The following is a 144,179-nucleotide window of genomic DNA, read 5'->3' as shown; positions in this document are numbered from 1 at the left end:
GATAGCTCGTTAGCTTAGAACAAGCTTGCATTGGCTCTCTCTCTGTGTGTGTGTGTGTGCTGTGTTTCTTTCGTCCGCAGTAATGTTCCGTGCACCCAGTTCCGCCGTCCCGTGGGATCGCCTAACGACATGGCTGGAAGCGCTAACGGCCACCAGTCAAGGAAGTCTGGGCCAGCCAAGCCAGGAGCAACTGGACACCGAGCTAGACCAGCTGATGACACACGACCCCACGCACAGCTACTCCAACAAGGAAGTGGCCAAGATCCTCGGAAGCCTCGCCCACGTCCTCATCGCACAGGCACGTCTAAGCGAAGGGAGCTACGACAACCTGGAACAGGAGGCGGCAACGCTAAAGCTTCAAGCCAAGGAGGCCCGGAGAGACCAAGCCCTCACCCAGCTTCGTCTAGATCAGCTTCTAGACACAGAGAAAGACGACGAAACAGACAAAGAACAAAGAAAAGAAATAGAAAGACTTCAAAAGACCCTGAAGGAGCTCCGTCGTGACACCGACCGACGAGTACAGTCAGAGAAAGACGCCAGGAAACACCTCGACGAAAAGCTTCGGCGTGGCGAATCCCTCCTGGAGAGAGCCACTGATGAACTTAAAAACAGAGACATTAAAGCTAAAGTCTATGCAAAACATTTGCAGTCGGCACAAGCCGAGATCGACGAGCTCATCCAGCAAAGACACGAGCTCAAAGATGAACTTGACATGGTGCAAAAAGAACTGAGACAGTCATATATAGTGCAACGTTACCGGAAGGGGGAAACACACAACACAGAGTTTCCCCTGACCAGTTACTCCGCACATTTTAGCCACGAAGCAAGAGCTACGAAGGGGAATGACAGCCCCCTGTTTAAAAGAGCACCCGCCAGTCTCCACGAATCCCCGTCAGCAGCAAAGGAAAGGACGCCCTTCCAGGAAGTCAAGGTCAACAGCCACGAAGCTTCAAAGAACCTTGACAAGCTGGCCAGAAATATTCCTACCTTCAGCCCAGACCCGGCAGGAGGACACGACGTCCACGCATACTTAAAAGACATAGACTTTTACTTGCAAACTGTCGCTCACGCGAACAACTGGGACAGACTGTACCTGCTCAGGGCCACGTCTAATCGTGACGTACGCAGCTTTCTGGATCGACAACCAGAGGCCATCAAAGCGGACTACTGGCATCTACGACAAGCTCTAATTCGTGAGTACTCCGACCCCGAGTCAGACCAGGGGTTCATCACTGCCATGGACCTCAAGCAAGCTCGACGTGAGACCTCACAGAACTTTTATAACAGACTGCGACGTGCCTACTTCGGGACACGTAACGACCCAGGCATGGAGGAGGACATCAACTTCAAAACTCTTTTCCTCCGAAACCTGCACCCTACCATCAGTTACCACTTGGGGGTGCTGGCGTGCCCGCGCAGCATGGGCACGCAACAGTTAAGAGACTTGGCTCACAAAGCTTACGTCAAACAGAAAACCATTTCTGAAAAGACTGTAAAACAGCCCACCATCTGCCCTGTCTCTGAGCACCACCCAGAGCTAACCCTAGAAGGCGCCAAACAGAACCACAGTTACCGACCCCTCAACAGAGAGTCCAAACCACTCCAAGCCAGCAGAGGGCAGCGTGGTCATAATGGCGACCGTCCACGGTACCAGAGCGATCGCTCTGAAGGATCCTGGGACCCGCCTCGCCCAAAAAGCCAGCGAAGAGGCCACTCTCGACGGGACAATGGTAGGCCCAGACCTGAACCCACGTCTGGTAAAGAAAGTGTAGCTGCTTCTGAAGTTACAGAGCTCATAAAGATCCTGAAAGAGCTCCTCCGACAGAAACCTCACAAGGAAGACAAGAAGGACGGACCAGGTACAGCACGACTAGACATGATACCTGAAATCAACCTTCCCGCCCTTCCTGCAACTGAATCATCCACCCTGAACACTGTTCCCCAACCACGGACTAGTGTAATAACTGTTGCACCCCCACACGTCAGCAGCACACCCACACGACAGCTGACAGCAACAGCCTCTAATCAAGACAGCAACATGGGGCAGCCCAGCGTACCAAAAAGCACTGTTTTGATTGTTTGCACGCATAATGAGACACTTGACACATATCCAGACGGCTTATCAAGCAACACACAGGTCCCCACACCAAGACTCCTGGGAAACCTAATCGAGAAGGGGATGGCCCGAAAACTCTATCTGACTATCACTATGGAAAGGGAATTTAAGCTCGAAGCCCTAGTTGACACTGGCTCCGACCTCACGCTTATATCCGCCCAACTGTTTGAAAGACTCAGATTTGAAGCACAGAGGAAAAATCGCACCCTTAACCTTCACACTTGTAAGCTAAATGTGCAGTCGTATAGCCAAAACGACATCCAGCTCAAGCACGTAGCTTCCATCCACCTGACAATTGGACCTATGAGGCTGATACACCCAGTCTATATCTCCCCTATGAACACTTATCCGTTTCTCATCGGAAAAGACCTGCTGGACCGCTTCGAACCCGTACTGGACTTCAAACAGCTGAAAGTCTGGGCTCAAGTGCGTGACCCTCTGCCCCTTCAGACACACACATCGTCTGAGCAAGACTGTCAAGTCACAGAGGTCACGGAAACTCCCACAGAGCCAGACTACCATGTCACAAAGGCCACGGGACCCCCTGCAGCACACTGTGACAACACAGCCTCAGCCCCAAAGCCAAGTTCAAGTTCGCTACTTTGCACATTTCAGCTATCCAAAGACTCTGATGCCTTCTGCCCCCAGGTCATGAATGACCTACAGCTGAATGACATTGTCACAACGAACAGTATCCCTGCACTGTGGGCAGACAACTCAACAAAAAGTCTACCACTGTGCAATACAATCAGTAAAAACACACCACACGGCGACATGTGGGCACCCCCGCACCCCACATCCAGCCCCATTGTTGCAGTGCTAACCCACAGCAAGCAATCGACACCGGCTACAATGCCGGCCTTGCAGCTGCTATCGCTAACTCCGCAAATTTCCAACAACGATATTGCGGATATGCAAACCTCTGACACTGCAATAAAGACAATTCTTGACCACCTCTCAGACCCCTCCAACCACCCTATCACTGACTCTGAGCTCATTGATGACTCTAGCCACAAGCATCTACATAACTCCAGACACATGATGCGTATTATGGACAACATTCTCTGGTGTGCACCCGATGGCAACACAGCGCCACAGCTTGTAGTGCCACGGTCGCAAAGGGGGGTGATGCTAATGTACGCCCACAACACACCATGTGCTGGACACCACGGCACCAGAGCCACGTATGACACACTGAAACAGGTGGCATATGGGCCTGGGATGCATCAAGATGCAGCAGAGTATGTTAGAGAATGGCTAGTTCGCTGCCAGTTCCAACCAGCAAACCCGAACCACAGAGCCCCACTGCAACACAGAGGGACCACGTTCCCATGGTCAAACCTACAAATCGACCGGGTAGAACCCCTGCCCAGGTCCACAAAAGGCAAAAAGTACTTTCTCACAGTGGTGTGCCAGTTTACCAAGTGGGTGGAGTGTCAACCAGCACCCAACGACACCGCCCAGACCACGGCATACCACCTGACGAATCACATCTTTTTCCTGTCAAGATTGCCACTGAGAATCAACTCAGACAGAGGCATCCACTTCACTACTGAGGCCATGCAACAGATCTGGAAATGCCTAAGAAACGCGGCCGTGATCATGCTCCTGTGCCTCCAGACAATCAGAGGCCAGCCACCACCAGACATCATCACACCGGGTCCAACCTCGGGCATCGCACTGAGAGAGCAACCTGGACTGCTGATCACCAACTGCAAATGAATCCTTAAAAGAAAGACGTACTCTCCTGAACTTCACATCAGCAGCGCAAGCTCCTCCAGCCCTGCACACAAACGCAAAAGGGGGGAGGAGCCCAAGCCCTCTGCCTAACCTTATACCAGCTTCAAGAACCTTCTCCTCCAACACCAGGTAGTCACCTTGTAGGCAATACTGCCAAGCCCCACACTATGTCATGCATGTGATTTGAGAAAGAAGGCCTTTAACGAACACAAGGCCGCCTCTGAAGGGATTCTCAAAACCCCAATGACTTTGAACTTTGAAACAGAGAAACCAAAGTGGATCACCAGAAGGCACCCAGCCTGGCCACAATGCGAGGCACCCTCTGAAAAGTTCCTAGTCAGCATAGGACATAAAAGTGTCAAGATGCAGTCCATCTTCCTAGGCAGGAGACCTAAAGGACTGACTGGCCATTGCGAGGAACATGGTTCCACCCAGGGCTGCAGAAAGCCCACAGCACACCTGCACCACACAAACGGACTTCTGGATGACAGGTGACGCACCGTCAGGGCACCTGCTGCCTCGACACCTGCTGCACAAGCACAGAGACCTGAACTGGGCTACTGTCTGCCTTATCTGCCGTGGAACGACCATCACTTCAGGAGACACAAACAACTGGAGCCTAACATGGCTATGGTGTGTCTGATCTTCCTGAATCTTTGATATCGCTCGTTGTTGTCCATAGGAGGGACAACAACTAGCGAAAGGGGGGATTATGTAGCGACTCAGGCGAATCAAACACACAATCGCCAGTTACATTTAACAAATATGTTTTGAAAGTGTGCTGATGGACAGACCTTCCCCCAACACAACAGAGAAGGATTCTTCAGCTACCCTGGAAACCATCTGATAAGATCTTTTATGACCGGAAAGAATGTGGCCACATGAAGTCTTATACACAAAGACTTTAAGACACAGAGACTTTTGCCTCAAATTATAGACAAACCATCTATAAATGAACATGCACCCCAGGACATTATATGTAAACACATAACTGTTTTGTAAAATGTTTCTTCTGTATGGTATTTTGCATCTTTTTGTCTGTGTCTTAACAAAGTACTAGTTCAGATAACCTCATATATGTCATGTCTCCTATCAAATTAATGCTCACTTCACGACTTACACTTCCATGTATATCACTTATTCAGAAAATGCAATGTGTGTTTGTTGCATTAATTATAGTATGAAGACTCAGAGACCCACTGAGTCGAACTTTCAAACAAAGAGCCATAAATCTGCTGAGGAATTTCCCGCCGGGAAATCCCAACAATCTCATTGGTTAAGTCTAACCCTGGAGGGTGGGACTATTTCCAGACCTTAAAAGACCAGTGAAGACAGGCTCTTCTCTCTCTCTTCTCTCTCTGGCTGAACCAACACGTCATCGGGGGCTGGCACTTAAGCCATGCCACCAATGCAGGCCCTCCAAGCAGGCCTCATCTCTTCCAAAAATCTTCTCTTCTACAATCCGATCTTCAAGAACACGAAGCATCGCTAAAGCAAACAGCCGCTTCCCTCCCAACCTCGGAAAGGACCGCCGGACACGCAGAGACACGCAGAGACACGCAGAGACACATACGCACACAAGTGAGAAGCCAAAACGAAACCAAAAAGAATGCAAGTATTCTTATTCTTACTGCTGTAAAGAGGATGTGTTATTCTCCCGTTGGGATAAATTAACTCCGTGAAGGTCGTATTTGGTTGAACTGAAGGAAAGCTGTTGCTTACCCCCCCCCCCCACTCTCTTTGTCTCTCTCTCTCTCTCACTCTCTTTGTCTCTCTCTCTCTCTTTTATCTCTCTCTAACTTCAGTCTATTCATTATTCTCTTTTATGTATTCTTTCGTTAATATCTATACTTCTACTCTCTTGATGCATATTTAGTATGTACTTTCTGTGTGAATTGTAGTGTTATTTTTAGTCTGTGTTTATTAAACCTCCAAAAGACATTTAATGAGTTGAATCTGTTATTCTGCCACATACACGAAGTCAATGAAACTTGCGATCTAAACGTTACCTAACTGCTTATGCTACTATGTTAGTAAAGTAAACTGTATGACCATTTGAAATATTGAACTTGTCCTGATCAGTAAAGTTAATGTTTCTCATGCGCTCGTAAAGCAGTAATCCATTATTGAGAATTGATTTGAAAAGTCTATAACTAATTTGCAGGACAAACTTAGTAGGATAATTTCAAGCAATTTCATAAAGGGTTACTTGTATTTAATTAAACAATTTTCCCTATCGGAAAATTTTAATACGTAATGAACAACTGGCAAATCATATTCATAAATTCATGAATATTGAATATTAAATCCCTTTTGAGTTAATTATTCCCCGAGACATTAAACTCATAGCTCGTTGTTGTTACAAACGGATCAGAACAGAGGAATGAAGCTATGGAAGAAAAAAAACATGAAAAGAACCATCAGCTTGTTATTTTCAAAGCACTTTGTTGGGAGAATTGTACTACTTATCATAACACTCTGATTAGATAAAATAGGCAATACTTGCATTGTCGTTGCGGTTGAAGCTGTTTTGTAAAGTTCCTGATTTGATGGTTCTGTGAGTGGATGGTGTTGAAGTTGCAATCGATTTCTTCTGCGTTGACTGTAAAATATTGTGACAAGTGTCCCGAGCGCTCATCAGCGTCGCCCTGGAAACAAGGCGGGAACACCTGCACCCGCTCATCACAGGCTGAGCCGTCACAGCTGCAACTCATCAGCGGGCGGCTTTATAAGCCTGCCCGCCGCCCAAAGAGGTGAGAGATGTCTCCAGAAGACCCGGCTAACTGTTGTCTCCATTCTCCCTCCAGAGAGCAGCGTGTGACGGCCAGCACTCACTCTGAGCACGGATCCAGATCACCGCGAGCACCGAGGACGCAAGAAGAGACCACACCGAGCACGGAGCACCGCACTCAACGCACTTTCACTTTCACTTTGTTCAATAAATCCACCCTTCGGGGAAATTCACCTGCCCTCCTGTGCCGTGTACTTCTTCACCCCGTCACACTGGTGGAGAATGCTGGCAAGAGTGTGAAGAAGTACCGACATCAGGTTCACGTGGAGTGGTTCCCGTTTCCCCGAGACTTTTTCCCTGGATTTATTTTTTCCCCACACTCATTGGTTTTTTCCCTCTGTTTCCCCAGGTGGCGCTCCTCCCTGCAACGATGGACGAACTGTTGAAACACCTCACCGAGGTGAGCATCCGCCAGCAGCAAATTATGGAGCATATGGCCTCTCGACAAGACACTACCGAGCGGGAGCTGCTCACACTGCGGGCGGCCGCGGCCCAACGCGCTCCGCTGCCTGACCCTCGCGCCCAAGCAACCCAACTCATGCCACGGATGACCGAGCACAACGATGTCGCCATATACCTGGAGATGTTTGAGACCATCGCTACCCGCGAGGCGTGGCCAGAGGATGAGTGGGCTCGCATCGTCGCCCCGCTGTTGACCGGGGATGCGCAGCGGGCGTACTTCGCGCTTCCCCCTGCGCAAAGCACTTCGTATGCGGTGCTAAAGAAAGAGATCCTGGGCCGTGTCGGGCTATCCGCGATCAGCGCTGCACAACTCTTCCATGACTGGTCCTATGACCCACGGCGCCCGCCCAGACTCCAAGCCGCGGATCTCTCCCGTCTGGCACAACACTGGTTGCTGGCCGAGGGTTCCACCGCCATCCAGGTAGCGGAGCGCGTCGTCATTGACCGCCTCCTGCGCGCGCTCCCGCGCCACCTCCGTCAAGCCGTGGGGATGCGGAAGCCCACCACCAAGGATGAGCTGGTCGAGGCTATTGAGCTGGCGGATGCCACCTTCCACCGGGAGGTCGGGGAGCGAGCGTCGCCTTTTCCCCGAAGGGTGGTCCAGGAGCGACGCACGCCGGAGGGTACCTCGCGACCAGTAGGCAGGCCGGCGGTTCCCGGGCCTCCGGACGAGCCCATGCCCACCGAAGCCCCGCGATCCCCTGGACGAGCATGGCTGGCAGGCTGCGCCGTGCACACAGAGAACGCGCCGCGGGCGGAGGTGAAGATTAACGGCCGTCCCTTCCTGGCTCTCCTGGACTCCGGCAGCGCCATCAGCCTCGTACAGGCGGCAATCCTGCCGCCGCGAGGAGATTCGAAGACCTCCGTCCCCATTGTGTGTGTGCACGGCGATACCCGAGAAGTCCCCGCACGTCGCGTGTCCATCGAGGCCGCCCCGGGCACCTGGGCCATCGAAGTCGGGATCGTCAAGGATCTGCCGGTCCCCGTGTTGCTCGGAAGGGACTGGCCGGGGTTCGACCGTCTCCTCACCGCCGCCACTCAGCCTGTCAGCCAGCCCGGGAGCCGCCCAAAGCGCCGGACCGCGCGGAGACCCAGACGGCGTCCTGTGCTGCTGGCTTCGGACAGCCCCCGAGATGGTGAGTCCACCCCCCAAGCTGCTAACCTATTCTATGATCTCTTCCAGCAGGTCTCGGGGGCCGGGGCGTTCGCCCGCGAGCAGCACGAGGACGACCGTCTGAAGCACTGCTGGGCTCAAGTACGGGTCGCGGAGGGGAAGGACCTACAGCCCGCGCCGCACCCTACGCCCCACTTCAGAATTGAACAAGGCCTGCTCTACTGTGTCGCTCAGCGAAGGGGGGAGGAAAAAAACCTGCTCGTCGTGCCCCGCAGCAAGACCGAGGCAGTGATGGAGATCGCCCACGCACACCCCATGGCAGGCCACCTCGGGGCTCAGAACACCATCCAACGGATCCGAGATCGCTTCCACTGGCCCGGCCTGGAGGCCGAGGTGAAGCGCTTCTGCCAAGCCTGCCCCACCTGCCAGCGGACATCGCCACGAGTTCCTCCCCCCAGCCCGCTGATTCCGCTGCCCATCATAGAGGTGCCCTTCGAGCGAATCGGAATGGATCTGGTGGGACCGCTGCCGAAGTCCGCCCGGGGGTTCGAACACATCCTCGTCATCGTGGACTATGCCACCCGCTACCCAGAGGCCATTCCCCTCCGGAAAGCCACCACCAAGGCCATCGCCCAGGAGCTCTTCCTTCTGTGTAGCCGGGTGGGCATCCCCGCCCAGATTCTGACTGACCAGGGCACCCCGTTCATGTCCCGGATGATGGCAGATCTCTGCAGGCTCCTGAAGGTCCAACAGCTCCGCACAACGGTGTACCACCCCCAGACCGACGGCCTCGTCGAGCGGTTCAACCAGACGCTCAAACAGATGCTGCGGCGGGTGGCCGCCGAAGACCCGCGGGACTGGGACAAGATGCTGCCCTACGTCCTCTTTGGCATCCGGGAAGTCCCTCAAGCGTCCACCGGCTTCACCCCGTTTGAGCTCCTCTTCGGCCGGCAGCCTCGCGGACTGCTCGACGTGGCCAAGGAGGCCTGGGAGCAACAACCGGGGGTACACCGTTCCACGATCGAACACGTGCGGCAGATGCGCGACAGGATCGACCGCGTGATGCCCATTGTCCGGGAGCACCTGGCCAAAGCCCAGCAGGCCCAACGGAGGCACTACGACCGGGCCGCCCAACCCAGAGAGTTCCAGCGCGGGGACCATGTCTTGGTCCTGGTCCCGACCGCCGCCTGTAAATTCTTGGCCACCTGGCAGGGTCCCTTCACGGTCGCCGAGAAGGTCGGGCCCGTCACCTACCGGGTCCGACAGCCTGGGAAGAGGAGAGCCGACCAGCTGTACCACATCAACCTCCTGAAGCGCTGGGTCGGGACCGGGCCCCAGCTCTCCGCGTTCACGGACTCCCCACCCGTGATGGTAGACATGGACCCCCAACTGTCGGCGGCCCAAAAGTCGGAGCTGCAACACCTGGTCAGTCAGTTTTCTGCGGTGTTCTCCCCTCGCCCCGGGCGGACTCACGTCTTGGAGCACGACGTCCGGACGGCCCCAGGAGTCGTCGTTCGGCAGCGGCCCTACCGTGTTCCGGAGGCTCGGCGACACGCCATTGAGGCAGAGGTACAGGAGATGTTGAGGTTAGGGGTCATCGAACCATCACGCAGCCCATGGTCCAGCCCGATTGTGATGGTCCCAAAGCCCGATGGCACCTTCCGCTTCTGCAACGACTTCCGCCGGCTCAACGAGGTCTCGGAGTTTGACGGCTATCCCATGCCCCGCGTAGATGAGCTGCTGGACCGCCTGGGGAGGGCGCGGTACATCTCCACCCTCGACCTCACGAAAGGGTATTGGCAGGTACCCCTCTCCGCTCAGGCCAAGCCAAAGACAGCCTTCTCCACTCCGAGCGGCCACTGGCAATACCGCGTCCTCCCTTTCGGCCTGCACGGAGCCCCCGCCACCTTCCAGCGGCTCATGGACATCCTGCTCCGACCCCACCAAGCCTACGCGGCGGCCTACTTGGATGACGTGGTAGTACACTCCGAGACCTGGGAGGACCACCTGGACCGGCTGCGGAAGGTGCTGTCGGAGTTGCGTCGGGCTGGGCTGACCGCCAACCCCCGGAAATGCCACCTAGGACTCGCGGAGGCCAAGTACCTCGGCTACCAGGTGGGACGGGGCCTGATCCGACCCCAGGAGAAGAAGGTCTCGGCAATTCTCTCCGCTCCCCGTCCCGCCACGAAGACGCAGGTACGAGCCTTTTTGGGGTTGGCGGGTTACTATCGGTGCTTTATCCCTGACTTCTCCTCCTTAGCCTCTCCCCTGACAGACCTGACCAGGAAGGGGCTGCCAGAGAAGACCCAGTGGAGCACCGAGGCGGAGGCGGCGTTCCACCGCATCAAGTCGGCCCTCACCTCGGCACCGGTCCTACGAGCGCCCGACTTTAATAGCCCCTTCCTGCTACAAACGGACGCCTCCGACACCGGGTTGGGAGCCGTCCTCTCCCAGGTCACCGACGGCGAGGAACACCCGGTGATCTACATTAGCCGAAAGCTGACCCCAGCAGAACAGCGCTACGCAACCGTGGAACGGGAGGCGTTGGCCGTCAAGTGGGCAGTCCTGGAGCTCCGGTATTACCTCCTGGGCCGCCACTTCACCCTGACCACTGACCACGCACCACTACAATGGATGGCCCGGGCCAAGGAGACGAATGCCAGGGTGACGCGGTGGTTCCTGGCGCTCCAGGACTTCAACTTCACCGTCCAACATCGTGCCGGGACGGCCAACGCCAATGCCGATGGTCTTTCCCGGATGTGGTCAGCTTTCGCAGGTCTGTCAGGCTCCACTCCCCAACCCCCCCCAGTTTCCCCGCTTCTCCGCAGGACCAGGACGTCGCTTAGGGGGGGGGAGTGTGACAAGTGTCCCGAGCGCTCATCAGCGTCGCCCTGGAAACAAGGCGGGAACACCTGCACCCGCTCATCACAGGCTGAGCCGTCACAGCTGCAACTCATCAGCGGGCGGCTTTATAAGCCTGCCCGCCGCCCAAAGAGGTGAGAGATGTCTCCAGAAGACTCGGCTAACTGTTGTCTCCATTCTCCCTCCAGAGAGCAGCGTGTGACGGCCAGCACTCACTCTGAGCACGGATCCAGATCACCGCGAGCACCGAGGACGCAAGAAGAGACCACACCGAGCACGGAGCACCGCACTCAACGCACTTTCACTTTCACTTTGTTCAATAAATCCACCCTTCGGGGAAATTCACCTGCCCTCCTGTGCCGTGTACTTCTTCACCCCGTCACAATATATATGATGAATTTTTGCAACTCCATCATGGTTGAGGAAGTTGCACATGGCTTGAGATGTTAGACCTGCAAGGGCCGTAGCAGGAGAATAAAGAAGAGCACTGATGGTTTCTCAGTAGCTTGGATGTTTGCAGAACTTAGCCCCGCCCACAACATTTGAGGTCGGGAAGTTCAGTCTGGACTTGATCCGTTGTGGAGCAACTATGCTCGAACCAGAGCTGTTTGGACCAATCAAATTGTCAGGACGGGCGTTATACAAATGATGGACAGATGATCAACACTATATCCGCGTCACCAAAGAGCGCTTGGGTTAAATTGGTCTAATGCTAAATGGAGAACTTGTTCGTATATGCATTCACCTTCACTGTTTATCTAAAAAAGGATGATCATGTTGGTAAGTACTCTGTGTATCCTTAAATTATTTTTAAGGCAAAGTTCGTTTACAACATAGATTTCTATATAGATCAGTGGTTTACTCGCTGCGAAACTCGTTACTCGTTGTTATCACTCGTTGCGCTCTCACGCCCGTTATATGAATGAAACTTACTCATAACTTGGAAATGCCTATGAAATATTTCTTGCCTTGAAACTAAACTTTTATAAAGCACTAAACACTTGTAATCCAGTTTATCAAAACTATCTGTTTCAGGTAGCCTGATGGGGTCATCCTCAATTCTAGTCAGAATATGAGTCTGAAACTGCTCCATTGCGATTATGAGGTGTGTTTCGACCGAACCAGGAAAAACCTCAACTGGATAGACCTACAACCAATCAGAGCAACGAAGCGACGTCAACATAGTTCAACTGCACTGTGTTGCCAAGTCCGCGTTTTTTTTCCCGCGGGTTGTTTTCTATGTCCGCGGGTTGAAACGACTATTATGTGATATATAGACCCATGAGTGCAAATTTTAGCAGTCAACCTTGCCAAAATAACACACGTTTTACCCCCCAAACACCATTTTTTTTCCGGAGAACCCCCCGAGAAGCTATTGTTTTGGGCTAGTAGTTGGCGGGTTTTGTTGTAAAAACTTGGCAGCCCTGTCCGCACGTGCGCTGGAATAAATGATCTCTGCCGGTGTTGTTAAAAAATAAAAGATTTTAATGATACACAGAGTACTTAGCCAACATGATCATCTTTTTTGATAGAAATAATGAAGGTGAATGAACAAGCTTTCCATTTAGGATCCGAACAAATATAATCCAAGCCCCTTTGATGACGTGCATGATTACGTTACTGTTGATCATCTGTCCGTCATCATCTAAAGCCCGCCCTGATGATTTCATTGGTCCGAACAGTTTCTGTTCGGAGATAATTACTCCTCTATAGAGCGAGGCCAGACCGAACTGCCCGACCTAAATAAATAGTGCGGGGCTAAGTTCGGCTGGCATGGGCTATGTTTCAGGTAATACAGCTTAAAAAACAAAAACAGGCTTAAAACTAATTACATTTTAACGTTACGAACATTTCAACATTAACGTTTGCATGTATATCTGGCGATGGTGCCGTTTTTCCATATAATATTTAAAAAAATATGACTGTTGTTAACGGCGACGCAAAGAATTGCGGGTTATCTGCAGCAATGAAGGATACACCTCACGCACACTCGAATTCCTGTAAAAGAGGGGCGCATTCAAAAGTCGCATTTGGAGTGTCCTATACTCACTTTTTTGAAATGAGACAGCCATATGACACATGCAGCCTTCGAATGCGACCTCCGGAGGACGCAGCCTTCTGAAATGAGACACAGCTTGTGTGTCGCTCAACATACGTCACTTACTCGGTTGCTCTGACTGGTTGTAGGTCTATCCAACTGAGTGCTGAGGCATTTTCTTTCCTGGTTCGGTTGAAACATGCCCCATAAGCCCAGTGGACCACTATCAGACCCATATTCTGAATAGAATCTGAGTATGACGAAGTCAGACTAGTTTCTCAGTGCAGAGATGGCAAAGTTGCAATTTCCTTCCGAGAATGAGGAAATGTCAGACTCTATTGGAAGAGTTCTCTCTCTCTCTGCACGGCCCCAGTGGGGTCCCCCCACGCACATCAACCAGCAAGAGAGAAAGAGAGTGAGATATCTGTGTAAGGGCCTTTTCCTCTGAAGATGGCCTCTCCTTCTGTTGGTCAGTGAGCCAGTCGTACTTAGGCTTTCGAAGGGAAAGTTTTACAATCCTTTGTCTTAAGCAGATCATTTGCATATGTAACTGGATTGATTGTTGATGAAGAAACTATTATAGATTATTGTGATGTACTATTATGTTGCACAGGTATCGACATATATATACACAATCATTCAGATCTTCAAACTTCGTAGACACCAAACAAGGTATAGCTGAGGGGACATTAACTGCGGGTTTTATCATAAAACATGCATAAAAAACAAAATACCATACGAGAAACACAATACTAGACATCATACACAAAATGTCCTGGGATGCACGTTCATTTATAGATCAGTTCGTCTATTTTTTTAAGGGCTATGAATTTTCCTATGACCCTTGTTTTTCACATTATTTTAAGCAAATAGACAATATCAAACTCTCATCTGATGGCAGCCCTGGCAACTGAGGCCCTCTTTAGTGGTATTTTGTAGGGGATGGTTCTAAATACCGCAGAGCGAATCTTGAAGATTATTTGATAAGTATAACAAATAGTTGTGTGTGATTTGTCTCAGTCATCACAGTTGTTTGAGGTCTTTTGAAGTGTCTTGTTGCAATAATGCCACATACATTTGCAATAATGCTATATAGGTTTCCACTATAAGAAAAGACTTGATTGTAATCACATATTATTTATTTTTAATAATCCTAATGTATGAAAAATAATTAACTTTAGAACAAGAATATGAAGTTTATGAAGAGTGAACATACACCTGAGTGTCTGTGTGCGTGTGCATGTGTGAGTGATCACATTTTTTTCCGTACATTTTAGAATAATGCTGGAATTATGGATTGTATTTGCCAATTTCTATATAAATGCTTTTTATTGCAGTCACCCGTGTTTGTGTGTGTGTGATTTGTTTTTGTGACATATAAAGACACAAATGTTTATAATGGCATGGGTATGAGAGGGTGTCCTTTTTTTGAGAAAGTAAAAATGCAGAATGTTTCCTGTGATGGATAAGTTTTGGGGTAGGGGCAGTATAGGGGGATAGAAAATACGGTTTGTATTGTATTGTGTGTGTGTGTGTGTGTGTGTGTGTGTGTGTGTGTGTGTGTGTGTGTGTGTGTGTGTGTGTGTGTGTGTGTGTGTGTGTGTGTGTGTGTGTGTGTGTGTGTGTGTGTAACTAGATAGATAGATAATGTACAAAAAGTGTCAATTTTATGCAACTGAGAAAAGGGAACCAAACTAAGGAAAAAGTCTATTGGGGTCAGACTATTGAAAGTTACTTATATTAGTAGAATGTAAGTGGACCATCGAAGAAGGAAAAAAAGGATAACTTTCTATATTTATCAAAGAATCCTTAAAAAAACATGTATCGTGGTTTCCTCAAAGAATATTAAGCAGCACAACTTTTTTCAAAATTGATGATAATAAGAAATATTTCTTCAGCAAAAAAATTATATTGATTTCTGAAGGATCATGTGACTTTGTGATGATTTTGTAATCTTCCAGAAAGCCAACTGGATCTTTTTTTCTCGTTAGGAAAATGAACAATAATTGATCACATAAGCTCCAAAGAACAATGCAAGTACACAATAACTGATTGGAAATGTAAAACTGTAGAAAATTGACTTCATTTTTGAATAGTATGTTGACCTTCAATTCCGCAGTGAATACATTTTGTAAAACAATTTGTTCTGCTGATTTGATGTGTCCTCTATCGCACGGGGTGATTTATTTTAAGTTTTAATGTTCCCTTTGTGCTGCTGTCGGAGCGCAAACCTTTTTGTAAAGATTATATTTAGCCTTTATATAGGAAATATAGGAAAGTTCTCCTTTTTGTTAAGCCCATAATCTCCGGGGTCAACCAGGGTTTATCAACGTCGTATTTAACATTTTTAAGATGATTTTTGAACGAGACAAACTGAAGTGATGCAGCCGTGTCTATGTATTTGAGTTGGCTGCTGCATCCTTAAATATGTTTCACCGAGAATACAAGCTGTCCTTGAGCCCCTCAAAGACACAGTCCTCCTCTTCACTCAACTTTTAAGAGGCTTGACAAATTTAGCTTTCGCCTGAATCAGGGGATTAGGTGGACCGTTACATGATCCCAGTTTTTCAGAGTGGGGTTTATGTTGTGGTGCTAAGTGTCCTTTATGCTAAAACGGTATATTTCTCACAGTCTTAGCAGAAATTTAATTAACGTTTCATATTTAGGCAATGGCTTGAGTTTTTTTGTCGTCAAAATCTCTTTGAAATATGGCTGAGGCGTCAACGTCGATTATTTGTTCAGTTAGCAGGTAAAGGAGCAGTTGCTCTATTGAAACGGTTCTCTACTTCTGACTCAATGTGGTTTACATTTATCTAATTTTCTGATGTTTTTGTGCCATCATTTCATTTACCACAAAAATTGTAATTTGCTTTCTGTTGTCTGAGTCAGCCCTTCGTGTATGTGCTAGGTAAGCTTCTTTGAAAAGAAGTAGGAGCACATTGTTAAAAATATACAACTCATCTAAATAGCGACAGTCTTTGGTGGATCACAAGTGTCAAGGGCCCAAACAATCTCAGAAGCTTTGCTTCCTAATTATAATAGAAATGAACAGCTGAAAGATATTCTCAAAATGACTTACACGGCTGCTGACCTTTATTTCGGCAATAAATTCTTCCTCTGTGAGAATGTTGTGCATTATAAAGAGTGTTATCTTCAGCTGTTTGTAGTTACGAGAGCTGATGTTAGAGTTACCTCATTCACATGCATTTAAGCCTTGTGTTCTGTGTCCCATTTAGTTACTAATTACATAGTTTTTTATGAAAATTAATATTTATGAGAGCAATATTTAAATGTCCTCTATGAAAGAGATATATTTTGGAGTCTGAGAAAAATAGAAAGAAAGAAAAAACATAAGTGAAATGTGAAATAATGGCCCGGTTTCACAGACAGAATTTAGACTAAATCAGGATTAGACTTTAGTTCATTTAGGGCATTTAAGTAGATTTAATACTCATGCCTTAGAAAAAAAGCATTACTGGTGTGCATCTTGAGATAAAACAATGGCACTGACATATTTTAAGATGCGTCAGTGCAAGTTTGGTGAAACAGGGGAAATAAAAGCTTTAAAGGGATAGTTCACCCAAAAATTAAATTTTTTGTCATAATTTAGTCAAGTTGTTTCGAACCTGCATGAATTTCTTTGTTCTGCAGAACACAAAGAAAGATATTTGGAAGAATGTGTGGTGTAACAAAGCAGACCCCCCCCCCCCCCCACACACACACACACACACACACACACACACACACACACACACTATAGTCAATTGTTGCTGCTTGCTCACACACATTCATGCAAATTCTTCAAAACACATTCTGCATTTGTGTTCAGCAGAACAAAGAAATTCATACAGGTTTGGAAAAACTTGAGGGTGAATAAGTGAATTTTGGGTGAAATCTTTAATGTAAAATGTTTTTGGCAACAACACCCTTGTGAAGGACTTTGTTTAACTGTATTAAATTAGCACTTGTAGTACTTAAAATCTTAAAAGTATACTTTTAAAAAAAAAAAATATGTACTTGAATATAATATAATATAAATTATATAAAAGGCAGCAGGTGTATTTAAGAGGCCACACTTGCATATGTTTAAAAAGTGTACTATTGTACATTATAAATCATTGTTTAATTCTTGTTTGTCATGTTTTTAAGAAGTACATAATTACAAATATATTAAATAAATAAATACATGAATTACAAGTTTCAATAGAAATCACACATTTTAGCGTATTATAGTGTCATTCAGCCAAACATTAACCATATTCCCAAGACAATATAAGCAATTATGAAACTGCATATAAAGATGTACTCCGTAAGTCCTACTTAAGTGTGTCAACTGATTTTAATATAAATATAAACTACGATTACAACAACTCTTAATTTCCAAAAACAATACATTAATTTCACACTAAGTATATTCTTTTAAAATACCATATATTTTAAAATAAAAGTATGCTAAAGTGTAGGCTACTTCAAGGGTTTTGTTACAAACTGCTCTGAGACAGAAGGTTGGAGATCCAAACGCAGTATTTATTGAAGGGTAATCCAAAGTCATAGTCCATAAAACACGCAAATGTCATACACAGGCAAGCAGTCCGAAAAGGCAAACAAAACAGAAGGAACAGGCAAAAGGGTAATCCACAAAGAAGGCAAGAAATCAAAGACCAAGATACATGGAAACGGGGAAACGCTCAGAAATGCAGTTGTGACACTAAACAAGACTTCGCAATGAATGACAGAGTGAACAAGGTGTATATATAGGCAGAGGTTATGAGGTGATGAGACACAGGTGTAAACAGTGAGTGCTAATGAGTCCAAGGATTATGGGTAATGTAGTTTGTGATGGAGTGACAGTCCGGGGTGGAGTGCCCTCTGGTGGTGATCATGGGCACTCACACTGGTGAATTGTGACATAGCCCCCCCTCAAAGGAGCGGCTTCCAGACGCTCCTAAAATTGTCCAGGAGGGAGGTGGAGTGGAGGCGGACCCGGGGGCGGGATGGAGGGCCAGGCCCATGTAGTGGAACACAGCCTGGAGATTCAGGCAGAGCAGGAGGCCAGAATGGAGCTGGCCGGGCAGATGACCAGGGTGGCGCAGACCGGACAGATGACCAGGGTGGCACAGGTGACCGGAGCGGAGCTGGCGGTCTTGAAGACCCCCGCGGTGGAGCAGACGACCACCACAGCAGCGCAGGTGAGGTTGAGGACCCCCACGGCGGAGCAGGCAGAGCTGGACTCGGGGCAGGAGGCGGAGCCCTCTCTGGACTCGGGGCACGGGCCGGAGCCCTCTCTGGACTCGGGGCACGGGCCGGAGCCCTTTCTGGACTCGACGCACGGGCCGGAGCCCTCTCTGGACTCGGCGCACGGGCCGGAGCCCTCTCTGGACTTTGGTCAGTGGCTGGAGGTTCTGGAAGGTCCGCTGAGATGACACCAGGCTCTGGAAGGTCCGCTGAGACGACACCAGGCTCTGGAAGGTCCGCTGAGACGACACCAGGCTCTGGAAGGTTCGCTGAGGCGACACCAGGCTCTGGAAGGTCCGCTGAGACGACACCAGGCTCTGGAAGGTCCGCTGAGACCACACCAGGCTCTGGAAGGTCCGCTGAGACCACACCAGGCTCTGGAAGGTCCGCTGAGATGACGCGAGGCTCTGGAAGGTCCGCTGAGACCACACCAGGCTCTGGAAGGTCCGCTGAGACGACACCAGGTTCTGGAAGGTCCGCTGAGACGACACCAGGCTCTGGAAGGTCCGCTGAGATGACGCGAGGCTCTGGAAGGTCCGCTGAGATGATGCGAGGCTCTGGAAGGCCTGCTGTCTTGTCCAAAGACACATGCTCAACAGCCATCTTGTCAGAGGACACCGGCCCGGCGGTCATCTTGACCCATGACACCGGTTTGATGACCATCTTGTTCAAATACACAGACTCGGCGGCCATCTTGTCCAAAGACACAGGTTTGGCTGCCCTTTTGTCAGAGGACACTGGCTCAGCAGCCTTCTTGTCCAAAGACACAGGTTCGGCGGCCATTTTGTCAGAGGACACTGGCTCGGCAGGTGCAGTGGAAATGTCACGATCCTCCTCCATGACACCCACTGTGAAAGCAGAGCCGCTTACCTGAAGGGCATAATCAAGGAACTCACTCAGGGACCCTCGAGGACCATCACGGACGAGTTTGCTTTGTAACTGTTTATGGAGTCCATGGCAAAAAAAGTCAATCAACATAAAGTCCGGGAGGTTGGTGAAGTTTGCAATGTTCAGAAAGTCTATGATGTGGTCCTCCAGTGAGTAAGTGAATCGCACTCACACTGGTGAATTGTGACAGGTTTAATCATTTCTGACATTTCTGAATTTTATTGAAAATGGGAGATAAAACAAGAGATTGCTTAAAGATTTTTAGATTAAAATATCCAAAAACCACTAGAACAATGTTAGATATTGTGTTGACCTGTCTTCTTGCATTTTCCCAAATGTTTCCGACAGTGATTAATTCCAGATAAATCAGCAATCTCAACCAGGGCATGGACCGTTTAATATACCAAGGACGCTTTAATATAGTATGCATTTTATTAGACAGGCAAGCCATTGTTTGGATATACTTTTATTGACAGAAAACGCATCATTATTATACAGCATGACACATTAGTTGTATTGTTTGAATGACTTGGGCCCGGTTTCCCGATAACGCTCACTCTTAGCCCACTAAGAAGACTCGAAAAGATATATCTTACCAAAGTTGTTAATGTGTATGTTCCCCGGAGTGTCTCTTAGGAAGCTTCTTAACATGCTGCCTCTAAGAATGACTTAACAAAGAATGAATCGTGTCATAGGGTTAAGAGAGAGGTTAAGGAATAGGTTAAGAACTACTTAGCAATAAGAACGTTTTGGGGAACCAGGCCTTGTTTTCTTTATTCATTTTGATTCAGAGACAACACTTAGCGACAGTCATTTAGTCATCCTGTTTTTAATTATATGGTATTCTTATATGATCTAGATTACTGCAAAGTGCAACAAGTCTTTCATACCATCCACCGAGTGAAGGTACAAAGTAACATTATAACAACTTTACTCAAATGTATTTAGTGTGATTGTTTTAACCATGTAAAACAGTATTGCATTACTCCACATATATGCAATGAAAACAGCGGAAGCCGCCGACTGCAGCATTAACAAATAAAAGCTCTGAGACCGGTTCTTCGGACTTCGCGCAGGTCTCTCTCATTAGCATTCCCTCCCAAGGGCTCTCAGCATATCCTGCTTTTCTTACCAAAACTAAGAAATAAGTTAATAAAGTTAATAACACTTTTATATATTTGCTCATTCCTGATCATGATTTCTGCCCGATCGGATTGATTTCTACCGGCTGTGGAAGTGAAGAGTCGAGAAACTCCTATGATTCCACGCTCAATCACAGCGTCATCAAGCTACGCCTTCGTTTTGAGTAAGCGACTACTTGCGGAGAAACTTACATACTGTGCCTTATATATTACAGTTCCCTGCACCTCTCACTGCTCCTGCATCTCTCACTGCACCTCTCAGTGCTCCTGCACTTCTCACTGTACCTCTCACTGCTCCTGCTCCTCTCACTGCTCCTGCACCTGTCACTGCACCTCTCACTGCTCCTGCTCCTCTCACTGCTCCTGCACCTGTCACTGCACCTCTCACTGCTCCTGCTCCTCTCACTGCACCTCTCACTGAATCTCTCACTGCATCTCTCACTGAATCTCTCACTGCACCTCTCACTGAATCTTTCACTGCATCCCTCACTGCTCCTGCACCTCTCACTGCTCCTGCACCTCTCACTGCTCCTGCATCTCTCACTGCTCCTGCAACTCTCACTGCTCCTGCAACTCTCACTGCTCCTGCACCTCTCACTCCTCCTGCACCTCTCACTGCTCCTGCACCTCTCACTGCTCCTGCATCTCTCACTGCTCCTGCATCTCTCACTGCTCCTGCACCTCTCACTGCTCCTGCATCTCTCACTGCTCCTGCTTCTCTCACTGCTCCTGCACCTCTCACTGCATCTCTCACTGCTCCTGCACCTCTGACTGCTCCTCCACCTCTCACTGCTCCTGCACCTCTCACTGCATCTCTCACTGCTCCTGCACCTCTCACTGCTCCTGCATCTCTCACTGCTCCTGCACCTCTCACTGCATCTCTCACTGCTCCTGCACCTCTCACTGCTCCTGCACCTCTCACTGCTCCTGCACCTCTCACTGCTCCTGCATCTCTCACTGCTCCTGCACCTCTCACTGCTCCTGCATCTCTCACTGTTCCTGCACCTCTCACTGCATCTCTCACTGCTCCTGCACCTCTCACTGCTCCTGCTTCTCTCACTGCTCCTGCACCTCTCACTGCTCCTGCACCTCTCACTGCTCCTGCATCTCTCACTGCTCCTGCACCTCTCACTGCATCTCTCACTGCTCCTGCACCTCTCACTGCTCCTGCATCTCTCACTGCTCCTGCATCTCTCACTGCTCCTGCACCTCTCACTGCTCCTGCTTCTCTCACTGCTCCTGCACCTCTCACTGCTCCTGCTTCTCTCACTGCTCCTGCTTCTCTCACTGCTCCTGCACCTCTCCATGTATCTCTCACTGCTCCTGCACCTCTCACTGCTCCTGCATCTCTCACTGCTCCTGCAACTCTCACTGCTCCTGCACCTTTCACTGCTCCTGCATCTCTCACTGCTCCTGCATCTCTCACTGCTCCTGCACCTCTCACTGCATCTCATGAGAGGAAACAAATGCAGAAACCCCACCCACCCACCTTCAATGTAAAGTGCTCTGAGTGCCTTGAAAATCGCTATATAAATCGAACAACACTGCTCCTGCACCTCTCACTGCGTCTCTCACTGAACCTCTCACTGAACCTCTCACTGCACGTCTCACTGCACCTCACACTGCTCCTGCACCTCTCACTGCATCTCTCACTGCATCTCTCACTGAACCTCTCACTGCACCTCTCACTTCTCCTGCACCTCTCACTGCATCCCCCCCCCCCGTCCTGCACCTCTCGTTGCATCTCTCACTTCTCCCACATCTCTCACTGCACCTCTCACTGGGCCTGCTCTTCTCCCTGGGCCCCTTGCTCTTACTCTTCCTCGTCCAGACATTACAGTGTTTGTCTTTTTCTGTTTCTGTTTCCAAAAACATATCTCCTCAAAGTCCTCTTTTTAATGTATAAGTGTCAATGTACGAGAGAAAAAAAAACCTGTCACTGACTCTAAGCCATACTAGAATCAGCTGTGTGTTTGATTATTAGGAGTGTGGACACTCCTTCCTAGTTGATTGCTACAATTTCATCAACTACATTTCCCATAAACCTTTCCCTGGACTCATCATGTGCTAATTACTTTTACCTGTGTGTCATTATCTCATTAACGCTGCCTTTATAAACCCTGCATTTTCAATCATTCTTTGCTAAGTATTTTTTTAATTGCAATTCTAAGTGCTATCCTGGTTTCCCTTGGCCATGTTTTTTATCTCCTGCCTGGTGTTTGGGATTATCCAATATCCTATGTTTTCTGCCTTGTTGTTATTATTTGGATTGGGGGACTGCATTTGGATTCTAAAGCAAAGTCTCTGAGCAGTTTGTGACAGTATCAATATAATACTTATATATATACATACATTTTTTTACAATATAATAATAATAATAATAATAATAATAATAATAATAATAATAATAATAATACAATGAATTTTAACAGACATAATTTGGGTCTCTGGGAACCCAACCTCCAAAATCTCAAACAAGAAAACAGGTTTAAATTTTAAATTATTTAAATTGTTCAACTGTAGTACTGGCAATGATTCTAAAAGGGAAAAAATGTGGCTTTTAATAACCAAGATCAGCAGTTATAAACCCAAAAAAAACAAAGACTTTCTAAATTGTTGTTGACAGAAAAATAAACCTTGCCACATCCAGTACTGCAGGACAAACAAACTTTGATTCTTCAAGCGGTTACCGATTGGGGCAGCAACATATTCAAAAATAGCCTTTCAGCAGGAAAAGAGAGGGAGAGATTTTGAAGATATTGTCCTCAAAGGCGAGCATTAGCTTTGAGTGAGATGGAGAGAGAGAGGTGCTGTCTCTGGTAAAATATGAAAGGCCTGCACTTGCTGACAGCCCATGGCTTTTCTCCATAGCGCTAACACCAAGTGACTGGAATGATCCATCGCTGCTTTGTGGAGACTTGTGATATAAATGCTGAGGGCGAGATGTTGAAGATCCAAGTCCCCCCACACGCCCACATCTCTCTTCTATTGCCAGGCAGCGCCGCGTCACATGGGGGAATTTGTTATGCGCTCTCTCTCGTCTCGCCATTTCCGGGCGGGCGGCAACTCAGCCTCCCGTTCGTCCTTGTGCCTTTTTCAGTTTGACAAGTGAGTGGCCTTGGGGACTTCGGACTCCATTTTCAAATTGACCATTTGTAATCAGTTTTCAAAGGAGTGAAGGGGTTGAGGGAGGAGGTGAAAAACATGAGGCAGAAAAATGGAAATTAAGTCCTGCTTTTTTTGGCAAAGGGGACATATATGAGAGGCAGGCAGCACTGATAACTTAAAGGGATAATTCATACAAAAAAGAAAATCCTGTCATCAAGGGGTTATGGTTAGAATGCAAGGTAGGGTTATGGGTTAGTATTTGTCGTAGCATTGTGTAGGCAATAAGCACTGTGATTGACATCAGTAATTTGGTATTACTTTTCAGTTTGGGGGAAAAATCATACTTCCACTATATGTACATATATATCGGATACTTTATCGGATTTAATCCAGGACATCATTGCGCAATAGGCTGACCCACATTACTTTTTCTCTGCAGAATATAAAATAGGATATTCTGAGAAATGTTTTTTTTTTTTTTTTTTTTTTTGTACAGGTATAGCTGGTCATTTGTGAAAAATGGTTACCAACATTCTTAAAAACAACAGTTATGACAACATGTAAAATAAAATGACTGTAAGTCATAGAGGTTTTGAACAACATGAGGGTGATAATTTGTTTATTTTTATTTTTTATGGAACAGTTTATTGAACATTTAGACGATAAAAACATGTTTTTATAAAGCATATTTGAAACATGTGCTTTGTTTGGCCAACTGAAAAATTTAGATGTGATCAGTCACTAGAACACTTTTAATTTAAAAAAAAAGTACAGTGTATTTATACAGCAAAAACTACGATGAAATTCTGATAGCTTGCAATGTAAATAAATGATATCTTTATAACAGTGGCAGACTTTAAATGCACAACTTACATATAAGTTGTGACATCTGCCAGTTATATACAGTAAGATTATATTTACATAAATGCTACATCAAAACTCTGTAGTTTTTATACAAGACTATGCAACACAATGATGAATGAGAGATGAACAAACAAAACAGTCTGATGGATCATATTTGATACTCACACTTTGAAATGATTTTACAAAAAAAAAAAAAGATGATGCAGTGAACCGAACTTGCTTCAGTGCAGTAAGTGTTCATTTTGAAATATTACTAACAATATAAAAGTTATTCTCAGATTTACTTTTTCACAGCAAAAAGACATGTGTATCTAGCCTGACAAGCCAGACGCACATCAAGATGTTTGGTCTGGAAACTCACCATAGACAGGGCTCAATCTGAGGGGCGGATAAACGGTTGTCTTTCAAACTCCCTCTGCACGCGATAGGATAGCACTACAACAAACCAGAGCAATGAAGGTGAAGCAGAGCTTGTTGATAGATTAAACATTCGCATATCCGGTCAGCAAAACCCCGAACACATCTTCCCTTTTTAAGAATGACTTCAGTGCCGTTCTTTGTTCTTTTATCAGAGAATAGCTTAACTCCAAGTCTTCCAGAGTCACGGTCAAAGCTAATTCGAAAGACCGCCGTTCACCAGTTTCTGTGTTTACTAGAAGCACTCAAACGCAACACGGCCGTCATCATTATGGCCCCGCCCACTGACTCTATACACAATGTGATTGGCCCTGCAAGAGTTTGGGGAATACAGCTCAGAAGGGTATTGAGAGTTCCTAGACGACACTTGCGGGCAGATTAAATTTGCTCCCGCTAGGGTGCATCTATTTCTAGGCTAACGTGTATCCTGAGTCTACCACAAATTATAATAAAATGCATTTTACTTGCTAATAAACAAGTATGAACTATCAATCAGATGACAGAAGGTATGTAGTAGATTGTGTAATACAGATCTCTCCGCAGTTTCTGCAGGCTTTCGAAATTTGTTTATGATATGATATAGTAGGCTATGGTTAGGGTGAACTATTCCTTTAAGAGTTTTGTATGTGTGTGTGTGTATGTGGTGGTGGGGGGGGGGGGGTACAGTATATATGAAGTAAAAGTAAAAGGCTCAAGAGAAAAAGAAAATGTCTTGCCCACCTCTGTCTATTCTATCTTTTAATTTCTGAAACATTTCTTGCAGAACTGTTCTTTGATGCAAATGTTAGCGAGTACATCTGCAGACACAAGGTCAGCCGGTCGAGAGTGTTCGGCGGCCGCCTTCGGTCACGCTGGCTGCTCCTGGATCCTTGACATGGCTGACATTTTCGCTAGATAGCTGCCTTTATGTGCTATGAGAGAGAGAGAGAGAGAAAGAGAGAGAGAGAGAGAGAGAGAGAGAGAGAGAGAGAGAGAGAGAGAGAGAGAGAGAGAGAGAGAGAGAGAGAGAGAGAGAGAGATGGTAGCTTATTTTCTGGATGTCTGCTTCACACCTGAAGCCACACTTGTTTCCATCAGCACGTTGTGCTGCTTATGCAAAATGGCACGGTGGTAATAAGGAGACAATCAATGCTGTCCGCTGCTTACTTTTCGACAGGCCGTGTTTGCGGGGCGGAACGACCCTGCGTACCCTTCAAGCATGTCCTTTTTTTCTAAATTACTGCCAATTTAACACAGGTGGGATGTGATAACAGATATTCATGAAGTCTAAACCAGATGCTGGAAGCATTTCCTTACAAGCACCATTTGATCAAATGCTGCATTTTGTCATTATGTTCATGTCATTCTCAAAAAACGACGCTATAGCCTTTTATTATTTCAGCTGGAAAAATACTATAGAACAGTGTTCCCAACCACGTTCCTGGAGGCCCAACAATAGTGCACATTTTGCACTGTTTTGCATCCTCATTCTTTAAACAAAAACGCACTGTTTTTGTGTGTCCCTTTAAATGCAAATGAGCTGCCGCCCTCTTTCTAGAACAGGGCCGAGCTTTCTAGAGCTCATGTATTTTTAGAATATTTAAGTGCTGAATATTCACTTTTATAAAATATTAAGTACCATACTATATATGCAGTATATTGATAGCCCAAATTGAAAATTTTCTAGTGACTGATCACATCTCAATTTTTCAGTTGGCTGAATGGAAATTCTGTGAATTGATGCAATTTTTAATGTTATCGGTCACTTAAAAATGTTGAATTGGAGACCTGAATTTGTTTTAAAGTGTAACATTATGACCTGAACATTATGAAAATTGTGTTGGCCCCCTTTTGCTGCCAAAAAATCCCTGACCCATCAAAGCATGAAGTCCTGATTCCTGAAGATGTGCTATGCAATCTCGCACCAATATCTTAGAAGCAGATCCATTATGTCCAGCAATTTGCGAAGTGGGGCCTCCATGGATTGGACTGGTTTGTTCAGCACATCCCACAGATGCTCGATTGGATTGAGATCTGGGGAATTTAGAGACCAAGTCAACACATCAAACTCGTTGTTGTGTTCCTCAAACCATTCCTGAACCATTTTTGCTTAATGTCAGGGCACATTATCCTGCTGAAAGAGGCCACAGCCACCAGGGAATATGGTTTCCATGAAAGGGTGTGCATGGTCTGCAACACTTAGGTACACTGTTAAACCTTCTTTTAGATTTCTGGGTAAATAACTGTAAAATCACCAGTATTTAGCTTTAACATCATTGGAAGGTATTTTACTGTAATATGAGGTGAGGTTTTGCTGCACTAATAATAAACTACAGTACATTACTTTCAGCACCCATGAAGGGAAATAACTGTAACATTTACTGGTAAATTACTGGTCTACATTCCCATGATGCATTACATCACAGTTTATTTCAAACTGTTTACATCTTCAGTCAGAAAACAAGGATTAATGCATTAACACACACATACGCATGCAAGCATGTGAGCACACAAATACATACACAAGGGCTGGATGTTTGAGCCTAAACGAGCAGGTGTCACCCGTTTGGAGTTTGTTTGCTACTGCTACGTGCTGTGTTGAGAACTCCAATAGTAGATGTTTTCAGACTGAAAATGAATCGCACAGCTACAAGTAAGTAAACAATTCAAATATTTGTGTTTTTAAAATACATAATGTAAAGTTAGGCTACGTCTACACTAATCCGGATAAATTTAAAAACGGAGTTTTCGTCTAAAAACGCTCCGTGTCCACACTATCATTTTCAATCGTATTCCAAAAAATGTTAATCTACACTGAAACGTCTGAAAACGCTTACATCCCCGTACTGCGCATGAGCAAATCCAAGACGCTTCGACTTGCGTCATTTCCGCTACTCGTTTATTTACTCTTTGAAATTTTACGGCAATGTTGAGAAAAGGCACTGAGTTTTTTAACACTACAAACTGACATTAATATTTAACAAGGCTGTCAAAACAGAAAGCATACAAAACAACTGCTGTACAACTACAATGTCGTTCACCATCTTGGCTGAATTGGTCATATGATTGCATCACATGGCTAAAAATGCGTCATCGTATTAAAAAGCCTCCATTTTCACAGTCCACACTAAGACGCGAAGACAGCGTTTTCAAATGTATCCGCTTTGGAGAGCGTTTTCAAAATGATACGTTTTCATTGACTTAAAACACTGTGTCAGTGTGGACGGAAGGCCAAAACGGAGATAAAAATATACCTTTTTTTTAAATGAAAACGTATTAGTGTGGACATGGCCTTAGATGGTTTGCATGGTTTGAAATAGCTTCCTGATTAGCAAGTTTTTTTAGCCTCTCCTCACATCTCCTCACTAAGTAATATCCCTTTGTGTAGACAATTTTTTCCTGGAGTAACTCCATTTATCAGCAATTGAACTCTTGCTGATAAACAACTTATTTTATCAATGCTTTCGTTTTTCTTAGTTAGTCAGGATTTGCCACAATGTACAGATGTAAACTTTGCAATTTGCCTTTTCACATTTTAACTTTTTTATACAAAACAAATCCAACATAGGGCAAATTTATTTCCAAAGAAAACTTCAACCTGAATGTCAGTGGAAAATGATCTACATCTACCAGTCACACCGAGGCTCATCATGCTTGCTAAGTATGAAATATAAGGTAAATAATTCATGTGTTTTGGTAGTTTTTATGGTGAGAATAAATTTCACGAGATAGCCTTCTAAATTCATCTAAGTGGATGAAAGTGACACACATTGCATTGATGAGCAGTTGGATTTCTCAGTGGCACTGCATGTGTTTTTCAGTGTCTTCTATGTATTTAACATTGAATACCAAGAGTCAGCCAGTGCCACATTAGAACTCATTGAAGGGTGCATGTGCAATCATGTAACATGAGTTTGCCACAGTTGTGCATTTTATTTTTATTTATATTGTTTCGTAGTATGTTTTTTCTGAACTGTTTGATTTGTTAGTCCATTTCTGAAATAGCTGTTGTCTGATTCACTCAACAGGTTTTTAGTGAGGATTAATACTGAGGGGACAAAGTGTGCTTCCAAAGCTGGAACTAGCCGTAAAACTGTCATCTGTTAAGAAAGATTCAAAACATAAATCCAGATGTACATACATTTTTGTAGTGGCTCACTGAATTTAAGCGAAAACATACAACTAACTGAAAGCATTTTTGTGAATGTTTTACTTGTACAGATATAAGAAGGTCATTTAATTTGTGTTAACATAAATAACCTGAGGCTCTTAAGTGGCTTAGATGTAGATTTGGTTGCATCCAAGTTAATTTTTATTTGATTGGAGGCAGGATTTGACATGTCTCGAAAATATTTGTGTGTTTTCATATTATGTTTGTTGATATTATTGTTATGAAGGAGCAAATTATTATTATTATTATTGTTATTTATTTATTTTTCATTCGTTTTTTGTAATTCTGATATGTTAGGCAATAGATAAACATCTAAGTAATAAAGTCAATTTGTGTAAAGATTTAAATGTTCTTTATATTTTTTATTGAAGTAACATGACAGAATGCTTCATAAGCTTAAGGCCCCGTCCACACGAAGCCAGCGCTTTCCCAATCCGATCTTTTTTTTTTCCTCATTTCAAGAAATATCTGCGTCCACACGAGATTAGGAAAACTGACTAAAAACGATGTAGTTTGCATGCCAGGCCAGTGTGTGGCGCTGTAATTCTGCCACAGAAATACACTATAAACAGAGAAGAAGAATTGTGGCTAGAAGGGGTATAGCAGTGGTCGGAGGTGAGGCAAAATCTCACAATAAAATAACAATAAATACATTTGCTACTTAACAGATGTGTTTTATTAATGCCTACACCTACCCCAACCCAAAACATACCCTTACAATAACGCAGATACGGTAATTAAACAACGCGATATTGATGTGCGCATGCCCAGTGCCCGTAGTTGTATCCCTTTAACTCTTCACCGTGCTGGACGTAGTGTGATGACATCACCGTTTCAGGAAATATACGGATTCACTGTACACACGAAAACGGAAGATGATCGTTTTCAGATTTAGCCACTTTGGGACCCGGTTTCGAAAAATATCGGATTCATGCTTCCAAAACGCCGGATCCGTGTGGATGAAACGCTGATACGGTACAAAATGTATACGTATACAGCTAAACGCTTCTCTGTGTTGACGGGGCCTAAGAGTACCACAATGAGTACTGATTTATAAATTATTTAAATATATATGCAGTACAGTAATTAACTGAAACCACTGCTGCCGGTTATCAACTGGAAAGCCTGGTTTACAGTATAAAACTGGCAACACTGTTGCCAGTTAGTCACTGTAACAGATTCTTTACAGTAACTAGCTGGCAACAGTGTTGCCAGTATTTTACTTATAAAAAACCTGGTAAGGTTTAACAGTGTAGGTGGTACATGTCAAAGTAACATCCACATGGATGGCAGGACCCAAGCTTTCTCAGCAGAACATTGCCCAAAGCATCACACTGCCTTCGCCGGCTTGCCTTCTTCCCATAGTGCATTATAGTGCACCATGTGTTCCCCAGGTAAGCGACAGACATGCAGCCAGCCATCCACGTGATGAAAAATAAACCGTGATTCATCAGACCAGACCACCTTCTTCCATTGCTCTGTTGTCCAGTTCAAATCTTTATGTGCCCACTGTTGGCACTTTTGGCATTATTCATTAATGAGCCTTGGCCATGTCACATGTCCCTTGACAATGTTGCCGGTTCACCACTGTTTCTTCCTTGGATCACTTTTGATAGAGACTGACCACTGTGACTGGGAACACACTACAAGAGCAGCAGTTTCAGACCGAGTTGTCTAGACATAACATTTTGGCCCTTGTTGAACTCGCTCATGTCCTTGCCCATTTTTCCTGGTTCTAACATATCAGCTTTGAGGACAATATGTTCACTTGCTGGCTAATATAACCTAACAGGTGCCTTGATGAAGAGATACTCAGTGTTATTCACTTCACCTGTAATCGCTCACACTGTTATGCCTGATCAGTGTATTCACCTTATTAAGTTATGATTATTATATCTTATGTAATAATGTGTTTATTGTATACAAAATAATATGATATGTAGTGTTTATATTGACTGCCTGCATGTATGATCTGAAAAAACTGTTAGATTTTGAGTACAAGTGTGACAAAATGGGTTTTCAAAAAAGTTTCAAAAAAGTGTCTTAGCAATTGTGAAAAACTGTAAATCTGTTTTGTATGTTTCTCAATACTTTTCTTAAAACGTAGGTCACTTTTTCAAAACTCTTCACACAGTGAGAACAACAACCATCTGTGCTAAACTGTGCATCATTTATTCAAAGCTTTGGCACAAAATGTTTAATGACGACATCTTTCGATTTACATAAATTATTTTCTTACACCAAAACGTTATGTAGCATACAGGCCAGTTTGCACATACTTTTCATACTTTTTTGTTCATACTTTTTAAAACTGTTAAACTTAAGTTCAAAACCTCACAACAACAAAAAAACGATTAAGACAGAAATCTGCAACATTTCTTCAGTAATATCATATTGAAATATATTCTGAATCTAAAAAATTAATTACTATCAAAGTAATTAGACGCACCCTAGCGGCAGCAAATCTAATCTACCCGCAAGTGTCGTCTAGCAACTTTCAATACCTTTCTGAGCTGTAATCGCCTAACTCTTGCCGGGCCGATCACATCGTGTATAGAGTCAGTGGGCAGGGCCATAATGACGACAGCCGAGTTGCGTTTGCGTGCTAAGAAGTGAAGATGTGTTTGGAGTTTTGCCGACCGGATACGGCGAATGTTTAATCTGTCAACAAGCTCTGTTTCACCTTCGTTGCTCTGGTTGGTGTAGCGCTATCCTATCGCGTGCAGAGGGAGTTTGAAAGACAACCGTTTATCCCGCCCCTCGGATTGAGCCCTGTCTATGGGGAGTTTCCAGACCAAACATCTTGATGTGAGTCTGGCTTGTCAGGCTAACAGTCTGCATTACCAATATGAATCTTGGACAAACAGTTATTCTCACCTCTAAAACTCGCTCAGACCACCAAAACGATTCATCTCTCAAAATAGATTAAGTAATCATTAAATTGTTATTAGTTAAATGTGTCAATGTATTAATTCCTTAACAACATTATATATTAACTAATAATTTAAATTAACGTGTTAATTACTACAACAGGTCAAAGCCATGCATTTCAACTTCCAGTTGTCTGCTTATTTAATCATTAGCTGATTTATAAAAGGTATCATTATGTTACGACTTCACTTGTTGGGGCACATGACTATTAACTCATTGATTAACTAATATGTAATTGTGGATATGGGTTTTGAATACATTTTTAAATAGTTAATAGTCATGTGCCCCAACAAGTAAAGTCGTAACATAATAATACCTTTATAAATCATTAGCTAATGATTAATTTCAGCAGACAACTGGTAGTTGAAATGCATGGCTTTGACCCGTTGTGGTTATTAAGATATAGCCTTTTGAAATTAAGATGTCAAAATCGAACGTTTTAGGAAAAAACCTCTGGCGCCTAAATGGTTAACACGTTAATTTACATTATTAGTCAATGTTATTAAGGAATTAATACATTCTGACACATTTAACTAATAACAATGTAATGATTACTTAATCTATTAATCATGTAGAATCTTCATTAGTTGCTGATGCAGTAATCATTAATAAATGGGTTAGTTCCCCATTAGTAATTCATTAACTCATGATTATCGGTGTATAGTTAAGCTTTAATTTATGCATATTAGTGCACCCTTATTGTGTTATAATAAACATTATACCATTATATATAACATTATGAGTGTTACCAAATATATTTTCATGTTACTGACTGTATAACAGCATAAAGAATGAATTAAAAAATTGCAGCACGTTATTTTATTTCCCTCTATATCTTTACTTAAATCACTTACGATAAATGAAAAGTTAAAACAACAACAACAAAAACGTAGACAATGGCGTCAGTGCAGTATTGGAGTCCCAGTTGTAGCAGGATGTCTTTCTGTGTGGATAATATGGTCCAAAGGTGAATTGGAGACTATAAGTGAGTGTGAATATGATTGTGTGTGACTGTGAGAGTGTGTGTGCCATCCTTGCGATGGGTGTTTTCCTGCCTACGGCCGAGATGCTGGGAAAGACTCCAGCCTCCCCATGACCCTTCACAGGACAAGAGCTTTTGAAAATGTATTGAATAGATGGATGGATGACTGGATGTACAAATGGATGTACGCTACAGTACATCTAGTCCTCCCTCTTTCTGACACTCTTCTTTCCCCATCAGTGTATCTTCCTTGATCTATGTTTCCAAACAAAACATTCTGAAGCCATCCCGATTTACCAAAAGCTGGAATCTCTGGTGACATTGCAATTAGTTGCATTTGTAATAATTATTATTTAATTGTATTGCATATATTCTGCTAAGATTTTATATTTCAATATAGTTCCTGCAGAAATTGCCATCATTCTGATTTGAATGTGCTGTTATCAGTTTTAGCATTCGAAAAATGCGCTGCAAACATAGTGTTTTGCAGATGGTGAAGTATGAATGACAATATGAATGACAGTGAGTTCATGGATTTTAAAAAATTGATCAGTGAATGCATTTTGTTTAATAATAGGAACTATTCATTATTGGTCGATGCTTAAACGCAATTAAAAACTGTAGATAAAACTGAACACCTACACAAGTGTAAGCCTTTCAATTTCATTACCATCCATTCAAAAGGGGGACATTTTTTGAACTATTACTGTTTTTCTCCTTATGTAATGCGGGAACTTACTTTCGCATTTTCACAGTCTTTTACAGTTTTATAGGGAATGGAGCATGAAAAGTGCATATTACTGCATATGACCTACAAGCATTCAAAGAAAAACAAATGAACACCAAACCAAACACTGCATGTAAGCAGGCTATTCTGCAAGACTCCGACATGCTTATTAGCTCCTTCCATCTTGCGACAAAGCAAATTCATGATGCTTTCCAGAGGCCCATAAAATCAAATGGGGTTGCCCTCGATTTGCAATCACTGTCCTTAAAGTGTCCCCTTTGTAGGTGTCTCTCTCCGCACACATTTTTATATGTCAAAAATTGATTGAATCGTTTCACGGCATACCTGAGTGCGGGCCTTTCATTATATTAAAAGCAATGGCTGGTGTGGAGGGTTTGGGCCTGGGGATACGGATGGAAGGGAGATAATTAGGATAACACAGGTCCAAAAATATCCAGCTCTGGTGGTAAGCTTGCATTTTATTCAATAATGTAAATTGATTATCAAGTCTTCCACTGCATGCATGAACCCTTCTAATCACTTTGATAGAGGGGACACAGCATCTTCATTAGTCAAAACATTTAAATACATTTGTTTGAATGTTTTTGAAGAAAGTCTCGTGCTCACCAAGGCTGCATTTAGTTAAACAGTAAAAACAGCAATATTGTGAAATATTGTGGACCCACTTTATATTAGGTGGCCTTAACTACTATGTACTAACATTGTAATTAATAATTTGATACGATGCTCTTATTGTGTACATACATGTTTTTACATTGTACTTACATTTAAAAAAATACCTGCAAGTAATTACGTCTGTAATTAATTTATGTAGTTACATTTGTAATTACACAGTTGGCACTTCCCTTACACCTAACCCTATCCTTAAACTGACCCACTGCACAACACCTGTCCCTAACTCTATCCTTAAACTGACCCACACCACCACACCTGTCCCTAACTCTACCCTTAAACTGACCCATACCACCACACCTGTCCCTAACTCTATCCTTAAACTGACCCAAACCACCCCACCTGTCGCTAACTCTACCCTTAAACTGACCCATACCACCACACCTGTCCCTAACTCTATCCTTAAACTGACCCATACCACCACACCTGTCCCTAACCCTACCCTACTGACCCATATCACCACACCTGTCCCTTACTCTACCCTTAAACTGACCCACACCACCACACCTGTCCCTTACTCTACCCTTAAACTGACCCACACCACCACACCTGTCCCTAACTCTACCCTTAAACTGACCCAAACCACCACACCTGTCCCTAACTCTACCCTTAAACTGACCCACACCACCACACCTGTCCCTAACTCTACCCTTAAACTGGCCCAAACCACCACACCTGTCCCTAACTCTACCCTTAAACTGACCCACACCACCACACCTGTCCCTAACCCTACCCTTAAACTGACCCATATCACCACACCTGTCCCTAACTCTACCCTTAAACTGACCCACACCACCACACCTGTCCCTAACTCTACCCTTAAACTGACCCACACCACCAAACCTGTCCCTAACTCTACCCTTAAACTGGCCCAAACCACCACACCTGTCCCTAACTCTACCCTTAAACTGACCCATATCACCACACCTGTCCCTAACTCTACCCTTAAACTGACCCATACCACCACACCTGTCCCTAACTCTACCCTTAAACTGACCCATATCACCACACCTGTCCCTAACTCTACCCTTAAACTGACCCATACCACCACACCTGTCTCTAACTCTACCCTTAAACTGACCCACACCATCACACCTGTCCCTAACTCTACCCGTATCCCACCTCAATATCAGCAAAAGTGCTCTGCAATACAATTTGAACACAGTAAGTATATTGTACTTATTTTTTATGTAAGTACATAGTACTGTAGGCCACCTAATATAAAGTGGGGCCAATATTGTTACTGTTTTTGTACTGTATTTCTACTGTTAACTATAAGGCCATGTGTCCACCAAAGCATTTTTATTTTCCCAATACTTTTGGCAATATAGTGTATATATTCAACAATGCATAATTAAAACGGCAAACAACCTCTAATATGATTAGCTTGATAATGTATAATGCGCTTTATATGGTCAGTGGGTAGGACATGACAATACACTGAGCTGGCACAGGATTATAAAGTGGTAGCCGCCAGCAATAGGCAAAAGAAGATGTGAAGGACAAGGACAGAATGTTGATTGCAGATTGTCTCTGGGGTATTTCTCACTCCGGCTCCCCTATAGAGGTGACTCATCAGAGTACAGTATCCAACCAGATACTTACAGTATCTGCACCCAAATGTTGCCATAATTAAATATATATTGAGTTTCCCATTAATGCTAGATAAATGTTTTTTGACTCTCACCCCTAGAAGGAGCCAATGAAAAAAAAAAATGTTGAATGAAACTTGTAACAATGTTAGTACAGTATATATTTACTGTACGATATATACAACCATCAGGCATAAAATTATGACCACCTTCCTATATTGTGTTGGTCCCCATTTTGCTGCCAAAACAGCCCTGACCCGTCGAGCCATGGACTCCACTAGACCACACAAGGTGTGCTGTGGAATCTGGTACCAAGATTTTAGCAGCAGATCCTTTAAGTCCTGTAAGATTTATTGTACTATATATACACCGAGATTAGGCATAACATTATGACCACCTTCCTATATTATGTTGGTTCCCATTTTGCTGCCAAAGCCCTGACCTCTCAAGCCATGGACTCCACTAGACCCCTGAAGGTGTGCTGTGGTATCTGGCACCAAGATGTTAGCAGCAGATCCTTTTAGTCCTTTAAGTTGCACTGTTGCCTCTCTATGGATCAGACTTGTTTGTTCAGCACATCCCACGAATGCTCGATTGGATTGAGATCTGGGGAATTTGAAGGCCAAGTAAGTGCCTCAAACTCGTTGTTGTGCTCCTCAAATTATTCCTGAAGCATTTGTGCTTTGTGTCAGGAGCATTATCTGCTGAAAGAGCCACAGCCACCAGAATACCGTTTTCTATGAAAGGGTGAACATGGTCTCAGCAATGCTTAGGTAGCTGGAGCATGTCAAAGTAGCATCCACATGGATGAAGGACCCAAGGTTTCCCAGCAGAACATTGCCCAAAGCATCAACTGCCTCTGCCGGCTCGCCTTCTTCCCATATTGCATCCTGGGGCCATGTGTTCACCAGGGTCAGGGGTCAGAGGTCACCCTGACTGGTCAGAAGCTATGCCGCCCCATACGCAATAAACTGAGATGCACTGTATATTCTGAAACCTTTCTATCAGAGCCAGCATTAACCTCTTGAGCAGTTTGAGCTCCAGTAGCTCGTCTGTTTGATCAGACCACACGGGCCAGCCTTCGCTCCCCACGTGCATCAATGAGCCTTGGTCGCCCATGACCCTGTCGCCGGTTCACCACTGTTCCTTCCTTGGTGTACTTTTAATAAACACTGACCACTGCCAGTGGTAATGGGGGAACACCCCACAATAGCTGCAGGTTTGGAGATGCTCTGACCCAGTCCTCTAGCCAACACAAATTCGGCCCTGTCAAATTCGCTCAAATCCTTGCTTGCTACATATGCCCATTTTTCCTGCTTCTAATACATCAACTTTGATAACAAAATGTTCACTTGCTGCCTAATATATCCCACCCACAAATAAGTGCCGTGATGAAGAAATAATCAGTGTTATTCATTTTCGGTCATAATGTTATGCCTTATTGGTGTTTGTGTGAGTAATATTATTATTGTATAGTATTTTATTTTTTACTATGTCTGCTTGATGAAATCAATACAATATCCCAATGGACATCCTCATAATCCACTCTCAGAAGGCCCTCTTGTCACACTTGAGTCTGTCCTACTATCTGGCTATTTTATCCCTTTACAGACATATCAACCGTACTGTCACGCAAACTTTTGGAAAATTATGGCAAACAGGTGTTTATGTATTTTTCTTGTATTTTGGACACCCTACTAACTACATAATTATGGTATGATTTTCTACTTAACTGAAATCTTGTTTGACCCTATTATTTGATGACCGATCAGCAACTTCATTTTTTGTGTGACCGACTGAAGTGTGCAAACTGATACTGTTACCTGAAAACTAAAAAGTCCCATCCCTCCATTCCAAAATCAGACAGGGGGGTGGAGCAAATCTGTTAAAGGGTTAAAATAGAGGAATGTATCTGCCTCTGTGAATTTTGTCTTCTTAAATGTGCCCTATAATGAAAAATAGAATTAACCTTGCCATAGTGAAGTAATAAGAATTCACTACATGGACATCACATACAGTGAGTCTCAAACACCATTGCCTCCTACTTCATATATAAATCTTGTCAATCAAAAACACCACGGAAAAATAGTTGAATCTCAACATAACGGCAACTGTGATGCAATTGCTGGGATCATTAATATGTACGCCCCCAACATTTGCATCCGTCAGCACATGTTCATGTCAGGCGGAACTTCAGCCAAATCATCAAGTGAAATAATTTCACATTTCTACTACATTAATGACCCAGTTTAAATACAGATTAATCTTCCCAGTGCTGAAGTACCCCTTTAAGTGAAACAAACATGATTTGTTCACATAAATTCAACATCATGGAATTAAGTAATTATTAAGTAACCTAATTGCGTAATCTCAAAAGGATTTTAATGTGGCTTCCTAACAACAGTGGTGTACACAGGGTGCTGCTTATTTAGTTTTGTATATTTTTGTGGTCACTTGACTGATTTATAAGACTGTACTAACTAGCTTTCATTCTGTTAGTCAGCAATAGCACAATGAACATGTCAAGTGCTGTCTCAGTCCACAGCCTATAATCGCTCCGCTCTTCTCCACTATGGTAACCCAGTATAACTATGGTTCTAATTATTGCAACATACCATATTTCCTAAAATAAAAGCCTGTAGTCAATTAAACGCCGGGCCTCTGATAGTGGTCGGGGCGTGGTCAGCATGAACAAATAAAGGCCGGTCTCAAATAAAGGCCGGGGGAAAATGAGTGGATAATCTCCTAAATACCGTTAATTTAATGCGAAACCATCCTGATGCCATGCGCCCCGATGCGAGTCATGCCAGTGCGACACAGACTAATCCTGGTCTCTTCTATTTAACCTAAAAACTTCACAGGGATTGCTTTGTAAATTAAATTGAGAATATAACGGATGCATGAGCCATTTTAAATAGGCTACTGTAGTCTATGAGAGATGCGACGTCTGCGAAAATGCCGTGTCAGGCAGTCTACAAATATCGATCTTCACAATGCGTGCGCCTCAATCTGCTCCGTCAGTAGTCAGGGCACTGATCAGGGAGTCAGCCCACTGACTTACCGGTATGTCCTGATCAGTGGGACTACGGAACTAGGGAGCTGATTAAGACGCACCTAATATTAGCCTTTCGTCTCTTTTAAATCTTAAGGGTGTCGCACCCAAGCCTCGAAGCTCAGCTCCGCGCAGCGCCGCGTCTCAAGCCATGTTTATACTTTCGCCTGTCTCCGTTGACTGCGCACGCTCCTCCCCAAACGGACGAGGCATTTATACTTGACGCGCTCGCCGTTGTGCTATTCTTTAAAACGACAGAGGGCGACTCAGAGTAATTGTTCTATAAACCATTGCTTCGAGAAGAAGTGGGCTAACGCGCACAGGTGATGATATTTATTTTAGTACATTTCACCAAACACCACACCACAAAAGAATATTGTAAAACTCAGTAAACCATGGCTTGATATTATTACTTGTGACATGAGAACAAAATATGCACTAAATTAACGATCTCTTAAATATTTCCTAATTTCACTAACCTTTAGTGCACTCTAAAAAATTCTGGGGTTAAAAACAACCCAAGTTGGGTTGAAAATGGACAAATCCAGAAATTGGGTTTTTTGAACCCAGTGAATGGACCTATTCAAACAACCCAATTTCTGGGTTTGTCCATTTTCAACCCAACTTGGGTTGTTTTTAACCCAGCATTTTTTAGAGTGTGAATACTAAAGATAGAAAGAATAACCTTGAAAGCAACAACAATTTTGATTTAAAATGTTTCACCCTGTCACAAGTTTAGAATATTCTAATTATTATTATTTGTTTAGTAATTTAACTTGACAATTCAGGATTCAAGGATTTCAGGAAGTTACAGAAAGGTCAGGGATGCAACTAAACTCAGCAGACCTTGAATGCCAGAGTTAGTTCTATACATAATAGAATGTTTAAACGTGAAGATTAACCTTACAACATGTATACAGGACCTTTTTGTTAAAATTGTTCAGTATTGTGCAGAGTAGAAAGGTCACTAATACAAACTAACAAAAATCCAAAAGCAACTAATATTGAAATATGTGTATCCCACAATTTTTTGAAATGGTTTAGGGCCATCTTTTATTCTTTTACATCCAGGATTGTGCATAAACAAGCCTGTTGTACATGACCGTGAGCTTAGTATTGGACATACAGAGAGTTTTGTATGGGGGTTAAGGCATAGAAAAACAAATAGCTCACAGGGGGGAAAAATCTTTTTTTTTTCAACAACATAATCAGTTATTAATATTTCTCTCATTTTTGCATGTGTTAATGGTTTATTTGTATGACAGCCTGGCCAACAATTATATCTGTAATATTGTTTCACTGTTATCACAAATAAAACAAATGCTACAAAATATTTAACAAAGTTTTAATATTTGAATAAAGGGTAAAGATGTCAATCTTTCATCACTTTTGGCCAATATCCGAGAAAAAAAAACATCTTTTCAAACAAGAAAAAAACAATATAGGGCGGGACTTCATTTTGTCCATGAGGAATTGATTGGATGATTGTTTGAATTTTAAAAAAGAATGATGTGCATGGATACATACAATCATACATTTATAATAAATACGGCAACATTACATAAAAAACAAAAATTGTCCTGGTGACTTCAAGGGATAAAGAGACACTGTGATTCATTTGGAAGGTTTGAAGGTGTTTTACAAAAACTCAGTGATCAGATAGTCCATCACGCGGTAGACGCCACGCTCCGTCCTTGCCAAACTACCAAACAGCAGCAGCTGGCACACACTCCGCTGGGCATTTTCCACTGCCCCATCACCGCTCCATCACATCTAAAGATGAGAGGCAATTCATAAGCTATCTTTTCTCAAGGTTTAGCCACACAGTCTCACCCCTCCACTCGTCCATCCACCACAGCTCCCAAACCAGGGTGGTATCCATCTCTTGTCTGCTATGGGAGGGCTGCAGGACAACTTCTTCCGGCATGGAATCACTCCCAATGCCCCATTTAGGGCCATCAGTCACTGTCTCAGCTGATAGCTCCATGTGTCAGCCGTATGGATGACTGTCGCTTACCTGTACGGGCCTGCATGCCAATCGACTAGAAAAGAGTAGTCAGTCTGTTTAAGTATTTCACATCATCTGTGATGGGACGGAAAAGCATCTTATATTCATTATGGCTGTGAAGTGTGAGTATACTGCAAAAATGTATTTCTTACTCAGTATTTTTGGCTTGTTTTCCAGTACAGATATTTAAACATTCTTAAAGCAATAAACATAATGATAAAAATAAAAATATATACTTTTTCTTACCCCATTATTTTTTTCTCATTTTAAACACTTAATTTGTATAAATGTATTAGAAAATACAAATGAATCCCTCATTTTTACAGACAAGGGATATTCCTAGACTAAAATGCATGTTCGAGCTGTTTTAACTGAAAGCAACCTGCACTGACACATCTTAAAATATATCAGTGCCATTGTTTTGTCTCAAGACGCACATGCCGATTTTTTCTTTTTCTAAGGCAGCTACAAACACTCTTTTCATGTCTTAGCTAAGAGAATTGAACATGCTCACCTAAAGGGTTCTCTCTCTCATATGCAGCTTCATTGTAGCGAATCGCTTCAGCCTCACATATACAGAGCATCCAGAAAGTATTCACAGCACTTCAGTTTTTCCACATTTTGTTATGTACAGTTTGGTATTATACAGCCTTATTTCAAAATGGATTAAATGTACTATTTTCTCAAAACTCAAGTTGGTTTGGAATCTTTGACATTTTATAGAAAAAATAAAAACAAAATCACATGTACATAAATATTATTATTTATTTATTTATTTCTTTTGTAGGACCTATCAAGCTCCTTTAGGTTGGATAAGGAGAGTCAATGCACAACCCTTTTCAGATCTCTCTAGAGATGTTCAATCGAGTTTAAGTCTGGGCTCTGGCTGGGCTACTCGAGGACATTCATAGAGTTGTCCGACTCCTTTGTTATCTTGGCTGTGTGCTTAGGTTTGTTGTCCTGTTTGAAGAACCTTTGCCCCACTCTGAGGTACAGAGTGCTTTGGAGCAGGTTTTCATCAAGGATGTCTCTATACATTCATGCATTCATTTTTCCCTCAATCCTGACTAGCCTCCCAGTTCCTGATGCTGAAAAACATCCCCACAGCATGATGCTGCCACCACCACCATGCTTCACTGTAGAGATGGTATTGGCCAGGTGATTAGAGAGTCTTTCAGGTGCCTTCTGGCAGAATCCAGGTGGGCTGTCATGCACGTTTTACTGAGGAGTGGCTTCCATCTGGCACTCTACCATACAGGCCTGATTGGTGAAGTACTGCAGAGATGGTTGTTCTACTGGAAGGTTCTCCTCTCTCCACAGAGATGAGCTGGAGCTCTGTCAGAGTGACCATCTGTTTCTTGGTCACCTCCCTGGCTAAAGCCCTTCTTCACCGATCACACAGTTTGGCTGGATGGCCAGCTCTAGGAAGAGTCCTGGTGGTTCTAAACTTCTTCCAATTACGGATGCTGGACACCACTGTGCTCATTGGGACCTTCAATGCTGCAGAAAGTTTTCTGTACCCTCCCCCAAATACAATCATGTCTCAGAGGTCTACAGAAAATTCCGTGAACTTCATGAATTAGTTTGTTCTCTGACATACACCCTTAACTGTGGGACCTTATATAGACAGGTGTGTACCTTTCCAAATCATGTCTAATCAACTGAATTTACCACAGGTGGACTCCAATCAAGTTTTAGAAACATCTCAAGGATGATCAGTGGAAATAGGATACACCTGAGCTAATTTTTTTGTGTTCTGTCAAAGGCTGTGCATATTTATGTACAGTACATGTTTTTAATACATTTGCAAAGATTTCAAACAAAGTTATTTTACATTGTCATTATAGGATATTGTTTGTAGAATTTTGAAGAGAATAATTAATTTAATACATTATGAAATAAGGCTGTAAAAAGTTAAGTGCTGTGAATACTTTCCACATGCACTGTAAGTCATGTATATTATATATATATATATATATATATATATATATATATATATATATATATATATATATATATATATATATATATATACATGACTTACAGTGCATGTGGAAAGTATTCACAGCACTTAACTTTTTACAGCCTTATTTCATAATGTATTAATTTAATTATTCTCTTCAAAATTCTACAAACAATATCCTATATATATATATATATATATATATATATATATATATATATATATATATATATATATATATATATATATATATATATATATATATATATATATATATATATATATATATATATATATATATATATATAATCTGCTGGGCTTTCGAAGCCACAACTTCATTTGGATATAATTTATACCTTATGAAAAGAGTAACATTTCAATTCTGAATCAACAGAAACAACACAATTTGAGTCATAACAAAAACAGACATGTGGGAAACAAAAATGTGGGCACCCCAATGGAATGATTACCTTAAAATTTAGTAGAGCCCCCTTCTGCTGAAATAACAGCCTGTAGTCACTTTTTTATAGCCACTGATAAGTCCCTGGATTCTGGTTGCAGGTATTTTGGACCTTTCTTTCTTGCAAAATGTCTCAAGTTCAGTCAGGGTTGAGGTTTGGCCATTCTTGAACATTGTATCTGTGACGAAGAGACTGGCGTTTGGATCTGCAGGAATTTATTAACACAGGTAAGCCAGCAGAGGAATGCAGACATACAGTTCACACAGCATACAAGAAGGGCAATCCAAGAACCGTAAATCAAACAGGCATAGGTCAGAGGCAGGTACAAAAACGATATCAGAGTCAAAAATCCAATAGCAAACGCGAGAAACAAGCTAGAGACAGAGTGTAGGTAAATCAAGACTTCACAAATGAAAATAGCAGTCCAGATAAAGGTGAACTGAGGGTCCACAGGTGATAATGATGCAATCATAATGAGGTTAGTCAGGAGAAATGCAGTCCTAATATGCAGGAAAGAGGGATCTGGTGAAACCAGGAGGAGGTGCTGTTGAGCTTTCCGTGACAGTATCTGTGTCTGTGTATGAATTCTTAGGTAGATTTGGAGCAATGCTTTGGATATTTGTCCTGCTGGAACAACCTCTTGAACATTGTTCTTAAGAATCCTCTGATACTGGATGGAATCCATGCAACCCTCAACTTTGAAAAGGTTTCCAGAACCTGTGCCTGCCACACAGCCCCATAGCATGATGGACCTACCAGCAAATTTTACAGTAGGAAGCAAGTTCTTCTCCTGGAACGCTGTGTTCTTTTTCCGCCATACAAAGCACTTCTGGTTGTGACCAAATAGTCTATCTTAGTTTCATCTGTCCACAGCACATTATTCCAAAATGATTCTGGCTTGTCCAGATTGGTTGCATACCTCAAACGACTCTGCTTGTTGGCAGTACGCCGAAAAGGCTTTTTCCGCATCATCCTTCCATTGAGCCGTTCCTTGTGCAAAGTACGCTGGACTGTGAAATTATGTACAATGACACCATCAGCAGCTAGATGTTCTTGGAACTCTTTGGAGGTGGTCTGTGGTTTTTCTGTGACCATTCTAACCATTCTTCGACTTTGCCTTTCAGATATCTTTCTTGGCCTATCTTTCCTTCACAAGGACTGTTCCTGTTGCCTTCCATTTTCTAACTCTATTTCGGACTGTGGAGACAGGGATTTTAAACCTTTGTGATAACTTTTTATATCCTTCTCCTAATTCATACTGATGAATTATCCTAGTTTTTAAGTCATTGAGTTCTTTTGAGATTCCCATGTTGCTACTTTCCAGTAGAGAATCAAAGAGAAGCACAACTAGCTAACTTGAATATCATTTTTTCATTATTGGTTGGACCTGTGTTTTTAGTCTAATGTTCATTGAGCCAATAACATCAATTTTTTTGTTGCAATCAATCAGCATTAAGTGACTACATTCAAATCAACACAATTGAAAGGGTGGCCAAACTTTTGCACTGCCTATATGTCACATTTGAATTTATTTCATACAACTCAATACTGCTACAATTAGATTTTTGGTCTGAAAAACATTGCTTCATCAAGCTTTCTCTAGGAACTGAATGGCATATCACTAGGATCTTTACTTAAAAAGATTGAGCAAATGATCATGCAGCCTCAGAGAGGTGCCTAAACTTTTGCATAAAACTATATATATTATAGGCCGGTCTGAGCATTTCACAATCTGCTCAGTTATTGGGATTTTTTACGCACAACCATTTTTGTTGTTCGTAAAATATAAACCCCATCTAGGGTTTACAAAGAATAGTGTGAAAAGGGAAAAACATACAGTATGATGCCTTGTTGATGCTAGAGGTCAGAGGAGAATGGGCCGACTGATTCAAGCTGATAGAAGAGCAACTTTGACTGAAATAACCACTCGTTACAACGAAGGTATGCAGCAAAGCATTTGTGAAGCCACAACACGCACAACCTTGAGGCGGATGGGCTACAACAGCAGAATACCCTACTGGGTACCACTTATCTCCACTACAAATAGGAAAAAGAGGCTACAATTTTCACAAGCTTGACAAAATTGGACAGTTGAAGACTGAAAAAATGTTGCCTGGTCTGATGAGTCTCAATTTCTGTTGAGACATTCAGATGGTTTCAGAATGGAGTCAGAATTTGGCGTAAAGAGAATGAGGGCATGGATCCATCATGCCTTGTTACCACTGTGGCAGGCTGGTGGTGGTGGTGAAATCATGTGGGGGATGTTTTCTTGGCCCACTTTAGGCCCCTTAGTGCCAATTGGGCATCGTTTAAATGCCACAGCTTACCTGAGCATTGTTTCTGACCATGTCCATCCGTTTATGACCATCATGTTTCCATCATCTTATGGCTACTTCCAGCAGGATAATGCCACACAACTTGAATCATTTCAAATTGGTTTCTTGAACATGACAATGAGTTCACTGTACTAAAATGGCCCCCACAGTCACCAGATCTCAACCCAATAGAGCATCTTTGGGATGTGGTAGAACGGGAGCTTCGTGCCCTGGATGTGCATCCCACAAATCTCCATCAACTGCAAAATGCTATCCTATCAATATGGGCCAACATTTCTAAAGAATACTTTCAGCACCTTGTTGAATCAATGCCATTTAGAATTAAGGCAGTTCTGAAGGCGGTCAAACACAGTGTTAGTATGGTGTTCCTAATAATCCTTTAGGTGAGTATATAATATCCTTTTCGCTTTTGGTTTGCTTTCTTACTTTCAAAGCCTCCACAAGTTTTGGGGAAAGTTACATTTAAAAGTTATGTCTTGCTATATTGCATTACCCCTGAATAATTAACTGATTAGATCACCTACTTTGTTACATTTTATGGAATTTTATGGTTAACTCTTTTCCTGCCATTGACAAGTTTTTACAGCTTTCCGTGTAATCACTACAAATGCATATGAAAAATGATGCGATCATCAACAATATACAGCGTATAAATCAAAACGGCCTAATGTTTTGTCAACCCAAGATGAGCTTTCGGCCTGTGCAGGCTTTGGGGGTGCTGATGGACTCGATCTACTACATCTGTTTTGATCATTGTACTGAATCTGATCCAGATGCAGTCTTAGTCAAAAATTATTTTCTCAGATTTTTGCTCAAAATGTAGCTTTTTTTTTTTTTTTTTTTTGTTTTTTTGTTTACTGGCCCACATTCAAGTATTGATAAAAATAAAATAAAATAATGCTGGGATCTGTAATAAAACAGATTTTTTTTTTTTTTTTAAAGCAGATGGTCTAATCTTTCTTTCTATATATTGCATGTTCAGACAGTCATACAAAAAAAAAAATTCTGGGGCCATGGCATTTCTGTGAAAATTACCAAAAATGCAGGTGATAGTTAGGAAAAAGTTAGGCCCTGTCCCAAATACACACTTCGTATGTACTGTCGGTCTTGTGGACTTTCAATGGCTTTTGCACTTTTGCTTTTTCACTTTGTTACGTCATGAAAGTGTAGACTTAGAGGAAGACTGTAAGTATTTAGGGTGCCATTTGGGCCTCAAAGTGAAATTAACAAGCCTCAGGCTGAAGGAAATGAAAATTCACAGCCATACAGTAGAGGGCGCCGCTAAAAACTTTCAACTGTGCTGCAATTCTGGATTGCAGAAGAATATGAGGCAGGAGATGAAAGTTCAACACTCTTCAGTAATAAAAACTAAAAAATGTGACATTTATCTAAAATCATTTTTGCTTATTAGTATGGTTGGCTTGGATTATTGAAGGTCAGCAGCAAATAAGTTGGTTAATAAAGTAATATTAAATACATAAAGTAGGCTATTTGTGTTATTTAACATGTTTAATTATTGCAGGTCGTATAGTTTGCATTTCACAGTGTGTTATGAATTTTGAGGAATAATGAATCTGTTTTTGTGAAAGTGAGATGAGTAAATAACATGCTCACATTTCACCTTGAACTACATTAACCATCACGTTCACACTTCATGATTTCTCTCAACATGGGGTTTCAGTCTAAACTGATATTTTGTTGTAAATTTAAAAGTAATGCGTTACATTACGAGTGACTTGAAAAAGTAATCTGATTTACATAACTCATGTTACTTGTAATGCATTACCCCCAAAACTGTTAAAGTTTTTTTTTTTTTTTTTTTTTTTTACTTCAAAAGAGGGTGAATTAAAAAAAAAACATGGCTGAACAGAAATTAGGACATTAATTTTCAATATTTTTTTCAGTAAAAATGTCAATGTACTTGGTTTAAAAAATCTATGCAGCCTCTTGGTTTAAAGCTTATAAGGGGAATTTTTTTTTTTTTTTTTTTTCCAAAAGAGATCTTCTACAAACAAAGACTCTGCAGTATCAACTGAGAATATAATCCTGTCATTATTGGGGCCCAAGGGAGGCCTTTTTCAGCCACTCAGATGATGACAGTTCACAGTGAGTGCCTATTATTCAGGACTAAATGGAACTGAAAATGTACATGCCACACTGAACTGGCTGCTGAAAGTACAGTCCTCATGCAAGCAGAAAAGGCAAATGTCTTATAATTGTACCATTAGTGTTCCCATTCACTTCAGTCCAAATAGGCTGTAGTCAGTCAATTTAATGTCACAACAGTATGGGAGAGTTTACTTTTATTACTGTCTCCTAAACAGCTCTATCTTTTACAATTCTATGAAAATAAATGTTTATCTTTTTTAATGCCTGCCTGAATATGTTAAATATTAATTCCATAGTATATAATCTACTTTGATTTGAAATCAGGAGCTTGAAAATGCTAACACAAAACACAAAAGCAGGATATTTAATATAAAACATTTACATTTATGTTCACTTCTATTATTTCAGATTTATCATGAAATACCTGCAAAGGCTCGATTATTTATTATAATTATACATCCAATTCAATTCAGATTTATTTGTAGCACTTTACATATTTCAAAGCAGCTTTACAAACGTATGTCTACATGTCAATTTCGAGTGATCTGTTATCAGAGCTGAATTTGGTCAAGCAATGTATTTCAGAAATGTACATATAGAAATCAAGCTAAAATCATTAAAAGGAATAGTTCGCACTAAACATGAAAATTACCCCACGATTTCTTTTTTTTCAGATGAATTTTGAAAAATATATACAGTGGGTACGGAAAGTATTCAGACTCCCTTAAATTTTTCACTCTGTTTTATTGCAACCATTTGCTTAAACCATTTAAGTTCATTTTTTCTCATTAATGTACATACAGCACCCAAAACTGACAGAAAAAAACCTGGAATTGTTGATATTTTTGCAGATTTATTAAAAAAGAAAAACTGAAATACTGTTTTATCACATGGTCCCAAGTATTCAGACCCTTTGCTCAGCACCCTTTTGATCTAATACAGCCATGGGTCTTTTTGGGAAAGATCAAGTTTTTCACACCTAGATTTTGGTAGATTTGGGTCAGACCTCTGCCATTCCTCATTGCAGATCCTCTCCAGTTCTGTCAGGTTGAATGGTTTACGTTGGTGGACAGCCATTTTCAGGTCTCTCCAGAGATGCTCAATTGGGTTTAAGTCAGGTCTCTGGCTGGGCCATTCAAGAACAGACACAGAGTTGTTGTGAAGCCAATCCTTCATTATTTTAGCCGTGTGCTTAGGGTCATTGCCTTGTTGGAAGGTAAACCTTTGTCCCAGTCTGAGGTCTTAAGCACTCTGGTGAAGGTTTTTTTTCCAGGATATCCCTGTACTTGGCCGCATTCATCTTTTCCTCGATTGCAGCCAGTTGTCCTGTCCCTGCAGCTAAAAAATACCCCCACAGCATGATGCTGCCACCACCATGCTTCACTGCTGGGACTGTATTGGACAGGTGATGAGCAATGCCTGGTTCTCCACACATACCACTTATAATTAAGGCCAAAAAGTTATTTATTGGTCTCATCAGACCAGTGAATCTTATTTCTCACCATCTTGGAGTCCTTCAGGTATATTTTTAGCAAACTCCATGCAGGCTTTCATGTGTCTTGAACCGAGGAGAGGCTTTTGTTGGGCCACTATTCCATAAAGCCCCGACTGGTAGAGGGCTGCAGTGATGGTTAACTTTCTACAACTTTCTCCCATCTCTCGACTGCATCTCTGGAGCTCAGCCACAGTGATCTTTGTGTTCTTCTTTACCTCTCTCACCAAGGCTCTTCTTCCCCGACAGCTTTGTTTGGCCAGACGGCCAGCTCTAGGAAGGGTTCTGGTCACCCCAAATATCTTCCATTTAAGGCTTATGGAGGCCACTGTGCTCTTAGGAACCTTAAAGGGGTGGTAAAACACAATTTCACTTTTCCAACTTTAGCTAGTGAGTAATGTTGCTGTTTAAGCATAAACAACATCTGCAAAGTTACAACGTTCAAAGTTTAAAGCAAAGGGAGATATTTGTTTTTAAAGAAATCAATTTCTAAGGACTACAGCAAACAGCCGGTAGGGAACTACAACCTTTTCCTCCAGAATCGCTGACATCAGCATGTTAAATATTTACATAAACCATTCCTTCGAGAATATTAAATAAGGGGGTGAGGCCATTTTGCAATGCCGACAAAATGCCGGATTGTAGGTCCACTCTTTTCAGCCTTCCTAGGGACGGGGGAGTTAGGGATCAATGGTTAAAATTTAAATCTTGCTCTCTGTGCTGCACATTTTACGGAGGAATTAAAGCTTACAATCGTTGCAAGTTCAAAGCACAACGGCTTGTCCTGAAAGATGGAGCAATTCCAACTTTAAAAACAGAAACTATTTACGGACCATAACCTGTAAGTATGATTTATTTTTTGTCTATATGTTTTTCTGTAATAGTTTGTATTGTAAATTGTACATTTTTAGCAAGGAAGTAAAAAAATTACAATGCTGTTGGCTGTGCAAACCAGTTTGTTAACCCTTTGACATGTACGATCATATTCTAGGCTTGTCCTTGCAGCGTATGATCACATATATGATTAGAACGTTTAGCGATCAACTGTCAAATTCAAAAATGTAAATCTGCTTTAGCGCGTTTACTGGCGCTGAGCCAGCGACTGATTGAGTGAGAGACTTGAGTTCAGTGTCTTTTAATGTTTATTTTAGGTTTCATACACTTCAAATTACATTACACAATCAAAAAATGTCACCTATCATTCAGGAGAAGTGGATGATCTTAGGTTGTAAATCCAGCATACATGGGGTCTACAGTGTTTAAACAAATACCGGCGGCCGGACGCCCACAGCCTGTGATAACTTTATCGATCAACTAACCCAACCATTTTCGACCCTGTTCCCTCATGTAATATCACATTACATATATCAGGTGACGTGGATGATCTTGTGTTGTAAATCCAGCATGTTCTGACTCCCTGACAGTGTTAAAAACACAATGTCGGCGCCCCGCTCACAGCTCGTGATAACTTGCCAAACATCAAACACGCGAACTAGGCGGTTAGCGAATCAGAACACAGCTGGGTCAGCTAACCAATCTGAGCCCATTGCGTATTTTTGTGTGATTGGCCCGACCAGAGTTTGGCGTTTACCGTTTAGAAGCGTATTGAGAGTTGCTAGACGACACTCTAGATTTGTAGCCTAGTGCATCCATACATCCATAAACATAATCAATACAGCTCCAGGGGGTTAATAAAGGCCCTTACAGAAAAAAAGGGGAAAAAAACATGAACTTCACATGTGCAAAAACACATGTGGTCACGTGAGCACATGCACATGAAATGTAACATGCTTAAAGGGGTACTTCAGCATTGGTAAGATGAATCTGTATTTAAACTGTACAACTTAATGTAGTAGAAATGTGAAATTATTTTTGAATTTGGTGCCTTTAAGACAGAAAATATATTTTTGTCTCATGGGGATAAAAGACAACAATTCCCAAAATGCTTCGCTGCCCTATGAGGCCACTCCCAAAGCCACCGCTATTGGATTACTGTGACTGAGTTGGAGAACAGACACTACAATTAAATACTGAACGTGTCTGTTCAATATTATGAGTGAGTCAACCACGCGAGTGTCACAGCACTACCGCTGCAGAGCTGATGAGCTCACCTGATGAGAGCTGAGGTAAACGCGTCTGTGCTCACGGCATACATTCATAGTGCGTGTTCAGTCTGGAGCCTTTTCAGTTCATGTCTTGGGAAGCTTAACTTTCATAGAAATGAATTTGAGATGTTAAAACACTTACTTTTCTCCACATAGCTCTGTTTACATGAGTGCGATTTCCCACCCCCCATGTGCGGGTTTAACGTGTGGAAATGGCTCCCTCTGCTGGCTGTAGTCTTCAGCCTTTGGCCAAAAATTCTGAGGAATATTTCCAGAAATAAAATGCATAAATCTCATCTCAGGGGGATATGAGAGGGGGAAGCACAATCCTTTGAATATACTCCAGGGTTTCTGATACAAAGTCATATGCTAATCGCTGAAGTAACCCTTTAAAGCACATGTGAAATATGTGGATCACATGTGAAACATGTTTTGCACATGGGAAATGTGTGCTTTTGGAACCTTTACGAAGCACATGTTATCACATGGGAATTCCAATGGATTTCACATGTGATAACATGTGCTTCGTAAACCCAAACATTCCCATGTGAAACGTGACATCACGTCAAACATTGTGCTTCACATGTTGGAATGTTCGCCACATTTGCCAAATTTTGTGGCAACATGTGGTGACATGTTTCCCACATGTAATTACATGTGAAATTCATGTGTTTTTTCTGCAAGGGGGGCTTCTGAAGCGATGCAAAGCATTTTTGTAAGAAAAATATGCACATTTAAAACTTTAAATAAAACTAAAGTAAAACTAAAATAACTAGCTTCCGACAAGCTGTCTATGCAAGCTGACTTATGCCAAACGTGATGCAATATCCATCATAAAAGTAATCCATACGACTCCAGGAGGATAATAAAGGCCTTCTGAAGCGAAGCCATATCCATATTTTAAACTGGACGATTTAAAGCCTGACGAATTCAGCTTGTTTCCCTACCTTATTTGTTTGAAGCACGAGAGGCGCAAAGCTTACGTTACTACTACATCACGTCAGGACTTGTGTAGACCATCTGTTGGAAGCTATTTTTTTTAGTTTATTAAGTTTTAAATGTGCATATTTTTCTTACAAAAATGCTTTGCTTCGCTTCAGAAGACCTTTATTAACCCTCTGGAGCCGTATGGATTATGTTTATGATGAATGGATGCACTTTTTTGGACTTCTAAATCAGGTAAACCATTTAATACCATTATAAAGCTTGGAAGAGCAATTATATATTTTTTAATATAACTTTGACTGTGTTCGTCTGAAAAAAAAAATACAACTAGGATGGCTTGAGCGTGTGTAAATCATGGGGTAATTTTTGGGTGAACTAACCCTTTCAGGCAGAAAGTAATTATTACAAGTTGTGAACATAATTAAAAAATATATAACATTTAGTATTGTGCATGTTGATTCAAAATTATATAATTGTAAAGTATTAATTCTACATTGTTGTAAATTCTCAGAGGAAGACCTCTGTCGTGTTCACTTCAATGTTTATTTGAAAAATATCCAAAATTTCTTTGATTGAAAGTATTCAGTCGATCACAAGGTGCTTCATTCAAGTATTGTAATACATAAAACATCAGTTATTGGTGTATTGTTACTTTTTGTGCTGTATTTGTTCGGTGTGGCATAATACTGTGATTTCTGGCCTATAGACTGTACGCACCAGAAATGAAGTGGATTTACTAATTGTAAGGTTAACGACAGTTATCATGAGCATTGTAATGTTTGAAGTGGATGTCATAAATGTCACTAGACCGGGGAGATTTTAAAATGAGTTGTTCATTCATAAATGATTTCAGATTCATGCTTTATGCTGTGGAAATAGAAACCTTAAGAGAGAACACAACAAGAGAAGATCTGAAAAGAGGCAGAGCTACATTAGGTCCATAGATGTATTAAAATATAAAAAAAAACTCTGTTTCTACATCTGGCCCCTTGGACCGTCAGTCACTCCCTGCTGGCTTCTCCCCTTAACACTAGAGCCATATCAATCAGCACATATACTGTCACAGACACTGAAAACAATAGGATGCTCAACTAGCAGGGTTCAGACCTCTTGACCAGGGCTGCACTGTAAGCCTAAACTGATCGTAGAGAGCAATTGTGGCAAATTTTCCTATCAAGCTATTTACATGGGTTGTAACTCGTGGAAGAGATTTCTCAGAAATGCGCATGCGTCAATTGCCCATGTCAAAAGAAGTATACTTTGCAAGGCTGTGCGTTCAACTTGTTTGCATCCGATATACTTTTGGATTAAGTGTTGTTAAAGGTGCACTATGCAACTTTCCGTCCACTGGAGGTCGCCTATTCAAAACAAATGTGACGTTTGATGTCGCAAAGTTTGAGGGCAGCATCTTGGGACATGCGGTCTTCACCTCACAGCCACTGGAAAATAGGACTAAAACTTATTAACGTTACTGTATTGTGAAGCAGAGCAGGACCGAGTGTTGTGGAGCTGAGCACGGCCGCTGGAGCGATTGTTAAACAAGCACACGGCTCGCGTGCAGCAGGACTTATGACGGGACGGGACACGTTCGCTGGGCGCCTGCACTGATCCGCTCTTCCGGTTATGATTATGAGGTAATGCAGCTCTGTTTATCAAATTAGATACATTTAAGTGTGTTGAAAATGATGTTTTGACGTTACTCCGTGCGTTCACTTGTTCACACTGCTAAGAGTAAAGGGCTCCTGCCAAATAAACCCGAAACTGAGGGTAGCGCAGATGTGACTTCCTCAAACGCTATGTTGAAACATCCCGGTCCTTAGTTAAAATATCAATTTTCTCACAATTTACAAATAGTTGGAAACATTTGGGATATTGTAAGAACTCAACTGAACAAAATATATAACACCGGCCTAGTGGTTTTTGGATATTTTACTGCAAAAATACTACATAGTGCACCTTTAAGACATGATATGAAATATATTTTTCTTGTTCCCATTTTCTCAAATAGCGGAAAAACTCTCCACAATCAGAGTTTTCAAAAGGGGGGAAAGAGAGAAAGATGTCACTTTTACCATCCCTCCTACAGCCGCTGTATTAGAAACGCCCCCACAGCAGCGTTAACTGGTTTTATGTAATTTGACGCAGGTAATATATAAGGTATATATTAAGGTAATACAATGCAAAGTATAGTGTTAATAGTGTAAATGTGTAAAATCAAAAACTTTGCAGGATTTACAATGCTGGTGACCATAACACGCGTCATCACAGTCTGTGAAAAAGGCCTATTTTCTAATTCTTCACTTCATAGAGAATGCACTCACAAAAAGCTATTGTTATACCCAATGAAAAATTTGAGCATAACCAAAAATGATTTTAGGATTTTTCTAATTGCTGTGAAAAGTAATATTTGCAGGTTTTAATTGGGGGAACCCTGCTCTAGGACTGAGACACAAGTTCCAGGTTTTTAATATAATCTACTTCATACTGGAAATAGTTAGTTGCTAAATTATTCAGTTAATTTATATTAATCTAATGAGTTCCCTTGCTGCTGAATATTTCATAAGTGTGTCAAAATATAACAAGTATGCTCCAATAAAAACGGCCTCCATTAATTTGACATCTGTATAATTGTCCATCATTGGAGATGATTGAATGTTACAATTAAAAACACTAATTTAGGGTCAAGAAACCTGTATAAAAAATGCATTTTCCATTGGAACGTGGATTAAAAATGGCTTCCGATCTTGCTTAATACACCTGTGCTCTGATTCAAATCATTTGAACAATACAATTTGATAAATATTGTATAAGATGATAATTCAAATATCTCTAAAATGTCTTGCGATCTAATATTATTAATTTATAGGATGCAATAATGGCTGTTCCTGTGGAATAATTAGAACAAAACCCAAATTTTTTCAGTCATTTATTCCCTTGGGAGTTTAGGGCTGCAGTTGCATAACCTCATTCCCAATGGTAATTACATGTGCAATCCAGTTAACAACACTTTTAAATGACAAAAATATTACATTAATATCTCATGAACATTCTGATTTTACACCATTAGGACTGTGTAATGCATGTAGTACTGGCATAAAGCAATTCCAGACAATATACCAGCAAAAATTCTGTTCAAATTGAATACCATTTTGGACCACACAGAGGCAGCATTTATCAACTAAACACTTGAACTGAAACCTTGATTCTCTTTGTATGGAATAATCATCTATGGTGACTTCCCTACAGGAACTCTTTATCAATCAATCTTCAGATTATTCAAGGCATCTTATTTGTAGATCTACAGTCAAAGCCACTCGTGGAAATCAGATATCGTCTATGTGCATCATTTGAAAACACAGTTTTCTATTAAACAGATTTTCTATGTAACAGATTTAAATAGTGATCAAATTTCATTCCGCTTAAAAGAGATTTACGTCTGCACTTAGGTTATGAAAAATTCCACCAATTATCGTACACAACATATACAAAAACTACAAAAGTTAATCCTACAACAGAAGAAAACCCATGTGGTTTTCTTCATGCTTTATAATAAATGTCCAAGAACCTTCAGCTAAAATAATTCTGTCCCACTTTGAATAAATAATTCAGAACCATTTCATTTTACAGTAAGTGACACAGTAGAGTAACCACGGTTAGGTTCATCATTATTTAGGCTGCAAATTAAAAAAATATATATACTGCATTTTCATTAGACATTTTCTAATGTCAGTTCTTCATGTGAAATATAGTGTTGATTTAGTTTCTTAGCAATGTTGTTAAATGCTCTTCGGTTTGGTCTGAGAGCGATGTTTGAATATGACAGCAGCATACTCTCTACCTGAGCGATAAATCGTGCGCTTTAGTTCAGGTGTAGAGAAATCCACATGAAACAAGCCGAAGCGCACACTGAAGCCATCATTCCACTCAAAGTTATCCAGCAGCGACCAGGCAAAATATCCCTTTACATTCACTCCATCTTGACTGATAGCTGGAAAACAAACACATCATGCAGTTGATCCTGAAAACAGAGCTCTCATCATATTATAATAATGTAGTAGATATTATTTGAAATGCTTCCAGCTGTCTGGCCCTCAAAGATATTTACTGGATTTTAGGACTACAGCCACCCATGTGAAAAAGAAATATACTTAAGCATACTTTTAAAAAGAGTACTTATATGGCAATAATATACTTTATTAAAATTATATACTTAAAGGCACAATATGTAAGCTTTTAACATTATTTGCGGGGGAAACACATTTCCTAATGTTAATGTAATCTGTACATTAAGTAGTTAAAACTAATATAATTTGTAGAATATGTAATGCAATCATATCTGAAATATACTGTAAAGCTTCATTGTTAAACACTTCACTTAAAATTTCTTAGAATTTGTATTGAATTTCAATTCTGCAATTCTGCAAGAATTTAATTGGAATTCAGAATTCATTCTCAATTAAATTCTGAATTGTGCACAAGCCTGCTATTGTGTATAAAATAGGGTCGTCCCCGACTAAAGATTTTTCTAGTTGACAAACATTCATTTAAGCCAACAGTCGACTAATAATCTATATTAGTCGTTTATATTAATTTAATTACTTATATATATATCGGGTGGGGAATATATGCCTCTCGCTCAAGAACACGCATAAAGCTTGACACAACGCACTGGGAAAATGGCTATGGATGTGTCGGAAAAAGTAGCAAGGAGCCATTTTAATTAATGATTAAACTAATGCTTAGTCAACAGGGGGCAGCCTACTTTAAAATGTGCCATTGACGCATATCTGACAAGCATTTATAGTAAAATAAAATTTAAAATATGTTGAAATACATGTCATGTATTTAAATATATTTATGATCACAAATTTGCAATGATAAAGTTGCAATTAAGTACGTTTAAATATATGGCAATTTAATATTGAATAACACACTACACTTCAAATAATAATCTAGTACATAGTCAACACATAAAAAAGTGTTCTTTATAAAGGGCAGCAAATGATTATTAAAATAATTATTTAAGATGCACTTTCCTAATTTAAAACCTTTGGCATTAAGTTGGCATTACAAAGTGCACTTTCAAAAAGTGTACTTAAGTGTGTTAAAGTCATAAAAGTGTACTCTGTTTTTAAATACACTTAAGTGGACTTTTATTTAATTAAAATTATATTATCTGCAAGCATGTTTTTTTTCCATACTTTTATTTATTTTTTTAAGAACACTACAACTGCACATTGAAGCACACTACTTTTTCACAAGGGCACTGCTAGTCTGTATAAAATTAACTGTATAAAATGAACTTTGCACTCTTGCGTTATTTTACTATACATTGTGCAGTGTCGGTATGACAGTACCTTTGCCAACTTCCTGCAGAGTGTCCTGATAGAACTGTGAGCGGTCGGCATCTTCTATCTGAACCGGCCCCATCTGTGAAAAGCCATTTTCTGTGATATAGATGGGCAGACTGCAATATGTATCCTAAAAGAAACAAGCAAGTGTCAATTATTTTGTTATATGACAATATAAATAAATAAAGGGACAATGTAGAAAATTGTGCACAAAAACATGAAAGTACCTTTATATACTTTAGCAATTTCCGCAATCCGTCAGGAACAACAGCCAACCAGTGAACACCAGATATTGGCCACGATGGGTCAACAACCCCCTCTGCCCCCTGATCCTCCACAAAACTGAGCTTGTTCTTACTAGCACTACTCAGGTCTTTTACTTTCCGTGACGTGTAATAGTTCAGCGCAAAGAAATCCGCTGTGCCCAGAGGAGTTGGCTCTTCCTTTGAGAAGTGTGGTAGCCTTGAGCCCATCTTGTATCCCAGATCCAAGCTCCTAGTCTCAATTCTGAACCTCATGGTCTCTGGGTAATCTCCTGTGCAAAACACAGGGCAGGCAAACCAGCCCAGAGTGAAGGCCTTGTAGCGCTCGGTGGCAGCAGCGTCTTTAGGACAGCCCGGGTCCAACGGCTCCACCCAGTCACTGTTCAGGGCAAGAGACACTTGTCCTGCTTGCAAAGGCCTGAAATGAGCATTATAAGCATGCCAGGCTTTGGTGTGGGCACGCAGCATGTTATGTCCAGCCAAGTAGACTGATATTCCTGGATCTTTGATCCCAGGGGCAAAGGTGCCATCCTCATGACCCAGCTTGGCACAAACATAGGGCTCATTCAGTGTGATCCAGAGCTTCACTCTGTCCCCAAAGGTCTTAAAGCAAAACCTGGCATAACTTTCAAAGATGTATGCGATATCTGCCGAGTTCCATCCACCGAGATCCTGTAAGGCCTGAGGTAAGTCCATGTGGTACAATGTGATCATGGGCGTCACATCACAAGCAATCAAATCGTCAATGACTTTGTTGTAATACGCCACACCTGAGGGTTACGGAAAAGAGACAAACACACAAGTAAGTAACCTCGGGGAGTGTCATGATTTAGGTAACAAGTAGTCTAAAATTGAATTTGCACTTTTTAAATTGACTGTCAATAGAGTTGGCATGAAACAGACATCTTCCTCTAGCCTGGGAAAACCCAGACAACTCCGGCAAATGTAGATCTGCTCTGCAAGTAGTCTAGCAAAGAGCTCATTTAAACCCATTTGTAATCCGTCAAAATCGAGGGACCAATCAGAAACGTTGGGGCGGGCTTTACACGATGACGACAGCACAGTAACAGTGAAGCAGGATGCCGCCCTGGAACATCCCTCGTTTGAATCAGCTATCATATCTATTGCATTTTAAAGCTACACTGTGTGATATTTTCCCCCATCTAGCGGTGTAAAGGTATATGAAAATCCAGTGAATATTAGTTTCCTCTCAATTCCGATTTCGTTTTAACTCCTACGGTGGCCGATTTAGTCCAAGATTAACATGGCTTCCAGTTCGACCTCGTTCATGACTGCCATCGAGTGTTAAAACGCGAAAAGCGAAGCTTGAATTTATGGGTATGTCCCTCTTTGGCTAATGTACTTTCAAGATGGAGGGGCAACATGGCGACCGGCATTCGAACCCCTCACCAATATGTATTTTCAATGGCATATTATAAACTTACGAAAATACTTTATTACTTGACAGAAGTAAATATACATTAATGAGCACATATATTTTTGAAAGAACTAAGTCTTTTTAGCTAAGAATAAACTAAAAAAGTTTCACAGTATAGCTTTAAGCGATTTCAACTTTTCCTTTTCTTTAAAACCCAAGCAAAGAACAACACTCGGCTACAAGATGTGGATTACACCGGCTACTTTGATGAAGAGGATGGGGAGTGTGATCATGTGCTAACACACACAGCTCTGGCCTTTCTCTGCTTATTTCCTCACACTAGATCTGCTAATCATGTAAAAACTGTAAATAATTGTAAATAAATAACTATCGTAACTATGCTCTAGTCTAAAAATGTTCTAACCAATCCGAAATGACTAAATTTGAATAAAGTTTGTGAGACAGTTTTCCAAAGACTCCTCAATATTATTTTATTTTCAAAATATTGCAAATCGCATTCTACTCGCAATACAAATGCCTTACAACGGGGGCAAATGCGATCAGAGCTTGATGTTTTCTGTTCGACAGTCAATCAGAGATGTTTCAGTCGGTCTGAGATGCTACAAGGTTTTCCAAATTTTGCAAAAATGTTGATGGAGTGCCAGTGGACACCAGCTATTATCATATTTCTTTTACAACAACGCCAAAAGTCATCAGAAGCCATTGCAATCTTCCTCAAAATCACAAACAGAGAATTGCTGTCTCGGATGTTTCTCCGTCACTCTGCATATTCGCCATCGTCCGTTGGTGATGCCCCTTTGGAAATGATTTGTCTATGAACATATTTGCCAGACCATAACTCAGTTACTTCTGAGAAATGTCTGGTTTTAACCAGGCTAATTTTCCTCACTAATGTGATGTATATCAGAGTGCAGTGGCTTCATGAGAAAAAAAATTATAGATGGACTTGATTTCGTCCATTGGAAATTGATTGGACCATTGTCATTAATTGCCATGATGATCTCATGTGAGTGACACATACACAGAAAAAAGACGTTGTTGAAAGGGTTTTGATAAAACTTTAAGAGGGTCTTGAATTTTTTTTGGGTAAAACAGTAAACAATTATTTGAAGCTGAAACAAAACCCAAGAAGACACAAATTCTAGACGTTTGTTTACTCAAACTTGTTCATTGATTTTAGAATGCTAGAGCTTCAATAAAACATTTTGACATAATGGTGCATATTTATGATATTTAAATATATATCCCACTTTACTTTTACTGTTTGTTTTTAGTGAAAATTTCTTATTTAAAGTATAATTTACAATGTTTGAAGATCTGTTTAGCACAGAGAAAGAACAAAGGATTTACTTTTCTTTTCTTTAGACTCTTAATAACCTCACACAGAGGGTAATTTTGCCCTGAGCACCTTTTGGGTTGACATGATTTGTGGTTCCATCCGGAAGGAGCCGTGACCAGGATATAGACAGCCGGTAATGGGTGAGACCAAGTTGTTGGATACATTTCAGGTCCTCTTTCCAGAGCTGATAGCTGTTACAGGCTACATCTCCAGTATGGTCTTCAAACACCCGTCCTTTGGCGTGACAGAATGTGTCCCATACGCTGGGGCCTCTACCATCCATATCCCAGCCGCCTGCAAGAGTTTAATTGAACAGAAATTTCCGAATTTTTAATCTCATTTCATATTTTTGTCACATACTACTGTCAAATAACAAAGCTGAGAGTTTCACAGCTACAGAATAAAAATCCATCTAACTTCAACAAAAAGTACTGCAGTGGTGATATGATCCAGCAATATCAGCCTACCATAGTATTTTTATTTGCATGATACTATAGTGTACTTTAAATGAGATCATATAATTAGTAAGATATATTTTGGTCATCCCTGTTATCCAGTGAAATTTTGGCTTCTTAAATAATAATTAAAAAAACGTGTTAAGCATTCTACCAAAATAGTTTACTATATGTTTAACTATTAGGACAATATATTGATCAAAAAATAATAATTATGGGTGGATAGTTCAGACACTGGCCGTTAAGGTATTCCACCCTGTTTGAGACACAAAAGTGATAAAGAATAATGAGCTTTTCTTGGGTAGTGATCCCTTATTCAACTCAATTCAACTTTATTTCAAGACTCAATGTCCATTCGAGAGAAGACATATGAAAACCAACACAAAATTAAAAACAGTATACAAGTATTTATAGACAATTATACCAGTAACTTTCTCATAATTGATTGGTATCGCACCACACGTTGCTTCGGATTAAACAGCATAATAATAACATTCTGTGAATTTATTCTGCCAGCACATACATGTCTTGATTATTAAGAACAGGTACTTTTTTGTACCCATTTTGTCAACTGGACGGTAAAGAATTAATTTAAAAAGTTGGCAAGAAAGTACATGATAACAGTGTGGATGATGAATTGCAGAGATAAAACTGTAGTTCAAAATGATGTAACGTCATGTATTATTAGAGGGAGTTTAGCCTAAACAAAAATTGTCATCATGGTTTATAGTTCTTGTGAAAGCTGATTACTTTGCACTGAGGACATGCTATCAATAAAAGGTGTGCAAAATACAAAACAGTATTTTTATTATCTATTAGGTCTATTATCTATTAATAAGTGATAAAGGAGACCTATAAATAAAATTTAAGCCAAATATAAATGTGACTCCTTTTAGAGAATTTATGAGTAAGTAAATCAAACAGAAAAATCACTATAATGTTATATATATATATATATATATATATATATATATATATATATATATATATATATATATATATATATATATATATATATATATATATATATATATATATATATATATATATATATATAAAACACACATGAATACGCTAAAAACATTGTAACGTTGTTAGGCTAACTGAACTTTATATAAATAATTGCAAATTGTTGCTTTTACATGCATCTTTGCAGATGCTGCATCTGCAAGTGAGTCTAATCAGATAAAGTCGCGACGTTTACTAGCCTAACTTACAGTAAATATGAGTAATGGTGTAAAATGTACCTTCTATTTGATAAGCAGCAGTCGCAGCTCCCCACGCAAAGTCTTTTGGGAACGCGGTAGCATCTAGTACAGACATTTTTAAGACAATGATGAAGGAGAAACTATAGACAAAGTTATCGCTTCAATAAAGGTAGTTAAAATATTTGCTATATCCAGTGTGGCTTCATGGTCTACTTTAGTTTCGATAGCGCCGCTTTTAAATTAGCGGTGAACGTACGCACGCCCTGCACGTTACGTCATTGCGCACCTCCAGCACGAGCCCGTACAAATCTTTTACAAGCAACATTTTTTTATTTTTTTTATTTATCTATTTATTTTAACCAGGCGTTTGGCTATTGAGTAGAATAGAGACGTTAATACTTTGTTTTAGACGCAAGAGTTTTAATACAAGAGTTGATCATATATCGTTTCGTAAGAGACTGCAAATACAAATGGAAATGTAAACTGAATAGCCCAAGGACAGTGACCTTTGACCTGCACGAGGTGCAGTCCTCTTTACACATGGCTTCTAAATTGTCCCTGATCATAATGACAATGTATGAGAAAGATTTATGCTCCTATAGGAAACAGAAACATCTCCAATCAATTCCGAGTCACAGACTGCACGCAAGGCATTGTTCTCTTCAGATTGTTCTGCTACGAGGGCCTATCTAGGCTATCTTTTTTTAAAAACTACTGCCAAGTGCCAACCTGTCTAAACTTGTTTGGAGTGCAGCAGTGTAAAGAGAGCCTTTTGTAAGGGCCACAAAAACTAATGAGCATCTACACAATGGAATTGCATTTTGTGGTTTTGTAAAGGAAAAGCCAAAACTTTAAAGGAAACAGATGTACTTTTTCATTAACTTTAGAAATGGGTCAGTTGTCTCTAACATGTTTAGATGACAAAATTGAGATTTTTTTTGTGTGTGTGTAATTTACTTAAATAGTCCTGTGATGTAAAAAAAAAAATCGACATTTTATTTAGATAATCGACATTTACGAATAAACAATTTGCCGTTGAGGAGAATGACATTTACAAAAATGTCAATATTTTTATCTTCAACAAATAATTCCTTTCACATTCAATGTGATCGGATCGGTTTTGAGGTGTTGACTGGAGTTCAGACCAAACCTACGATGACGTCAGGGGAGGAAATGGAACATGGAGCCCGAGGCTCAGAGAACAGCAACACACTCCGCAGTGGACTGAACGGCGCTGGATACATTCACGCTTTTATCGCCTGACCGCCTGCAAGGATCACGCTCCGGGACCCTGGGTTACACACTCCGTGTGTGTCTTTCGAAAAGCGCCTTTGTACCGTCGTGGTCGTCGGTAGCAGCATTCAAGCTTCTGTGGGAACAGTCGCAAAGTGAAAACTAACTTTACGCATTCAGTTTCTCAAGAATGGTTTTATTGTTAGGCACGCGGATATCGTGTTTAATGACCAGTTTTAGATAATTTTAGAAGAACTACAGTCTAGGTGCTGTTTCGCTTTCTTTTGGAGTTCAACTGTGCATTGAGACGAGCGCAGAGAAAAAAGTTTATGTGAACAGATTTCCTTGACTTTGTGAGACTGTTATCTCGGGATGGTTGCAGCTGTCTCTCTTTTAGCGCAGGAGCGAGATCTCCACTTTGACTTGAAACAAAGAAAATGCTTCGCGTAAAACAGTGGAAACTTGCGTACAATCCGCTGGAGAAGGTTTGTTGAGTTGTACAATGATTCTTATGGAAGACAAAGAAGGATATTCGACCGCTTCCTTTAGGACTGCTTAATGTGAAGAGCAAAAAACATGATAAATCGACCTATCTAAATGCTGTTGTCGAGTCAGTGTTTTGACCATGACTTAAAGGAGTGCTGACCTGCGTCTCTGCTTGATGGCTTTTGACGAATATTCATCGCAGAGATCGTTTTTAGATATAAACAACAACGAAAGGCTTTCTGGGCTATTTATATGCTAATCTAACCCCCTCTTCTTGCCGTGTGAATATCAACGAAGGCAGGAGTGATGTCGATGGGCGCTTCTTGCGTCTTTTTCCTGGCTTTTGTGCTACTCAGAGGCTCGAGCTCTGCAGGATCGACTGAATGTAAATCATATGATGATCGCTCCAAAAGTGCAGGAGGGAAAAGCTCATCGTCTGGGGCCACACTGGACAGAAAAGTGGTCTGCAGTAACATGGAGCTCCATCAGGTGCCTTCTACTGAATCATTTCCCAACAGAACTCTCTCACTGTAAGTCAACACTTTTTTTTTACATAATGCGTTTTAACATTTAACATTGATATTTATCTAAATGCCCTTAAAAAGACATCAAGAGGAGGGTCATTCCTGTCACTTCATGGTCCTTCTGGGAAACTTTTGAAAAACGAAAGTTTTTGGAGTCATAGAGATTAAGCTGACTGAATTAACTTGTATATTACACACACACACACACACACACACACACACACACACACACACACACACACACACACACACACACACACACACACACACACACACACATATATATATATTACATGTAAATTAATGCTAAATTAAATATGTGAATCATATAAGGCAATCATATCTCTTCACAAAACCACTCTGTTCATATTTATTCATTTTACAATGCCAATTAAAACTCTGTTGGATCTTTTTTGGATCTTTTTTTTAATATATATATATATATATATATATATATATATATATATATATATATATATATATATATATATATATATATATATATATGTATATATATATATGTTCCACTGATCATTTCATTGTCTCATGATTTTAACTAAAAGTTATTCGTTTTTTTTTGTTATTAAACCTTATGAAGGACACACAGTAATTCAATTAATGTCAATGTCAATTAAACTTTGAAATTCATTATTGAACTATTATTTAAACAAATGCATAGAGAAGATAGAGCCATAAAAGGGTCGTCATTATAATTACAATAACAGGATGTAACATATTAGAAGTGAACAATTTTAGGTAAGGTTAATTTTGGGTGACACGTTCACTGTAAAACACATTTAGCCAATTGAAAATGTTCTAGTGACTGGTCACATCTACATTTTTTAGTTGGCAAGTTGAATTTCTGTGAATTAAATTACAATCATTCACAGAAATTCAATTTGGCCAACTGAAAAATTTAGATGTGATCAGTCACTAGAAAATTTTCAATTGGAGATGGAGACCTGATTTTTTTTTACAACAACCTTGTGCAATGTTCGTTTTTCATGCCTACTTTAGATATTAGTGACCTTGTCTGACCTTTTGGTGTTGTTACTTAAAGGGATAGTTCACCCAAAAAATGAAAAATCTGTAATTTACCTTCGCCTTCATGTTGTTCCAAATGTAAACATTTTAGTTCAGATGAAATATCGAGAGGCAGCTCGCTGCTGAAGAACTTCACAATGACTTATTTAATTGAGAACTGCATCCTGAACAGCACAAAAAGTTTAATTACCCATTTTCATATTTAATTTTAATTTAGGATTTTATTTAACTAAAAAATGGTTGACAGGCACACATAGAGCACATTACATTTGGTAAACACAGAAGCCTCTATGTGATGCATTAGAATGTGTGTTGGATGAATCGATTGTTGTCTACATGTAAATTAATGCTAAATTAAATATGTGAATCATATAAGGCAATCATATCTCTTCACAAAACCGCTCTGTTCATATTTATTCATTTTACAATGCCAATTAAAACTCTGTTGGATCTTTTTTGGTAGTGTGGATTTTCAATGCAGGGAAAGAAACCTATTTATTATTATTTATTGATTTATTTAACAGGGACAATGCGCATCAACAGTACATAAATGTACAATGTGCCATACTTAGCCAAAAAATGTAAATAAAAGTCTAAATTAAATCTGTTCTTCAGATAAAGTGGTAGTTGCGTAGCTGTCAATGGAGGGACAGAAAGCTCCCAAATTTCATCAAAGATCTTTGTGTTCTGAAGATGAATGGTCTTATTGGTTTGCAATGACACAAGGGTGAGTAAATAATGACAGAATTTTTGGGTGAACTCTCCTTTTTATTTCTAAAAAAAATGAACCAAAATCTTATAGGTTAGGAACAACATGAGGGTGATTTAAATTATTTTTTTAATAATTTTTATTATAAAAAAGCTAGAAAGTATTATTCTCTACTAGTCAAAAATTTATACTGAATAGCCTGTTTTTTAGGATCTTCAGAGTAATGCTTTTTTCTCTTTTTTTTTGCCTTGTGCTCAATCTGTGGCTGGCGGTGCAGCCTTAGCGTTTAAATGAAAAGCGGCCCACGTGACGGTGTCTTTCAGAGATGGATATCAAGCATGTCTGAAAGCCTGAATGGTGCAGTCGACTTTTTTCATGTGGCTGTGAACTTACAAAGAGAGAAAGAACACACGTAAAAGTATGAATGTAATGTACTGATAGTACAAGCTGTTGAAACCTTGATTTAGGTACGTATAAACATTTATTTCAGTACTTTATGCACTGAAATAAATATTATATATGTGCGTGTATATAATAATTTATTATTATTTAAAAAAAATACTGAAACCTTTTTTTTCTTTTAGCTGAAAAGCAATAATATGGGTAATTGGTTAGTTACAATTCATAGTAAAGTTATTTGTCAACGAGATGCCTGTTAAAATTTCATCCAACAATTTTGACATGCTAATACTTGCTATAAATTTGTGTTCATACCTGTGGCTTTTCACATTGTGTACATGAATTAGATGCTGAAATAGTCAAATGCATCCTCTGCGGAGCACTATTTAAAAATCACTGTTTTGGTCAACTCTCCAAAACTATTTAGGGCTAAAACGAATATACTTTTTTTGTGTGGCTTTTTCATAGGAATATTTTTTAGTTACCAAAATTTGCGCATCACTAATAATGTAAAGCACACGTTCGATTGAGGAGCCCTGGGTGGATATATTAACATTTAATGAGCATTACTTTGGTGCAGCTTTGTGAGCTGGTCCCGTTGAATGCGATTGGTAGTTGAAATTCAGTTCTCAGGCCCTGTACATGAAGTCTGCATTACAATAGCCAAACTTAAACTTCATTCATGGTCTCCATTACTTGATTTGGCACTTGAATGACTATTTACACACGGGCTGAGAGTGTTTATGGGTCACAAATCCTGCAGTCCTGTCACTTCACGTGATGTTTTCTTCACATGGAGAGGCAGACAGTAGATATCCAAGGAGTCCTACTACTTTTTTTACCTTCTCTAGCCCTAAAAAAAAATCAATTACCTTGCTCAACCTGGTGTAGGAAATCCTTTACGTCACACACATATGATGGCAGCAGGTTTACCACCCTTTTAACAGGGTTAAGAAGATGCTCCCCGTTTACAACCTTGTGAAATGAAGCATTTTAATTGCTCACCTTTTTTACTGGAGGGCCAGTTGGTTTTAATCATGTTAAAGTCGAAATGAAATTAATTCTCCCTCTCTGTTTTCTAAATGCATGTTTCTTTTATTTGACCTCATAATTGTTAATCCTTTCTGGGATGTATGCAGGTCTTTTAGTCTGCTTAGACCCCAAACTTGCATAAAACCATCTCCCCGGCATATTTTCTTGTTTGACAATCTGTACACTTGTGTCACGTGTCACGTTTGTACATTTGTGTCACGATATCGAAAAAAAGTTCTGTCACTAATTTCATTTCTTTGCGACTTGTTCTTGTGTCTGGAGTTTGTTTATGCAACTTAAATATCCTGCAAATGGCTTTAGGAAAGTAACTAAATCTCCGCCCAACATTGACATTGTTTCTTCGTGCTTGGGATCGGTTTATAGCAAGTTCTGTTGTAAGTGGATCATGTTTGTGCAGCTGTGTTTTTATGTGAGCCCAGTCATAGAGATTGTTTCTCTTAGGCAAGTGTTGAAAGCTACACCTGGACTGAGCTGTCCTCCCCAAAACACATCCGGTGACTAGCAAGGCACTGTGGGATAGGTTTCAAAAAAGCTTCAAAATATTCCTCAAGTTTTTTGATTAACTTATTAAAGTAGACTTTTTAATGGTTGCAACTTGTGATAGTGATTCGTACACAGTTAAAGTAACAAAGAAATAAAACAATTACATAATTTTGATGTGAAATTACTTCATCCTGGTCCCTTTTAATATACAGTCATGAATAAGCCATTCATTGCTCACAAATTACAAATTTTAACTTTAATGTAATTGTTTGTTAGCCTGGTCTTATCAGACTCTCGTACATTTCATTTGTACAAAGAGTTAGAGGTTAGATCGGGCTCAAAAAATCAAGGCCGACCCTACCCGAGCCCGTGCACGTTGTGTCCGAGCCCGGCCCGGCCCGACACATTAACTGTAATTATGAGCCCGAGCCCGATTTAAACCCGACCATCGTTCAATACGTGGGCGTTTTGACGAGAACGAGCCTGTAATGAGCAAAGCGCAGCGAAGCGGACTGGTGAGGCTCATGATAAAACTACATTTAGTTTTCAGTTTTCTCCACAGCGACTGTACAGCCGAATAACATTTTGTTGCAATATTGTCATGTTTAACACTTTGAAGCTGCTTTGAAACAATCGTCATTGTAAAAGCGCTATAGGCTATAAATAAAGTTGACTTGACTCCGCTCAATAATCCGCAGGCGCGCGCTCATGATCCGCTCACCGGTAAACTGATGTTTGCTCAAATCCAGCTCAGACATTTATCTGTAGCTTACTTTGTTTTTGCCATTAAACAATGCGTTTTTTTTCCTTCATATTTATGTTTAAATATTATAATATTATTTTTACATATTTCATCTGATTATGATGAGTGAAAAGATGCGAGTGGGTCAGAAATGATTTTGGTGGTTATATTTAGTTTAATATTAAGTTTTGTTTTGTTGAAAGCATTTTTTTCGTTTTGTTTAAATTGTATCTTAATTTTAAAAAAGGTTTCTTAGGCCAATTGCCTGGATTTAATAAATAAAAAGCAAAAAGCAGACTATAATCGTGAGGTGAAGTCGTGGGAGTGATCGCTTTTATTCCTCATGCACTGGAGCGCGCGTCTCATTAATAAACCGAAACTCAGCAGGCTACTCGCCTCACAGACATAAGAAATATGCGTATAGAAAGCTTGAAATGACCACTTTTAAACGAAATGATTCGAAGATATTTAATTAAGCAAAGTGCAGTGTTGACGCGAGCAGCTCTCGACACAGAGCGTTTCTGTTTATAATGCAGTTTAACACGCATTTTTACACTAATCCTGACTAGTGCAACTTTGTAGCCTACACATTTGTTTCTTAGTTGTTGTATTAGTTCTTACTTTGCTAAATATGTATATATAATTTCTGATTATAGCATAGCTTTCTGCCCACCCAATTAGACTAGTAAATTAAAAAAAAAAAAAACGCTTGATCACGGGCCCGGTCCTACTCGACCCGAGGATAGTGCAGAGAAATCTCAGCCCGACCCGGCCCGCGAGTCGGTTCGGGTCAGGTTCGGGCTCGGGCTCGGGCTCGGGAGAATCTAAACTCTACAAAGAGTCTGGTCAATCTCCATTGACAAGTGTTTACTCCTGCAAAGGCGGTAGCCGGGTACTCTGTTGAAGTTTAAAGGCCCCGTTCTTTGCGATTCCATCTTTCAAACTTTAGTTAGTGTGTAATGTTGCTGTTAGAGCATAAATAATACCTGTAAAATTATAAGCTCAAAGTTCAATGCCAAGTGAGATATTTTATTTAACAGAAGTTCCCTTTCAAAGCCTACAGCGAACGGCCGGTTTGGACTACAGCAGGAAGTGCAGGGATGTAATGATGTCACTAGAACCGTTTGTTGACTAACCCTTCGCCCACAAGAACACGCAAAAAAAAGAGGGCGTGGTCTTGTTGCTCTCCCACGTGGAGAAGAGCGCGCATTCAGCGCTTGCATCTCCCCGTTGTGGTAAGAGGCGGGACCTTTCCGGGCAAAGTGCGCTAAGCTGCTGTCCAATCACAACACGGGAAGCGCTGGCCCAATCAGAACTCGTTACGTGTTTCTGAAGGAGGGACTTCATAGAAGGAAATCATCAGGCCGTTTTTAGGACAGAGGAAACAGTGCTGTACAGATAAGTAAATTGTGTGAAAAATACTGTTTTTTTACACGCGAAACATGAACTCATGTTATATTGCACGCTGTAAACATAATCAAAGCTTCGAAAACACGCAAAGAATGGGACCTTTAAAACTATTGGATCTGCCATAACCAATCGCTAATGTTTGGTCGTGACGTATGTCATGCGCCCTTCGCCTGTTTCTCACTAATCTGTCAAAATAAATGTGCAGGTCACCTCAGTGATAAAACCATAGGATAAAACCTAAAACTCATGCATTCGTATTGTGTTATGTTATTGTGTTATTCATGGTGGACGGGAGAGTTTTGGGTTTGGGAACGCGCTGCTCATGTTGTCCGTAACATGATTGCATGCTTTAAAGCATGCCAGCTTGCCAGCATTTTAAAGAAATACAAGTCTAGAAATGCATCCAGATAACGGCAAAGCACAACAGTACGGTGCTCTGCAGTGGTCAAAAAGGATATAAAGAGTGAATTTTGAAGAGCTATATTCTTGAGAACTCAGAGATGTGGATTCAGACAGCCATTACATCACCACATGACCTTGGTGTTTGTCAAAAGCAGTAGTTAATTCTGCTGGGGACTTTTACGCGGGTGGTGGGAAATGGGCGGCAATAAAATAACTGACTAGCCCCTGTAAATGATGGCAATACCTTCCGATCCCAAGAGAAACAATTACTGTCCGAATAGAGCTTCAGCCAACTCCTTAACCACTAACGGAGCGAGCTGGAAAATCAAACAAACCTCAGCAAAGATTGTTCTTGTGTTAACCTCTGGATATTTGGCAGCGGTGCCACAACGGAATGAATGGTTTCGTTCGCATCTTTCTCCGCCGCCATTACTGAACTACAACTCAAACTAGCACATGACATCAACATCATCGTTCTCAGCCAGTTCCTCTGTTCGCTGATTGGACCGGTAAAGATTTGTTCAGAGAAAACCTAAGAATACACCACAGTCCCAGACGGAGTACTGAAGGAAAATGAAAATTGAGCGGAAGTACGTAGGAGGGCGAAGCCAGGCTAATTATTTGTGTCATGAGACTAAGAAATAATCTGTCTGCACATATGTTTAATTAGTTAATTTGACCTATTGCAGAGCATATTTCCAAATATTATACTGGCTGTTTGAATGTAGTCCAGGTTTTTTATTTGTTTAGGAAGATTTGTTATTTGCAAAAAAAAAATCTATTTAGAGCTTATGTAACTGTGCGGGCCTGTTTTGCTGCTGTCTTTGCTTTCCAGTGGTGTTATTTGTTTGGTCACTAGATCCTGTAGAACCTCTGAAAATCAAGATAAGATTTTATCCTTACCATCTTGTCTCCAGCACTAGCAGACCTAGACCGGGTGCCTAGCCAGACTCTCATTTAAATGCTAATTGTTAGAATGTCTTGTCCACTGATGTAAGTCCCAGACGAGTGCTCATCACTTGATGTCACCCTGTTTGACTGGACTACACCTCATTCTTGACCACAAGACATATCTTATTGGTAGATAATGTAAATTCACTATATATTTGTAGTGATTTTGCTGACTATATAAAGTTAAGTTTTTGCTAGGGCTGGGCGATAAATCGATTTTATGAATTAATTCGAGTTTTTAGTTTACGACGATTTTTGTGAATGAAAATCGGTTTTCTCTTTCAAATCCGCCGACGCTCCCCTCTGAGCTCCCGTAATGGCTCAGCCGTCCCCGCGCGCGTTTGCCACAGAGGTACACAAACAACAAGGATCGCGTCTAACAACATACCGTGTCATTCGTAATTGGTTCAGTTTTTCACAGAACAATTAACAATACCCCGCTACAAAGTGTGTTTGAAGTCTGAACGGAACCGCGGTAGGCGCTATACTCATTTAAAGCTGCGCTGACACGAACGCAGCGCGAGCTCACACACGGGCCAATCTCGTGACAGACACGATACACAGCGCTGGTGATCCAGTGAGAGACCGTTTAAATCAACACACCATTGCTACTGTGATCTAGTGGAAGCGGTCGGCGCAGAATTCTGTTATAAACCACAGATATCAGATCAAACAGAGCTGAGCGAAGGTCAGGGGTTTCAGTCACAAAACACCAACATTTACCACGATTGTACTGTAGTAAAACCACATGGATTTAATGTTGTTGTTGTCATTATTTATCTCAGGATTCGTACAACCTTTTGAGATTGAAATTCAAGCACTTTCCAATGGTTTTCAAGAGCTTCACACTTATTTCCAGCACTTCAAAGCTCTAGATATCCGATTGTAATGTTATTTTTAATGTGATGGTTTGTAAAACTAAAAGTTTAAAGGGGTCTTGTGAAAGAAATAGTGGAATGTTTTTTTTAGTTTATTTTTTTTAAATGTGTAATCCATTTTGTAGCATTTTTATTTTAAAAAAGATATGAAATGCCCACCACTATAACCAGCAGAAGAGCACTTATTGATTTATTAGCGATTTTCACTCCCTAATGTATGGAAAGTACGAAGTCACAGTCTCAGGAAAAACTAAACTTTTCTTCAAATTGTGACTAAATTACAGTAAAGTAAAGAGCTCCTTTAATAATCACTGAAGCTGTCGATCAGTTCAGTGTGAGACTATTGAAGAACAAGGCTAATCTATATTTAATAAGAGCATTAGGCTACATTTAAATTTTCCCTATACTTTTTTTGCACATTACTGTTGTTAATAAAAGTTAATTTTATCTGCATATCAATTCATAAACCTTTGATATGTATACTGTATATTGCAAAAGATATGGTGCCCATTTATACTGTGGAATAGTCGGGGGTTATTCACATGCTGAAAGTTTTGCACCCCAGGTAGCACTTCTACCAAGCTGCAAATATTTAATTTTACCTAAACTAAATAAAGTTAAAACTTGTTTTGAACAATTTCTTTGTCATCTGCAGATTGATTTTAAGTAGGAGGGGGAAAAAATCGTTTTAAATCGTAAATCGAATTTTTGGTGAAAAAATCGGGGATTTTTTTTTTTGGGCCATATCGCCCAGCCCTAGTTTTTGCCATTAAGAAATGTCCATATAGGTTCCTCTTTGGATTCTTTCATGTGATTTAAAGCGTTAGTAAAAACTGCTGTTCATTTATGATATTGTTTATCATGTTATTTAACGGCTACTTGATACCGATGCTAAAACGATATATCGCATGCCTATCCACAATAATCACATAGCGGGATGTGCAATGTCATGTATAGGAATCTTAGTTGATCGATGTGTGATTAAAGGAATAGTTAAAGGAATGAAAATTAGCCCATGATTTACTCACCCTCAAGCCAACCTAGGTGTATGTTCTTTTTAGACGAATACAATCAGAGTTATATTAAAAATGTCCTGGCTAAAAAAAGCTTTATAATTGCAGTGACTGGCAGCCCAAATTTGAAGCCCAAAAAAGTGCATCCATCCATTAATAAAAGTAATCCATACAGTGAATCAATGGGTTTTACTGCAAATGCACAAACTTAATATTGCACTTTTGTCATACAGAAATGTATGGCAGTAAAGCACTGATGATTTTGAGCTAGGATGCAGTAAAGTAAATTTACTGCTTTTAAATACTGTCAGCAATTACTCACTCTCGTGTCATTCCAAACCAGTAAGACTTCAGTGAAACACAAAAGAAGATATTTTGAAGAATGTTGGCAACCAAGCCATTTTGGTTAGGCTACCATTTGAATATTGTATGAACAAAAAAAAAAAAAGTCAAATTATTTTATTTTATGTTACACAGAAATAAATTAATTCAGGTTTGGAATGACATTAGGGTGAGTAAATGATCACATTTTTGGGTTGAACTACCACTTTAAAAACAATCATATTTTTCAAGAATTAACACCTAATTTATGTAAGCCACTGATATCTATCTTTCATGAGGTTCTCATTGAAATAACATTTAGTTACATTTCATTAGAGCTATTAAAAAAGTTCATAAAACATTTAGAGAGAAAAAAAAGCTGTCCTTAATTCATGGGATCCAGCCAGGCTTTAAAGCTGTGTTATTGACTGTAGTTTGCAATTCAACCTACAATACAGGTTCACTATTACAACTAAAGAAGTTTTCTATATTAGGCCATATTTACAGTCAGGAAAATAAGTATTTGAACACCCTGCTATTTTGCAAGTTTTTCCACTTAGAAATTATGGAGGGGTCTGAAATTGTCATTGTAGGTGCATGTCTACTGTGAGAGACAATCTCTAATCTAAAAAAAATATATATCCAAACAATCACAATATATGCTTTTTTAATGATTTATTTGTATGATACAGCTGCAAATAAGTATTTGAAAAAAGGTCCACTGTTGGAGCAATCATTAGCAGTGGTGGAGGAAGTACTGAATCTCAGTACTTAAGTAAAAGTACAAGTAACCAGAAATATATTTACTTTAGTAAAAGTAGAAGTACTACAACGACAACCCTACTTAAGTAAAAAGTAAAAGTACCTGATTTTAAATGTACTTTAAGTATTAAAAGTAAAAGTACTTGCATAAAAATGTATTCTCTTAATGTCTAATTCTAATAATTAAAAAGAAGAAAACAGTATGGGCTGTGGCATTTTAATTTAATTAGTTTTGGGTTAATGTAATTGTTCTTACCATCTGTTGCCTAGTTTACATTCTGATTTACAATTCTGGTTATCTGCAAAGTTAAATGTCATTTTTCTGAAGCAAGATTCTCATCAGCTTTGATGTATTTAAATCTTCATATGTATGATATTTTTACCTTTTATAAAGGACATTTTCCCCTAATCTTATTAAATATAGGCTTTGCTTCAGCTTTCCCTTTATATTCTTAAATTTGATTAATAAATTCAATTAGAATAAGATTCAATAGGGTTGTTACCAATCAAATTAAATAATTAACACTGAAAAATTACAACTGCACTAAATAATTCTATGAGATTGTTTTTACCAAAAAAAAAGTTAACTAAACCACCAGTAGATGGCGGCAGGTGAATCCTTACGAGAGAGTCATTGAGTCGATTTGTTCAAACGGCTGATTCGTTCATTAATGAGGCAGTCGTTTATGAATAGGGCATTGAATCTTTGATTCAGTAACGCACTGTTGCTGTGCAATACGTTATGGTTCGGATGTGGAAATATTTTCGCTGCTGAAATAGAACAAAAGCAATAAAGCAATCAATAAAATGTAAGTGACTTGATGTTAATTAATTGTTTATGGAACTGTCAAATGAAATCAGCATCACATTTTCTGTCGTGATGGTATTCAGGAAAACTACACTCGTTGGTCGTGTCATGTGATGTTTTTTTAACTGTTATAAAATATAAAAACTAAACATTTTGAATTTTTAATGCAGTATTTTACTGAGTTTCTTTGTGTGAGCGGGGCTGGTTTGTTTCCATTTCTCCTCGAGAGGCTGCGGGAGCCTCAACAGCGCAACCGTCGTCAATTCATTAACGTTAGCCATAACATACATTATATATTATTATCCGGGCAAGCCATAATCTCGAGCCCTGAAACTGATCAGAAAATGTAACGAAAATGTAAAGAAACGTTGTAGAAATGTAGTGGTGTAGAAAGTGTAAAAATTGCTGCAAAATGTAATGAAGTAAAAGTAAAAAGTATGCACTATTTATTCTACTTAAGTAAAGTACAGATACATGAAAAATGTACTTAAGTAAAGTAACGAAGTATTTGTACTTCGTTACATTCCACCACTGATCATTAGAAAATGGAAGAAGCTAAACATGACGGTCAATCTCCCTCGGACTGGGGCTCCATGCAAGATCTCACCTCGTGGAGTCTCAGTGATCCTAAGAAATCAGCCCAGAACTACACAGGAGGAGCTGGTCAATGACCTGAAAAGAGCTGGGACCACCATTTCCAAGGTTACTGTTGGTAATACAGCTTGTTCTGTGTGTTGACTTCATTTTGCAAGTAAAATAAAATCGGTGCTGGGTATAACCTTATAGATACTGTTAAACTTGTACTCAGGCCCACACTAAGAGTTGTTTGTCAGTAATTCTCCAGGGCTCATATTGTAATCATGAGGGAGGGGAATCGCTCCCAGCTGGGAGATCGCTATGCTCATGAATATCAGTATCGCTCTCAAATTGATCTTGACAGATCAGAGTCACAAGGCAGCATATGGTTGTTTATCTCTACAAACTTCAGAATATGTTCATGCATTTTTTTTCTTTCTTTTTTTCTTGTCTTGACCACTTCAAAATCTACGATTAAAGGTGTCCAGAATGAAGATGTACACAAACACAACTGTAATTGCAGTCAGATGAGAAGTTAATCTGAAAGAAATCACTATACATCATAATATACACTGCCCGGCAAAAAAAAAAAGGCTGTTTGGATTTAAATAGGCAAATGCTTTAGAGCTTATGATTGGATCATTATTGCAGTGATTTAAGTTTCTGGAATGTAGGATGACAGTGATTCATCAGGCTCAAATTGTGAAAGAATGGTTGGAAGGGAGCATGAAGAATCATTTTCCCCACATGAATTGGTGAGTCCAGATGTAAATTCATTGAAAGTCTTTGGGATGTGTTGAAGGAGACTTTACAGAGTTATGGACTCTTGTATTTTCAATACAAAATCTTGACCGATCAAACAGAGAACACCTTGATAGAAGTCCAGCTTTTAAAGTTTGTAAAGATTGATTGACTTGATCATCTGCATTTTCAGAATATGTATCTGGCTCGAACTGATTTCAGATGACATTAACTGTATGTTTACAATTGCTTAACCTTGGAAACAGAGTTGTGAGGGGCATTACATTTCCACACACTGAGGTGTTTGGCCAAACACAACACAGTGGGTCAGCTGGCCAATCAGCGCGCAATGAGCTTTGTAGAAATCAGTGTGTTTCAGACAGACTGGGAATAGAGGAGCTGCAATAATGTGAAAAGTAATGTGTTTTATGAGCATTAAACAGGCTAACCTATTCTACTACACCTATAATCAAATTAATGAACTTTTTAAAATAGCACCCCATGACCCTTTTAATTATACAATTATGTTTCTTCTACTATTCGCCCGGATATTTTTGCTTTCTGAAATTGATGCATCACTAATATTCAAAATGAATTCTGGGACATGAATTCAATGGGAGCAGATTGGATTTTGATAAATTTGTGTTCAATACCAAAGATTATAGTGGAGGAAACCACTGGTACATTTTGTTTGAAACCTAAGTGGCCTTGAGTAAATCGACCAAAAAGGAAAGTTGTTTCAGAGGAGGATCAAGTGAAATACAGTTCAAACACACTAAATCATGCACAATAATCCCGGGACTTTGCATTAAGCGAGTAAATGGTATCATTTTTCTTGTCATGTTGACTTTAAAGAATTTACATCCTGAAAATGCATACTCTGCTCTGGGTGCAGTGGGACACTTCATCTGAGATATCAGAGTTCTGCACACGGGCGGTGAACCGCTAATATTTGATGTAATGGGTGGAATAATACTTCGCAAATCGCAAATCAATAGGCACCGGGTGGACTATTAGTAAAGACTACTATGACCCATTTTGGTACCCATTGGCTATGTTTACAACATGCAGAACTTTGTTTCAATCGGACTGAATTCATTCCAATTGATGAATCTGAATGTAATGTTTACATGAACTCTAAACAAAGTGATCGGGTTGATGTGCACGTTTATTTGTCACAAGCTGCAAATCGGAATAGATTTTTTTGACAAAATAATGACAAATACGCAGTTTCCCACTGTTTGCCATAATAATTATTCGACATTGGTTCTTTATTTGTTTTACTTAAAGACTTAAAGCTGCAGTCTGCAACTTTTTGCGCTCTACCGGTTAATAAACAGAACAGCATGCGTCTTGCAGAAGAACATGGCAGCCGGAGCTACTTCTTTCTGTTTATGTCTATGGCGAGTCACGCAGGGACTGTGCTCCTCCGCAGTAATTATACATAGGCTTCCTCCATGCTAGCCTTAGTTTAATTGATGTTATATTAGTGCAATAAATAGGTATAGATTTGATTTTCCATGGTTAAAGGGTTACTTCATTGATTTAGCATTAAGCTTTGTATTTAAACTGGGTCATTAATGTTGTAGAAATGTGAATTTATTTTTGGATTTGGTGCCTTCTAGACTGAGAAAATACAGAAAATGTATTTTTGGATCATGTGGATCAAAGACAACAAGTCCCAGAATGCTTCGCTGCGCTACGAAGCAACTCCCAAAGTCACCGCTACTGGATCACTGGATCACATTCCCACTGCGGAACCGCCCCTACCGTTGTTTTAATTTTCATATTTAGTTCAGATAGAGAAATCACACAACAAATTAAAAACTCAACGAGTGTTCAATATAATGTGAGTGAGCCGAGCGAATGTCACAGCACAACTGCAGCAGGAGTTAAATTACATTCATCACTACAGTGCCGCATACATTCACAGCGTGTGTTCAGTCTGGCACGTTTTCAATTCATGCCTTTGAAAGTGTAAGTTTCATAGAAATTAATTTGAAAAGATGAAACACTCACTTTGCTCCGCACAGCTCCATTTACATGAATGCCTGCGGCTGCCCGAGCCAAGCGCTGTGAGTGCGATCCCACTCCCCTTGCACGGAAATAGCTCCTTCTACTGGCTGAAGTCTTTAGCCTCTGGCCAAAAAATCCTCAGATGATGCAGAATGAAGATACTTGCCTCATCTGAGGATTTTTTTTCCAGAAATAAAATTCATAAATCTCTCGTCTCAGGGGCACACAATCACACAATCATTTGAATATACTCCCGGGTTTCTACTGATACAAAGCCATATGCTAATTGCTGAAGTAACCCTTTAATCTTGTATTCATTAAACTAACTATAAATCATAAACAATAACTCGCATCAAGAATAAATACATCAATAAGACACCTTATTGTATGCATTTACTATCTTCAACTCACCTTTTAAGACAATGATCATGTGCGTTTAGCACCATCTCCTCTGTAAAATTAGGCTACTCAAGTAATCGCTAAATTGGACTAATTAGGACGGTCACGCCAAATAATCAAAATGACTGTGCCGCGGTAGGTAATAGCGTTGTCAAAAATATCGATATTTCGATATTTATCGATACTGGAATATCTGAAACGATACGATTCTTAGTTTTTACAGTATCGATACCAGCTGCGCTCTCCTCTCCGAACGAAAGCGAGTTGACACACACCGGCATATTCTCACTCAGCCCGGTTAACCTCTGAGCACGGCGAACACGCGTTCTGCTGGACTTTTTCCTCATGAGAGTGTGTTAGTGTTAGTGTGTGATCGGTCTGAATTTCACGCGGGATTGCACATAAATTAATTCTACCAATCCCCGCAGATTTCGTGCTCACATCTGAAGCACACACATATAGCCTACCGTAATAAAGCCGCCTCTGACATGATACAAGTGCAAACATTTGCTTCTTTTTCCAGCTTATTATTTGTCAAATACGCTCAAAGAATTATCAGTGAACATTTGGAAGCGTATTAACGTAAACACAGTCGCAAACAGTTCAGAACGAGTAACAGGAACAGTGCAGGATCCATGCGTCCGTTAGTCTTAAAGGGACCGCAGTCATTTGTAATTCAAACTACAAAAAGACAAACGATCAACTGCTCTTGACTGATCAACTTGTGTAACTTTAATCGTTTCATTTGTACGCTATTGAATTTTTTTACAAAGAACATTATCCAATGTTGTTTTAAATGTAATAACTATGCATTTTTTTAATTCAGTTTTTTACCTGAATGTTAGACCTACCTGAAAAAATAAAGCAGTCTATTTAATTTGTATCTTCTATTCTATTGCATTTATTTGTGCTATTGTTTATAATCTGTTTATTTGTTCTTATTTTATTACTGTTTACTCGTCTTTTTAAATTCAATTTACCATTCGAAATCAAGCTTTCTTGTGCTGTGTGTAAGCTATTGCAACACAATTACCCCATTGTAAAAAAATACATTGAGATAGCAAAAAATTGTGAGAATTTGAAGTAATTGATCAATTGATCAATAATTGTTCAAATCAAAACGATGTCCAACCCTAAGGAAAATGCTAAGTAAAAAATAACAATGAATAATAACAAGTTCTGTTGTCCTATTAAGCATCTTATCTTTGTTTTGTTTTTTTGTTTTTTTTACTGTGGTATCGATTTAGTATAGATATATCGATATTTTAGTCTGGTATCGTATCGAAGTCATAATTTTGGTATCGTGACAACACTAGTAGGTAAGGAATGTTACTGGTATTGCTGCTAAAGCAAGCTGTCGCAGCAAGATTCACACTCTTTTAGGGGATTTTAAGACTTTTTGTCAGGGGAAAATAAATTACCGGTACGTGTGTAACAATTGACTGTTTGTCTTATTTCTTACCCTGTTTTGATGTAAAGTAAAGGGAGTCAGGAGTCAGAGTCGACTCCGAAAAGCCTGGTTTCGAACACCCCTAGCTGAGTGAAAGGAGAATTTTAGAATGATGGGACACTCCTTTATGTGACACTTTTCTTCAACGGAAGAACAGCTCATTCTGCACGTCAGATGTCCTTACCCCATTTGTACATCATTGCAAATGTGTGCAGTTCTGTCCCGTTTTAGTTTTCTGTCCGATCAAGTGTTTACATGTCTTTTCAATCGGATTAGAAAAGAAATAAACCAGCCCCTACAATCCGATTGAAATTTCATTCAGATCGGGATCAGTCGGCTTGATTTAGGTGTTTACAATAAGCCTTTTCAGCCCGATTGAGCCATCAATCCTATTCATATATTATGTGCTTGCATGTGAACGTAGCCAGTGTGTTTTGCAGCATTTGTGTGCTGCAACTTAAGTGATTGACAGCTTTAGGCATTAAGGGAGCGTTCCCTTAATGCCTAAAGGGAACTTTGCTTTCAGTATATAATCCATATCATTTGAATAAAAGTTTCATCTTTCATGCTGCTAAGCGGACAAATGACCACACTGGAGAGTTTCAGGAGAGACAAACACATTTAAATGCAGAGTGAATCTGCCAAAATATTCCTGACATTATATGACAGTAATGGATTATATTTAGCTTAGCTTTATACTCACATCTAAGCACCTGTATAGCCTATAGTGTGATTTAAGTACATTTTGTACATTGCAAAAATTGTTGTTCACATGAGGCCAAAGTTGTGTATTTACATTATATTACCATGTTGGGCTGTGTGACTGTTTTTCTTAAATGCATCAAATTAGAATGCATAATGCAGCAATTCATCAAATTAGAATGCATAATGTTGGTTTGATTGCTTGTGTTAAATTAGAAAATAAATCATTTTTGTGTACCTGATGTAATGCGGGTGGGGGTCAGGTCGCGATCTTTGTCAAGCGGGTTGTGTGTGGAATTAAATCAGTGCTGCTGTCAGATAATGGTTTACCAAACAGGACCCGTACAGGACTCTGCTTGACATGCCTCTTCTGTAATGCTCTGCACATCTGGAGTTTGAAAATCCACAAGCTGTTAAAGTGAGGAAAGGATAGGGACTCTTTGTGTTCTTAAAGCCAGAAAAATATGTAGGCTGTCTCAATAGTCCAAGCTTGTAATAAAGTCACCCCTCAGCACCCCATAATAATAACAGTCTGGCCGGGACCTGTGGATAAGGGGTTGTGAGCATAAGCGACCGCATCCGGTGCAACTGTCCCTAAAACAGCCAGCCACAAACGGTTGTGGTGCTTCCTCTGGAATGTACATCACTGTTTATATCTGAATGACACAAAATGGAGGAGACGTGCAGAAGATGTTTCCCTATGCTTTGGATCCGAAACAAACATTAAAACAAACATGATTCATGATTTTGATGTATAGCTGGGTTTCATTTGAGAAACCTACTTCTAAAGTTAGAGACTTTTGCAGTCATTTCATGATTCGAAATAAAACCAAGTTAAATGCAATTCATTCTTTATTTATCCATTCCAACAGTTTTCTTTCTTGTATATCACTTGTAAGCTGTGTGTAGCAATGCACCCGTTTATAGCAAAACACATTTTCTGGTGTGTGCCTCAGCAGCCACGAAAGCTCTGCTCCATTGATAGTCGTGTCAGCCAATTGGCTGTCATCCATGCGGAAAATTGAAGCAAGGAGACATTCGATTTGTTTCAGACCTGTTCTGTTGGACTGATTCAGAAGTGATCAAATAGAATGTATAGGTTCTATCACTGTGTAATTGTGTAATCATTTGGTAGACATTTTCATTAGGGCCACAATATAGTGATTGTCCTTTGGGTTAACTTATTATTATTATTATCGTTATTATTACTTTTACTTTTGGTTACCAGTTTAGATCTTGTTTTACATTACCACTCCAGTTGGTTGCTATGGTAACTTTCCATATCTTTCTGTATCTTCAGCTGCTAGAAGCTTCTTTCTGATGATTAAGAGCTTAGCTAGTCTCTTGTGTTCTCAGCTGCCTGTCCTTGTATTTGCATTGGCCACTTTCGTAAGAATGTAATATGCAAATATTATGCAATGCAAAAAAAAAAAAACTTCTTTTCTGAGGTACTTGGTCCATTGAGTGCAAGATTTTGAGGATGCAGCTGAGGAAAAATAAATTGAAGATGTTTGCTAATGAACTTTCAAGCAAATAACAATAGATCTAGTTTTACACTTCAGGTTCAAGTTATGTATTTTTATCTGTGGTCACATGTTTTTTTTTTTTTTAAATATCAACCTCTTTTGTTTTCTTCACAGGATTTTGAGTAACAATAAAATCCAGGAACTTCTGAATGGCTCTTTCATTGGTTTGTCATCACTGGAACGACTGTAAGTTCAAAATTCTCTTTAATCATGTCATGTTCATTTTAGTTAAATTGAGTGTGTTTCATAGGCATATACAGTGTTAAAGGGTTAGTTCCCCTAATAATGCAAATTCTGTCATTAATTACTCCCCCTTATTTCGTTCCAAACCCGTAAGACCTTCGTTCATCTTCAGAACACAAATATAATTGATCTGATGAGAGCTTTCTGTCCCTCCATAGATGGCTATGCAATTACCACTTTGACGCTTCAAAAAATTCATTAAGAAATTGTAAAACGAATGAACCTCATTGGTTCTTGCAGAAGCTCAAACGTGTTGCGTAACACAAGAATGAACCTGATTTCAATTCATATGGATTATTTTTACAATCTCTTTATGAACTTTTTGAAGTGTTGCTGTCAAAGAAAAGATCTTAATTTGTGTTCAAAATGTGAATGAAAGTCTTATGGATTTAGAACGACATAATTTTCATTTTACCGTGAACTATGCTTTTAATAGATTGTGATTATGAAAATTTAAGAAAGTTCCTTCAATTCCATCCAAGAACTTCTCCTAGAACCAGTAAATTGTTATTTGCAGTGCCATGTTGATCGCTTCCCTAGCCATCATTGTTTATATCCGAACTACAAATGTTTATCCCAGTACTTCTGATTTAATATGTGTATCTTTAATACAGGAATAACGATACTGTGATGTTGAAAATATTTGTGATTGTGAAGCCGTTTTCATACTTGATGGTAGTCTGTTGAAGACCCTGAGGAGGTCAAGAAGGGGGATGGTCAAGTGAAAGTTAATTATATCTATTGCCTTCAGGGAGCACAATTGTCTGGTCTTGGCATCAGTTTACTGCTCCATACTTCCGTTAGGCATTCAGTGTCACTCACTGTAGGAGTGCTGGTCAAATGCTTGAGCTCACGGCTAAATTTAGTGTGAGTCTGTACATTGAAATGCCGTATTTAGTATTGCTGTTTATGTGTGCACTTTCCATTATACTGCTGCTTGACTATACATGACCCAGATTTTCAATGACCAATAGACACAATATATCACACAACCGGTTTCTCTCAAAAAACTGCTGAATAAAAGGGTTGACACAATACGTATAAAAAAGTGTTGACTGATTTGTTCTTGCTCATTTAAGACTATTCAATGGGTTTGAATCTGTAAACATGGAAGTAGTCCTTTAGTATTGTGCTTCATTCAGGGCCAGAATAACCCAACATCCTCCTTGAGGGTGTATTTACCATGTCCTTATTTTTGTCAATTTTAAAGTTATTTTAGGGTTACCGTTACTGTCCAAAGTTTCAGTATTTTAAAATGTAATTTATGGATTGTGATTTAAAAGCTGAATTTCAGTCATTACTCCAGTCATAGTCACACAATCCTTCAGAAATCATTCTAATATGCTGATTTGCTGTTCAAGAAGCCTTTATTATTATGAATATTAATGTTGAAAACAGCTGAATGAACTATGACTGTTTTGACATTATATCATTCCAGGATAAGAATTTTTGATGTCAACAATTCAGCTTTCACCAGTTAAAATGCTAATTCTTGATATAACTACAAAATAAGGTTGTTGGTTTTTTTTTTGTTTTTTTTTCTAGGAAGAATTGGAATTTGAACTAGTAAGCAATCAATTGTCGATATCAAGAATTGAATTTGAATGCAGCCTATGGTTACATTTCAACTAGTGAAAATACAATTAAAGATATCAAGAATAATAGTTTTTATAAATTGCGATTAATTCTGGGTTTGAAAAATTCAAAAATAGCCATTCTTACTTGTAGAAATCTGATTCTTAATTTCAAGAATTTAGCATTTTAACTAGGGAAATGAAAAAATTTAATATCACACATTCATATCCTGCGAATAATTAAAAGTCAAAACAGCTTTCCATAAATGAAGAGGGCTTGTTGTGCCAATACGTGTTCACCCCTGAGTAAGATCTGGGAATCATGTCAGCCGAAAAAGAAACAGATGGACTTTCCGCTTGTGTTTTGCTTGAATGCAAAAGAAATGAGTGTTGTGATTGTGGTGAAACCTTGTGCTCCAGCAGCCAGTAAACCTTGTCGTCTTGAGAAATGTGTAAGGAATTGACGGCTTCCAACTGGACCGTCTCAGCCAGTTGAAAAGCTTCATCTTGATTCATGGGTGCATCTGCGCACCGTTCTGTTTTTAATGTGAGGGAATTCTTCACTCTTTTTATGTTAAGAAAATGATACAGTTCAGGGTATGAAGAGCTAAACCCTTGTCTTTATAACACATTGGAAGTGTAAACATCTTTGATCTTTGCGTGCTTTGAAAGCCAGAGGAATTCATCTTCGACTCTCTTGACGGCACAGCGGGTTTCTGCGTCTAGGCTTTTTGGCACAGTTACCTTCCAGTGCTGCTCCCTGTGTGCCCTGTCTGGCTCATGCTTCTCTCGCTCCGATCCCCTCTGCCCAGAGCAGAGCGCTGCTTTTGTCATTCTAATAAATCGAGCTAAAGCCAGAGATGTCAGCAGTCTGATTCATGCATTATTCTCTGCACTGTGACTCTTTGTCTCTGTGTCGGTTTGTTGGAGTATGTGTGTGTGTGTTTGCACTTTTGAAGGTTGAATTGGTGAAAGACTGAATTATTTTTACCTCATTGTCGCCTTTGCAGTTAAAGGTATGGTTCACATACATATGAAAACCCCAAAAACAAAATTGTATGTATTCCCTAAAACTCTTGCAGAAGTAGAGATGCTCAATTTGTAAATTAACCATTGTTTTAAAGGGGTGGCTGTATGCGATTTCACTTTTTTAACTTGAGTTGGTGTGTAATGTTGCTGCTTGAGCATAAACAGTATCTGCAAAGTTAAAGCGCTGAAAGTTCAATGCAAACAGAGATATTGTCTTTTAAAGTTATGGCAGTTTATTATGCAAAAACGACCGGTTTGGACTACAACGAGCTTCTTCCTGGGTTGGTGACATCATAAACCCTTGCTAGTCACCGCAGATGTGATTTCTGCCTGTAATGGTAAGGGGCGTGGCGTTTCCGGACAACCTGTGCTTGGCACTTCAGCCAATAAAAATACATGAAAATACATTTGGCCATTTAACCAATCTAAGACCATTGCGCTTTTCAGAGGGGTGGGCTTCATAGAAGCAGGAAGCAAACGGGCCGTTCAAAGGACAGTGGAGACAGCGGTGTGGAATAAAGGTCAAATCTAAGAAAAATAGTGTTTAAAAAAAAAAAAAAAAAAGCATTAAGACATGTTATACTGCACCCCACAAACGCAATCAAGCCTAGAAAAAACCAAGGAACCACCCCTTTAAATCAGATCTTTTCAGTGAATCGGTTAATTCAGATCACACAATCTGAATGATTTGTTTTTGAATTGCACTGTTGACCATTCATTTACAAAACAATGGAATTTTGGGGGCCTGAAAATGCAAACTTTAAAAAACAGGATTCAAAGGGCAACTTGTCTTCGTTATCTACAAAAAGTCCCAGTGCTTAATTAACCCGAAAATGTTCATAATTTGTCCTCATATTTCAAACCTATAAGACTTTTGTTAATCTTCAAAACACAAATTCAAATATTTGTAATGAAACCTGAGATGTTTCTGTCCATCCATTGAAAGTAAACTCACCCAAAGCTTTGATGCATCAACATTCATAAAGGAGCGGTAAAACGAGCCCACATGAATCAAGCGGTTTAATTCAAGTATTGTAAAGAGTTACAAGTGCTTTTATATGATGAACAGACAAATCAGGGTGTTATTTGACTTTATAATTTGACTTTTTATGATCAATGCACATCAAATATAGTAAATGGGGAAGCTCATGTGTCACTCGGTAGAACGGACCTTAACTTAATGGTTCTCGTGTGACATGCAAGCACGTTTAAACCTCGTTGCATTGACTTGCGATCCAGGGACTGAAACTTGTCAGGTTGCGTTTACAAATATCTTAATTTGTGTTCGAAGAGGAATGAAAGTCTTATGGGATGGAGCATCCTGAGTAAATTGACTATTTTCTTTTTTTTGGAGAACTGTGTTTAACAGCTCACTGGAGATTGTTAGTGAATAATAAAAATTGTGTTGTGTTCATCACACAGAGCTTTGACTCCAGAAGACTCGCTTTAACTCATTTTATGATGATTGCTTGACTTATTTCTTTAATACCAAAATATTGTTTCAGGCAACGGCGACGAGCCAGCATTTTCATTTTCAAATTGAACTACACATTCATTTTGACAATGTAAAATGTTTTTTAGTAAGTTTAAAGTATTGCTAAAAAGCATTGAGTTTGAGCGTTCCATTTTCCCCCTTTTTCCCTCTCGCTCCCCCTTACCCTTGTGCAAAGGTTATGAGCAGTGCTATCGGGACGAGTGTTTGCCTTTCCACTCCAGAGAACTGCCCACTGTGACCTAAAGCTCTTCTCTGTATAAGTGTTTTCTCACAGAAAGAAAAAGCTTTCCCATGTGCCATCCACGTTTGCTTGACATGAACCTTTCTCCGTATCTGTTTCAGAAATGTATCTTTAATCAAGAGTGGCATGTGTTAGAGATGATGTTGTCATTTACTTATCCTCAGTGTTTTTCCAAACCGGTTTGACTTTCTTGTGAAAATTGATCAAATAAAAACAGCTTATGGATTTAGAATGATATCGGGGCTTAATTGCACAGTTAGGACACTTTACTGACACAAATAACACATATGTGCACTTCAATATGCCAATAGAACATGTGTTTACATGCCAGATGAAATCAGAGTAATGGGCAAAAATGTAGCTCTGTTGATCATTTTATGCTTAAACTGTTTATGATATTACTTCTAATAAACAAAAATGGGTTAAAAATGTACATGACCACATTATGATTTATTAAAAATGTACATGACCACATTATGATTATGAATTACTGGCATATAATGTTTATGTATATGTGTGTGTGTGTGTGTGTGTGTGTGTATATATATATATATATATATATATATGTGTGTGTGTGTGTGTGTATGTATGTATATATATTAAAATATGGAAATAAGCTCTTTCTTTAAATGTTTTGGTTTAGTATTTAGTATTGTGTTAAAGAATTATGCTCTAAATTGAAAATGTATATACATGTATGCATTTACCAGACGTTTATTATTTATTAGGGCTGCGCAATATATCAAAATATCACAAATGTACATGCATATCGCATCGGCACGCAATATCAACGCAACGGCTACTTCAACATTGTGAAAAGTGTATGTTTTAGGTTGGCATATAGCAGAGAATCAACTGGGCACACGACTACTGTTAATTATGTGACTTGCTTGATGTAAAAAAGAGTTGTTATACGCAATAACTTGCGGAAAAAAAACCTCCTTGCAGTCTCACACTGTCTGACACACATACACCAAAACATGCGCATAAGCGCCTCTTTGAAAGCATGTGACCCCTTTGTACGTTGTTGCATGTCTTGTTACACACTCAAATTACCAAATACACACTCACTTTTTTTTTTTTACAGAATTTTTTGCTAAAACACTGCTGGTCACTTTCAGAAGTTGTAGCGATACTTTCTTTTCCCGCAAAGAATGTGGAAAAAATGGTATCATTCAGTTTTTAAATATAATTTAAATAGATTTTACACACTAATAGCAATATCGTATCGCATATTGAATATCACAATCATTAACAAGGTATTGCATATCGCATTTTTCTTCAATATCGCACAGCCCTATTATTTATTATACTTTTTCATATTTTCCACTTTAGTTTGTGTTAGGGATGCACTGATATGGATATTTTGGACAATATCAATAACCAATGATTTTAAAAAAATATATATTTGAAAGCTGATAGCTGATATTTTGGCCAATAAATTAAAATCCTAATCTGATTAGAACAACAAAAGTCTCATCATTGGAAAAACATTTCCCAATTAAACATAAATCAAACAAAAAAAGTACAGTAGAACAGAGCAATTCAAAACCATCATGGCGTGCATCTGAAGTGTCTCAGTTGAAGGAAATAATCCATTATTTATCATCTTATTGGACTGATAACGATAACATTAAAAGTTGAACATACTGTATATCTGCTGATACGATATGGTGGCCGATATATCTTGCATCCATAGTTAGTGTGTAATTTTGCTGTTTGAGCATTAAAAAAAATCAGCAAATTTACAAAGTGCAAAGTCCACTCCAAATTGTAACTGTTATTTTACTTAAAGGGGTGGTTGCATGCGATTTCACTTTTTTAACTTTAGTTAGTGTGTAATGTTGCTGCTTGAGCATAAACAGTATCTGCAAAGTTACAGCGATGAAAGCTCACTCAGGGCAGGTCTGTGTTGAAACGCTGTCAATCAACAGTCATGGGAGGGGTGTCTGACTGTGTGATGTCACGGTCGAATGGCTTGATGTGAGACAGGAGAAAAAATATAAGGAGATTTAAAAAAAAAAAAATAAAATCGTTGGATTTTTATCATTATAGGATGGTTGTGTACAGGCACTGCCAACACACATTTCATACAATCAACTTGTAAAAGTGCATGTACCATTATATGACCCCTTTAAGGATGCACTTCACAACTGGTTATTTCGGACATTTTAGCTTAGTGAGATTCGTTTTGTTGTGTTGATGTTGTATCCGAAGCTGTGTAAAGCGGCTCGCTAGAAGGGGGTGGGGAGCAGCAGCTCATTAGCATTTAAAGCAGCACTTGGCAACTTTTGCTCTCTGGGTCCCCCTACAGTTGGGAAAAAATAATGTCCTCAACTACTGTCGTAAGTTCTGTCATCCTACAACAGGGGATGCCATCACGCGTGCATTTGTTGACATGACACCCATGATAGCCCTGAACTAGTGATGTCTCATCGTCTCATAGCCCGCGGACCCCGTATGTCTATTTAATGGTCGCGGGTGCGGGGCGGGGCGGGGCGGGTTGTAAAAATATATACAGTGGTGCGGTGCGGGCCAAATAACTTCATAAAAGCGTCCCCGCGGGTTGGTGCAGCACTAACAGTTCCCCTGAACACTGCAGGAGGAGTTCACATGCAGGCGTTCTTCTGGCGTCGCGTGTGAAATGTCTTCATCCCAGGTACAGTCAGTGGCATATGTTTCAGCATGTCATATGAATATAATTTCATGGGTTTTATTTTTTTCAAACGCCAAATAATCACGATGCTCACGTTTACAAGCCAGCGTCATTATAGTAGTCTATTGGTTACCGTTTTACAGAATCTATATGATACTTCAGTTCAATGTTTGAGTGGTAGGTAATCACCATAACAAGCAGGACAGCATCGGTCGGGCACACCTCCTTCAGCTCACGCCGACGAGCAAACGCTGGTCACATGTTGATCCTCGTCCTGCCTTTAATCCCAGCACTTTTTCGTTTCCTCTTATTGCTTTCCTCCAACAAAACCTTTTATTTCTTATTTGTCTCTGCTGCTTCGGACATGACTATATTATCCGATGAACAAAGTTGGGCTCGCACGTCCGAATTTAAGGAAGTGTGGGTGTTGGTGGAAGTGACGTATATGCCGTAAAGCAGTCAAATTTTGTAGTTTTTTTTTGTTCTCGGGTTACTACCCGAAACCCGAAGTTTAAAAGTACAATTAAAAATGATACAGACCCCATCAAGCTATGGCAGATGTGTCATTCAACCTATTGTAAGTCGATGTATCATCACAAGAGTCTTAAAAATTATATTATGAAGGTTGAAAAGTTACCTAGTGCTGTTTTAAAGGGACGCACAAAAACGACGGGTATTTGAAGCTGAAACTTCACAGATGCATTCTGGGGACACCCGGGAGTTATATTATATTTTGTGCAAAGGGGCATATTATGTCTCCTTTTAAGGGCATTTTCTATTCATTACAATATTGATATAGAAACTGTTGTTGTCAAGTATGGATCGTTCATAATGCTTCCCTCATTGCGAGCCTGTGCGCTCTGTAAACTGGGTGCTGCACTGCTCTCACAGGTGACTGCCTCCTCCTTTGTTCCAACATCTCATTACTAACAAACATTTAGAAAAAAGATTTTTTTAAATTTGTGATTCAATTCGAACCGGTAGAAGACAGAATCTCTATTTATATGTAAATTGATTTTCCCCCACCTATATTATCAATGTTGAAAACAGTTGTGCTGCTTAATATTTGGGTGGAAATCATCATACATTTTAAATGTTATTCTTCCAGAAATCCTATAACCATTGGTATGACCTTGGTCTACCTTCTCTCGCTTGCCATATTGTGTGCTGTGTGCTCCTCGATTCCACTTTCAAACCACAAATGGCACGACATCAAAGAGGCTCACATGGTTACTCCGGCTTTGATGCAGGAACTCTGTGATGATGTTTTGAACAGGGCTAGCTGACTGGCGCAGGTGTGGGCTTTGGGTATCAGTGACGGTAGCCTTTGAACTTATCCACCCTTTCTGTTATGTCGGATTCTGGAATTGTTGCATGCTTACTCATTTAAGTATTTTTTCTCTGCACTCAAACACTTTACATGGAAGGGAGGAACACTCATCAACCACCATCAATATATGATGATGATTAGGTGGCAATGATGGACAGAGGCCAATGGGCAAATTTGGCAAAAATTTTCGAAGGACATCTTGGGATTTTTAATGACCACAGAGAGTCAGGACCTTGGTTAAACGTATCATCTGAAGGACGGTGCTTTTTTAAATAGTATCCCCATTAAGACGCTCCACAGGATAAGCGCACCTCTTCCGGCAGAATCCTAGTTTTCCCAGGAGATCTCCCATCTAGGTACTGACCAGGTTCAACCCTGCTTAGCTTCAGTGGGCAACCAGTCTTGGGCCACAGGGTGATATGGCTGCTGATTTACGGTTTAGGCATATGGCAGCTGGTTTACAGTCAATTCTTATAATTGATTTATAATACAGTGCAGTACATCAGGATATTATTGAATTACTTAGATTCATTTTGTAGATTGAATTACTGTGTTTGAAGATGTTCCAATTCGCATGTTACGTTACACTGCTCAATGAGAGTGATTTATCAAGGGGTGTGCGTTGGCTTATGGCTGATAGCTATGGCACGTCAAGCATCAAAAGATTTAAGTGTTATACCCACTGGCATGTTTTCTGAGTTTTGAATAACCTGTTATTATAGGGTTGGGTTGGCTGAGTTTAGCTCGTGTTTGAAATTAACCAGGCCTTTTTTTAATGTGTTTTATAATGTTCACCGCCTAAAACTGTTTTTCTTCACAGGGACATAAAGAACAACATAATCACACATATTGAACCAGGAGCTTTTTATGGACTTTTCGCCCTCAAAAGACTGTAAGTATTATTCTGTCTGTCTTGTGTGTAAAATGTGTTACCAGGAGCCAGATTTACGAAATATGGCAAAGTAAAGAACACAGACATCTACTTTAAAGAACACAGACATCTAAGAGCAGCGCAAATTTGCATCTGGTTTAAGACTTTCTTTATTGGGGTAGTAAATTATGGTGCAAATACCAGTAAATTGACTAGCACAAATCTTAGTAAATCACCTTGCATGAATAATTTTAAAGGGGTCATGGACTGGCTTTTTTATACTGTTGTCTGAGGTCAAATTATGACGTTTGCATGGTTATTACATTCATAAACATAATGAATAAGCAATAGGCTATTTTCTACCCTGTTTTTAGCCACTCTCATGGAACGCTTTTTTATGGGTGCATCACATTGAAGACTTGGAAGTAAATATGAAGGTATTTTTGGTGCAAAACACCTGAAAACTAGCCTAGAATTCTAGACGCACCCTAGCGGCAGCAAATCTAATCTGCCCGCGAGTGTCGTCTAGCAACCTTCAATACCCTACTGAGCTGTATTCCCCAAACTCTTGCCGGGCCAATCACATCGTGTATAGAGTCGGTGGGCGGGGCCATAATGACGACGGCCGAGTTGCTTTTGCTGCTTCTAGTAAACACAGAAACTGGCGAACGGCGGTCTTTCGAATCAGCTTTGACCACTACTGGAAGACTTGGAGTTAAGCTTTTCTCTGTTTGTGGCCAATGTTTTGAATTTGGACTGCAGTACCTATTTCAGCCACTAGCTGTCAAAATTACATAATGCATATTTAAAAGGATTGTTCAACAAAAAAGGAAAACTTTCTCATCGTTTACTCGCCCTCCGGCCAACCCTGATGACTTTCTTCAGATAAACAGAAACAAAGATCTCTTGAATGGCTGCCGCTCTGTTGATGCCTGAAAAACCACACACAGCGATCTTGATGATAATCCTTACGACCCCAGTGGATGAAGCGATGTCTTCGCACAGATTTATTATTTTAGTTCGTGTTTATCTGAAGAAAAAAAAGTCAGAGAGTATATTATTACAGTTAAAGGGATAGTTTACCCAAAAGTGAAAATTCTTTCATCTGTTCAATGAATATGTATGTTATTTATTTCAGCTAGTTGCCAAGGTAACATTTCTTATTTTCATTTAGTTTAACTTGATGCACAAAAATAACTTACTAAAACTCAAATAAAATTGAATTAAAAAACATTCATTTTTAATAAAAAAAAAAACTAAATTACTAAAACTTGGAACTTAAATTGAAATGAAAACAAAATATAAAAATTAAAACAAATTCAGTTTATTAATAAAAACTATTAGTTGGTATCTCAGTGATACTAAAATAACACTGGTTGACACCTCTCTTGCGGAAATACTCCGATTCAAGTAAAAACAGTTTCACTGTTGGGTGTGTGCAACCACGGAAATAAGACTTCATCTTTCTGCAGTTCTTCACTCCAGATGGACAATGTCCAGACAGCACTCTGCACAGCATGACTGATGCTATCTGCTTTAACATGCCAGTAGTTGTCTGTGTGTGTTTGAGAGAGAGAGAGAGAGAGAGAGAGAGAGAGAGAGAGAGAGAGAGAGAGAGAGAGAGAGAGAGAGAGAGAGAGAGAGAGAGATATTAAACTGAGAGCAAGAGACTTGGAGAAAGAAAGGAGAGTTTGTTCCTTGTTTTGTGCAGAGTAAACTATGTATATGTGGTGAGTGTTCGGCTATATATGTTCTCTAGACACACACTGTGAGGGTTCGCGTGTATGCCGTGGCCATGTAATATGACTCACTCCTTGCCAATATAAACTGCTCTTTGGCTGGCTAAATGGAGAAGTATGCAGCTCCCCTGAAAAAGAATTGCTGTCGTACAAACTTTTGAGAGAGCGCACAAGATGAATTTTCCCAGTTTTATAACCCTAGTTACTTTGCCAACTCCAGGAAAGAAAATGTCAAACTCTCCTGAACTTTAAAAAGAAATGCCTGATGCTAATTTGAAAATGCATTCATTAATTATTAGCATGAGAACTAAATGGGCGTGTGAGATGATATCTAAAAGTATTATCCAAAAGACGTTTTTATGTGATCATGATTGAACATTATTCATATTTTATTAAATTGTACGACAATTATATTCATAACATAATAACGAAATAAATGTATCAGGAATTAATATTTAATAATATAAATTTATATTTATATTACTTCTTGTTTATATTATTTAGTATAAGTATGTAAGAGTTTACATGCAAACCATAATTGGTCAAATTAATCTACATCTGTCTGTTCTTGTTTTAGTATCTAATTTTTTGATCTGTTGATGACTTCATTTTTTCCTTCATTTTGAATGGATAAAAAAATGCATTTTATCTATAGAATGTGTTTTTTGTTTCTGTATAGTAACATGGCTGGCAAAGCCCAGACTAATTGGTAATGAAATGTATTGTTAATTACTTTTAATATCAATTACCATCCGTTTAATTGATTAGCTCTTACAACTTAGTAGTCAAACGGGTACAGGCAAAATGGTATTTCAATAAAACTTACCGGTAGCCTTCTATATAATAGAAAGGTTTGTTTTTTTGCAATTGGCGCTATTTGACTAGAGAAAACAGAGAAAAAAAGGCTGTTGTCTTCCATTTTGCCTAATAGGTAGGAAAAGTTCAACACCCATAATGCACTGGGCATGCTTTTATTCAAACCACTTCCACCATTCTGCTATGGATACACTTCACATTGTCAAATAACAAATTGCTTTAGTAGGAAACACTTTTTAGCAAACTTTTCATCAAAAATGTGCTAGAACTGAAAGAGTAAAAGTTTAGTGGGAGTGAGTTTCTGCGATAAGAAGGATGTTCAATTCTTACCATAATGCCGCTCTAAATTTAGACGTGATAAACCTACAACAACTCTTCTGTTAACCCTCTTCTCATCCGACTGTCTGTGGGCAGTGATAATAATGTGAAACTATAAACTATAATGCAAATTTATAAACTATAATCTGTAGTTTTCACAAAAACCCTCGTTCACGGAAGATTGTGAATTTAAATGGAGGTTCGCTTGCAGTAGGCTTGTCCTCACAGCAAAATTTGCATGATTTCCAACTTTTACAAACGGAGAATATACCGGCAACATGCAAGTTATGCACTGAGGAAATCACCACATCGCAAACGCATTAAACAGCACAAGTATCTGTCAGAGCAGTGTTACTCATTGCGCGGCTTGCCAAGCTTTAATTTGCGGCTCGCATTATATCACATGTGAATGCGTATCAATAGTACGAGTGTGCAATCTCGTGGAATGTATATGAGTTTTGGCGTGCATATGCTACACACTTTATGGCGTGTATATGACACGCTCTTGGATGGGGGTGGGGGGTTCGTGCGTATAATAAGGTATCATATGCACGCCAAACACATTCCACGACGCTAGACGATTCTAACAGAGAAACCGCCTCACCAAATGAACATCTTGCATGCCTCACAAGGATTGCAACGACAAGCTACAAATACAACATGAAGAAAGTCAAGGAAATGCATGCATGCTTCCGCTCATCCCAGCATTATTGTAATCCTGCTTTTTTGGATGGCGGGAGGCTTCGGCTTCGTCCCGTCTTTTTTAGTCTGCGTGTTCTGCAGAGCGCACGTCAGAAGCAGAGGTGTGTGTGTGTGTATATACATCTGAGCTTCTGTAGCAGATATATGCACTTTTTGTAAAAATGAAAGTTAAGACATCTGTCATTTATTTTTCTCTTGTATTGTATCTTCAATTTTCTTTTTGCGGCCAAGTTTTATTTCTACAAAAATATTCAGGCAAATTAATAAACTTTTGTCTACTCTAATTTCACAACTTTTAACTGAAAATATGCCTATGTGATTCATAATGTAGGTCTAATTAACGAACAAGAAATATTAACAAAGCCATTTTCATCAGATTAGGCATTTTTAGTGCTATTGTTATCTCATTTTTTGGCCTTTAGAATGTCTTAAAATGCACATATGTAGATCATAGAAATCAACATTTTCTTACCCCTCTAACATTTTGGATCTCTGTAATTATAAACATTATTGGATACAATTATTACATGTAAAGTATGAACATGCAGTAAGGGGGTACTATTTGCTTTATAAGTAATAAACAGCCAATATCGTATGGGTATGCATGTTTGTAAGCTACTGGTTAATGGCGAAATTTGGACACTACACTATGTTACAATTTTTTCCATAGGCTACCCTCACTGGGGGCCAAGCTCCCCTAAAACAAAAATCCTAGAAACGCCCCTGCTTTGCAATAAAAGTGGCTCTCCTATTGATTTTGTGCTATCAGTGCGGCTCTCATGAAAAAAAAAGTGAAGACCACTGTGTCAGAGCATATACATAAACAATGCCTGTTAAAGGAAGTGTATGTTAGATTGTGGCCAAAACTGGTACTGCAATCACTTCACAATTTGATCTTTCACAATTGAAATATATTTCTTACATACAGTTCCTTCAACTATATCTTAACTGTTATTTTGAAGCCCTGAATGTAAAGCATGTCTCATGTTTAGCAGCTGCAGCTCACTCTGCAGCCTCAACTCATTTTCCAGCTACGCTTATGTCAAACTACTGTATATTGATATAAACGGTATTGCCTCATTCCATATATATATATACATACAAAACAAATCATATTTTAGACAATAAATAACCATTCATGCTTTATCAAAAACACAAACCTCATATTTCTGCTTTCAAACCCTCTGGTATGATAGTCCCTTCGAAAGATCCACGTTCACATACATAATCATGCAAATGTTAAACAGGAATAGCCTTGCTAAATGCATTTTCAAACCCTTTATGCAGTTTGGGTCACAATTTTTTTTTGATTTTGGTGGATTTATGCTTATTTATTTTCTATTATTGTTGTTCTGCAATGTTATCATAGGACCCCATCATATATTGATGTGCTTTTTCATTTTGAAAGGAAGCTTGCGATAAATCAAAGTGCTATATTTTTTTATGTCTCATGCTTGTATGTCTGAAAAATGTGGCTTGACATTAAAGCGAGCGATTATATGAGGTTTAGAAACATTTGCCAAAACATGTTGTGTCGTGTACAAAGACTGGAACGACTGCTTGATTGACAGTAATGATTATGTTTTGTCTGGGATGTAATGGTAGTTTGGCTGTCAATATTATATAAATATAGGCAGGGTGAGATCATTTCCTAATTGGTGTTTGGTGAAGTGTATATTTTATGTTTCTAGAAGGAATGTTGTGCTTTATTAAAAGCAAAAAAGCTGTATGGATGCTCTTTTACTCCATCAAGACCAGTGTTATTGTACACTAAAACTATTAAAAATGGTTTTCATTGTTCAAAATTAATCTGAAATAAAATTCAATGAAAAAGGGGGACAAAAAAAAACTAAAGTTTTTCAACTAAATGAAATAAAATGGCTTTGAAGTACTAAAATTGAAATGAATATAAATTAAACAGAGATATTAAAAAAATATTTAAAAAATATTAAAATTATACAATTTTAAAATAATAATTGAACATAAAATGCAAGATAATTCAAAGTATGATTTACTTTAATAGTATATGAATAATGGTGTATGTTGTATATAATAATTTGGTTCATCATAAAACTGTAATATTATACACAACTAAATCCTAAAATAACACTGATCATGACCAAAGTGGAACTGCAAGCGTCGTGGACCTGATGGGATCAATTATATTTTCATCTACAGCTTAACAGCTAAAATAGGTGTAAAGACTGTATTTAGAGTATACATATACAGGAAGATGTTGCCACTTGTTTGTGGTTGTATGTATTTGATGTTTTTACAACATTTATGTTGTAAAAATGTTTTATGTTTTGACAAACACAGGTAAGAAACGGTATGATTTAACACACAGCACTTTCTCTTATCTTTTGAACCTTGCAGAGACTTGTCCAAAAACCTGATCGGATGCCTCCATGTGGACGTGTTTAAAGGTCTCACAAACCTTGTTAAACTGTAAGTCATGTTTTTTACTGCTCTGAACCTAAAGAAATTGATCATTCTTTGAAGTACCTGTTTTCAAATTAATTACATTTTATTTAATAAAAGTCATAGAAATATGGGCTGTTTATGGTATTATAAGGCACATTCACATCAACAAAGTCACATGCTTTTTAGTTTAAAATGAATCTGCATTTCACCACCTTTAATGGATAATACGCTGATGAGCCAACACATTTTGACCACTCACAGGTGAAAGTTGATCATTTCCCTAACAAAGTCACATGTCAAATTCTTAGTAGATTAGATGATTATTGAACAATCAGTTCTCGTAATCAACGTGTTGGATGCCGGATAAATGGGCAGGAATAAAGATCTTAGGAGACATTAGGAGCTTTCGCACCGGAGGAACCTTTTCATAGTTCCTACTTCCTAGAACTATTTGTGGAAGTACCCGGTTTTGGATGTTTTCGCACGGCAGAAAACAGGAACGATTTTACTCCTTTTGGGGCATCTAAATTAGCTCCTACTTCAGAGTAGAGTCTAAACCAGCGCTATAGGAAATTGCTTACCAGTGACGTAAGTTCATGCTGATTGTTTACGCTGATACGCAAAGCATCCAGACTGTACATTCAGTACAGATTATATAGTCTTTATATTTACTCCACTAACTAACTCTACAAACATGGAAAACAGTGGTAGATGGACCTCTCAACCTTTACGCTAAAGAGAAACTCCAACTCGACTTTGATGGGACCAAACAAAACATTATTATGTATTTCTGCTCAGCTAGCAATGTTGGGCATGAACCACACAGGACACAACCACAGGCTTGCATCACTTCAGAGTTCCTTCTGGTTGTGTGAATGCAACCAGGAAAACAGCCCTATAAGAGCCTTTGGTTTCTGGGAACCATCCTGGTGGCTAGTCCCTAGAACTACCCGGTGCAAAAGCAAAGGCAAAGCGGATGCCCAAGGCTGACGAGTGACGGAACTGGTCCTTGGAGCCGTGGAAGAATGTTAGTTGGTCCAATGAGTACCGTTTTTCTTTACATCATGTGGACGGCTGTGTACATGTGAGCCATTTACCTGGTGAAGTGATGGCACCAGGATGCACCGTGGGACGAGGACAAGCCGATGGACGGAGTGTGATGCCCTAGGAAATGCTTTGGTGGGATCCTCTGGGTTCGGCCATTCATCAGGTACACACTTTCAAGACACTAGTGTTCCCTAGTCTCTTTCAGCAGGATAATGCGCCCTGACACATTGCACACATTGTTCTGGAATGGTTTGAGGAACATGACGAAGAGTTCAAGCTGTAGCCCTGGGCTCCCAATTTCCCAGATCTCAACTTGATTGAGCATCTGTAGGATGTTCTGGACCATCAATTCCGATCCATGGTGATTCTACCTCGCAACTTACAGGAATTGTTGCTAACATCATGGTGCCAAATACTACAAGACACCTTCAGGAGTCTTGCAGAGTCCATGCCTCGGAGGGTCTGAGCTGTTTGGTGGCACGCGGAGGACCAACAGCAAATTAGGTCATAATGTTTTGGCTCATCTGTGTATAATCCCTCTCATAATACGAATTTAACGTATTTATCCATTTATCGTCTATCCGTCCATCTGTCTGTTTATCTGCAGATATTCATATTAGATTGCGATGAGCACAAATGTCATTGGTGGTGTTTGGCTGAGATTCATTAGCCTAATTACCCTTCACAGAATTCTGAAACTCAACAGATGTTGTTAGATGAGCGTGTTAACGCTGACTTCCCATGGGTGTAGCGACAGCTGCAGGTGTAATAGTGAGCATCGTCTTCACCAGGTGAAGGTGAAGATTATTATAACTGATCCAGTTGTTTCAATTAAGACAGCAGTTAAAGCACTGAACAGATTTCCTCCCGAACAGATGTGACTGTCAAGGGTATAAAGGAAAAATTGAAAACAAACTGTTTTAATGAAGGTTTCTAGTTAAATATGTTGAATAAATGGCACTGGTATTACAGTCGTTCAGTTTTTTTTTTTTTTTTTTTTCAGGCAGCAGCTGTGACCTTTGTCTCAGTGGTTTAGAAAGTGTTGTTCATGAGATTTAAACATTTTAGCTCAATCTTCACAGACTTGCAGTGCGTTATTTCATTATATTAGTAATAACAATATTCCATTTCATGCATCGTTCAAGATACTTAAAGGTGCTGGAAGCGATTCTGAGAAATGCTGTTGAAAGTGGATTGGACAGAGTAACACACCTTGTAGCCAATCATTCGCAAGGGGGCGTCTGCTAGGGGTGTGACAAGATACTGATCTCACTAGACGAGAAAAGATACGATATTGGGTTCACGAGAACGAGATGAGAAGATTTTTACATAGCATTTTCAAGAAATCCTCAATGATGAAATACATGACTAGAAAAATAGTTTGCAGGTGCATTTGAAATGTTTTAACTAATCAGCTTGTGATGAACGTCATTTAATTTCTACTTTAGGAGTATGAATTATCATACAGTAAAAGACTGTAAAGGTTTTGCCAAAAACTCAACTGACTGGCTTCTCTCCTGTATGATTGTCTTTTCAGACCTTAGTGCACATGAGCTTATTGTGACCTCTAACTGAATGCCTTCCCACAAATTGATCATAGATATTAAGTGCAAACAATAACCAGAATCAAAGTACACAATAAAAGTGGAAATAGAGACAACTTTTTCCTTCAAGCATACTGATACAGAGCTGAGAGATGGTTACAACTACTGTAAATAGTTGTCATATTGGGAGATATTTGCATGCCTCAGGGAGCCGCTTTCAAACAACGGTCATTTATTGAAACCACATTTGAATGCACATTCCAGTTTACTTTACCTTTAAATTTTGCAATCGTGTGCACTCTGTGAATAGTAATGGTGTTGAAGGCGCATAAAAAAAATGTAAGTCTGGCCGTGTTTCTGCTGCGCATCGAATCGTCTGCAACGGTCTAGTAGTTCACCAACATGTTACACACTCGTAACGCGCTCAATGCGAGCGCTTTACTGACACGAACACACACTTATAACACATGCTCGTCTTCTCGTCACTTGATCAATGCTGCACAAGACTCAAACAGCTCGTTCTAGATGAGCTGAGGGAATTGAAGCGACTGTTATGATTATCCACCGGAGTTAAATTGTTTTTATTGCTACAAAAAGTACATCTAGAGTGGAGGCGTAATGTAAACGTAGCATTGGGATATTCTATCCTAACTTCACCACCCTCACACACTCACACATCCGATATGAGGCGAGGCAGGTTTTCAACTCGACGAGAAGTCTCGTCACAGTTTAGCTTCGTGAGATCTCGTGATACAAGATCTCGTCACACCCCTAGTGTCCACCCATGATGGGGGGAGGAGAGAGAGGGAGCAAGAGGGCATTTGAAGAAGGACTGTAGAAAGAGAGATGGCTGAGAGACATTACAAAAGAGAAAAGGTAAGAGGAATATAACTGAAAAAAAGAATGGTTATGATCAGGCAAGAGCTTTAGGACCCATGTTAATATTAGAAAAGCTTTCCAGTGCTGGAGAGGCCTAAAGCCGAAAGTATACTTTGTTTTTGACGCGCACATATATGCACAGCCTTGAAAAGTATACTTTTGACTTGCACTCGTTAGGGATGTGACGAAATATCGTTTGACAAAATATCGCGATACAAAACGTGACGAAACGCATCGAGGTCGAAAAAAATGGATCGCGAAATAAAGATAGATGGCACTGCTGCATGATTTGCGTAGTATATAAATAATTTAGTGTATTATGTGTGTGTGTGTGTGTGTGTGTGTGTGTGTGTGTGTGTGTGTGTGTGTGTGTGTATGGGGCAGACATAACAAAACGCAGCGCGCATTTTCTGTTTGATCTGAGGCATAGCCCGTAAGTTAGTTGGAAAAAGTGAGAGCAGTCAGACAAAGGAAGTAGCAGCAAACATTAATAGGGAAAGAAAATGGTTGACATTAGCATTAATATTCTAAACCAAAAATGCAGTTATTGCCTACATAAACTACCATATTTTGTGTTTAACTTTTATTAGACTCCAGAAAGAAAAGTGTGTTTTTTCACTGAGCACATTCTCTGCAGTGTGAGCGCGATGCACTGCAGCTCACTCTCGCTCATGTCTGAGGTAAATCATTAACACCATCACCGCTTACAGTACACGTGTTTTATTGAACTAAATACATTACAATCGGATAAAACGAATGCACAGGTTACTTTCCTGAACAAGCGCGCTCCCGAGTCGTCCGTGTTCTTCACACTGTCCACGTGAATCGCGGACCAGTTCAGTGTGCACACGCAAAATACCAGCAGTTCAATAGGGAATGCGGATCTCTTAAAGGGGCCGCACTATATTCCTACTCGTGTAATATGGCCCTTCTCCAGGTATGGTGTGGTTCTGGTTCGCTCACTGGTACACATTAACAATTTTTCATACGAACTTTGCCCTGTTCTGAATTAAACTGCCAGTGTAAAAACTCCCTTTATATTGTTAAAATGAGAGAAATCACTACTTACTCATTATTTTTAAGTTTAGGCTTAAGAGACATGAACAATTTCTTAGATAAACATATCTATTACCTTTGATATGTCTAGTCTTCATGCTGTATTGATTATTATTGAATAAGTATGGTTTCACTAATAATAAATGTACATTTGCATAAAGCATGCATATTTGTCCATACCTATGTTGATTAGAGTATTAAAAACTTAATTTAAACTTAATTTAAGATACATTTACAATTGCTAAAAAGGTGCGATAAAAATTGCGATTAATCACGAGTTAACTCATGACAATCATGCAGTTAATTGCGATTCAATATTTTAATCGGTTGACATCCCTACAGCGCCCTCCACAATTATTGGCACCCCTGTTTAAGATGTGGTCGCGGACTTCTAAAAATTCTCCAAAATGCAAAAAAAGAGAGAAAAATCCTACCTTTCGTTTAAGTACATTACTTAAGTGGTAAAAAAAAAATCACAGATTTTGAAAGAGAAATATATATTTTGATATCGTATCGTAACCCTGGCATATCGAGGTGCATCGTATCGTGAGTTTAAGTGTATCGTCCCATCCCTAGCACTCGTACACAGTTGTTCGACGCTTGCAGTTTTGAGCAGTCTCTCAACAGTTTTTTGTTCGTCATTTGTTAATTTCTTTTGCAAAGCAAAAATTGTTTTGCCTAGCTTCAGCTATGAGAAGGAAACATCCATTCTTGTATTGCGCATTCCTGCATTTTAGGTGCTGAACAATAAAGGGAGGGGTGTGTTTGTTTGGGTTGATTTTAAAATATCAATAGTTTTTCTCAGAAATCACATACTGCACCTTTTATGGGCATTTTAAACAATTTAAAGCAATTTATATGACTTGTGATGTTTACATCAATTTCCTTTTAGGATGTTATATTTTGCTCAATACTGCCCCATTTTTGTTGTAGTAACCTTTCAGAGAACAAGTTTTCTTCACTGTCTCAAGGGATCTTCGACAGCCTTGGTTCTCTGAAAATACTGTAAGTGTTTTGTTGTACTTTGCATTATTTGCACACTTTAAAATTGTAATCTGCAACACCTAAACTAAAATCAAGGTTGCAGTTTATTAGTGCTTTTGTTTGCAAACTTCATATTCATTAACTTAAACGCTTGAGATAAGGTGTCATAACACTTGGCATGTCTTCAAACATAGTGGGCATTCAGAGTTTACACTCAGAACCCAGTCTAAATTTAATTCATCTGTTGACCAACACTGTAGAAAGGAATGTTCTTATGATCTTATCAAAAGATGTTTGATTTTTTGTGTGGCTTTTACAATAATTTCTAAACATGCTGTATACATTTTTAGGGAGTTTGACAGCCCATATCTTCTGTGTGACTGTAATCTGCAATGGTTGGTGGTCTGGATCAAAGAGAAGGCGGTAGGGGTGAAGGAAACTCGCTGCTCATTCCCTCGCTCCCTACAGGGTCAGCAAATTACCTCGCTCAGGCCTGTAACCCTCACATGTGGTAAGAATACACTCTAACAGACTGTTTGCTGTAATGTTGGAGATTTTACATTGATTTCTGTTGTATTTATAATGAACAAATTATGTTTACTAACCCTTACACTTTTTTTTATCTTCTTATGTATTTGTAAATGTATTTAGATGTACATTTATTCATTAATAACAAGTAATTTAACAATCAGGGTTTTGTGTATAACTGATATACTGTAATTGTTCTTAAGGTATTTTGAATAAACTTTTTATTTGTTTTCCTTTTAATGTTACTTTAAGTAATTTTTTTTTGTCTAAAATATATTTAGTATACTCTATTTTTATGTGTATATGTGTAAGTGTGTGTGTATGTGTCTGTAAATATTCAGGTGCTGGTCGTATAATTAGAATATCATCAAAAAGTTGATTTATTTCACTAATTCCATTAAAAAAGTGAAACTTATAATAGTATATCCATTCATTACACAGACTGATATCTTTCAAATGTTTATTTCTTTTCTTTTTTATGATTATAAATGACAACTAAGGAAAATCCTAAATTCAGTATCTGAAAATAGGAATATTGTGAAAAGGTTCAATATCGAAGACACCTGGTGCCACAATCTAATCAGCAAATTAACTCAAAATGGATTTAAAATAAAAGTAAATGGTCCCTAAGTTTAGTCCTGTAGGCTACACAATCATGGGGAAGACTGCTGGCTTGACAGTTGTCCAAAAGACGACCATTGACATCTTGCACAAGGAGACACAAAAGGTCATTGCAAAAGAGGCTGGCTGTTCACAGAGCTCTGTGTCCAAGCATATTAATAGAGATGCAAAGGAAAGGAAAACATGTGGTAGAAAAAAGTGTGCACCCAATAGGGATAACCGCACCCTGGAGAGAATTGTGAAACAAAACCCATTCAAAAATGTGGGGGAGATTCACAAAGAGTGGACCACAGCTGTTGCATTCCTTGTGTCAAGCCACAGTGTCAAGCCCAGAGACTGGAGGAAGAGAGGAGAGGCACACAATCCATGTTGCTTGAGGTCCAGTGTAAAGTTTCCACAGTCAGTGATGGTTTGGGGTGCCATGTCATCTGCTGGTGTTGGTCCACTGTTTTCTGAGGTTCAAGGTCAAAGCAGCACGTCATGCTGAGCACTTCATGCTTCCTGCTGCTGACCAACTATATGGAGATTATGCAGATTTCATTTTCCAACAGGAATTTGCACCTGCACACAGTTCCAAAGCAGCCGGTACCTGGTTTAAGGACCACAGTATCCCTGTTCTTAACTGGCCAGCAAACTCGCCTGACCTTAACCCCATAGAAAATCTATGAGGTATCGTGAAGAGGAAGATGCGATATGCCAGACCCAACAATACAGAAGAGCTGAAGGCCACTATCAGAGCAACCTGGCCTCTCGTGACAACATCTGGGCTCTCATAACACCTGAGCAGAGCCACAGACTGATCTATTCCATGACACGCTGCATTGCTGCTGTAATTCAGGCAAAAGGAGCCCCAACTATGTATTGAGTGCTGTACATGCTCATACTTTTCATGTTCATGTTTTTCCGTTGGCCAAGATTTCTAAAAATCCTTTCTTTGTATTGGTCTTAAGTAATATTCTAATTTTCTGAGATACTGAATTTGGGATTTTCCTTAGTTGTCAGTTATAATCATCAAAATTAAAAGAAATAAACATTTGAAATATATCAGTCTGTGTGTAATGAATGAATATAATATACAAGTTTCACTTTTTGAATGGATTTAGTAAAATAAATCAACTTTTGATGATATTCTAATTATATGACCAGCACTCATATACATACATACATACATACATACATACATACATACATACATACATACATACATACATACATACATACATACATACATACATACACACATGCACACACATCTTTTTTATATATTTAATGTATGTATATGAAATTATTAACTTGTATTGTAACTTTCTAATTAATTATAATTAATTCATATTTATGTTTATTTGTTAAGGTCCTAACAATTAGTGTTTTTTTAGTATTTATGTACTATCATAGTATTTATTCAAATTTTAATTGATATTTTCTTTTTATATTTTAAGATGTCCTTTTAATATTAGTTTAGTATTGCTTTTGACATTATTATTATGAATACTACTACTACTACTACTATTAATAATAATAATAATTACTATTTCTATTTAGCTTTATTTTTTTATTCAGTTAGTTTTCAAGGTAACATTTCTGATTGTATGTTTTTCATCTATAAATATTTTATTTTGTTTCAGCTTTATTTCAATTTAAGAAAAAATATTTTGGATAGTTTTTGGTTTATTTAAGAATAACATCACTGCTAATAATGTAGGCAAGACCTGACCCACATGCATTGTTAGCTCCCTTCTTGGTCATGTATGCAAACAAACTAGATTAAGTGCCTTATTTCATTGTATTTTAATGGCATTGTGCAACATGAAGTCTGATAAGAGTAAACAGAATATAGCTTTTCATGACCTATGACTTATTGCACATTAGGTGACTTATCTGTATTCAAAGATAAAACAAATAAAGAAAAATTACACTGTTGCTAACAGAACTCCAAAACCAACGATTTTCGGATCTTTTTCTAACACACTCATCTACACGAAAAGCAAAGTAATCCTGCTATAAAATGCCTTCAGCCTTGGTTCAGGCCTCCCATTTATGTTGACTTTGGACTTTCTAACCATAGCTTGTGCAAGAATTACAATAAAACTGCTCCCAGATCACTCATTAATGTCAACTTTTGCAAAAAGCAATTATCTGTGGCTGACCACAGTGTGTTTTTTCTTTCTCTGTTTTTGTTTTTCTCTATTCTATATTTTAGACGCTCCTCTAGAGCTTCCCTCCTTCCAGATGACTCCATCTCAACATCAGATCGTCTTCCAGGGCGACAGCCTGCCGTTTCAGTGCATGGCTTCTTTCGTGGATGAGGACATGCAGGTTTTGTGGTATCAGGATGGGAAGATGGTGGAACCTGATGCCACTCAAGGCATCTACATTGAGAAAAGCATGGTGCAGAATTGCTCTTTAATAGCAAGGTAATAGAAACCACCATTAAGGAGATACCAAACCCAATACTGTCTTCAAAATGTCATTTCTGCGTACTAGATATACATGAATGACACTTAGCAATGTTTGCCTCGGAGCATGGCGACACATATACCTGAAATATAAACTAACACTGGATCTACCAACATTGTGCTGGAAACTGGCAGAACCTTATTGTAAAGAGTAACTTTTTCAGTTTTAGTTGATTAATTAAAATCTGTAATGCTAAACCCATTCTCCTGGAGCAACAGGTTCTTGTTTGATTTGTCCTCATGCAGTGCCTTGACCATTTCCAACATCCAGCTGGGATTCACTGGGAACTGGGAGTGTCGTGTGCGCACCAGTCGAGGAAATAACACTAGGACGGTCCACATTGTGGTTTTGGAGAGTTCTGCCAAGTACTGCTTGTCAGATCGGGTGTCAAACAATAAAGGGGAGTATAGGTGAGTCTTCCGTACTCCTGATCAGATACAGTACATTACCGTACTTTACCGCTTTAAAGATTGAGGTCTGTGTTTTTGAAAGAAGTCTCTTCTGCTCGCCGAGGATGCATTTATTTGATCAAGTAAAAACGGGAATATTGTGAAGTAATATTACAATTTAATAAATGTTTTCAATGGAATCTGTTTCCACCACAGAATAAAAAAACATATCTCGTAATTCTAACTTTTTTTTACTTACTTTTTTCTCGCAATTGCAAGTTTACATCCCGCAATTCTGACTTATATCAGAACTGGATGATATAAAGTCGCAATTGCCAGTTATACAGTCTCAGAATTGGACTTCATAACTCTCAATTGGGAGTTTATATCTGAGAAAAGTCCTCAGAATAGAAAACTCAGAGAAACTTAGAAAGAAAGAGTCACAAGTATATTCTGTGGCGGAAACAAAGCTTCCATAGTTTTCTATTTGAATATATTATAAAATGTAATTTATTCCTGTGATGCAATGTTGTTTTTTTCCAGTCTTCAGTGTCACATGATCCTTCAGAAATTATTCTAATTTGGTGATTTGGTGCTCAAGAAACATTTCTTATGTTTTTTTCCTTGAAAACAGTAGATGTTTAATTAATTAGCATCATTTGTCTGAAATCTTTTTTAACATTTTAAATTACTTTACTGCCACACTTGATAAATTTAATGATGAATCCTTCACTTGAATCACGTGTATCCACTGCTGACAGTATCAAAACAAATGTCCCTTATATTTTAGCTCTTCGCTGCACTCTAGTGGTTATAGATCTAAGTGAAACCTCTACGTTATACAGTACCTCTATGTTCATCTATACATTTTTTTTAAATTATTTTTTGCATATGTTATCCACTTCAAACTAATGCATTCCCATTTACGGCCATTTATTTCCATGCCCTAACACATACAGGTCCTGTTCTAGGTACTTCCTTTCTTGCTCATGAACCTGAAGGAGATTCATCATGTGTTTTTGTCTGTATGTAGATGGCCTCGTACACTGGCTGGCATTACAGCATACTTGCCCTGTAAACGGCAGGTGACCGGAGCTGGCATTTATTCAGGCAGCTCGGCCGAAGAGAGACGTGCATGGAGGCGATGTGACCGGGGTGGACAATGGGCGGAAGACGACTACTCGCGCTGTGAATATATGAAAGACGTCACGCGTGTGCTTTATATCATCAACCAGGTAGGTGGCTGTAACTTTGCAGTACAGTATTCTGTGTTTAACTTTCATCATACACCTTTAGTAAGATGCATTCGATTCTTTTCGGTACTCATCTTTGCTTTCTTTTCTTGAATGTCAGATGCCTCTGAATCTGACCAATGCGGTTCAGACAGCACAGCAGCTGTTGGCTTACACTGCAGAGGCACCCAACTTCTCTGACAAGGTGGATGTGATCTTTGTAGCAGAGATGATCGAGAAGATTGGCAAGTTTGCAGAGAAGTATAAAGAGGTGAGTTAAATGAAGTCAAGTTATAAAGGGGGACGACTGTAATTTGTATTACTATCAACAATAAAACCAAGCAGTTCTGTTCTGAACAATTATTTTTTTACGTGCAACCAAAAAGACATGAAATGGTTCATGCATAATTGAGTTTGAGTTGCATATTTGATTCATCAGGCTTTTATGGCTCATATAGTATGATATGGTGAGAATTTGTAGCTTATATTTGAGGAAAAATACACCTTTATTCCGACGCATAAACTGAGCAAAAATAGGAAATGTGGTGCAGTTCCTGATATTTGTATGGCCAAAAATAAGATGAGGTTCTTATAGCTTGTAATGCAGTTCAGTCAGATATTTATGAGAGTATAGCGACTTATTTTCAAATATATTTATGTATGCATGTATATGTGTCTCAGTAGTTTTTATTATTGGGGCCAAACGTATAATGCAGTGCAATACAATGATGGTTGAGAGATGAACAAATAAATGTTCCTCAAAAGCCTGATGGATCTATTTGATACTCACAGGTTACCTAAGCCAGGAAGTGTTCATCTTGAAATATTACTAACAATTTAAAAGTAATTCTGGTAACGCTTTACAATAATGTCTCATTTGTTAACAATAGTTGATGTATTAACTAACATGAAATAACAATGAGCAATACATTTGTTACAGTATTAATGTTTGTTCATGTTCTTTCACAGTGCATTACCCAATGTTATCAAATACAACTTTTGATTTTAATAATGTATTAGTAAATGTTGAAACTAACATTAACTAAGATTAATAAATGCTCTAAAAGTATTGTTCTTTCTTAGTTCATGCTGAAGAAGTTAAACTAATAAAACCTTATTGCAAAGTGTTACTATAATTCTTCAGGAAAGATTTCACATCTAAAAGGACACGTGTACCACAATCTAAAGGGGGATATTTTTACAATTCTACTAAAAGGCCTTTTCCTTGCTAAAAAAAAACTATAATCTATCAATCGGATGACAGAAGGCATGTAGTAGACCGTGTACAACAGGTTTCTCAGCAAGTTTTTATCATGTTGATCATTTGGAAGCCTTAGAAATTTGTGCATTAAACATGATTCAGTAGGCTTTTATAGGGTTAAAATAAGACAAAACAACCATTAAATGAGCTACGCATCAAGATATTCTCTATTTATTCTCTATTTCATTGACCCCCTTCAACAGCTGTTTTACGTCGATAAACCATGTTTCCTACTGTCTTATATAGACTGTCTTAAATATGTGTATTTGAAGGAATTTCCAGGCCTAAAAAAAACTGCCGTCATTTTTTTATCATGTAGAAATTGACGAATTTTAAGTATTTTTATGCAATCATTAATCTTTATCCATTAAATCATTAAAAAAAACTGGAAAAGTTATATGGCTTTTGAATATTGTTGTGGACAGTGTGAGGCCTTGGAGTCAAAAAGGTTGAAAACCGTTGATTTAACCCCTTATCTCTTTTTTTCAATCGCATTTATTTCATGTGATATTATTTAGTAATCATCGTAAATTAGGTATCATTTGAACACTTACGAACTCATCACGTGTAAACCACTTTGAAATCAGATGTTGCATTTCCATGGAAACAGTGCTCTAAATTCTTCAGGCTCCTCCCCTAGTGGACGGTGTCATGTTTCATAGTACGACATGTATTTTAACTACTTTATAATCACAATTTTTTTATGTGTCTGTTTAATGATGGAAGTGATATTTGGACAAGAATGTACAGGAAAATGCATCAAAAAAAAAAAAAAAAAAATCAATGGAAATTGAATGAGACCTGGTGGCTATTTTTGGTATAGCGCTTAAACAAAATATCATGGGGACTTCAATTTTTGTGATATCAAATTCAAATTTGGAACACAACTTGGTTAGACATGCAGCTTTGGTTTTAGAGTAGTTTTAGAGTAAAACATTTTTGTAAAATATATATTTTATATATTTTTTTAAATATTTAGTACTGTATTTTTTCATTTCAGTAAATTTAAACTTCCATCATTTTTTCATTATTTCATATTTTGTAATGCTGAGTATTGGCTTTAAATCAAGACCAAACTCAAGTCTATATTCCAAAGCATTATTGAATTACAGCCCTTTAAGTTTGGATAGTGCATTTTTGTTACTATTCTAAAAAAGGGGGGTGAGAGTTAACTTAAGGGGTTAAATCAACGTCACTGTTCGCCACATCAGTTTGTGATTCTCTTCCTCTCTGGACAACAAAACCGGCTTTTGCAGTTGAGTCTCTAAGGAGAAGAGCAGATAGGATCAGAATGGAGGGATTTGGGCACTGGGGCCACAGAGGAACATAAAACCAATTTTTCAGGATCAGGTTGCTCTTCACTCAATGTTGAGGGGAAATGTTATCATGTAACACCTGCGCAGGGATCTGTACCATCATTCAACGTCTCACATATTGCAAGGACACGTTATTAAATTTTCCTCGCGATTTTGCCATGCTTGTGTAATTTTGCTTAGGAATTTAGTGGAGCTCCGTTGTATGATTTGACAAAGAAGAGGCTGTTTATGGCTCCTTCATTGTTTTCTGATAACATTTGCAGCGATTGTTTCTCTAGTGTGAGAATGCCAGACCCATCCCAGTAATCACATTTTAGTTCTTCACTCTTCAACATTTTTCTGAGTGTGATGTCAGGTTTTGTTCAAGAATGCAGTTGTGAAACAAAGTTTTGCATCTGCACTGAGAGTGTAACAAAAATGTCCCTGTTTGTGTGTGTTCATTGATTTCGTATGTAGTCTGTTTGTGGGTGTAATGCACGCCTGGAGGAATCGGCAGTGTTGTGGGTGTGCATGCATTGTCTCTAACTGCATTTCCTCTCTCAGCTGGGAGATGTGATGGTGGATATCTCCAGTAATCTGATGCTGGCTGATGAGCGAGTGTTATGGATGGCTCAGAGGGAGGCGCGAGCTTGCTCACGTATTGTCGAGTGCCTGCAGAGGATTGCTGTTCTCCGAATCAGTAATGGGGCTCTGGCCTATTCCACTGTGAGTACTGCAAAAATGACTTCTATTGTATATTTTTCGGCTAAATCGGCTGTCCATATCAGCAATTGCAAATTATTTTAGTAATATTTATATTTATACAAAAAGACTATTTAAAGGATTTAAATAGGCAAATGCTTAAGAGTCTATGATTGGATCATTATTGCAGTGATTATTATGTTTCTAGCACATTACGTTTGGCAACAGTTCTTCCAACCCTAATTGGAGTGTGTAGCTTTTAATTTCTTAAACAACCATGTAGAGAGACGCATCGTGGCCATGTTCCAAAATGACAATGTCAAGATTCATCAGGCTCGAATTGTGAAAGAATAGTTGTGAGACCTTGAAAGTGTTCAATGGTCTTTCAAGGGTCTTAAAAGTCTTTGGGATGTGCCTAGAGTAGACGTAAAGGAATAGTTCACCCAAAAATGAAAACTGTCATCATTTACTTACCCTAATGATGTTCCAAACCTGTATGAGTTTCTTTGTTCTGCTAAAAAAAAAAGAAACAAGAAGAAGATATTTCGAAGAATGTTTGAAACAAAGCAGATAGAGCAACCATTCTCTACCATAGTATTTTTTTTCCCATGGTAGTCAACGGTTGTCTTTCTGCTTTGTTACAAACATTCTTCAAAATATCTTATTTTGTGTTCAGCAGAAGAAATAAGCTCATACAGGTTTGGAACAACTTAAATGTGAGGAAATGTTGACATTTGGTTGAACTATCCCTTTAACAAATATTCTTACGTAACCTAACAACAAGAATTGACTATATTTTGTTGACTTCAAATATAATTGGAATGACTGAAATATAGTTTAATTTATTGCATTATTTCCAAAATGGAAAGACAATTTGATTACAGACAGCGCAATATTTGTATATTTAGCGCGTGTTCATGCACAAGATAAAGATGATTAATTAAATTACTTTTTTTTTAAACAAACTGAACAGTTTATGTAACTTCGTTACATTTTGTCTCATATGCTCACTTTGTTTATGCGATCAAAAATACAATAAAAACTAAATTATTGTGAAATATTACAGTATTAAAATGCTGTTTTCTATTTTAATATATTCTCAAATGTAGTTAAAAGGATTTCTAGTATTTTTCTTATACTGTTTTCAGGATTCTTTGATGAATATAAAGTTTAAAAGAGATTATTATTATTCGAAATATAAGTCTTTTGTAACATCATAAACATTTACTCACTTGAATAAAAGTATTACTGAGTAAAACATGTACTGACCCCATACTGTTGAACGTCCTCAAACTAAAGTCTATATAATGCACACTGCACATTATATAGACTTTCGTTTGAAGGAGTTTTCATAGTCCGTCAATAACATGTGATTGTGAGAGTATGGTGTGGTACCCATGTTTCTTTATTCTTGTCTGTTTCAACAGAACTCTCATAACATAGCTCTGGAGGCTCATGCGATCAAGGCCAGCAGCTTCAATGGAATGACCTGCACTCTGTTCCAGAAGGTCTCACCGGAGCGCACAGCCACGGCCCATTTCTCTCCCAGAGACCCCGACGTCAATCTAGAGCGCCAGCTTAGCTTCAAATGCAACGTGACCAGCAACCTGTCAGCATTGGCTCTCAAAGTAAGCATATTTCTCAGATACTTTCTGTACGTCAGTGTCTGTGGAGTATACAGTACTATAGATGTTTTGTCACAGCATATAAAATGAGTGTTTCTTCAATCCGAGAACTCCAATAAAGCTGTGGAACCTGGAATATATCCATCACGTTTTGACAGTAATGTTATTGCATCTCAATGTTTGCAGAACACTATAGTGGAGGCCTCACTACAGCTTCCCCCGTCTCTCTTCTCATCTCTGGGAAGTTCAGGTCAGGCCGAAGAGGCTGTCTACAAACTCCACCTGCTAGCCTTCCGTAACGGCAAACTCTTTCCCCTGACGGGAAACTCCACCGTCCTCAGTGATGGCAGCAAGAGAAGGAGTGTGGTCACACCTGTGATACTGACAAAGATTGGTAAGAACACACTTGGTGTTGATCCTACTGCCTTGGGCAAGATCAGACCTGCGCTCAAACCCTCTTCATTGTTGATGTTATTAAAACTGAAGATACAGAAATATGCACTGGAGTTGTAACTCACCATGATGATGAAGTTTAAGTTTTGCTACTGGAGATATGACATAAGTCACACTTGCACCAGGTCAAACTGTACAAATGATTACATTGAAATAAATAAATTATATATATATATATATATATATATATATATATATATATATATATATATATATATATATATATATATATATGTGTGTGTGTTCTGGAAAATAAGTAAAAGTATCGAAGAAAGACAAGTACGATATTTGGAACTGCTATTTAAAAAAAAAATAAAAAAAAATTGTGATTTGATCTTTGCTTCACAGCACTATTGTCTATTATCCACCCTTCCCCCTTTTTGGCTTCAAGCAGGTAAAGAGGCATTGTGTCATAGACAACAACAATAATAGCAGCTACTGAAGAAAAGAGGGGGCGGCAAAGAACAGCACAGAGAGCTGCTGGGAAAAAGTTGCCTGCTATAACAGATTGATTTCACTTATAAGGATAAGGAGAGAACAAAGCCTTTGCAATCTCAAGAAAAAGCTGTAAAGGTGCCAAAAGTTTTTTTTTTTTGAAGCAACCATTTATTCCCTTAAAAAACATTTCAGTGAACATTTCTTCAAAAAAAAAAAAGTTTTCTTAATGCGAAGAACATTTTAGAGTTCTAAAGAACCTTTCTCTACTATAAAGGATTACTATAAAGGTTATAAGCGGCTTTCGCACCAGAGGAACGTTTTCATAGTTTCTGTGAAAAACACAATCACGCCTCTCCTCACTCATTTGTTTCATTTGCTCCGGATGAATATTGCTTGTTACAATGCTTGCATTTTGGCATGGGATTGCGCGTATTGTGCAAAATTGTACTTATTCCTGCAGATTTTGTGCTCACACCGAATGAGCGCACGTGAAGCTGCCTCTCAGTACTAAATTGAGCTGCTTATTGCACTTAAACAGTCAAATACACAAACAATTATGTCAAAATGCTGGTCTTGGCAAGAATTTGCGCAAACACAGTCAGTTATGTTTTAAGTGAACACCTGAGAAAGAATACGCATGAGTAACAGTGTGTGCGTTTACATGCCCACCAGTAAGCTGATAACTCTCAAATATCAGCTTATTGAAATGATCAATAAGTTTTAATAAATAATAACGAATAAGTTTTCCCCGTTTACATGCAAACCAGTAAACTGACAATGCAAGTAAATGGTAAATGGACTGCATTTATATAGCGCTTGCAACAGACCCTATGGCCATCCAAAGCGCTTTACATTTTGCCTCACATTCACCCATTCATACACTGACGGCGGTGTCTGCCATGCAAGGTGCCATCCAGCTCTTTGGGAGCAGCTGAGGTTAGGGTGTCTTGCTCATGGACACCTCGACACTTGGTCAGGTGGAACCGGGGATCGAACCACCAACCTTCCAGTTTGTAGACAACCTACATGAACCGCTGAGCCACTGCCGCCCCAGCAAGTATCAAGTAATGGGTCCTGCACACTGTGCGATTTTTCAAAATCCTTTGCGAATGTCCCTTGTCAGACTGTACGAACATGATCGCCATGTCACACTGTAAGATCTCAGTTGTCATTAATGTCAGACTGCACGATAGTGAAGGCGCGCTAAAAACGGACGCGCGCAAGAAAACTCACCCGGAGTTCATATCATCAATGAATGACGCGTTCAGTGACAGTGAGCTGCATTACACGCGGGACTGAAATGCTGGCTACAAATAAATCTCTAGCACTCGTTTTGGTCATAGTTTGTGTTGAAAAACGGAGATATTTGACGGTCGTCGTAGGAGAAGTCACACTGCAGGATTCTGTGCCAAATCTTCTGACACTGCCAGAATTTCGTCTGAGGTAAAATTTGATCGCAGCGCTCATTAATCGGCGGCCGGTGAACATGTCAAACTAACGACCAAAGACGTCAGATTTCAGCCTAGGATCAGAGGAATCTTTTAGGATTTGCTAAATTTGTCCCAGACGGCCAAATCGTGGCCAAAATCGCACAGTGTGCACCCGGCTTAAACCACATTACTCAACTTGATTAATAAACCGGGTTATTTCCTTATAGTGACGTCAAAAATAATAATGTCCATATCTGACTCGAGTATTCTAAATGTTACGTCAGTCAGTTGTGATGGTAAATAAAGCGTGCACCGTGTCAGCGGGAGATTTACGGCTCATATTATTCTCTCATGCAGTTTCAGATGCAGCGTTTTGGCTGAACCTCTTCTACTTCTGCTGCATGAGATGAGAACACATCTTTACAATTTTCTGGGTCTTAAAAGTCCCGTTCTTCACGATTCCATCTTTCAAACTTTAGTTAGTGTGTAATGTTGCTGTTAGAGCATAAATAATACCTGTAAAATTATAAAGCTCAAAGTTCAATGCCAAGCGAGATATTTTATTTAACAGAAGTTCCCTTTCAAAGCCTACAGCGAACCACCCTGGTGGTTAGTTTGTATAATTAAGCTCCTAGAACTACCCAGTGCAAAATCTCCTAAAGGTGTTTTAAAGGTGGGGTAAGTCTTATTTCAAGACCTTTTTTGAAAAAGGACACGAGCCGAGTGCAATAACAAACGTGTAGCCAATCAGCAGGTGAGGGGCGTGTCTACTATTATGGTGAGAAGAGCTCTCGCTCTGTGCACGTCATTATTCAAAACCCACGTGTCACACATGACGGACATTAGCCGAAAGCCGGCTATATATGCTGCTTGATTATGCTCGTGTGTCATGTTCGCTTGTTAGTCCATTTGCGATCGTATTGTGGCTCACTTCAGCGATGATAAAGACCTGTTCATTTCCACACCGTATGTAGTATCTAAATCTCGTCACTGTGTGCTTCAAGCATCAGCTCACACAATGTCTCCGACAAGTAAGATACTAATATATGTTTGCTTACTCTTTTCATGATCTATATAACCCTTATCCAGTCATAATTGTAATATGTTGTTAGCTGGACTGTCGTGCTTGTGTTCTATAGAGTTGTTCATGAGAACAGCTTGATCGCTATCTCTAATCTTGTCATAATTGTAATATGTCGTTAGTTGGACTGTCGGCTCGTGCTATAGAGTTGTTCATGAGAACAGTTTGTGATTTTTTTGACCGCTATGACTCTAAACTTGTCATAATTGTAATATGTCGTTAGCTGGACTGTGTGCTTGCAATTCTTGCTAGCTGTTGATGCCTCTGCTCTGGGTTTACGTATGTGTGGGGCAGCACTGTCAAAATAGGGGCGAGACCCTTTTGGGGGTAGGGGCGTGTTTGTTTTGGTGATTTGAAATACCAACAACGGTTACCAGATAGCACTTACCCCACCTTTAATGGAATCATAGATGACAATCGAAAACCTTTACTTTCCAAAGATGGTCCATAACCAGATTTGTTTTGTGTTTTGTAGCACAAACTGATTAAATGCCCATTCTCTTGTTGTTTAGACGGCTTTCCATTGAAGAACCTGCAAAGTCCAGTGAATGCCACTCTGCGGCGCTTCCTGCATGGATCAGATGCTGTTCCCGCCTTCTGGAACTTCAGTCTGTTGGGCGGACAGGGAGGATGGCAGAGCGACGGGTGCCGGATCCTCCATCAGGATGACAACTTCACCACAATGTCCTGCAATTCACTGAATAACTACGCTTTACTAATGGTAAGAGAGAGGAAAGTGGCTTACATTTTAGCCTGTTCTTCAGTTCAATTCACTTTATTTGTATAGTGCTTTTCCTAATCTGTTAAAAATTATTAAAAAAATAAGTTACCTGGTTGCCTTAATTTTGATTTCATTGAAATACATTTTTTTAGTTAATACAATGAACATTTTTGAGAATCAACAACCTTTATTCAAATATTATTAAAATATTTTGTAGGCATATTGTGTAATTGTGTTTTATTTGTGATGACACAGAGAAACATGCCAAATAGTGCTATTTTCATGCTTTATCAATTTTTTTATGTGGTTCAGATACAAAATATTTTGAGTTTCTATTTATTAAACAAATTTCCTTCATTGTATCAACTCAAATTTTTAATTTCAATAAACTAAAAATTAAGGCAACCAAGTTACTTACTTTTTACTGACAAAAAACAACATTTTTTTTTATATATTGTTAGAAAATTGTATATTTTGAATAGAAAGAACAGAATGTTACTTTTTTATCAATGAATCCTGAAAAAAATATCATAGGTAATAAAAAAAAAAACCTTCAGACGTTCATATCAGTTCGTAAAAATCAAAAAATCAATCAATCTTTTTGTTTCATTCTTCTTCTTTTTTAACCACCCTTATAAATAGTATACAAGTAATACGGAAATTACACTGCTGACCAGCATTTACTATATAAAAGCACATTACCTGTTTAATACAATGTGTGAAAAAGTCTGTGTAATGTTGCTGCATCACTACAATAACAGTAAAAACAAAGATGGGCAGAATTGTTAATGAATTCCAATGTTCCCATCATCCTCTCGTCATGTAATTACATATTCCAAGGGTTTATTTTTGTGCTGGATTGATCTGCTATGTAACTTTGGTTCTGATTTTCCTTCATGTTGGACCTTTTCAAGCATTCTCAACACCCACCTTGTGCCTTCCAGAAGATGACGAAAAATCCAAATTATTGGGTGTTGGAATGCATTTGCAAATATAATCTGCTGATATACTCTCGTCTAATAGGATCTGAACAGAACCGGGTACAACGTGTACAGCTTCAAACCTCTTCACCCTGTTATCTACGCCACAGCCATCGTCCTGGTGCTCTGCCTGCTGTCAGTCATAGTCAGTTATATCTACCACCACAAGTAAGTGCTGCAACTTGTTTTTGGAGGAGGAAAAATTAAGGCAAGGGTTTTTTTTCTGATTTTAATGTGGTATTTCATGTGTTCACAGGACAGTGCTTATAAGTAAGAAGTGCTGGCATATGCTGGTTAACCTGTGCTTGCATATTCTTCTCACCTGTGCTGTGTTTGTGGGCGGCATCAACCAAACTTACAACGCAAGTGTTTGTCAAGCGGTATGTGGCGGCTTTTCTACATGTATAGGAGTTTCGGGGGACAATATTTACATGAAATCTTTATATAAGTTTCTCGGTTTATATACAGAACTGGAATACTGCTCAAGTTCACATTTGATACTTTTAAATGCGGCTTTTCACTTTTAAAAGTGAAATAGCTTCTGGAAAAAAGCGATATGTAGGGGGGACTTGATTTTGTCTGTGGGGAATTAATTGGATGGTTGTGGTTTACTATTGGTGGATCTCATGTAAGTGACAGGTTGTCCTGCCCTCGCTCCAGTAAACGCATCATCAGAAAAGAGATGTGGCTGTGAGAGGAGGAGAAGATCATTTGATTTAAAGATTATGATAGCGCATGGAGGGGAAAAAAAGTTATAATGATGTGCACAGTTAAAAATTCATCCAAAAAAAAATCTATTGTAATTAATTACTCGCCCTCATGTTCAAATCGTTTGCCTCCATTGACAGCTACACATCTACCACTTTCATGCTTCAAAATGTTCACAAAGAGATTGTAAAACTAATCCAAATGAATTGAGCAGTTCAGTGCAAATTTTCTGAAGAGACACAATAACTTTATATGATGAACAGGTTGAATTTAGGTTTGTATTCACATAAACATTCATTAGCGAGCATAAGCTCAGCTGAACCTGCTTGACATGCAAGAATGAACCTCATTGGTTCTTGCTGAAGCTCAAACGTGCTGCATAACACGTGAATTAACCTCACTGGTTCTTGAGGAAGCTTAGATGTGCTGCATAACGCAGGAATGAACCTCATTGGTTCTTGCTGAAGCTCAAACGTGCTGCGTAACACGAGAAAGAACCTCATTGGTTTTTGCAGAAGCTCAAACGTGCTGCGTAACACAAGAATGAACCTCATTGGTTCTTACACATCAAGTGAACGAATATGCTTGAGCTCCAGTTTATGAATTGTTGATTATTTGATGAATGTTTATATGTGATTAAATGAAAGCTTCAATCTTCATGTATGTTCTGAAGATAAACAAAAGTCGTATGGGTTTAAAACGACACGAGTGAGTAATTAATGACAGAATTTTTTTTTGTGAACTATCCCTTTAAATCTGATATAATAAATACTGCAATATCCCATTAAAAAAAGATTAGTCCCTTTTGAATCCATGGGGACTTTAAATGGTACTTTTTTGAGAATATTAGCATTTTCATTGGTCTTGAGGAGAACTGATGTTTTCTCTAATGTCATGTCCTGAAGGTGGGGATAGTGCTGCATTACTCCACACTGGCTACGGCCTTGTGGTCCGGCGTAACTGCACGCAACATCTACAAACAGGTGACGCGGAAGGCCAAACGCTACGAGGAGCTGGATGAGCCTCCACCTCCACCCAGACCTATGCTGAGGTAATCAATGAGTAATGTAGAAAAAAAGCTGAAAAATATTAAATCAAAATGGATGGATAAATAATAAACATTTGTATTTAAAAAAGTGATTAAAACTAGATGATTTAATAAATACATTTAAAAAGCAAGCACACATGGTGTGATTTATTTTAGGGTACAGAGAGTCTGGAACATTCATTTTACTCCTGCATTCCACTAAAGGCAAAACTCTGTTCTAAATTAAGTTCCCCTACTCTCCACTTGGTGTCAGTAAACATACAACAGTAAGCATGGCTTTTTTAGGTTAATTGTCCATGGAATTTCAAATGATGATCTTTTAAAAAAAATCTGTCATTTTCTCACTTTCATGTTGTTATAACAAGTAGGACTTTCTGTGGTGGGTGTTGACTTGCTTCTCTGGAACACAAAAGATGATGTTTTGAAAATTGTTGGTAATGTGTAATGGACAAAAGAATATCTTTTTAATACGTTTTATGTTCCACAGAAGACAAATTCATACAGATTTGGAATGACATGAGGCTGAGTAAATTGATGTGTAGTAAATTATATAAGTAGTATATTTTTTAGTCGGGAAGAGTGGGGGAAAACACCCCCCTTTAAGGACTGTAACTTTTTTGTGAAACAAAAGTTAAATGTGTGTAGAATAGTACCCTAGTTTTCAGTGATGATAACAAATTATAAACCAAGTATGAAACATTTCCAGAGTTTTAATGGTCTTACATTTTTTTTAATTTAAAATTAAAAAGCCAAAATAATATAAAATGTATTAATTAGGGATGCTCATATTGACCATTTAACCGTTAACCAATGGTAAAAAAATTGACTGATTAACATTTTCAGTTAAACTGTTTAAAGTGTTGTTTTTTTAACTCATGGGTGCATCGACACATGCAACGAACCACACGTGCCAACACAGTTATATTTCGCAAAATGAAGCAATGGGAAATAAGCATACTGTGTGGGACCATTTCAACAGAAAGGGTGACAAAGTTACGTGCAAAATAAGCTATGCGGTATTACAATACAGCAGGAGTAAAGCTCCTGACTGGTGGAGGAAAGCAAACGAAAGTCGCTTCCCGAGGCTGGCCGCTCTAGCGAGGCGTCTGTATTCCCCGAGCATCAGGCAGTGCCATATGAAGCCTTCTTTAATGCTCTTCATTGTATGGTTTTGTCCGACAGCTTAACAAAAATCTCGGCCCGAGTCCGACTGGAGCCGTGTTTTTTTTTTTTTTTTTTTCTTCTTCGGGTCCCGTCGGGCTGGGGCATAAATTCAGGGCTCTAGTGTGAATCTAGGTTCTGTTGTTGAGCTGTTCTGTATTCTGCGGTTTGCACAATAAAATAAACACTTAAAAAAAGTGTTTTTAACAGGTTACAGACACTCGTCAATTGTATTTTTATGTAATGCTAATTCAATATTATAATCTTATCAGTTAATGGTAAATAATCGATTAATGAGCATTGGTTGTCGGTCTGGAAAATTAACCGAAATGAGCATCCCTAGCATTAATGAACCACGCTGAAAGTCAAAACTTTTTGAAAAATAATGTTGGCTGATGCTAACTGGCCGGCTAACTAGCTAGATGATGGTAATGTGAGGTAATTTTTAAATATAAAGTCCAAATATTTTTATTCAACCACCTAGATTACATAGATTACATTTGATGGAAAAACAAAGAATGTGATGTTCAGAACGTGGCAACTACAGTAATTATGATTGCGATGATGAATATGATTGAATGATGGTGTTTTCTGTCTCTACCCTATTATTTATGTAATACTATGGTATCCACAAACGTGCGATACAGAAACTTATACATATATACTTATAAACTTATAGGCATGTGGATATTCAGTTGATATAATTTATTTTAGTAATTTTGTGCTTTTGTCATTTTTAGCTATTTAGCTTTTTTTATTAATTTTTTTTAAACTTTTTTAAATTTAGTAATTTTATCTCTTCATCTTATATAGCGTCTTAAGTTTTTCATCTAATATTAATATTTTTTTTAAGTTTTAATTAATTTTATGAACCGTATTTCTAAGTTTTAGTGAATAATAAAAACACTTTTTTTTTTTGTTTTGGTGAACTATCCCTTGAATACACCAAATTAAAAAAAATCATAATGTCTGATCATCAGTGGTTAAAGGAATAGTTCACCCAACATTTTTAATTTTTGTCATAATTGACTTGCCCTCATGCTCTTTTCAAGCCTGTATGAGTTTGCTGCTTCTGCTGAACACAAAATAAGATATTTTGATCAATGTTGGTAACCAGACAATAGTAGGACTATGGAATGTCAATGGCTGCCGTCATCTGGCTTGTTCCCAATATTCTTCAACATATCTTCTTTTGTGCTCAGCAGAAGCGAGAGGGTGGGTAAGTGATGACAACTTTCATGCCTTTAAGTGTATGATTTCCCAGTTACCTTACTAATTTAATGTCAACTGTATCTTTTAAGTGTTTAAATAGTTTTTTTCTTCTACAGGTTCTACCTAATAGGTGGAGGCATACCGATCATTGTCTGTGGAATAACAGCTGCTGCTAACATCAAAAACTACGGAAGTCAAGTCAATGCACCTTAGTAAGTATGCATTTTAGGACACTTTAGACACAAACCAGCCCTTTCAATAAAATTCAAGCTAGGGGTATTGATTGTAATTGATTAGACATTAGTGTTTAGATAGCCACCAGATAAAATGCAACGGAAGAGTATGTATCCTTAACTTCGTTGCTATTAACGACATACTGTACAGAAGATACAGCCTGCGTGTGCCTCAAGGCGCTTTACAAATCCCCCTGTGAAAATTTCCTGTCATTTTCATAGTCTTTCTCTGCCATGAGAAATTGCTTCTGCTATCGCTGGAGCCTAATGCCCATGCTTTGTAAAGTGCAGAATAATACATTATGGAGGAATAAGTAGTGTAGACTTCTGAAGTTGTGTGAACCTAATTATGCTGCTCTATTTTTGGCTCCCCATCTTGTGTCTGTTGGTTTCCCAGTCTCCTTTCTTTCACTTGTGACAGCTGTTTGGATTGTGTAACAGCATGGTTTAATTTGAAAATCCAGACCATCTGAGATCTTTGGGGTTTAATTAATCTCACGCTACCGTGACAAAAGAAAAAACGCTCTGCTGAGCATCACAGAACTCTTAAGTGCCTCAGAAGTGTCTTACTTTTTCCTACAATATGAAGCCCTTGATAGCACCAGTGTAAATCTTTAGAACTTATATGTACTTAAATATACGAGCTGCTTTTAAGAGAGCAGACCTTCAGAGAGAGACAGCTGCTTTGATTTGTAAAATACGATCGCAGTGTTCTAGCAAAATTTCATGCAAAATGTCAATTGTTACTAGGTATAAAACTGCAAAAAATGTGTTCTCAGGAACAGTTCTCAACTTGTCATGACATCATTATTGAATGTACATTCTACTAATTGACATTAAAAGCTGCAAGTAGTTAAATTGTTATTATTGGCATGAATATAGCCTTTGATGTTTATGTAAAAAGAAAAATCAGAATTAAAGAATTAGTTCACCCAAACATGAAAATTATACTAGATATATATGTTCTTTCATATGTTCTTCATTGTTCTTTCAGCCAAAGGCAATCAGAGTTATATTAAAAATATCCTGGCACTTTCAAGCTTCATAATGAGAGTGAATGGTGCCATTTTTTTAAGCCAAAAAAGTGCATCCATCCATCATAAAGTAATCCATGCGGCTCCAGGGGGATAACAAGCGAAGTGATGTTTTTTTTGTAAGCAAAATATCCATAATTATAACTTTATAAACTAGTTACTGGCTTCTTACTAGTTACTTTTCTTACAAAAACAGTTGCTTTTATAATGGATGGATGCACTTTTGGGCGGGCTTCGAAATCTAAGGTACCATTCACTTCCATAATAAAGCTTGGAAGAGTCAGGATATTTTTTAATGTAATTCTGATTGTGTTTGGCTGAAATAATAATGGCATACACCTAGGACATACCTGTCAAGTATCCCGTTTTGGCCGGGAAAGTCCCGTATTTTACCTTTCTTTCCCGCCGTCCTCCCGTTTTCGTATTTTCCCGTAAATCTCCCATATTTTAACCTGCGTTATTAAAAAATAATAATACCGGAGTAAAAATAACAAAAACATTTCCAATCTGAGTTCTGTAACTAGCCTCGCGATAACTGCCATCTGCAGTAGCCTACACAGTATAGGTGGCCGTTGTCGCGAGGTTAGTGTGTGAGGTCAGATGACGAGTGACAACGCAGGGGAAAAAACAAAACTGAGACGGATGATGGACATAACGATAGAGACAGAAGGCACTCCTGCCAAAAAAAACAAACCTTCGTGTAAATACCTTGATCAATGGGACAGCGAATTTAATTTTCTGAAGAGGAGCAGGTGGGGGGGACAGTCACGCGTTTTTTAAGTTTTGTAACTGCGACTTCATGTGCGACAGCGGAAGATCTTTTAAAATGACAGTAATCACTTATAATGACAATGTAAAGAACAAAAGTAATTGCTCACTAAATATGCTCTGCTCTTGAGTAAATAACTTCAGTACCTTTAATAAGGATTAATCTATATATAATTCATAATTTATGCAGTGCAAACTGATAGCAATTTATATAATTTCCTACTTGTTAAGTTGTTATGCAGGTAGGAAGAGCACAGGTACAAATAAAATGTATTATTATTATTATCATTGATTTATAAACATTCAGAATTTATTGGGGGCATTTTGGTTTTTGAGAGTTAAATGGCAAATATAAGCATTAAAGTCACGATAAACTGAAAGCAGTGACAGATCTTTTCTCACATGTTGTGTCACGTTCAACTGAAATTGATGTTCATTTTGTTGTTTTTTAATGGACTTGGATCTGTGCATTAATTGCTGATTAGATGGAGATAGATTGGCAGAATGTGAGCTTGCAGTTGATTTGTAAAAAGGGCAGAGGTTTATGTAGCCTGACGTGGTCACACTCAATTCTAGTCAGAATATGAGTCTGAAACCGCTCCATCGGGCTGTGATTATGAGGTTATTGGGGTTCGCAGCCCAATGGAACAAACCAATCAGAGCAACGAAGAAACGCATTGTCAAATGTCAACAGACAGAGCTCAAATGCACTGTGTTGCCAAGTGCGTTTTTTTCCGCGGTTATGTAACTATGTCCAAGGGTTAAAGCGACTATTATGTGATTTATAGACCCATGAGTGCGAATTTTAGCAGGCAACCATGCCAAAATAACACACATTTTACCCCCCAAACACCATTTTTCCCACGGAGAACCCCACGAGAAGCCATTGTTTAGGGCTACTAGTTGGCGGGTTTTGTTGTAAAAACTTGGCAACCCTGTCTGCACACGCGCTGGAATTAACGATCTTTGCCGGTGTTGTAAAAAAATTAAAGAATTTAATGATACACAGAGTACTTACCCAACATGATCATCATCTTTGAGAGAAATTAGGAAGGTGAATGCATATACAAACAAGCTCTCCGTTTAGGATTCGAGTAAATATAATCCAAGCCCCTTTGATGACGTGCATGATTACGCTACTGTTGATCATCTGTCCGTCATCGTCTAAAGCCCGCACTGATGATTTCATTGGTCCGAACAGTTTCTGTTCGGAGATAATTACTCCTCTATGGAGCAATGCCAGACCGAATTGCCAGACCTAAAAATATTGTGGGCGGGGCTAAATTCGGCTGGCATCCAGGATAAGGTTTATGTGGACGAAATGATTGTAGAAGTCCAGCAAACGTCACCAGAAACAAGTCTACCATTTACCAGAAGATCCGTTTATGACTCTTTGATTATAGATTACAAAGTCAACACAATTAAAACCGATGAATTTTTAACTATATGATCAATAACCTGGATTAAGAAAATAGATGTGATGGATTTCCTTTTCATGGCAAGTTTAAAAAAAAAAAATCTGTTGTCTTTCCTCAGCTGCTGGATGGCATGGGAACCCAGTCTCGGTGCGTTTTATGGCCCGGCAGCCTTCATCGTTTTCGTGGATTGCATGTACTTCCTCAGCATTCTCATTCAGCTCCGTCGGCATCCCGAGCGCCGCTTTGAACTCAAAGAACAGTCCGAAGAGCAGCAGCACCTTTCTGTGGCTGAAGCAACCGAGATAACACCTGACCATCTGGAGACCTCGTCCACAGCCGCCGCGCACCCGGTTCTGATGTCGGCTCTGGAGAACGAACATACTTTTGTGGCCCAACTAATTGGTGTTGCAGGATCCTTAGCTCTTTATGTATCGCTGTGGGTGTTTGGTGCTCTCGCGGTGTCCCAGGAGCATCCAGCGGATTTGGTGTTCGCCTGCCTGTTCGGCGCTGTTGCTTTAGCCCTCGGGGCGTTTTTGGTGGCGCACCATTGCGTAAACCGTCAGGACATGAGACGTCACTGGTCACAAGCTTGTTGCCTGGTTCGCCGTAATTACGGCGTACAGGTTGATTCACTTCTGTTGCCTGTAACGGTTTCCGGTGGCTCATCGTTGGCAGCCAGGGGAAACAGTGAAGCAGCGAAGTGTCCGGCCAGCAGCGCTGAATCCTCCTGCACCAACAAGAGTGCACAGAGCGTACGCAACTCCACCCAAGGCTGTAAACTGACCAATCTGCAGGTCGAAGCCGCTCAGTGCAAAGCGGCCCCTTCAACGGCTAATGGGACGGCTTTACTGGACAACAGCCTGACTGAACATTCGGTCGACAATGAGATTAAGATGCACGTAGCCCCTGTTGAGGTTCAATATCGGCCCAGCTCAGTCAACAACAACAATCTTCCAGGAACAGGCAACGCAAACATCAATGGGCACCCGGGACGACACCACAAGAACCGTTCAAGAGCCCATCGGGCCAGCAGGCTCACTGTTTTGCGCGAGTACTCTTACGACGTACCTACCAGCGTGGAGGGCAGCGTGCAAAGTGTCCCGCATAAGCGCCACCATCATGAGAGCCTACACGCTCGCAACAGCCGACGGGCGGCCTATTTGGCTTACCGGGAGCGGCAGCAGAGCCAGCTTCAACAGGACAGCAGCGACGCCAGCACCAGTTTGCCCCGCCGCTCGCGCCACCTTGGCAAAGGTGGAGGTGTCCGCCTCGGTAACGGTTTTGGGCACGGCCTCAGCAACAATGTGGGAAACGGCGTCAGTAACGGAAGCTTAGTCGGAGGAGGGGAGGGATCTGGGACTGATGTCACCAGCCAAACTAGAGACTGTCCAAAGCAGCCCCTCGCTGTCGAACTGGAGATACAGCCCAAGTCTTACGGGTTGAATCTAGCGTGCCAAAACGGACCTGCCAAAGACTCAGAGAGACCACAGAATTTGTCCCCCCTGAACGTGGAGAGTTCAGGGAATATTAAGACTGGCTTGTGGAAGCACGAAACTACTGTGTAGCAAGATTCCCTTCTCAGAGACTACAAATCGGACTTTTATATATAACTGTGAATCTTTTATTTTATGATTTTGGTGGTACAGTTTGTAAAAATAGTTCCTAAAAGAATTTGTGTTTTAATGTTTGTTACCCAAAAATGCTTGGCTGCGAATTGTCATGGTCTACAAATGGTCTATTTTTGTACCCTTTAGCCCATTTTGTATTTAATTCTTTCGTTTTGTATGTGAAGATGCATGACTCGCTGCTCTGGTATATGTTGGCTGAATTGCTTGTGTTTTCACATAATTGCAGCCATCAAAATAATTAAAAAATTGCAAAACGCAGCCCACTTCATCTCGTCTCTGAATTCAAAGGTGAGTTCAGACCCTCTCATCTAAGAGTTTCCTTTAGACATTGTGGTTTCAATTAATTGGGAGCTTAATTAATTTTACACCAAATTGTACAATTTGTTAAAAAATAAACAGTTCTTGAAAGAATTAGCATTTTATTATTTGTTCAAAATCTAAGTACATACAAATGCAGTTTTCCACTTGACTGTGACATCATAGTCTACAAATGGTCTATTTTTGTATCCTTTAAGTCCATTTTGTATTTCATACTGACATTTTGTATGTGAAGATGCATGACGTTCTGCCCTTTGAGTATATGTTGGCTGAATCTCCTGTGTTCTCATATGTTTTCACATAATTGCGGCTGTCAAATAATAAAAAATATCTTCGCGCAGCCACTTCATCTCATCTCTGAGTTCAAAGGTGCGTTCAGACCCTGTCTTCTGAGAGCTTCCTTTAGGCCTTGTGGTTTGGAGTAATTGGGAGCACATTGTGCTATTATGTCCGTTTCAGGGAGGCTCTAATTGAGGTGCAGGTCTTGATGCCTATCTGTGCTTTTTTTGTCCCCACTTTGGTGGAACCTATTGAATGGGCAAGAAATTGTAGGCCTAAATCCAGAGTTAGAGACCCACGCAGTGATTGATGACTGACTCTCAGGTCGGGCTGCCTGTCATCATTAGTGCTGACGGGAATATAATTGCTGTAGTGAAGCCTCACCTGCCTACCTCCTTCTTGTCTAACTTGCCATAAGTCTGTCGAGCTGTTCTCTGCAGGATAATGCAGGACCGAGTGAAGGACAATTGAATAATGCTCTGTTCGCTCACACACACTTTTAGTGTGCTCTTTTAATAACCGATATTTTGTGAGTTTAGTGGTTCTAATGAAGTCCGCAGGGTTTTCACTTTCTTAAATTAGGCCATATATCAGTTGTGCTGAAGACATTGAAGAAAATTGAGATTATTGCTTTCATAACACATAGATATTTTTGTCCTGGATTTAAAGTTGATTCTTTCTTGTGCTGAAAAGGATTATATATATATATATATATATATATATATATATATATATATATATATATATATATATATATATATATATATATATATATATATATATATATATATATATATATATATATATATATATATATATTATATTATAATATAATATATATATATAGCCAAACTTCTGTCTCTATATACATATGTATATATATAATGTAAATATAAATATACACATTTATACATATATGTCTGTCAAATGAGATGAGGTAATGAAGTAAAACCAGTTGTATTTTAACACCATTGAGATACTATTGTTTTTTTGTTTTCATTTATTTATTTTAGATAAGTTTCAGTAATTGTGTTGTGTTTGTATGTTTATGGCACTTTTTTTAAGTATGCCTATATACAGTGGGTACGAAAAGTATTCAGACCCCCCCTAAATTTTTCACACTGTTTTATTGCATTCATTTGCTTAAATCATTTAAGGTATTTTTTTTTTTTTTCATTAATGTACACACAGCCCCTTATATTGACAGAAAAAAAACAGAATTGTAGACGTGTTTGCAGATTTATTAAAAAAGAAGAACTGAAATATCAGACTTAAGTATTCAGACCCTTTGCTCAGTATTTAGCAGAAGCACCCGTTTGATCTAATACAGCCATGAGTCTTTTTGGGAGTTTATTCAAAACCTAGATTTGGGGATCCTCTGCCATTCCTCCTTGCAGATCCTCTCCAGTTCTGTCAGGTTGAATGGTAAACGTTGGTGGACAGCCATTTTCAGGTCTCTTCAGAGATGCTCAATTGGGTTTAAGTCAGGGCTCTGTCTGGGCCATTCAAGAACAGACACGGAGTTGTTGTGAAGCCAATCCTTTATTATTTTAGCCGTGTGCTTAGGGTCATTGTCTTCTTGGAAGGTGAACCTTCGGTCCAGTCTGAGGTCTTGAGCACTCTGGAAAAGGTTTTTGTCCAGGATATCCCTGTACTTGGCCGCATTCATCTTTCCCTCGATTGCAAACAGTCATCCTGTCCCTGCAGCTGAAAAATACCCCCACAGCATGATGCTGCCACCACCATGCTTCACTGCTGGGACTGTATTGGACAGGTGATGAGCAGTGCCTGGTTTTCTCCACACATACCGCTTAGAATTAAGGCCAAAAAGTTCTATCTTGGTCTTATTTCCCACCATCTTTGAGTCCTTTAGGTAGTAAACTTCATGCAGGCTTTCGTGTGTGTCTTGCACTGAGGAGAGGCTTCCGTCGGGCCACTCTGATATAAAGCCCCGACTGGTGGAGGGGCTGCAGTGATGGTTGACTTTCTACAACTTTTTCCCATCTCCCGAATGCATCTCTGGAGCTCAGCCACAGTGATCTTTGTGTTCTTCTTTACCTCTCTCACCAAGACCTCCCCAAATAGCTCGGTTTGGCTGGACAGCCAGTTCTAGGAAGGGTTCTTGTCGTCCCAAACATCTTCCATTCAAGGATTGTGGAGGCCACTGTGCTCTTAGGAACCTTAAGTGCAGCAGACATTTTTTTTGTAACCTTGGCCAGATCTGTGCCTTGCTACAATTCTGTCTCTGAGCTCTTCAGGCAGTTCCTTTGACCTCATGATTCTCATTTTCTCTGATATGCACTGTGAGCTGTAAGGTCTTATATAGACAGGTGTGTGGCTTTCCTAATCAAGTGCAATCAGTATAATCAAACACAGCTGGACTCAAATGAAGGTGTAGAGCCATCTCAAGGATGATCAGAAGAAACTGACAGCACATGAGTTGTCATGAGTGTCACAGCAAAGGGTCTGAATACCTAAGACCATGTGATATTTCAGTTTTTCTTTTTTTAATAAATCTGCAAAAATGTCAACAATTATGTTTTTCTGTCAATGTGGGGTGCTGTGTGTACATTAAGAAAAAAAAAAAAAAGAACTTAAATAACTTTAGCAAATGGCTGCATATACCAAAGAGTGAAAAATTTACTGTATACAGTCATGCTCAAAAGTTTACATACCCCTTACAGAATCTGCAAAATGTGAAATAATTTTAACTAAATAAGAGGGATCATACAAAATGTTATTTTTTAATTCTACAGGTTTCCAGCTTGTTTTGCATATTTGAACCCTTTCCAGCAATGTCTATGATTTTGAGATCCAATATTTTCTCACTGAGGACAGTTGAGAAAGTTGGGGGGAATGAATATTGCACATGAATATGCAGTTATACAAGATAAGTGTACGTGCAAGGGATGAGATAAAATAAGATGCAAATATATAATAAGATAAAATTATATATATTATGAAAAAAAAAACTAAGTTTGTTGTTGCCATCAGTTTGTGAGTGTGCTTGTTCCACTGACCTTGTTTTACCACACAGGCTTGTTGATTCTCACTTGATGTCCACTGATGTCCAGATGGATGCCCATTTCATGTCCCAGAAATCCACTTCCTCATCAACAACACCAACGCACAGAAATCCTGAAAGTTATTCGATGTCAACACAGATAAAGCCAATGCATTCAAACTTCTTTGTGAAGGTCACGCAGGAACAGTTCATTCAAAAATGATAGAACTTATCCATTAACGTCATCTGTATCTGTTCATTATGGAGGACTTAACGGATGAGTTAAAGACGAGATGTTCTTAATTTTCAGCCCACTAATGATATATTAAAATCATATATCTCATAGACAGAGATGTATTACCACACCCTCCTGAATGTGACAATGAGAGAGGCTTTGAATTATGCATGGAGCACTTATGACTATTACTCCAACCAAACTGCACTGTGCCAGCCTTTCTGTGTTAAATGGTATTCATTTTCTACTGTCCCCCATGCCCTTAAAAATTCACCAATGCTTTGAGTCATAAAACTTTCATCATTTGAATGAACTTTTCCCAGGGAGAACAGAACACTTAAATAAATAAAAAATATATATTTAATATTCAATAGTACACAAATGTTGGGGTCATTAAAGGGATACTTCACCAGTTTTTCATATTAAACTGTTATTCCCTTAACTAAAACAAGTTGATACATACCTCTCTCGTGCACTTAAAAGGTTAGTTCACCCAAAAATGAAATTAATATCATAAAGGACTCACCCTAATGTTGTTCCACACCCGTAAGACCTCCGTTCATCTTCAGAACACAGTTTAAAGGGGTCATTGGTCATAATGCCATTTTTGTACAAGTTAATATGATTATTTGGTGTCAAAATTAAAATTGTAATACACTTTAATTAAAAATTATATTTAGTATTCTAAGAAATCACTCATTTAACACATCCTCCCTCACATCTCCCCCTCCCCCCCATTGACAAAAATGAGAGAAGGAGGGGGAGATGTGAGGGAGGATGTTTCGTCCGGGACTTTTTACTGCGCCGAGTCGAATTACTCTCAGAAGTGTTATTCCGCCGTACATTATAGTTCTCCTTTTTAATCCGCTCAGAAAAGCGCCATGTTTTATTTTGTCATCATACTTGATGGTTCAAGTATTCGTGTAACTGTATTTAAATAGGGAAACATGGAGGTGTTTGGTCGCTTCTAACTTGATCTCTGTTTGGTACCATAGTGAATGAACTGGGCTTAGTGGGCTAAGCTAAATGCTATCAGATCATCACCGCTCGTCAGAGAGATTAAGTGCACGCACTCAGACGAGAGAGGTGTGTATCAACTCGTTTTAGTTAAGGGAATAACAGTTTAATATGAAAAAGCGGTGAAGTATCCCTTTAAGAAGTCTCTTCTGCTCAACAAGGCTCCATATGTTTGATCAAAAAAAAAAAAAAAAAAAAAAATATATATATATATATATATATATATATATATATATATATATATATATATATATATATACATATACCGTCTTGTTCAAAATAATAGCAGTACAATGTGACTAACCAGAATAATCAAGGTTTTTCGTATATTTTTTTATTGCTACGTGGCAAACAAGTTACCAGTAGGTTCAGTAGATTCTCAGAAAACAAATGAGACCCAGCATTCATGATATGCACGCTCTTAAGGCTGTGCAATTGGGCAATTAGTTGAATTAGTTGAAAGGGGTGTGTTCAAAAAAATAGCAGTGTGGCATTCAATCACTGAGGTCATCAATTTTGTGAAGAAACAGGTGTGAATCAGGTGGCCCCTATTTAAGGATGAAGCCAACACTTGTTGAACATGCATTTGAAAGCTGAGGAAAATGGGACGTTCAAGACATTGTTCAGAAGAACAGCGTACTTTGATTAAAAAGTTGATTAGAGAGGGGAAAACCTATAAAGAGGTGCAAAAAATGATAGGCTGTTCAGCTAAAATGATCTCCAATGCCTTAAAATGGAGAGCAAAACCAGAGAGACGTGGAAGAAAACGGAAGACAACCATCAAAATGGATAGAAGAATAACCAGAATGGCAAAGGCTCAGCCAATGATCACCTCCAGGATGATCAAAGACAGTCTGGAGTTACCTGTAAGTACTGTGACAGTTAGAAGACGTCTGTGTGAAGCTAATCTATTTTCAAGAATCCCCCGCAAAGTCCCTCTGTTAAAAAAAAGGCATGTGCAGAAGAGGTTACAATTTGCCAAAGAACACATCAACTGGCCTAAAGAGAAATGGAGGAACATTTTGTGGACTGATGAGAGTAAAATTGTTCTTTTTGGGTCCAAGGGCCACAGGCAGTTTGTGAGACGACCCCCAAACTCTGAATTCAAGCCACAGTACACAGTGAAGACAGTGAAGCATGGAGGTGCAAGCATCATGATATGGGCATGTTTCTCCTACTATGGTGTTGGGCCTATTTATCGCATACCAGGGATCATGGATCAGTTTGCATATGTTAAAATACTTGAAGAGGTCATGTTGCCCTATGCTGAAGAGGACATGCCCTTGAAACGGTTGTTTCAACAAGACAATGACCCAAAACACATTAGTAAACGGGCAAAGTCTTGGTTCCAAACCAACAAAATTAATGTTATGGAGTGGCCAGCCCAATCTCCAGACCTTAATCCAATTGAGAACTTGTGGGGTGATATCAAAAATGCTGTTTCTGAAGCAAAACCAAGAAATGTGAATGAATTGTGGAAGGTTGTTAAAGAATCAAGTTGGTTGACTCCATGCCACACAGATGTCAAGCAGTTTTAAAAAACTGTGGTCATACAACTAAATATTAGTTTAGTGATTCACAGGATTGCTAAATCCCAGAAAAAAAAATGTTTGTACAAAATAGTTTTGAGTATGTACAGTCAAAGACACTGCTATTTTTTGAACACACCCCTTTCAACTAATTGCCCAATTGCACAGCCTTAAGAGCGTGCATATCATGAATGCTGGGTCTTGTTTGTTTTCTGACAATCTACTGAACCTACTGGTAACTTGTTTGCCACGTAGCAATAAAAAATATACTAAAAACCTTGATTATTCTGGTTAGTCACATTGTACTGCTATTATTTTGAACAAGACGGTATATATATATTTTAAACTAATAAATACTAAAAACAAAACAAAAAACGCCTAGTTTTTTGGAGGGTTATAACAGCTTAGACAACATGTACTTACAAGTGTAAAATCACTTTTAGCAGTGTTTTATGTAACTTCAAAGGGTTTCTTGTAAAATGACACCAACCAATTTTGAATTTAGACCACTGTATGTGTGTATGGGAAGCTTTTCAATTTGAGTAGGCCAAATACAGGCGGAAATCCCCAAAAATGGCCCTGAGTGTAAGAGGAAAATGGAAAAGTTCTTTTCAAATTGTATTATTTCACTAAATTAATATTGATTAAATGTTTTTGACTGGTACAATATAAAACTTGTCAGCTTTTATGACTGTTATGCATATCAGAATATGTCAGAGTGGCTTCAAATTGTTTGCATATTTAGATTTTTGGTGAATGTGCTTTGGAAGCATCTGGCAGTGAGTTTGAGGTTTGCCTCAGAGATAAAGATTGATGTCTTCCATGAAGTTTTACCATCTGTGCCTGATAGAATTAGCTTGACTAAAGTGTAGGAATAAACCTAGTTACCTACAGTTCACTAATTAGGCATGATGTCAGTAGCGGCACACATGTAATCAGATATCATATAAAACCTTCCTCCTCCTTAATGCATGTGAATCGTGTACTTGAGTCATATTTGCTGTGATAATATGCTCTTTAAGAGCTTCTGATGCTCATCCCATTGCTGTTTCAGTTCTTTAATGCACCACGATGATTTGAGGCTTGCAGAAGCAGAATGCCAATATGGTGGCAGGTCAGGATCATGCAGATCTTATATGAGAAATTAATGGATATGGAATTAATAAATGATGAGGATAACATGTTCTCTCATCCAAAGCACAACTTGCCGCAAGACGAGCCAGGGGTCAAAGACAATAATTCTGAGAACCTGACACCTTTATTATAAAGGTCTTGCTCCCAAAACACATTACTTGAGCATTATGGGATGAGATTGTGATCACAGGTGTACAGACCTGAAATTAGGTCACCACCTGTTCAAAGCAAGCACATAGTATGCTAGAATTGATTATACATGTCTTAATGGGTTCAGAGAGATGCTTTAGTGTCCTATATTGTTGCTGGGTAGTAACCATAGACTGTAAAAAAAATGGACGTACTGTCTGTGATGTCACCCATAGGATTCTGAAGAGAAGTTCTGTAGCGTAAAGTAGAGACGAACTGGTCCAACTTGTCAGTGTGTCATCGCGCGGCCCTCTCAGATGACAGAAAATGGGCAGAGGCGGGATGTGGGCGGAGCTGAGGTGACGTGATGACTGATTGACAGCAGACAAACAGCAACCCAACTGTCACTCAAAGTGGCCACGCCCTTAATTATGCAGAACTTTAAGGCTTTATATATAATGTAAACGAATGAGTTTAAAATCATATATCTATATACCCCCCCCCACACACACACACACACACACACACACACACAATTTGTACCAGGCTGTAAACGTGTTTTATTCTGCTGTAAAGTTGGGGATTTTAACATGGGGCTCAATGAGATTATGCTCCCTTCTGGAGCCAGTCGATGAAGTGCACTTTAAAGGAGTACTTCAGCGCTGGGAAGATGAATCTGTAGTTAAACTGGGTCACTAATGTAGTAGAAATGTGAAATTATTTTTGAATTTGGTGCTTTCTAGACTGAGAAAAGGCAGAACATGTATTTTTCTCATGAGAATGAAAGACAACAATTCCCAGAATGCTTCGCTGCCCTACGAGGCCACTCCCAAAGCCACCGCTACTGAATCAGTGACTGGATCACTTTCCCACTGTGTTCATTTTCACAAAATCAGATCAGTTAGAGAACAAACACTACAATTTAAAACTGAACGTGTCTGTTCAATATAATATGATTTAGCCGCTGAGGGAGTCACAGCCCAAAACGCTGCAGGAGTCAGATTACATTCATCGTGATGCATGAGCTGAATGATCTCTCGTGATAAGAGCTGAGGTAAGCTCGACCACGCTCGCGGCATACATTCACAACGCGTGTTCAGTCTGGCGTGTTTTCAGTTAATGCCTTTGGAAGCGTAATTTTTAATAGGAATTAATTTGAGAAGTTGAAACACTCACTTTGCTCCGCATAGCTCCGTTTACATGAATGCCTGAGGCTGCGAGCTGAGCTGTGAGTGAGATCCCAACGCTCATGCGATGGTTGAAAACAAGTGGAAATAGCTCCCTCTGCTGGCTGTAGTCTTTAGCCTCTGGCCAAAAGCACGATCATTCGAATATAATCCAGGGTTTCTACTGATAGAAAGCTATATGCTAATCGCTGAAGTAACCCTTTAAGTCATTTCCGTAATGGCTTCAAGAGAAACCGGGGAAGGTTGCAGCTTGGTACATGGCACCGACACTGACAACATGTACTCCATTAAGCTACTGATCACAAATTACAAGTAATCTGCCCAGCATTATATATTAATATGTCAACTCAACACCTGATGTGATCAGACAGCCGCTGTCAGTTGCTCTTCAGCTACTGTGCTCAATGAGAAAACATTGGAACCTTACAAATATGTCTTGGGAAAGAAATTCAATCTGAGAATTTAGATCTATCAAGTTTGACAGAAGACATTACAACGGACCCGAGTCTCTTAACTGCACAGATGGCTGTTTTGACGAAGGCTGGAATGGTTTTGTGCTTGAAGATGTGTTCAAAAAGTAGATTATGTTTCCCTGTCAGCCTGCTATTATTTTTGAAATGAGTGTCATTAATCAGTCATCCACTGACATGAAAACAAAAGCTTGTGTTTGTGTTTCTTTACTGACAGACAGTGAAGAGTTAAAGGAGACAAAAGGACTCAGAGGCCAGACTAAAACCTCCTTTAACGGTTTGAGCTCAATGGCTCAACGTGTCAGAAGCGTAAACACCAGATTCTGTGTCACTGCTGTGACGGCTCAAGTTTTCTAAGAATACATATAGTGTTGTTAAAAGTAGCAACTCTGGTACCAGGTCAGTGGTAAAAATGACACAATACCAGCATTTTTCTCTAGCATTTTGAGCGATGAGAACAGATTCTTAAAGGGGGATTGATCAACTCTCCCTTGAGCTTTTGATATATAAAAGGTCATGGTAATATAAGAATATGCTCTAAGTTTCAGAGCTGAAATTGTCCTTGTTAGTCAAAGAAAAGCTTTTATTGATACCAGGCCCTGGTAAGGATATATCTGCTAGTAAGATTGAACCTGAATCAACCAGTTATTGAATCATCAAGACCTTCAAGGAGAGAGTTTCATTTGCTGTGAAGAAGGCTTCAGGGCTTCAGAGCAGCAAGTAACAGGACCGTCTCCTAAAGTTGATTCAGCTCCAGGATCAGGGTAGCAGCAATGTAGAGCTTGCTCAGGAATGGCAGCAGGCAGGTGTGAGTGCATCTGCATGCACAGTGACGCAAAGGCTTTTGGAGGATGGCCTGGTGTCAAGAAGGGCAGCAAAGAAGCCACTTCTCTCCAGGAAAAACATCAGGGACAGACAGATATTCTGCAAAAGGTACAGGGATTGGACTGCTGAGGACTGGGGTAAAGTCGTTTTCTCTGATGAATCCCCTTTCTGATAGTTTGAGGCGGGAAAAAAAAATCTTATTATTTACTGTTGGCATGAAAAATCTTATTCATGCCAACAGTAAAGCATCCTGAGACCATTTATTTGTGGTGTTGCCTCTTAGCCAAGGGAGTGGGCTTACTCACAATTTTGCCTATAAGAACACAACCATGAATAAAGAATGGTACCAAAACATCCTCTGAGAGCAACTTCTCCCAACCATCCAAGAACAGTTCGGTGACGAACGATGACTTTTCCAGCATGATGGAGCACCTTGCCATAAGGCACAAGTGATAACTAAGTGGCTCAGGAAACAGAACATCAAAATGTTGGGTCCATGGCCAAGAAACTCCCAGACCTTGTGGTAAGTCCTCAAGAGGCATGTGGACAAACAAACCCCCACAAATTCTGACAAACTCCAAGTATTGATTATGCAAGAATGGGCTGCTATCAGTCAGGATGTGGCCCAGAACTTGACTGACAGCATGCAAGGGTGAATTGCAGAAGTCTTGACAAAGAAGGGATAACACTGCAAATACTGGATAAACGTTGTGTAATTGTCAATAAAAGCCTTTGACACTCTTATAACTTGATTCAGTATATCATAGTAACATCCGACAAAATATCAAAAAACACAGAATCAGCAAACTTTGTGAAAATTAATATTTGTGTCAGTCTCAAAACTTTTAGCCACGGCTGTTTGTCTCTGATTGGCCATTGTGCTCACGTGCTAAACATGCTTCTGTGATTGGCTACAAAGATCAAAGCTCTTCCCCAATTGCTTCATTGGTGCTCGCTCTTCACCAAGCACTTACACATATATACACAGGAGCATTTGAAAGACGGATCCGCTGATAGACTCCTGCTTTCAAACACTCCTGTGTCGTGTGTATTTGTGTAAGCTCAGAGCGTTGATCGTTGTAGCCAATCACAGACATGTTGAGCGAGTGAACACAATGGCCAATCAGAGGTGTTTAAGAATGAAACCGATCGTTTTGTGTCTTAAGACATCAATGTGTTGCCACGAGCCACAGGGTTTAATATGGTGTTTTTACTCTCAAACACCCAATTGACATGCATTATAGAAGCAATGGTTGGAGTTAAAAATCTTCATTTGTGTTCTACTGAAGAGTCAAACACACCTACATCTTGGATGCCCTGGGTGTAGGCAGCTTTTTGGGTGAACTATCCCTTTAATAAACAGAACTGCATGCGTCTTGCGGAAGAACATTGAACCCGGAGCTACTTCACTCTGTTTATGTCGAGTCACACAGGGACTGTGCTCCTCCACAGCGGAACCTACCAGACCGATCTAAAATAGTCCCAATATAAACACTTATTATAAGTGCACCATAATGATTCAGGGTATGATAAAAACATGGTTTAGAAAATGGATTCATATTGTACATTCTCATTATATAATCTTGAACACAAAAAAGTTACTGACAGCAACTTTAAATATTATATTATATTATATTATATTATATTATATTATATTATATTATATTATATTATATTATATTATATTATATTATATTATATTATATTATATTATATTATATTATATTATACACATCTGCTGCCAGAGACAACCGATTTTTATTTTGGTCATTGTTTTTTTCGGTGCTAATTATCTCTAGCTGAATTTTATCAACTTGCTTTCAGATCTGCGGGGGAGCCACAGAAAGGTTAAATGAGCATGTTTGAGTGAAATAACATCTAATGCTAATTGGAAGATTTCAAGTCATCTCCTTGCATCTTGTTCTTGTGTGTTTTCCTCAATGTCATAGCCACATTAACTCCCATATTCTGTATATGCCTCAGTCCTCAGTTACGTAAGCTCATCACACTTCATAGCTCAGACATTATCTTCTTAGTCTCCAGGCTACCATCTCGTGTACGCACACACTATACAGTACAGTCAGATGTGGGTATGGAGTCAGTGAATTACTGCATTGAGCAAATAGAGCCAAATCCTTCTTTATTCTCTTGTCTGAAAGACATAAAGTTTGCCTAGTGGATACTTAATTTCTCCTGTGAGGAGTTTTGCCCTCCTACGTGTTCTCCAGCTCTTCATTTCCTTTCACCAGCATTTCATTATCACAGCTTGGGTAGTGGATGTTGATTGCGTTTTTTAAATTTATTATGTTAATTATGGTTTCAGGAAAAAGTGATGATGATAATGTTTATTCTTCTTTTAAAGCTAAATTTCTAATATACAAATATTGTTAGAGAATTATTATGATAGAATAACAGCACAACATCTTGAGCAATATACTGGGAAAATAATGGATGTATATTCCAGAGATAGTGTAAACGCTGGATATTGCTGTTCAAAATGCTGTCAGAAATGTCAAATCCCATCTGCTGGTTTCAGAGCAGTCTTTTAATATACTCTTTTCCATTCTCCATGAAACCTTAAATCAAGCTTCAGCGTGGCAGTGTGTTCTCAGCACTGCCAGTTCTGAGTAGCAAGTCTCAAACTGAAAAGGCATAGTGGTATGGTAGGCTATAGCGGAATATAATAGCAGCTATAATACCTGCTAGATCAAAATTCTAGTTTAGTGTGAATGTTACTAATGGATCATAAAATTTACAGTTGGCCTCTGGATACTGAAAACCCACTGTATGAATCTGCATTAGAGAAAAGTGTTCACACACTGATGCTGGCTTTTTCCTCAGAGCTACATTGATTCTCTTTACAGTATTTGCCATTACTTTTTAACTGGTCTAAAAGCTTGGCAATCACCACAGGTGTTAAACAAAAATCTGTATAGTGCGAATGAGTCATCAATTGTTTTGGTCAAATACAATAGTTCTTTTTTTTTTTTTAGCACAATATTTGATTGGAAGGGAGAACAGTGTAGCGTTCTACTTGGTGGCGCAAAATGCAGATTTCACTGTAAGGGGACCCGTGGTGTATGTAGATAATGGCTCATTCTAAGGTATGGTTCATTATGTAAGGTCTTTATACTTCACTGAAAACATAGTTCATAGTTATGTATATTATATTGCATTTCTGTCAATATCCTCATAAATACTAGCCTGGATGCCAGCCTAACACACCCCTGCCCACTACGTTTGAGCTAGGCCAGTTCGGTCTGGACTTGATCCATAGAGGAATAATTATGCCCGAACAGAACATGTTCGGACCAATGAAATCATCAGGGCAGGCTTTAGACGATGATGGACAGATGATAAACAGTAACGTAATCATCCACGTCATCAAAGACGCTTGGGTTGAATTTGTTCTAATCCTAAACGGAGAGCTTGTTCGTATATGCATTCACCTTTACTATTTCTCTCTGAAATAATGATCATGTTGGTAAGTACTCTATGTATCCTTAAATTCTTTTTTTTACAACACCAGCAAATATAATTTACAGATTTTTTTCTTCTAACGTTACATATTCCAGCATGCATGCAAACAGGGTTGCCAAGTTTTTAAGAACAAAACCCCCCAACTACTAGCCCAAAACAAGCCCAATAGCTTTTTGAGGGGTTCTCCGGAAGAAAAAAAAAAGGTGTTTGGGGGGTAAATGTGTGTTATTTTGGCAAGGTTGCCTGCAAAAATTATATATCACATAATTAAGGTCGCTTTAACCCGCAAACATGGAAAACAACCCTCGAGAAAACCGCAGACTTGGCAGCACAGTGCAGTTGAGTTCTGTTGACATTTGACAACTAACGTTATGCGTCGCTCTGTTGCTCTGATTGGTTGTAGGTCTGTCCAATCGAGGTCTTTCCTGGTTGGTTGAAACACGCCCCATAATCTCAGCTCAATGGATTAGTATAAGACTCGTATTCTGACTAAAATTGAGTATTACCACCTCAGGCTACATAGATACTACATACTGCACCTTTAAATACACAGTGATAATTAAAAGAATACAAACAGGTGTGATTGTTAAATCAAATACTGTAGAGACAAGCTAGTGGTAGAAAAAAAGAACAAAGGAAACAGAAAACCATAAGCCATCTAAAAGTCCTAAAAAGCCCCCCCCCCAACCCTCATTCACTATTCCCTACTCCGCTAATATAACCAGAAGTATGAATGAAAATGAGTGAGTGAATTCTTAGACTGAATCCAAATTCATGCTTGCCATTTAATAATTAATTGAAATGTACCAAACTGGCAGCTCCAGTAGTAAAGAAAATATTTATTTTGAACTCTGCCGTGGAAACGAGCATGTATAAACTGTATTTAAACAAAAAATTAATTAAAGAATGTATACATGTATGATATTACACTGCCAAACAGCAAAACCTGCAGGTAAAGTTACAGCCGGGGGGGGGGCTTGAGCCCCTGCCAGTTTGAAAGTGAAAGTGCCCCTTTCAATCACACTACACGATTTCTACTGAGGGGGACCAATCCCCCCACCCCCCGGAACGCGATCGGTACAGACCCTGACCCCGTGGAGGCCTGTGCACGCAACTGGGTTATTGCCTCCCCTGAGCCCATTGACTTTTAACAGACACCCTAAAGTACGCGATGAGTGGGGAGTAACTGAGAAAGAATGAAGTTACATGAGAGTAAATAACCAGGTTTATGAAGCCACTGTAAATGGTATTGTTATATATTAAGCTAACTACAATGCTAGCTTATGTTGTAAATGACAAAGCATGACAGTGTCACTGCTACCCGTTGTATCCATTGATTCTCCCATGTTTCTCACTGACACGCCCCCAACTCGTACAGATCGGGGCTTAAAGAAAATCCCCAACTTCCCACTAGTTTTTACAACTTTGTGGTGGCATTCATGTGTGTTCAACTTGTAAATACGATCTTTATGACATTACTTGAATGTACCATATCACCACTTAATATCATGTCAAAATTAAACCTGGCCTTTCAATGGCCTTTCAACTTTCAAAATTAAAAATGGCCTTTCAATGACATGAAAACATGATGACTGTGATCATCTTGGTGGAATTAAAGGGATAGTTCACCCAAAAATGAAAATGTTTATCTGCTTACCCCCAGGGCATCCAAGATTTATCAATTCCTATGAGAGTAAAAAACACACAGACATACAAATCCATATTAAACCATGTGGCTCGTGGCAACACATTGATGTCTGAAGACACCAAACGATCAGTTACTGTGAGAAACCGAACAGTAGCCTATTTGTTCTTTTTTTTTTTTTTTTTTTTTTTTACCTCATATCAGATTAATCTCATCTAGAATTCCCCAGCGCCATTACTTCCGTTGAAGAAGGTAAAAAATGACGTGAAGTAAATGGTAAATGGCATGGTAAAGGTAAAAAAACAACAAATACTTTTTGGTTTTTCTTGCAGAAACCGATCGTTTCGTTGACATCAATGTGTTGCCACGAGCCACAGGGTTAATAATACTCTCATAGAAAACACCCCATTGATGTGGCTTATGCGAGCAACGGTTAAAGTTAAAAATCTTCATTAGTGTTCTACTGAAGAAAAAAACACACCTACATCTTGGATGCCCTGGGAGTAAGCAGATAAACATCAAATATTTTTCTTTTTGGGTGAACCATCCCTTTAAAGATACATCTTTGTGTCTGTGAGCAGTGTTTAGGC

At 39.3% G+C, this 144,179-nt stretch overlaps 2 protein-coding genes across 2 annotated transcripts; one reads left to right on the top strand and one right to left on the bottom strand.

The window, feature by feature from the left end:
* Window positions 1–55,277: 55,277 nt before the first annotated feature.
* On the bottom strand, window positions 55,278–62,584 carry LOC137083026 (cytosolic beta-glucosidase). The gene is made up of 5 exons (XM_067448681.1): window positions 62,378–62,584; window positions 60,745–60,969; window positions 57,902–58,707; window positions 57,681–57,804; window positions 55,278–56,311 (listed from the first exon to the last, which is right to left on the bottom strand). Exons 1-5 carry the CDS (start codon window positions 62,451–62,453, stop codon window positions 56,100–56,102), a joined length of 1,443 nt encoding a protein of 480 aa, XP_067304782.1. The 5' UTR covers window positions 62,454–62,584; the 3' UTR covers window positions 55,278–56,099.
* Window positions 62,585–63,497: 913 nt separating this feature from the next.
* Window positions 63,498–128,995, top strand: LOC137043954 (adhesion G protein-coupled receptor A3). The gene is made up of 19 exons (XM_067420563.1): window positions 63,498–64,587; window positions 83,081–83,152; window positions 92,355–92,426; window positions 98,357–98,428; window positions 103,864–103,935; window positions 104,265–104,425; window positions 107,264–107,477; window positions 107,766–107,930; window positions 108,943–109,144; window positions 109,263–109,412; window positions 112,262–112,423; window positions 113,827–114,027; window positions 114,211–114,418; window positions 117,939–118,147; window positions 119,171–119,295; window positions 119,384–119,507; window positions 120,741–120,886; window positions 123,373–123,468; window positions 126,828–128,995. Exons 1-19 carry the CDS (start codon window positions 64,364–64,366, stop codon window positions 128,272–128,274), a joined length of 4,122 nt encoding a protein of 1,373 aa, XP_067276664.1. The 5' UTR covers window positions 63,498–64,363; the 3' UTR covers window positions 128,275–128,995.
* The last annotated feature ends 15,184 nt before the right edge of the window (window positions 128,996–144,179 follow it).

Source organism: Pseudorasbora parva, chromosome 1 (genome assembly GCF_024679245.1).
Source record: "Pseudorasbora parva isolate DD20220531a chromosome 1, ASM2467924v1, whole genome shotgun sequence".
NCBI classification, from domain to species: Eukaryota; Metazoa; Chordata; class Actinopteri; order Cypriniformes; family Gobionidae; genus Pseudorasbora; species Pseudorasbora parva.
Note: the sequence above shows the minus strand (reverse complement) of the source record. Positions and strands in the feature narration are given on the sequence as shown.

Coding starts and splice junctions, on each gene's coding strand:
- LOC137083026 (XM_067448681.1), bottom strand. CDS start 62,453: ATGTCTGTACTAGATGCTACCGCGTTCCCAAAAGACTTTGCGTGGGGA. Junction 57,805..57,901: donor AATTGCTAAAGTATATAAAG/GTACTTTCATGT, acceptor TGTTTCTTTTAG/GATACATATTGCAGTCTGCC. Junction 56,312..57,680: donor TCTGCAGGAAGTTGGCAAAG/GTACTGTCATAC, acceptor TTTGTTTTCCAG/CTATCAGTCAAGATGGAGTG.
- LOC137043954 (XM_067420563.1), top strand. CDS start 64,364: ATGTCGATGGGCGCTTCTTGCGTCTTTTTCCTGGCTTTTGTGCTACTC. Junction 64,588..83,080: donor CCCAACAGAACTCTCTCACT/GTAAGTCAACAC, acceptor TTTTCTTCACAG/GATTTTGAGTAACAATAAAA. Junction 109,145..109,262: donor TGCTTTATATCATCAACCAG/GTAGGTGGCTGT, acceptor CTTGAATGTCAG/ATGCCTCTGAATCTGACCAA.